General features: G+C 39.4%; 3 protein-coding genes across 9 annotated transcripts in view; all 3 read left to right on the top strand.

Moving 5' to 3' along the window:
* Positions 1 to 10,961, top strand: part of TRIP11 (thyroid hormone receptor interactor 11) — a 27,881-nt gene extending 16,920 nt beyond the window's left edge. For 2 of the 5 annotated variants that reach the window (XM_015630136.3, XM_033515017.1), the window contains 8 exons: positions 1 to 17; positions 335 to 438; positions 668 to 767; positions 4,362 to 4,443; positions 5,243 to 5,357; positions 6,019 to 6,141; positions 7,391 to 7,538; positions 8,872 to 10,961. The exon at positions 1 to 17 is cut by the window's left edge and continues 147 nt beyond it. In XM_015630136.3, coding sequence (XP_015485622.1) covers positions 1 to 17; positions 335 to 438; positions 668 to 767; positions 4,362 to 4,443; positions 5,243 to 5,357; positions 6,019 to 6,141; positions 7,391 to 7,538; positions 8,872 to 9,080 — 898 coding nt within the window. In that variant the 3' untranslated portion in view covers positions 9,081 to 10,961. The other 3 variants (XR_001522036.3, XR_004497839.1, XM_033515018.1) reach the window with 3 other exon arrangements.
* Positions 10,962 to 19,732: 8,771 nt separating this feature from the next.
* FBLN5 (fibulin 5) lies at positions 19,733 to 73,354 on the top strand. The gene is made up of 11 exons (XM_015630137.3): positions 19,733 to 23,337; positions 25,459 to 25,513; positions 27,920 to 27,971; positions 29,108 to 29,350; positions 53,239 to 53,361; positions 56,131 to 56,247; positions 57,188 to 57,307; positions 60,104 to 60,226; positions 60,795 to 60,921; positions 64,135 to 64,330; positions 66,195 to 73,354. Exons 1-11 carry the CDS (start codon positions 23,246 to 23,248, stop codon positions 66,354 to 66,356), a joined length of 1,410 nt encoding a protein of 469 aa, XP_015485623.1. The 5' UTR covers positions 19,733 to 23,245; the 3' UTR covers positions 66,357 to 73,354.
* A 10,545-nt stretch (positions 73,355 to 83,899) lies between these two features.
* TC2N (tandem C2 domains, nuclear) lies at positions 83,900 to 115,885 on the top strand. 3 transcript variants are annotated; one of them, XM_015631718.3, is made up of 13 exons: positions 83,901 to 84,067; positions 95,902 to 95,997; positions 97,301 to 97,428; positions 98,085 to 98,318; positions 101,706 to 101,870; positions 103,617 to 103,708; positions 104,315 to 104,390; positions 105,639 to 105,739; positions 106,508 to 106,624; positions 107,318 to 107,509; positions 109,401 to 109,515; positions 109,989 to 110,188; positions 112,490 to 115,885. In XM_015631718.3, exons 3-13 carry the CDS (start codon positions 97,362 to 97,364, stop codon positions 112,598 to 112,600), a joined length of 1,470 nt encoding a protein of 489 aa, XP_015487204.1. In that variant the 5' UTR covers positions 83,901 to 84,067; positions 95,902 to 95,997; positions 97,301 to 97,361; the 3' UTR covers positions 112,601 to 115,885. The 3 variants fall into 3 exon arrangements, with proteins under 3 accessions (XP_015487207.1, XP_015487204.1, XP_015487203.1); XM_015631721.3 differs by lacking the exon at positions 95,902 to 95,997 and having other exon boundaries at positions 83,900 to 84,067; positions 98,088 to 98,318; XM_015631717.3 differs by lacking the exon at positions 95,902 to 95,997.
* The last annotated feature ends 28,294 nt before the right edge of the window (positions 115,886 to 144,179 follow it).

Here is a 144,179-nt window from a genome sequence, read left to right as displayed (position 1 = left end):
AGAGCAGTTCCAACAGGGTAAGGTTTGTCAAGAAATAGCAAAGATTACAAGTATTTTGCAACTGAAATAGTTACCAAATTTTGGTGCTTTTGAAGTATTCGTTACCTCGTTTTCTTTTTGATAGCCTGAACCTCAGAATCCGTTGTCTGTTTAAAAACTTTAAAAAAACAATTCTGTGGAAACTATTGATCAGTATCACATTTATGAAATTGAAATAAATTGGTCTACCTCATGAAGACTAGATATGATAATGCTGAGGTTTTGCAATTGCATATCCCAAGATGAGTTACATGTTTCAAATTAAGAGTTTTGTCTCTTGTTTTTAATCCTTTAGAAGAAAAAGCTATGTATTCAGCAGAACTGGAGAGACACCAAAAACAGAGTGCAGAATGGAAGAAGAAAGCAGAAAACCTAGAAGAAAAAGTTTCATCACTGCAGGTGGGCTAAATAATGAAATTGAACCTTGTCAAACTAAATTGTAACTCTTCACTGAGCAAGCAAAGTAGCATTCTTCTGCTGACCCTCTATTTTCTGAGGGTGTTTACAATCCAGTTATTTGTCTGAGCAAGTGATTGCAGTTTCTTCACCTGTTATGTTTGATGTGTGTGGTATTAGGATAATTGTGATCTCTCTGCTTTTTTTGTCCCTTTCCTACCCTCTTATTTAGGTGAGTTTAGAAGAGGCAAATGCTGCCCTAGATGCAGCATCCAGGCTTACTGAGCAGCTGGACATCAAAGAGGAGCAGATTGAAGAGCTTAAGAAAGAAGGTAAGTTCATTTTTTTCATTTCTGCTTAAAATATTTCAATCAGCTGAGGAGATAATGTAATATTCCGAGAAACCAAAACTGATATCCTATTAGAGACTAATTCTTTGCCACATTCTGAGGACTTCTTTGTTTATAAAGCAAATGTGAAGAAGTCTATTTACCTTCTGTTTGTCATCTTTCTCAAAAGAAAGCCCAGTAGAAGTTTTTTGGTTTTGGGGGGGTTTTCCCTGTAAATACCAAGACAGTTGATTTAGTTCTGTAAGTGTCTTTTTTAAAAGTTGGTGAAATACCAAGTGTTGTCTGATTTTCCAAAGTAGCAACCATATTTTACATAGTTACAGGAGTACAGTGAGGTGGAGATAATGGTGTGCAGTTGGTAAGAGATGACTGCCATCTCTGCTGGATGCAGTGGTAACTCATGCTTTGAACATACACAACTAATTATTACTATTCCTTTTATAATGATAATCAGTCTTACCCTTGTAATAAGTGATGTTTTCTTGAAGCATTCTTGCTTATGACAGATACATGGTATGAGGTCTCATTTGAAAGTCTTCAAGATTCCAGCAAGAACTCTACAAAAAAGTTACTACTTTTCTACTACATATTTAAATGGGTACTTATTTAAATTTAGTTCTAAGTGCAATTTGGCATCCAGGTGGGCGTCATGGAAGTGCTCCCTGAGTTCACATATGAATTTTACAAGCTAAATTAAATTTCAAACTGCTACATAATGTACAACTAGTGATCTGTTTTTGAACTGACTGATCTGTATATTTATGTCTCACTACAGACATTGTCAGTAAAAGATCACAAACACACTGGATTGAAATTAACTTTGGCATAGGAAAATACTGCACTCTTAAATGGGAAGTTCTTTATTACTGTTTAATTTTGATGTTAAACCCTTGCATAAGAAGGAGGGAGAGAACACTAAGTATCAAGCAGTGTTGTATTGGCAAGCAATTTACTTAAAAAAATGAAATGGAATTGTTGCATAAAGGAAACAGCACTTTAATGTTGCTGTAAATTGTGATTTTTATAGAAAAAAATAACTTTGTATTCTCTATTTATACAAGAAAACATAAAATGTCTTATTGCAAATTGGCCAAATACATTCCCAGACACTGTTTTTTAGCCAAATCTTTTGAAGGATTTCTTTATGGATTTTTTTGGCAGGAGAAGTGATTTTAATGGAAAAGTATAAGATGTACCAGATGCAGTTTTCTGGATTGCCATAAATGGTTAACAAATTATTAGAGACTGTAAATGTCTGGTTTACAGCAGTCCATGCTGAATTTTGGCTCAGGACCTTTTTGTTACTTAGTCTTTTCATACACCCAAAGTACATGTTTTAAGTCCTTTTCAGCTGTAAGATTCTATTTTAGAGGGAAATGTTCCATTTAAAAAATATGTTTAATGATAAATTGCATAGTCACTCTGGATGGAATTTAGCTGTGTAGTGGTTCTGAAAAGTTGATCCTCTTTGATATAAAATCTTTTTTCATTTAAATTATTAATATTTTCATTTCATTTAAATTATTAATACTTTCTTTAAACCCATCATAAAGGAATAAATGAAGTGAATAAAAATTGAAAAAGCAACTCACAATTGTCCTGCTTTGCAGATAAATAGCAGTAGTGTAAAATTAAATTGAAATTTGTTTTCAGATGCTGCTTGTTTATCCTTTTTGTGGAATTGGTAGTATAACTCTTATTCCCTTCTATTCTGTGGACATCCAAATAACAACTCACCTATGTATGCTCATGCAACTGTATCATTTTATAATTATGTTTGCTATGTTTTCCTTCAAGTATTGGTGTCCTATTTAACTATATTTACAAAGTAGCATAATTTTAAGTAAATGTAAACCTCAAAACCATGGATTAAGTCTCCTGTGCCTCACCCTGCTATGTTAAGAGAGGATTGCTGAAGAGCTGTCACATTATTGGAGTGGATTTTGATGCATATGGATGTAGTTGTTACAAGATATATTGTTGTATAATACATGTTTTGCTTTAGTTTTTAACTTGCTTTGAATGAGGAGATTACTCTGTGTGTTCCTTGAATAAGAACTTTCCCAGCATGATATTAGTTATTTTGTTCTATTCTGTACTCCTTAAAATTCATATTTATGATGTAAAATGTTTGTATAAAGACGTGGAGTATTTGAATAGGGCATATTAGGTTGTATCCATTTCACAGACTGGCTCTTTAATGTGTGTACATACAAAATCTCTTTATGAGTTCTCATAGAGTTACTGGTGTTAATTGGGAACCATGTTTTGTCAACATAGTTGTGGCATGTACTTATTAAAGATTGACAGTGTGGAAATGAGTGGAATCCTTTCCATGCACCACAGATTATTTGACTTTAAAAGTTGATAAAAGTCATTTGTCTTACAAAGATGTTGAAACTTTTTAGATATTAACTGAGATAGATAAAACAAAAGTGTATCTTCTGTGGTTTTTAATGAAGCATTTTTAATTAACATGAGCCCAAAAATTGTTACAAACTAAGTTGATCAGCAGTTTTTCCAAAGGTTTTGGAGGTAAGCATTAAACCTTATAGAGGGAGAGGAGAAAAAGTTCATCCTGTCTACTTTTACCTGTAGGGTAGAGTTGGCCCTCACAGACAGTCCATGTTATAGTATATTTGTCAAGTTTTTGTGTGTGAATAAGGCTTAATTGTACTTTTATTAGGCTTCAGAGGTAGTATCTTGCAGAACCCCAGTTTGGGGAGAAATTAAGCTTTTGTGGTCTTTATGGTCTTAGGCCACCTCACATTCACTGATAATTCTGGCCTATTTGTTCAGCTTGCAGGCCATGTTGCCTGACTGCAGTGGTTGCTATTTTTCTCTGTCTTGTTTTTGGCGTGTAAAAGTTGTGGCATTTCATCTCTTCCATTCATGTTTTTGTTCCCAAAAATGTGGATAATCTTGTATATGCCTGTCTCTCTTGCCAGTATACTGAATAATGAAGCACAACACTATTTCTGTGATGCATCGGTGTGTCCCAGCATGCTGTTTCCAGAACTTGCATCAATTACAGTGGAGTGGAAAAGGTCCAAGCAGAACAGGCCCTCAACAAACTCCTGATGTTGTTCTGCTAGCCAGTAATGCATCTAGGAAACTTGAGAACTCCTCTGGTGCTTTTTGAAGCAACCTGCTAGTAGGGTACACAGAATACCTGGGCTTGGGTAATATTGGAGGTTAAGGGCAGAGATCAAAAAGACCTGATGCCAGCATGGAGTTTGACCATTATGAAAAAGATTGCCACCACAGGACTGCAGACCTTGCTGAACAGTTTCTTTCCAGTTCTGTATTATTTAGATAGAAAACAGCAGTTCATCAGACCTTCTGCAATGGGCTTATTTAACATGTGTTCCTGTACTTCAGCTTTGAGTATTGTTCCTGAAATTTCAACTTGGGCTTTCAAATAGCAATGACTTACTTGACACCTTTTTATAAAAAAATCACATTGATTTTATGGTTCATAGCAATATTTATGAAGGTATGTGTTACTGATAAATTTTGCAATAACGTTTCAAAGTTTATGTTTTTGTTTCTTTTCCTGTGACATTACATTTATAGGTGAGATCAGAAGAGAAATGTTAGAAGATGTACAAAATAAATTAATGAACCTTATGAACAGCACAGAAGGAAAAGTGGACAAGTAAGTCTTTCAGGAAAGATTTGGTCTAAGTTTTTTTGGTTTATTCCTCTCAATGTGCAGATGTGGCATTCACAGTTACAAGAGTAATACAGGACTGTATTTCTGAATGTTGTCTTGCAATACATTTTTATTATTTTGACATTTTTCAATTGCTTGGTGGTTGTAAATAGTCATTTTGATTAGTAAAACCAAGAGATATGTGACTTTGGCTCACTGATGTGTTTCTTAAATAGAAGTGAACTTCTGTAGCATGAGTTCTGCAAATGGAGATAAGAGTTCTTAATGAAATTGTTTTATAATGTTCAAGGTGTGAACAACAAGCCTTTTCCTGTGTCTGCATCACCTGGATGTCATGTAAATCTCTTCCTTGGTCCTTTTTTTTTAATTCTCTACCCAGCAGAACTGAAACAGGGATAGGCAAATGGGTTCCCCTGTCCTGATCATTATGTCTTGGTTTGGAAGTACACAGAGCTTTCTTTTTAAATGTTCTTCTGAATCAAAATCTTAGAACAAGCATTTTACTTGACTGTAGTATGTACATCCAAATTTGCTTATGTTGCCATTCAGTTTCACCTTACTGCATACAATATTGCTAATACTGTCCAAATCCACAGTCTGTAAGAAATGTAATAACTTACAGAAAGAGGAAATTGGTGAGGTACCTTTTAGTTATTTGTATAGGATGTGTTAATTTCTATACTGTAAATTAGGCAAGAATATGAGGAATAAACGCATCAGTACTATGGTATCAGCTGTTACACAATAGCAGCTTGTATAAGTACCTTCTTTTGTTCTGCAGACTGTTGATGAGAAATCTCTTTATTGGACATTTTCATACTCCAAAAAATAAACGTCTTGAAGTGTTAAGGTTAATGGGAAGTATCTTGGGACTGAAAAAGGAGGAACTTGATCAGGTAATACTTTGCAGAAAATTAGGCATTCTTTTTTTTTCTTAATTTTTTTTTCTTTTTTCTTCCTTTTTTATTTTCTTTTTTATTTTTTTTTCAGTTTTTTTTTTCCTCTTTTTTCATACCTTTTCCTTTTTTTTCAGTATCCTTACCTGAAAATGGAATTACTTGCTACTGAACTAAATGTGACTGTCCCTGCACATTTTGTGGGGAAAGTGTGCTTTTTCTTCTTTTGTCTCACCTTTTTTTCTGTGTGGGACTTTTTAATGTTTTTTTATCTGATGATCCTAATCTTTCAATAACATTGTCTTAATAGGGTAGATTTAATTTTGCTGAGGAATGCTAACTTAGCAAGGAAAGGATTTAACTTTGTGCTGTTGTGTAGAGTAGCTGTAATATATCAGTTATAGAAAAGTAAGCCTGTTATATATGTACCAGTAGTTACTGTGAAAAATGTGAGGTTTATACTCTTAAATAAAGAGCCAGGTTTTTAGACTGCCCGTCTTTGGGAGGTGGAGAATATGGTTTTAACAATAATAAAATTTTTTACTTATCTCTAAGTGCCACATTGTTATGTGACATTGCAGCCCATATTTATTCGCTTTCTTTTATGTGCTGTCTTATTTTTGTTGTTTCCTAACTTTGTTTTCTTCAAATATTTTTCTAGTTGTTATCTGAAGAGCAAAGAGGGGTTACAAGATGGGTGACTGGCTGGCTTGGTGGAGGAGCTGGGTCAAAGAGTGTTCCTAGTACACCTTTGAGACCAACTCATCAGAACATTTTTAATAGTGTAAGAATTAATCATTCATTCTCTTGGTTTGAATGGAAAAATGGGGAAGTTGCTTATCAATGCTCATGTTTGGTTCATTGGTACATTGAGCTTCATTTACTGATGCTGCTGTACCTTGTGTAAATTGTTTTGTGCAGCTGCTTTGGCAAAAGGTTTTTTCCTGCACTAAGGAAATATTTAGACATTGAAAATTATACAGTGATAAGTCTTGGGCTAATAAAGAAGACAACTACTCTTCCACTGGTTCCTGCATTCATTGTTCTTATAGTATGGACTTCATGTGAGAGTATGGAATTCCACAGTATTGAACAGTATAGAAGACTGTCACATATTTTGATGACTGTGTTCCCATGTCTCCTTCAAATTTAAATTGAAAAGCTTTTTCAGCTGCTGCAGCTAGTGCCTCTTATGTACAGCATATAAAACTGGAATTTTAAGTTTTCAAATACTGTAGAGCAGCAGATCTCATAGCATGATCCATGGGAGCAGCTTATCTATGGAACTTTCCATTTTGCAGGCCAATAAATAATGTACTCAAGGACCAAGCACTGAGGGATTGGAGTTTTTGGATTGACTTTGGTTTTTTGCTCAATTGAACTAGAAATATTGAGAATGGATTCCTGTAGATCATCTTGAAGTGTAGGGATTGATTTTTTCCCCCTAAAATGGTGCGGGCACAGAGGCCACTAAAGGACTGTGGTCTGATTAACAATAGAAGTAAAAGAGAAAAACTAATGCTTTTGTGTGATTAATACAGGCTTTGCTAAGACAAATTTTATCTTGTCATGCTACCAACACTTTAATCATTCCATGCTTCCTTTATTTGAGATTCTTTATGAAATAAAGCACACATGAGCTTTAAGAGAAAAGATGGAGTTTTATGTGTTCCTGGAGGAGAGATTGGTTGAGCAAAGACTAAGGAAATACTGTGATGTCAGTAATAGCATGTAATTCTTTAAATAACTGGCTTAAATCAATAATGGAATTATGTTAGGAGTATGTATGTTTTCTCTAGAGTTTATCAGTTTTATATAAATGCCTCTTAGTGAGACAACAACGAAGAGTGTACTTTGAAAATAAGTTTCATTGTCACTCACTGAGACCTGCTTAGTACCAAGTACAAGTACAAAATTGATTGCAGGCTGTCAACAGCTTTTTTGGTTTTTTATATGTATATATATATGTATTTTTGACTTAGTACTTTTCACCAGAGCATCAATGAAATATAATAACTAGTAGTTTTTTACAGTCTTTTTCAGAACTGTTCGTGAAATTCCTTGAAACTGAATCTTGCCCAAGCCTTCCCCCACCCAAGCTCTCTGTTCATCACATGAAACCTTTAGGAGCAGCAGGAACTGGTAAAAATAGCAGTACTCCACCCAACAGTCAAATGCAAGGTAACTTCCAAATCTTTACACAGCACTTAAATAACTACTGGTGGAATTTTAATGAGGATTTTAATGATTCTGTGCTTCCTCATTTGTAAATTATGAACTTGATTTCTTCTCCCCAACCATGTCCTACTTTGTCTTTTTCTTTTTTTTTTTTTTAATTCTTCTCCTATCTTTCCTTCCCACTGCATCTATACCTCACTTTCTAAACTCTCAATACAGAAGATTAGAGGGACCAAATTCCCTTTGATATGGGAAGGATTTAACAGCACCTGTTAGAGCCAAACAGTTGCTGTGTAGACAACTTCGTATGGTGTAGCAGTGAAACCAGTCCTGATTTTCAGCATCTCTGTTGATCAGCCTGTGTTGAAGTGAGTGAAAAATGCAAGTAATACAACTTTGCAGTGTCTCTCTGGTGTGTAGAACCTGGTTGCTCAGAGAGGACCAAAGTAAAATCAGTTAAGTGTATGGCCTGGTATGAAATCTCTGTAAGCAGTGCAGGAGTGTTGACCTAGAAAAATCAAAGAGAACCATTAGGCTTACATTAAGCATGTTAAATTAATGCACTTTTGTTTTAAGTCATTTAAGATTCAAATGTTCAATTTTACTGGTCTGGTTTATCATTAATTTTTTAATATGTGTTTAAGACTTCACCTTAATATAGGCCCGCTGGTTTGCAGAAGCTTGTTTTGTTTGAAACTTAGCTGTAAACTCAAAAGAAAATAATAACAAAAAACCCTGAACAGCAAACCCCTACATATTATATGTATGCACAGAGGTAGAGAAAGATGCTAAAAAAGCCTTTCTCAATTCACCTAAAGTAGTTGGATGGTACAAAGTGCTGTTTATTTATGGGGGTTTTCATCAGGCTGACCCTGGGGAAGCTGTGCCATGTGTTGGGAAACCTTCCTGTGCTCTGCATTTTAGTGCATGTGCCCCACTTCTGCAGATATTTTGTGTCTGGCATTGCTAAGGTGAAGTGAACTGCAAAGGGTGTTCATCTTGGCTGTCAGATGTGCACATTTTTTTTGGGTAGCTTGGGTTGTTACAGAATTTTGGTAGTGGACTTGGCATTGCTGTGCTAACATCTGGACTTGATTTTAAGAGTCTTTTCCAACCTAAAGGATTCTCTGGTTCTATGAGAGTAGTCAAGAGCCTATAAAAGTCTTTGAGGGTGTCTACAGCCTGTGGCAAGAAGATTTTCAAGGACTTAGATGTTCCTGGAGTAATAGGCAATTTTAGAATGTCTTTCTGAACAAATGCTGAAAAATTGGATAAATTTAGGAATGTTTTTTAACAAGGTGTTTTCATTGTTGGTTTGGTTTTTTTTGTATTCCAGATTCTCCAGTGTCAGGAATGGGTAGAAGACCAGATGCAAATCCATTTTTAGCACCTCGATCTGCAGCAGTGCCTCTCATAACGCCAGCTAGTAGTTCTGGACATCTGCTTATGAAACCTATTTCTGATGCATTGCCTACTTTTACACCACTGCCAGTGTCCCCTGATGCCAGTGCTGGTGCTGTATTAAAAGACCTCCTAAAACAATAGATGGTCTTGTATCAATATAATGATGGTAGCACTTTAAGGAAAATGAGAACACTATGTTGTATATAATTTACCACAATGAGGCCTTCTGTAAAAAGTCATGTATTTGATTGCAATTGTACCTTGCTTTTCTTGTACTTACAAACTTATCAGTGCTTCAGAAATTCTAATGGTGGAATGAATAATTGCCTTCTGTATAGCAGGCATTCATTTTGGGTGTGGGTTAAATATTTAACTCAGAAAAAAATCTGTCTCGTTGCTAGATTGTCAAAGGACAAATTAAAGGATTTTTAAACCTTAGGTATACTGGGTTGTTTCAGATATGCATAGACAGCATTAACTCTTTGGCATTGAAATCGATTTTTCCATTAAAATGATCTGCCATCTACCTTCAAGAACCAGAACTAAAAAAAATACATAGAATACCCAATTAGTGGTGTTTATTTAATGTACTTTTGGACCTGTTTTTCTTATTTAAAAGTTCAGTTGCATTTGGGGGCAATTTGAGGCACATTGATCTCTTTGCACAAAGATTTGATATAGCCCCCCCCAGGCTAACAGCTGTTTTCAGCAGACAAAGCCATCAGCACCGAGGAGTCAACTATGGAAGTGAGGCTTCACATCCTGGCCAAGAGTGGGTAATTTAGCAAATGATATGTTCACATATATAAAGACACTGTGCTCTAATGATCCAAGGTGTATATTTGAGAGACTTTTTATCTTGCAAGATTTTGTAGATCTAAATATAGACTTAAAGCTTGAACACATGTATAGAATTAAAAGGGAAGAAGGTGCTTGCTTATCTCAAATGTGTAAATAGGTCTTTGCACAATCAAGGCCAAAGTCAATTATTCTGTAAATTTTGGTGTGATAACTTGTACACTTTGTTTAGCAGGTAAAGAATGAAGTTGCATACTAAAGAATAGGAATTACCCTAATAGTGAATCTGAGATAAAACATCCTCAGTTTAAAATGTGTAATTTCTAAGTCTTTTTATATGCCTCTCCTTGTTAAGTCAGTGTTACAATAACTGTTGTGCAAGTTCTATATTAGAACTGTCAACCTTCTTCATTTTCATTAAGGTCCTGGATGAAATTGTTGTAAGAGTTATATTTAAATAAAATTAATTACTGAACTTGTACAGAATCAACCAAAATAATGCAAGAAATCTTTGCATTTATTTATATAGAGGTCAAATAGTGAATTTTTTTTTGCCTTGAAACCTAGCAAAGACTTTTTTTAATTGCTGTACTTACCTGAAGAGCTGTTTGAAACTCTTCTTCAGTATAGTAATGTTTCATGGAAGACTAAGCAAATTTGTTACTGGATTGATCTACCATATTGGATTTTGATTTAAAATTTTTTACCCCAAAAAATTTATGGACAGTTTGGCAGTTGGATTTCTGAAAAGATTACAGCCACATATTTACCAATGTAAATTCTATGTTATATAATAAACGTAATGAGAATCTCAAATTACCTCAGCTGAGAATATTAGTTAGGTATTTCAAATGTACATCTTCATTTAAACTGGACTGGAACAGCTGCTTTTTTTTTTCTCTATAGCAATTATAAAGAAAACTGAAATCAGATGGCATCTGTGCAATCTCTCTTGGTCTTGTAGTTATGTCTGTTTAATGATATATGGCTGCTTCGCAATAAAATTGCCTTTTGGTAAGCCAAAGCAGAAGGAAATGTTTAGTTTTTAAAAATTATGTGACTTACATGTTGTAAATTACCAGTGGAGTCATGCTGCTCCCTATTCTCTGAAGATACTAACTGAGCAGTTCTTTTTTCCTCCTTTGACTGCAGAGATCGTAATGTGTACACATTTCTCTTTCAGGAAGCTCTCTAAATGCCAATAAAGAAAATATAGTAAGACCATTTATTTCTGCATGCTATAAGTCAGTTCCATTTATACAGTAAGGTATGAGTTTGAACAGGGAAACCTAATACCAAGCAGAGGTACTGAAGAACTTCAGAGTTCCTCATTAAGCTCCTTGATGAAGAAAAAGATCTACAGCAGAGATACAAAAGGTTTCAGTCCTTAAGTCCTAGGAGGTGAGCTCTGTTGAACTATGGAGAAAATCCTCATGGCTTAGACATTTCTGTTCTAAGGCTCATTCCACAGGTACATTGGTGAGGTTTGATGCTTTGTTACAAATCAGCTGGGCTTCTGTGTTCCAGGCAGTACTTTTGTGCAAAAAAGTGTAAAATGACTTCATTACTTTGTTTCTTTCTTCCTTCTTTGAATGTTTCACAGACCATTACAAACATTCAAGCTTTGTTTTCATTGAATGATTAGTATTTATATTTTTTCCTCTAATTTTTCTTCTGTGTTTACTTTGTCCTTGGTAACTGTTCCATATATAGTTGCATTACCAGTTTCCCACATGTACATACGTGACTCATGTAGTCTGTCCGGTTAATTGTGTGGGTCTTTCACACAGCAGCATGAGGGGAAAAAAATCTCTGGAATTTATGCAAGGTGCAGCAGCTGACATTTTTCATTCTTTTATTTAACATAATTATTTTCTGTGGCTTTTGCAAGGATTGTTTTGGTCTAACAAGCTGTCAGTTATCTTTAGTGGTAAGGTAACAATTTTAGTAGCATTCATTTTGCAAGCTTGATATAACGGGGGGGGGGGGGGGGAGATGAAGGTTAAGGTCTTTAGACTTTCTCTTTTTTTTTCTGTTCTTTGCTTATCCTACATTTCATGCAAAGAGAAGGAAGTAACTGGTTGATCTTTCTAATTGACATTGTAAAGGAATGCACAGTGTGGGGTTTGGGAGTTTGTTGGGATTTTTTTGGGGGGGAGGGGAATGTTGGGGAGCTTTGTTTTGTTTTTTTTTTCACTTAAACTTTCCTGCATTACACCAATTAGTCACAGCAATATAATTTCACAAATTATAGTGACCAGTGTAAAAATAACTCGGTTTTTTTAACAACTGCATTTTATTATTGTTTCTTTTTGCCATTCTTGACCATTTTGCATAAGTAGTTACCAATAAGGCAGGGGATCTGGATTATCTATAGGAGTGATGGATGGCTAAAGCAGAAGAGACAGAATGGAAGATGCTTCTCTTGTAAGTATTTCACATTATCACATAGTCATGAAATCTTTGCAGTTAATTTATGTCTTCTTATTGCTTGTGTTGATATACTGCTTGGTTTTTGGTCTTTTCTTAGAATCATGAAATGGCCTGGTTTGGAAGAGTCCTTCAAGATCATCGTTTCACCTCCCCTGTCATAGGCAGGTATGGATGCTAAATGCAAAAAGTAAGCAGGGAACAGAGCCTGTGTGAAACTAAGTCACACAGGCTTCTCATTCTGGCCTGAGAAAGCATGAGAAAAAATCCTAACAGTCCTTGGTAAAGGACAACAGTCTTTGCAGGTGGAGTTTAGGAAAACAGTCAAGGGGTGGTGTTCCACTTAACCAATGATAGCGATGTGTTGCTCCAATGACCAGTGAGAGTTTTACCTCTCGGATCTCCTCGAACATGTGTATAAAAGAAGGTTAAGAATAATAAACTTTGCTGTCTTGGACAATGCAGCTGAGGGAGTCAGTGTTGTACTGCTTCACCGTTTCTAATATAGTGCAACAGGCAAGGATACCTTTCACTAGACCAGGATGTTCAAATCCCCATCCAGCCTGGCCTTGAACACTTCAGTGGGGGCATCCACAGCTTCTCTGGGAAACCTATTCCAATGTCTCACCACCCTCACAGTGAAGAATTTCTTTTTAGTACTCAAACCCTACCATCTTTCAATCTATAGTCTATGGGAAAAGTGAAAAAAAATTTGAGATTTGGTCAACTAGTATTAGAGGGTTTTGCCAGTTATTGGTAAAAGAGAGTCTAGAAGCCCCTTGAAGCATGTGGCATTGCAACAAGCGCTGACAGAGTACAGACCTACGGTATCAGGGAAACAAATTGCTTATATGTATTTTTTGTGTTTGTTAACAAAATGAGTGAGCTAACCCTTGTACCAACAACCTGGGATGTTCTATCTCCCTTAGTGTAAAGGACATCTAACTTTTCAGAGTGCTGCCTGGATACTGGTTGAATATCAGCCAGGTAAAGGGAATCTTGGCAGTACTGTTTAGTTAACCCCAAAGTTTTCATTTTTGAGATCAGATGCTGCCTGCATTTCCCCCCAGTGAATTTCCAGATGGTCATGCAAGGTGGATTGAATTACAGCATGATCACATATGGCAGTACAGACCAAGGAGGTTTTACAGATTTGAAGCAGCTAGGAACTATTAATTTCATGTCAGTTATGAAATAGTAGCTATTAGCCAGCACTATAGTACAGCCACTTAGTAGCTAATATTTGTTGATGGAATAGTCCAAGAGGTTAGGAAAAAGAAGTGTGTACCATACTCCAAGTGGTGCATATTTTGTTGTTTGACAGCTTTCTGCCAAGGCTCTCCTATAAGGTTAATAAAGTCAGATGGTTGATTTTGAGTTAGTAAAAAACTGATCAGTGGCATCTCCTGACTCCCTAGAATGAGAAGCAATGTTGAACACAAGCCTCTGAGAACGGAAAACCCAAGAGTTACAATGCTTCAAATCTAACCTTTTGTAAATTAGGGAGTAGGGAGCTAAGGCTATTCTAAGGTTTTGAAAATTATTTTGACCTTTTCAAGGCTGCAGAGAAAGGCAGAAGCCCACATTGTTTGGCAGAGGCAGCTGGATTTTTAGAACTAAATAAAGCTACCCTCATTTGTATAACTTAGGTAGCCTGAGTCCATGAGTCTCTTGAGCAGTTAGTGTAGTGTTACCAACAAAAATACATTTAGCCTAAGCAGCGAAGTGGCATCTGGATGTAAATAAAGCAACAGTAAGAGGTAGTAGCAGTTTTGAGTAAATTGGGGATAAGAAGTTGGGTAAGAATATTAGTTCCTAAATGGGTACAAGAGATGTAAGCTGCAAACATTATGTCACAGAATCCATTTGGTTAGAAAAGACTTCTGAGATCATTGAGTCCAAACTTTAACCAAACATACCTTGTCAACTAGACCATGGCACTGTGTCAGTGCTTGACAACCCTTTCTGTGAAGAACTTCCTGATGTCCAACCTGAACCTTGAGGGGCAACTTGAGCCTGCTGTCCAGGTTGCCTGGAAGAGACTGACTCCCACCTAGTTATACCTCCTTTCAGGTAGCTGTAGAGAGTGATAAGGTCACTTTCTCAGAAGAACAGAGATAATGAGAGTGACTCGAGATGCTATTTGGGTGCAGGTATCCAAAAAGCTGCAGAGAGAAAGGGAAATAAGGAATTCAGGTTTCAACTAGTCATGGAGAAAGCCAACCACAGATTGTAAAATTAACATTTATGTAAAACTGTTTCCTTATCTCCTGCAATACTTTTCTTTATTGTTATAGGATATTAAAGTATTTGAGTGATGCTTTTGTTTGTAATAAAAGGGTATTTTCAGAACTACAAGCAAATTACCAAGTTGATTCCAGTTCACCTATGTGTTTGGGTTTACATGTCATACCATGGATATAACACTAAATTGTAGCAGTAAAACTATAGTAAAGGAAGTAGTTTGAATGGTAGACTGAAACATTGAAAAATAGTAATTAAAACTGAAACTTTTTCTGGAAGTAGATTTGGAAAGTATTTAGACTGTACTTCGCTCTACTCCTAAGTGGTGGGTGCCAATAAAAATGAAGGCAAACAGAACGCTGCCTTATTTCTGACAATTTTTGACAAGGAGCAGTAACAGATGTAACAGTTTTCAGCTAACTTAGAGAAGGCTTATTATGAAACTACAAAAATTTGAGGAGTACTGGATTCTAAAGAAAATGAATGAGTCATAGCTAGGATTGCCAGATCTGTCTGGCCCCAACTGCAGACTGAATAGCACATTGTCTGCAGAGTGCTCTGGATGAAGGACCTGCAGAGTACCACTGCAGGCCGAGGAGTTGCAGGTGGTACCTCTGTCCTAACTGGACTCTGCACAGAACAGCAACTATGGTGTGCTTCCCAGAACCTGCCATGCAGGCAGGGCTGGAGGTCCAGGGAGCCTGCTGCACTCTGTCTCTGATGTTCTTCTGAACTGAATCAGCGGTTCCAACTGCCTTGTGCAGGTACTTAAATAACCTGATGCTTTGCTGGCAACCTGAAGCCTTCACTGCCCTAGCCAAATGGCACTAGGCAATCTAGTTCATGAAAGCAAAGATTTTCAGTAGAAACTCAAATGGAGTTGGCTAGAGCTGGTTTCAATTGCACAGAGCTACAATAAATGCAAAAATAAACCTCTACACCATGGAGCAGAGCTGTTTTTCTGAGATATGTAGTTCTTAAGGATAGTCTCCAAGAAAATCTATGCCTAAAAGATGACAGAATCATTAAGGTTGGAAAAGACCTCTAAGACCATCAAGTCAAACCTTTGATGGATCATTACCACATCAACTAGGCCACGGCACTAAGTGACACATCCATCATTTATTGAACACCTCCGGAGATGGTGACTCCACCATCTCCTTGAGTAGTCCATTCCAATGCTTAACAACTCTTTCCGTGATGGAATTCTTCCTGAATTTCATGATCTCCTATGCTCTGGTACTGATTTCCAGATAGTTTGGGTTTACTGTTCTGTATTTGATTAACCATTATATATAAACCTATGAAATAGAGGTTGTACTTGGTACTTTATCTTTTTCTAGCACCAAAGCAATTTTGTGAGAGATTGTACTTCAGATAAACAATTCGGCTGTCGCAAATGGTCAAATTTAATTCAGTTAACAACACTTAATTTCTAAACATCAAGTGAGTTCTGATGAATGATTTTTCTTCATTTCCTTGATTTGTTCTACAATCTCTCCTGCTGGCATTTCAATTTAGACATATCCTCCCAAACTGGATTAGTTTGTTTTTACTTCTTTTTCCTTTTTTCTTTGTTTTTATTCCACTATGGTAATCTCTTGAAGTTTCTCTACCAAATGCAGATGAAGAAGAAAAACTTCACCTTCTACAGTGATTTTATCTTTTCTAAGCACTATTTTTATACCTTGTTCATCTGTTGGCTTTGCAGACTCTTTGGCAGTTTTCCTGCTCTTGGTGTGTCTGAAAGAGAATTTATTATTAGCTTTATGCTTCTTATGATTTGTTTCTCAAACCTTCTTGGCCTGACTTTCTGTTTTTCACATTTAACCTGTCAGAATTTTTGTTCTTTTCTATTTTCTTTATCTGGCACAACTTCAACTTCTTGAATTTTGTTATGGAACTGTGGACAAAATGGGGACTGATTGATTTATCAGGCTCTGGTTATGGACTCTGCTCACAGTACAAGTGCCTCTGCTGGAAGATGGATCCAGTTCCACTCACTTTTCACATGGCTGCCTGAGGTTCTGGTACCCCGCAATTCCTGAATGGATGAGAGTTCTGGGCATGGCCAGGCTGCTTCTGAACAGGGAACTCCTGGTACTGCTCAGCTGTGGCATCCAGTGCAACTCAAGGCAAAGGCCAGGAGATTAACAAAAAACAAAACACTCTGTGTTTAGGATCTGCATCCTGTTGCAAGATTTTGTAAGCTCTGCAGCACATACAACACAACGAGGAAATGGAAGTACATCCCTGCTCAGTGGAATTTCTACATTCAGCGAGCTAAATTGGTGCCTTTCAGCAAAACTTGTTGCTGCAGAGCAGTGACTAATGAGTCTGAAAACAAAACAGACAACACACATCATGTTTACCATCCAGTTTCATAGTCAATTCTTATGAACGGCATGGTTAGGTCACAAATGTAAACAGGTGGTTTGTGAAATGGTGTAATCCCTGCTGTGGGAATAAGTAAATTAAGTGTAGTAGTTCTTAAATGAAAGAAAAGTTTAGAAATGTCTTCTGAGATTAGGAAAGCAGTTGAGAAAGTGCAAAACTAAAAGTCAGAATTATTTCTCTCCTTATAGGGAAGCTTTCTACCACTCCTATATTTGACTAATGTATAACCCCAAAAATCTTAAGATAAGGAAAAGACCCAAAAATGTGCCAAGCATCTTATTGGAAAAAGAAGCCAGAAGTCTTTGCTTATATTGTATTTATTCACCTGTGAGAGTGAAGCATGTTTAAAAAGGGAATGTTTTCCACCACTTGGAAGAAGAGGCTCTGGAAGAGAGGGTTGATGTCAAATATTTTCTACTCTGGATTCATCACCAGGGTTCTGGCAGGTGCCCTTACAAAAATAGTGCACATACTTGTGAACATTCAAACAACCCTGTTGAGAGATGGCATTTCCACAGACTTGTTTGGGTTTATTCAGAACCTGAAGTGTTTTAATGGAAAACACAGAATATGCTCAATGCTACAGTGGCTGATCTTTTGCTCTGGATAAAAACAAAGTGAGTTGCCAAAGCAGAATAAAAAGGAGAAAGGATGCACTAAGTCTGGGAAAAGAACAAAAACAAAACAAAAAACAAAACCAAAATAAAACCAACCCCAAACAAAAAACCCACCTAAAACATAAGTTCTGTGTGGTGGAATTAAAGTACTTGGGAGCCAAGGAAGCATAGGTGAAGGTGATGTTTTATTGGCACTGATGCCCAGCAGCCAGGGAAAGCTGCCAGATTAACCAGCAAAAGTGAACCACTGTCTCCAGTCAGCTGCTCTAAGGTGCCACCCAATCCTGCTGTGCCAGATGTGCCCAGTGTGGTGCTTGTGTTAGTAAAGGGCTTGGGAAACTGCAAAAGACACAGCAGTCTTGAGGCATTTTTGCATAAAATAAATCAGTCCTGAATATTTCTAAGGAAGGTTTTAGTACATATTTCTAACTGTCTGGTCGTAATTGGAGCCCAATGGTTTATGTATCCCAGGCACTCGTGAAGACTGAATGTTGGCTTGTTCCAACAGTGAAACAGACTTTAGTCTTGGTCCAAAAGTATTAAGAGTTTTAGGTCTTTATTTATGGAAGGTCATTATTAGCTGAAATGGGCCATAAAGAATTTATGCTTGCTATTAAAAGGGGCTGGTAAACATTTTGTCACAAGATTAAAGAGCATTGTTTTCAACCACATTGTCTAGACCATTTGACAAAAATGCAGCGAAGGCTACAGCCCAGTTTATGTACATGTCAATCTTAAAAAATAAACAAAAACAAATGAAAGTATCTGTCTAGTTTCAGGCAAAATGTGAACTGCAGTTATGAGAGCTATGCTGAGATTCAACTGTGAGCTGAGAAAAAGAAGTATGAACAGTGGGCTGGGGCACCTTGTTCTTGGATACTCAGAGCAACCAAGGGGGAGATGGGAATTCTCAAGTCTATCTTCTGTCTTTAGGTACATGATGATGTTCCATGCACTTTTTACAGGAAAGTATTTTAAAAGTACCAATGTCTATCTAAGGATTGAAAACTCAAGAAGAATGTTACAAACTACCACTAATAATAATTATTACTTTCTGCTGAGAGTTGTCACATTCATGAAAAATGCTGTGAAAGGCTCTGATTTTTTCCTGAGAAAGTTACAGTAAAAATTTAGTTTGTTTACCTTACTTTTACTGGGTTAAAAAAACCCTGAACAATACTGAGGAATTCTTCCAAGAATATTACTCTTTTTTGCCTCAGGCATCTTCTTAGACTGTCCTAGAAAGTATTACAGGTGATCATCAGACATCAAACCTCGCCTCACTAAAGGGAATATTCCTGAAATGGTTCTGTCTTACAGTAGATGCAGTTCACTGGGCTATTTAAAACTGTTTGGGTTTTGGTATGTACCTGCTAGATCCTAATGCTCCTTATCTAAAGGAACAGGTGTTCAAAGCAATAAAGTGGAGTCAGATGTTTAGAGTTTAGAGTCAGTCCACATTTAGAGTTGCTGCGTTTCAGAATGGATCCAATGATGCCTGGGCTTTCCACTGATAATTTCCATCCTAAAAGAAGCTGGCTGTTAAAAACTGGTATCAGAATGATCACACACCTGTAAAGAGAGTACAGCTATGGAGAGGTGTGCTTTAACCCCAGATGAAAGCAGGACAAAGATGTAGAATTAGAGTAAACCAAGGACTTGAAATGTTTATTCCATGTGCTTGGGCACTGTGAGACCACCTGGTACAACACAGCAGTGGGCCTCAGCACGCTGCTCTTTAGAAGCAATGATATCAGCAGTATGCTCCAGCCAAAGGAACTTGTGCCTCAGACAGACAGCTGACATCCCTGTGCAGGAGAAAGGAAGGGGTGCTCTGTTGGCTCTGTTTTGCATGTATATCTCATGCAGGTGGGAAATGTACCACACTGAGGCAGATGAGCCCCAAGAAATGGCAGCACAACAGGAACTATTACATTTTCTCCCTCCTAAAAATTGTACTGTGAGCTGCAGATCAACACACAAGAACATCTCAGGGACCCTACTTTCCCAGCACATTTTAATTAGCACTACTGATGTCTTTACAATTACATACTATGTTAATTTTTACTGTTAATTCTAGCTTGTGTTATATTTGGCTAGGAAAGGAAAATATATGTAAGGCTGTACTTTTGAGCTTCTGGCCTGAGCCATCTGGAACCAGTTATTGCATCATTCATGTTATGAGATGGCAATTATAATTCAGACAGTGAACGAAGCAGACCTCAGCTGATAATATAAGGTAGTCTTTGAAAAATTATAGGGAGCCTTCCCTAAACACCAGGAGTTTGCAACTCAGATTCTTTCCTGGGATGTGGAAGAAATGAGTCCTACTCTTTCCCAGGTGGAATTAGGGTTTGAGATCATGTGTCCTGTGTGCTTGGTGCTATTCATGTGGCAGTAGGGTGACGTGTGTATGTCAAATCATTGCCTGTCGTAAAACATCAATAGTATCAAAAGCTTGCTTACTTGGCAGTCTCCAAGAACACTTAGATCAATCTCCACAGTCAGGCAAAAGCTCAATTTTTGTACCTCATGGAGTTTAGATGCTATCAAAACAGTTGTTTCTGCAAGTGCCCAGCTGGTAAAAACATTTGGTTCCATAAGATTTGGTAGGAGAAAAATGAATGTTTTTAGCATCTAAAGCTTGGACATGTAGGTCCCAAAGTGTTGGTTATAAGAAAATTCATTTAATGAATTTGGGTCTGTGTGGCTGGCTAAAAGATGTCTATGACTTGGCATGTAGAAGGACTTTGGGCTCACAGACCTACCACCATACAGACTTGTATGGTTTGACTCCTCTCACAGTTTGAAAATTTTCTTGAAAATGTTCAGAGTGGGGGAATTTTTAAAAATGACAAGAAATCTAAGAAGGGTGTTTGACAGATGTGGTTCTGGAGAAATGTAAGAACAAAACCAGAGTTAAAAAAGGAGATTAAATATTGTGAAACTTAGAGGATGAGGACTTGTTTCTGCGAGGAAGATTTTCTATTCAGGGGTGCTGAGTGTAACTACTCTTAAGTTCCGTGACCTATTTATAGTTTTTGTCTTAGCATTTAGAATTAGTCAGATTATGTTCTCCTCTGCTGAGGGCTCCTGTTCATCCAATGCTGTGCTTTATCTGCAGGAGCATGGCTCAATTCATATGTGCAGTTATCTCATCCAAAGAGAGTAAAATTATACAACACAGTTTTATGTCCCCCTTATTATATTTATACCCTTATACACAATTTTCACAATCCAGGTCTTAATTTGAGACACAGTTTCAACCCTGGCTATGAACAAAGCAAACTTTGAGAACATAGTTATTTAACAGAGCCCCATTTTATAGTGGGGACAGTTCTGCACCCCCTCATGAAGACAAAGGCAATGTCAAACTAATCTAAATAAAGTAATGGATTTTATAACACAGATGGATATTTGAGACCATTGAAGTGAAAGCACCACTACACATGAAGTTTAGCCACCGTCTTAAGCATAAATGCTGAAGGTGTCAGCACAGGATGTTGAAAGATGCATTGAATTGTCCATTTTTATAGGGTGAACAAAAGGGGGTTTATGCACCACAAAATCCTTCCTTTATGCAACCCTTCATACCAAACAGAGTTGTGAAAAGGCTGTGGCCACATCTCATTGTTTTATGACTGATGGTAATTACAGAAAGGTACTGCAGCAATTCCACTTACATCAAATCCTTTTATTTTGGAAAAAAAACAGTCACCATGCTGTAAACTAGCCCAGGTTGTGGTTTGGTACACTTTTTGCACTCTGTTTTTTATCCACTCCAGCTGTCAGATGGAGACAGGAAAAATCAAAACATTTGTACAGTATTTCTTCTTAAGGGAGCCCCTTAGGTGGTTGAGATCTGGATTCACCTCCTGTCTCCAGGGCTGGAGCATCTCTGCCAGTTGGCTGATGGATCAGAACTCTGAGGCAATTATTTGGGAGCAGACTGGTGCTGCACTCATACAGTGATTCTGGCATGCATGCAATGGTTTTACCATGTGATTGTAGAAAAATTCAGTGGATTAGCAAGTGAAGTATGATCAGATGAAGCAAGTTTGTCTTCCACACAGCTGGATGCACAGAGCATTTGCTTTCCTATAAAGCTGTTTCTCATTCTTTCAGTAGATTTTCACACTTCTAACATCCAGTAAGCACTGCTACTCTTAGATCTGTTAGCCCTCCAACTTATTGAGTGTATTGAGAAACTCTGGTGGTATGGAGCAATGAGAATATTCCCTCTTAAACATTTGCCACAACAAAAATTTTCCTGGTCTTCGCTTTCTATCCTCTCCTGCCTGTTTTCTGACCCATGACAAAACTCCTTCACAACATGCCCAGCAGCTTTTTCAGAAGTCCCTCATGCAACTTTTTGTTAGGCTTTTGGAAACTTCATTCAAAGTAAGTAAATTGGTTCTTGTTTATTATTTTCAAATGTATAGGCACTGTTTGAATGATTCCAGGTGAGTGTTTAATTTTCCATGCAATGCAAGGGATACAAGCATGTCACTGAGAGACAAACAGTCAGAAATGGCCAGGAGCCTCTGGTGCTGTTATTTTTGAAAGGAAATTTGGACAATCACAGCCAGTTAACGAGGTAGAGAGCTCTTAAGCTTCCCATTGGTTCCAATGCAACTTGTGGGGGCTCAGCACCCCTAAAGCATCTCAGTCTTGGTATCTCAAGCTGGATGTTGATGCTTAGAGGCTGATTTCATTATTATCTATTATATCAACTGTACTTCTGTTTCTCAATCTGTTACACAGAGATGTATGATAATAATTTCAGGTACCTTAGAAATAAAGGGTTTTCTTATATGGGGACACTCAACAGAAATTCAAAGTAGTTGTTTAATGTCTGTGTTTGTGTTTAAATTCAGTGCTCATCTTTGGATCTACTATAATCTCTGCTGCATCTGATTGCTTACATTTCACATCCCATAAATGTTCTGCTTGACCTACTAAGGCTCTGCCTGTGGCCAATTTGCAAAACACCTGAAAAAGTATTTTATTTCCTTCCTCTTCAGTCATAACTGGAGATCTGCAAGTTATGCTTTTCCTGAAGAAATATTTCATATCATAAACTGTTCCCTTAAGCATGGAGGTCAGTTTAAAAAAGGGCCAGTGTTTGCAGACAAGCCATTTGTTTTACTTTGAATGTTTAATTTGTTTATTCCTGTTTTCAAATAATCCCCAAGCAATATAGTTCCTGTAGCTGTGATCGTCATGAATTTGAGTTATTCACCTCCCAGAGGGTCAGACCTTTCATCAGTATGCCATTGGCACAGAGCAGCGAGTGTTGCATATTCATTGTCCAGGACACCAGCTAGAGGGCCTCCAAAAAAGACTGACTTTTTTTTTGTTCTCAGAACAAGGAAAACAATCCCTTCCCTTCTCCAGTCCCTTGATAAGGGTTTCTGTCCAATAACGGTGCTCTCTGCTCTGAGGCACATTTAACTGTGAAGTTTGCAGCGGGAGAGGCTTTCCTTCAAGCTGTTAGTGTTTTATCCTGGCAGGCTCCTCGAGGTTGTTGTGAGGAGTCTAGCCAGTTGGTGAGCTTTGTAATCTAAACCAGCTGTCCCAGGCTGAGGCCCCCATTTGCATTGTTTAACATACTTAGAAAATGAAGTGTTCATTTTTAACATTCCTCCTCCAATTGGTTTAATGCTGAATTACAGAAGAGAACTAAGCAAAACCAGGTGCTTTCTCTGTATTCTCTCCAGTGTCTGAGGAGGTACAGACGGCTCCCGATCTTCTCCATTACTTGCCATTTCATTCTTTGGACTATAAATGACAGAGGAACTGAAGTGCTAGCAGAGGGTAATGCTTGGAAAACTTTCTAGTTATTCATCAGCACAGACTCTGTTTTTTTTCCACCTTTCCCCAACGGTTTTGGACATGCAAGGATTAAGAAGGTAAGTGGTATGCATGAAACTTCTTTACTTACTGACGGGAAACCTACTTGTGGAAAATAGCTGTGGCAGGGATATGTTATGCCAATCCACTTGCAAAAGCCATTTGCAAAGAGACGGGATCTCAATGGTCAGAGGTGGGGAAAGACGATCTGGCTGTTATTAAAGCTGTGCTGTCTCTGACAAGTTCCTTCTTGATCTGTGCTTATACTCTGCGCATCTGCAGGAGTGCTGAACTGCAGCAGCAACGATCCCACTGGCTGCAGTGATTGATTGAAGTAATTAGTTACTATTGCAGAAGTTAATCACTAGTTTAAAGTATTTTGCCTGCTGGGCAAGCTACTGTGACCAGCTGCATACAGTGTTGATAGGTTGTGCTGCTTGTTTGTTAATAATTCTTGAGGGGATTTTAGATCTAAAGTAACGAGCAAAGTGAGATCATGGGTGCAGACAGAGCACGTATGAGGCAGTAAGTTCACCCACACCACCACCACCACCAAAAGGAAAGAATATATTATCTCATGGCAAAGGAAACTAAAGGCTGTCTAAAAATGTTTGAGTTTTGTCTGACTGTTTTATGGGGGAGTTTGTTATCGTGCACTGTCCTGCAGCAATGTGCAGCATAGCCCAGTTGCTGCATCTGTCAGTCTTCTGCTATAACCTGTTGAATTCCTTCCCAGTGCTGTTTTTGCTATATGCAAAATGAGTATACAGTCTTTATAGAAGTGCACACTTTAAAATATCTTCAAAAATATTTGGGGAATCAATAAATTACGTTCAAATCTAAATGGATAATATTGTAGTGTGACTGCTTTACATTGGACTATTAAAAAAAACTCTGTGCAGAATGTGCATTTCCTTGTCACTCAAAAGTTGCCAACTAGTACAATTTGTCTCCACAGCACTATGAGCAACCATTTTTGGGTGTATGTTTACTTTTCAGAGCTTGTCCCTGTCTCCTCATTTAAAACAATTCTTTTGTAATGTGTTGGTCATTTTGTGTGGTTTTGTCTGATCCATTGGTAGATCTTGCTCAGCAGCTCAGTCTGCACTCTGGAAATCAGGGACAGCTCTAAGAGAGAAAGTTGGCAGCTCACATGGGTAGTAGAACTAAGGCTACCTAAAATATCCCCTGCTTCCTCTACTGGTTTTGTGGGAATGTATTGTATCCAATTGCCATTTAGAACTACAATCCAAGATAAGCAAGGTGTGGGTTTAATGGTACTGGGAAGTTTTCTGTAAATCAGTAAAACACTGAAATCCACAGGACCTAGAAAAAAAGTAGTTTCTGACTGAGCTTTTTCATGCTTTTCTATCTGTTAGTAAATATTTGGAGGTGGGAGGTTACATAGTTTCTATGCTCTGGGTAAGGAGCTCCAAAACTAGGCGTAGGGCTCTTTTAGGGAGGGATCCTCTTCCTTCAGTTGCAGTGGAGAGTGAGTAGGGACCACAAGATGTGAAGGTGATATACCTGGGGAAGGCTCCACTGAAGATAGCAGCCTCTAGTAGCTGGTGACCTGGCACAGTGTGTCTCCTTCAAGACTGAGTAAAGGGACAGAATCTGGCCCCAAAAAAATGGACTGATGTCAGATAGAGCCTCCTGGGGATGAAATGCGGTTTAGTGGTTGGAGAAACTGGCTTGGAATCAGGACCTCCTGCGTGACATGTCTGCAGCCCTGCCAGTGCTTTGCATTATGAACTTAGGCAGGGCCTTGCTCTGGTTTACCCATCTGTAAAACCTGCAGTGTGCAAGAAAAGCTTTCATTCTTGCAAACGAAAGGTGTCTGAGAGGGGAAAAAACACTTTATTGAATATTGCACACTTGTTCATTTTACAGCTGCTGCATGGGGTGTCATAAAAATTAGATTAGACCATAGACATGTACAGTCTGGTTTCAATCCCAGTTGCATAAAACTATCATACCATCATAGTCACTGGCTCTGAGACCTGAATGAATCTGGCCCATATTTATATTATTCCTTCTCCAGAGGCCAAATTCATGTTAACAAAACTGTGGAATACACTGAAGTGTCACTAGAAATTAATGTGTCCATGTGTATTTAATTCTATGTAATAAATCTGGATATCAGAAGGTTTTCAGCCTATTTTCTATGCACATTACAGGATACTGACTGCTTTCACACTGGCTGTCTGCCTTTCAAGCCCTGGAAAAGCACAGGTGAGAGGTGCATGCAGAGATGTATATACTGGTTTATACTGAAGCACTATATGGCATGAAACTTAACTGACTAGCAAGTGGATAGGAAGCTCTGTGGTCTGGGGTTTACATGAAAAGGAAGTTGAATGGTCTAAGGGTTTAGAGGGGAGAACTTGCAGCCAGCAGGATTCTGGAGTTGAACATGGATTGAGCTTATTGACTCATCCTTGCCAGCTCAGCAAAATATCCCTGTAAAAACCTGGACCTCACTGAAAATGTGATTCTGCCTCTAAATTGAACACTTCTGGAAAAGGAAATAAGAAAACCTATCCCATGAGACCAGAGACCGCTCAGTTCTATTGTGAGAAACATCTGTATTTAGAAAATTCATTCATATAAATACACATTTTCTGTGTATAGCAGGATCATGTCTTAAGATTGTTTAATTTTGGACTGTGATCCTGAATGATTGTATCCCAGTTTTCATTTTCATTTATGCACAAACCCATTTCTGTTCAAGAGGGTGGATGGAGCTAAAGCAGTCCAGTTCTTGAAATAGCAGAATCATTAGTTCTTTGTGTGCTTGGGCTCCAAGTAACTTTAAATCAGGAAAAACTATTCCTAAAGGCATGTTGTTTGGATTTCTACTTGATAGTCCAGATATATTCAGTGTCCAGAGCTGTATTTCTAAATACTTTTGCCAAAAGTCTCTGAAATGTAGTTTTTTTTTTCTTCTATTACATTGAAAATTTCCTGCACAGGGCATGCTTACTGATATTTTTGTGAATATTGGATCTGTATGGGAAATGGTTTTCATGCCCCTGCAGAATTTTGAGATGTCTTTAAGGGTTTGTTTTTATAATTTAAAAAATATTGTTTATGTTATAATTTTTATAAAAACATCTTGTAACATAAATTGATTTTTGAAGTTGCTTTGAAAAAGAAACTTGAAGCTGAAACAACAGCAATGGGTTCTTTCTGAAGATACTGAAACTGGTAATTTGGACAATATTGAAAGTTTTTCCACAATAAAGTTCTATAAAGTTGTTGAAACCAATTCTACAGTAATTTCAGTGTTTCTGAATTATAATTTGTTGACCAAGACAAAATAACTTTGTCAAAAACTACTTCAGCTTTTCCAGCTAACCTAGGTGTAGTGTGTGTACAGAAAAAGGAGAACAAAAGGCAGAGTACATACATTTTTAAAACATGAGGGCAATTATACCTTTTCCTATTAGAATATCTTGGCTTTCCACAACATGATACCAAAGCATCTTAGAATGCCAAAATAAATGAAAGCAGCATTCCTCCATACTTGTCTGACAGTTCTAGCAGAGGTCTTGTGTATTCATATCTGCAAGTGGCAGGTGCAGTCCAAACAGTGCCATGTGTTTCACTTCTTGTCCTGTCCCTAGCTCCTGCAATGACCCACTTCCACTGACTCACCCCTCTAACCCTTTGTCTGCCATCTACAACTTGCTACTTTTCCAAACATCAATTACATACTTCACTCTTCCACTCATTTCTTCTATGAAGTCAAAAAGTAAGTGTCCTTATCATTAAGAAACAACAAAAAAGGAAGAATCTTGAACACACTCCATCCCTCTGCCCTCTGGCTGCTTCAGTGGTTTCTGTTTCCTGGATATCTCTCACTGACATTCCTTAGTACAACCTATTTACTGGAAGATCCTGTGCTTATGTCAATTGCTTGGCCCCTTGCTAAGTAGCTGGAGGCCCAGTCAAAAACTAGGAAGAGGAGGAATCATTTTAACAGGCTTTGAAACCATCATCACCAGGACTTTCACCTATTTAGAAATGCTGAGGTCACTGAGGAGGTGTTGGAGACTCAAGGCTGCAGCCCTAATAATAACCAACACCACAAATTAGGAAGGAAGGCTTCCAGTAACCTTGAATGCCTGTAACATGTTGTCTAAAGATTTATCTTCTAAAAATTACAAGGTTTGGTGGAAAGGAAGAGCCTTATTTTTATTAAGCTTGTTATGTTTCAAATGGAGCTCTGTATCAGTCAATGTCTAGTGCATTGTGTGCTGAATGGGCTGTCTGGAGAGCTTTAGAGCCTGTGAGAAATGCAGCAAGTACCTTCCAGATACCCCCCTGTTCTGGCAAAAACAAGACTCCAAGCTAGAAAACTGTAATTCTGTGCTAACAACTCCTAACACATTGCACACTGGTGACCCCTGGGCAGAGGAACAGCCTGACACTGCCACCACCTGAGGCTGCCACTCCCAAACACATGCTGGGGCCTCAGGTTCATGCCTTGCTGACTGTCCTCTAGGAAAGGGACTTTATTTTGATGTACTGTATCGTGCTGAACAATTGTACTAATCATAATAATCCAGATGAGCATTTGACTCTGCAAACCTCTCATTTCACAGTCACTGAGTGTCCTTTTTTCTCTCATTTTAGCAGCAATGCACTAATGGGTTTGACCTGGACCGTGCCTCTGGGCAATGCTTAGGTAGGACTTTAATTAAATCAATACATTTAAATTTGGGTTCAGAAATCCTGAATTTATTGAGTTAACATTGTGCTGCTCTTAGTATGTTTTAGTTGAAAAGTTCTTACTGTGTGACAAATATGTGCATTTGTATACATGTATATACAAAAAATATGTGTATATAAAAATATGTGTGTGTATGTGTCTTTACATAGCACTAATCTTTGACATTTTTGAGATACTAACAGGCTGTCAGGGCTACTCAAACAACGATGATGCATTTTGATAGGAGCTCAGTTTAGCTGCCAAAGGACAAGGGCTGTTCACCCTCCTTCTCTTTCTCCTTCAAACTCAGGATTTGTTGTCTTTGTTGCCTGTCTCCACCTGCAGGCTCAGATAGTCTTCCAGTCTTAGCACTGAAACTCCAAGTAAACTGAGTTGAGGTAGTGTAAGGAAATCTGCACTTTGCCCAGGAGCATTCAGTCTCCAGGGCAGCATCTTCTATATTCAATAAAGTCATTCAAACAGAAAGGGAAAAACCTGCAGCAGATTGTTTGCCCTGTCATCACCTACTGCTTCTGTGGCCCAAGAACCAGGGGAATGCTCTGTTTGACTAAACCAGTTGTATCTTGCTAAATTTAATTCAGCAACAATCTCAATCAAAGCAAGAAAGAGGCCTGAATTCTGTCCCCAGATCCAAGCAACCCTAACATCTTCTGTGGGAGGGAACTCGAGACTTCCAAAGCAGGATCCAAATTTCACAGCTGGGCAGACCAAACCATCAGTTTCTGAAATCCTGATCTGCATGTTGTGGTTTGGACAGACCCTCTAGCAGGAACAGGCAGCAGCATGCTGCAGCCATGTGTAAATCAGTGCTCAAACCAGACTTCTATGGAATAGTAAAGCAGGCCTTGTCCTCTCCCTCTGTTCTCTAATAGTGAAGTAAAATGAGTAGATCACAGGATAAGTTGAATATAACGGATGTTTCCTATTTTAGTACAATCTAACTTCAAAGTGAGGCTCCACAAGAATGGATTAGCCTTTTTGATGGAGAATATAAATTTTTTTGCAATGATTTGTAAAAAACACTTTAACTATTTTTTGATAGGTCCCATTAAGGAGTAATCACTCTTTAAACTTCTGCGATTTCATTCCAGATATTGATGAATGTCGGACTATTCCTGAGGCCTGCAGAGGAGACATGGTGTGTGTCAACCAGAATGGTGGCTATTTATGTGTCCCCCGAACAAACCCAGTGTATCGATCACCGTATCTGAGTCCTTATTCCAATGTTTATCCACCGCCCCCAGCGCCAGGCCCTGTTCCTAACTACCCTACTGTTACAAGACCCCTGATTTGCCGATTCGGTTTCCAGCTGGATGAAAACAATCAGTGTGCTGGTAAGTTGTAGAAACCTTTCTTCTGTATCTTCATTCATATTAAAGCTTGTCTGACATTGCAGAAACAATTGTCCTGCAGTTGTCCTTCAGTTATTGCAGCAGTCAAGCCCAGTATTTTGAAGTCAAATTTTTTTTAAGGATATGAGCTATATGTTTCATATCATCCTTACTCAATGCAAACTAAGATATTATTCAATCCTATTATTTAAGCTGAAGAGACACTTTCATGAAAGAAGCAATGTTTTAATAAGTTAATCATCTGATGGCCGGTGATCTCAGTGCATCAAAAGTATGCCTTTTATGCCTATGATTCTGTACATGAGAGAGAAGGTGGCCCTTCATTTGAAGTGTTAGGTGAGGCCTGGGGAAACTTTGTTCATCTCTTGGCTGTATGAGAACTGGTCTTTGAAACCAGAGAAGCAGAAAGCAGAAGTAACAACATTTACTTCAAAACTGCTGCAGAAAACCACAAGAGCTAAAACTTACTTGTTTTTTGGGCTTATTCTGCTCTATTGTCTGAAATTCCTGGTGGGACTTGGTTGCAGATGATGCACTTTCTTTGTTTCCCTACTGAGGAGACTACAAGAGCTTCACAGGAGCTTTGACAGTCTGGAGTTAAATTCAGCTGCCTTGGGACATATTTGCTGTATTTGAATCATTGTCCTTTCTGAGGTGGGAAAAACATATTGTCTAAACAACACTCACAGTAACACTGACTGAAAAATTAAAAAATAAAAATAAAAATCAAAAAATCATAAAACCTGGGGTTTTTTTGAGAAGTTTTTTAATCCTGGGATAACTGAAAAATTTGCTGTAAAAATTAGCATTTTTACTATCTGATCCTTTGAAAATTTCCTCTAGTTCTTTTCATCTTATCAAACTGATCAACCTATTATTTTATCTACTGATTTGTAGATTTCCAGGAGTGTTACCATTTTGCTTGCTTTGCTGTAGATGATTCAGGAATTGGAGTAGTTAGCAGAAAAGAAGTGCTGAAATGAAAGTGGAAATGAAACCTCTGAATTGTCTGGTCTGCTCCACACAAACCAGAATAATCAAAACAGGTAGATTTAGGAAACTTTTACAGTGAACTTTCCAGACTCCAAAGGGTACATATGTTCCTATCCATGCTGGCAGAAATGGGAGGACTAGTATTTTTTTCAGTCAGGGCTGTTCACTTCTGTCATTTTAACTTTCAAGTATTTGGGATTTAATTGTAAAGAAAGTTTGGTGATGAGAGACATTAATGAGGATGCATGGGAAAGGACAGGCTGCCATTTGAGTACCACAGCAAGCTGGGAGCAGTTTTTGTAAGTCTACATCAGATTTAAATTTGGGTAGATGATGTGCTAAAGGAAGAAAAACAAAACTAAAAGAAAATAAGACCTGTCAGGGGTCTCTGCTGGGTTAGATTTCATTTTTTATTTAGTGAAATTCTCTGGAGACGTTCACTGTGTTGATGCAGTATTTATTGCTGTATCTGTGTGCCCTAGGATGGAAAGTGTTGTCACCAAAGGGGGTGATTAGGTCCATGTCTCACTGTGGTGATGGTAGAAAGGCCTGATACCGTTTCCAGGATTCCTGGAGCAATTAACAGCGTTGTGTGCAGTGCCATGCTTGAAGTTCTTGGAGGCAAAACATCAGGGAACCTTAACAGTGTCCTTAGGAGCAACCAGAATTTTACTCAGGTCATTTAAGAAAGTCTGAACCACAGGAATCATGGCATCCATAAGCCAATTATAAGCATAACTCATGTTATTGGTATTTCAGTTGCTCTGTGCTTACCTCCTTGTCCATATTCAGCAGGTTCTTAAGATACAAAGCACTTCAAGGGCTAATTTTGTGGTGGAATGGTTGAAAAGAGTGAACAAGAATTTTGCCCAGTAGCTGAAGCACTATGTAACTCAAAGGTTTGTGAAGCTGGTGTTCAGACACCACCCTCTAGCACCTTCTTTCCAAATAAAATTTGCTACAGGTATTTCCATTAGAGATAATGAGATTTTCTGCTATTGACTGCAAGGGAACCAGAGCTATTCTCATGCCAGTGTGTCTGAGCTTCCTGCAGATTTTAACAGAGTACACATTTCTGTCTGGTCAGATATGGGGTTACAGATTGGGATCATATTTTCTATTGCTAGGACAACAGAAATCTTTACTTTCACTTTGAATTTCAGTCAAAACAGCTTATTAAATATAGGAGCATTTTCTGGGAGACTGGGAGATTTGCAGCCTCAGCTTTGAAGCACTGAAGTTGTTCAATAGATTTCCAAAGTGAAACAGGACAAAAAATTTGATCTGAAAGTTGTGTGAGTCTTAACAAGCTCTTTCTTTTTTTTTTACTCCCGCTCCACAAAATGTAGGGAGGCTGCAAGAAGGTTGCTCTGTCCCAGCCTGGCACCTGGCCTGCCTGCCAAGGCCCCACATTCCTTGGCTCTCAAGGGAATGTGCACCCCTGGTTGCTCACATAACATTCCCCTTCTTGGGGCTGATAGGTTCCAATGCAGAAAAAAAAAAAAAAAAAGAAAAAAAAAAGAAATATAATCCGTTCTTCTCCCTTTCAAGCTTTTTGGCCTCGTCCTTTCTGACCAGGATGGTCAGGTTGCTCAGTGGACACTCAGTGGCTGAGTGTCCACTCAGTCTTTCCAAGATCCTTTCATCTCCAGATCTTGTCCTTGGTGAAAACAAAACTTTTCCTGGCTGAAGTGACTCTCAAAGACACCTGATAGTGATGGCTTTGCCCACTCCAGACTCCTCTGTGTGCAGCAGTAGTACCTGTAGCCATTTGTGGTAGCAGAGAGAGAAATGTTTTAATGATAATTACTTCTTAAGTCTTCTGTGGGTTTGATTCCTAATACATGGCATTTTTTTATCCCTGGAGTTGCTGAGTGCTTTATATTTTGTATGTGTAAGTCGTCTGTGTTTTCAACAGCACAGAGTTTTTGTAAATCATTCCAAAGCAGGTTGGGAATGAATTATAACCACAATTAATTTTGGAATAAAAGGCCACATACAGAAAAAGCAAAGAACATCTAGTGCAAGTGCACTGTTTGAACTGTTTGTCTTCTAACATTACTTCTCTATAAATACAGAATGGGTTAGTCATAATAATGACTTTTTGCTCAAGGAACTTGGTCTAGTAACTGCTGGCTCCACTTTGCTGGAGTGAGGGCCTGTGTTCTTGCATTATACATTTGTAAGCTGAGAGCTCTTTCCAGTTTCCTTTCACTCCACCTTGCTGTTTCCTGATTTACAATGATTTTCAAAACATGCCTCAAACACCGATCCTTCTGGGCATTGTGGAAAGAACTGTACTGGGTGGGCTCTTATTATTGCTTTCTCTCCAATTAATGCAAACTCACAATGTGAGGAGATGATGGGGTTGGAGAGGGTTGAATAGAGAGCTCAGAGAAAGCAGATCTCAAAAACAGAAAGGTAAATGTTAGGAAAAGTATAAGCATAAGGCAAGATAAGTATGACCTAGAGACAGAGAGAAGGGAGGAGGGCAGAGGAGGTAATTAAAAAAAACCAAAAAACCCCATAATTGTTATTTTTAAAGCAAAAGGTAAAAGGAAGAAGGAAATGGAAGGATGCTGTCTCCAAGTGTAAGAGAAAATTGTTTTTCATGCCCCATTTGTGCAGTAGTCATTACTTCAGCTTTCCTCATTTCTCCAAGATCGGCAGGGCCTCCTACATTCCTCACCTATGGGTCCCCAGTCCTACACTTGTGGAGTGAAACCCCTTCTTTCTAAAGATCACCTTTGCCCAGATGGGTTTTAGATCATTTTCATTTATATTACAAGCATACCTAAACCACACATCCAGCAAGCAAGTACAAGCCTGTACTTGTGCTGCCCTGCCCTGTGCCCAACCTCATTAAGAGCAGACTATGTCTAGATGAGTTTTCAAGCAAAATGAAGGAACCAGATGTGCCTGTGTGGGGAAAGGGGAGGGAAATTAAGAGACAGAGAACTGAAAGGAGGTGCCCAAGTCTTGCATCAGGCTCATGGCTGTTCTGGGATAAAGCCCAGAGTTCCTTATCCAATGGCTTAACAGTGACCAAGCGAGGCTGCCTCCTCCTGATGGCTTTCCTAGTGACCTTTCTGGGCATATAGAAACAAGAAGAAGAAAATCAGGGAAATGGAGTAAGGAGATTATGTCTTAGAAGAGTTTATATAAAGTAAAGACAAATGGAATCCACTCCTGCCCTTGCCTTTTTAAACTGCCTAATTGGTTCACCTCTGTGTCTTTCCCTTTTCCTCTTGTTCTGTGAGACAATCTCTTTTGCTGCTCCAGAGGGCCAGTTCATGAAGGCTATGCATGATTCCAGTTAGGAAATGACTGCATCATGTCCAAATTAACCAGAAAAAGAAGGAAAGATTACATGAGAACAGATTCTCCAAGAGGTTGAGGTCAGACTTCTGAAAGTAAAGGTAATTGCTGACAGCTCCTGATTAAATTAAGGGCCATGATACATAGCTTTTACTCATAGATGGTTTTCCTCATGGGTTTTGTATGAGGAAATGTGAATTGAGACCTCATACTGCCATAGCAACAGAAAAGTTTCCTCTCAAGCATCTCAAGAGTTTATAGTTGGTGGCTAAGGCTTGGGTTGGAGGAGTTTGTGTTCAGTTCCTGACTTTGCCATAAAGTGTGCCATTCCCAGAGTCACCATCCCTGGAAGTGTTCAGGAAACACCTGGACATGGCACTCAGTACCATGGTCTAGGGACAACATAGTCAAAGGTTGGACTCAGTGGTCTCAGAGATCTTTTCCAGCCCAAGTGATACTGTGATTCTGTGCTGGGTATTTTGGGGCTAAAGTGAAATAATATTCATTTTGAGGATTATACCAAGGATAATTTCACAAGGGGATGATAGGTGTGGAGGTGACTTCCAGGCAAGTATTATGTAAAGATACACAGACAAGAGAAAATCACACAGCAGTGATGCTCAAGGTGAGATGTAGAACTCAGGTTACTTCCCCAGTTGTTCTGGTTCCAGCCAGGACAGGGTTCATTTTTTGCAGTAGCTGGGAAGGGGGCATGGCCAGGACCCACAGGTTATTCTATATCCCCCCATGTCATTTCTGGGGGCGGGCAAAGGGGCTGTGTCTTCCATGAAGAAGGGGTGCCTCCCAGCTGAGAAAATTCATCCAGGGTTGTTTATTGTAGCAGGCTGCAGTGACCATTTTTACATGTGAATCACTCTCTTTTGTCATTATTATTGTTGCTGTTATTGTTCATTTTCTTATCTCATTGCTGTTTCCAGTGAATTGTTCTTATCTCAACCTGTGATGCCTTTCATGCCTCCAGTAGGAATGGGGGAGGGGGAGCAGCTTGTGGGTTTTTTAGTGGGAGTGCTAAATTGGAATGTACCATTCCTAAGCCACAACACCACCACTAACCTGGCTGGAATTCAGTAGCCACGTTTGTCTGTTTCTGCATACATAAGAGAAGAGGGGAAGTCCAAGCCCTTTACCCATATCTCCAATTTGCTTCAGGAATATCTGTGCCACAAAAGCTTTCAGCAGCTATTTGACTGGAGTTTTTCAATCATCTTCTACTAAAGTGTAGCACCATGCTATGACCAGATCCCTAAGGCTGCCTGTGTGTTTGGGTCTAGGGCACAATTCCACTAGAAGGCTGCCGAGCAAGGATGTCACTGCGACAGGTTCTTGTCTGGGAATCCAAAACCTTTACTGCCTCCAAGGGGCTCTAGGGACAAGAACAAGGATAGGCTGGGGGTCCAGGATTATATATAAAACACGGTGATCCAGGGAGCTAGGATCTAATGGGAACAGGTAGAAGTGGTGCATAGGAGGGGTTAGGGACAGGGGCAACCAATGGGGATTGACAGGGTGGAGCAATGCACCAAAATAGGGCCAATGGGGGTCCATGGAAGGGAGAACATTCTGGAGAGAATAGATAGAATACATAAATGGTGAACAGGGGCTGAACAGGGTGACATACTTGGCAAATCAATAGAACACCAGAACCCAAAAGGATTAACATCTTACTGCAAAGACCTGTGGGAGAAAGGCTTCTCTCACCCCAGCCTCGGGAGGTATTACTACCTCCTTTCCAGGGTCAAGGAATGAGGATCTTAGTCACTGGCCTTTGGGCCTCCACACTTAAACTGTATTTGTTTTATGTTTTAGCACAACTCAGTATGGTTTTCCCTTGATTATTTAATGTAATGAGACTAGACAAGCCAGGTAAAATAAACATGTGGAAAGTACAAACTATATACTTTAAGATACAAGACCATATGTCAGGAGAGTAATGAAAGAAGGATAGTTAACATCCTAGAATACAGACATGTTTAACATAATCCTGCCCCACTGGATAAACCCATATTGTACAGCTCCAGACAAACATAACTATAAATCTTTCAGATCCAGCTTCTGTGCTTCTCATCTGATGGCCTGATCTATTCACAGTACCAACAGTCTTCATAAAGGTAATCACGAGCTGACTATAAAATAATCATGGGTTAAAAGGTACATCTGAAAATACTCAGAGCTCCTTCCTCCCTCAGGAAACCATTGCACCAGCACAGAGGATGAGCTGGGGCTGAGGAAGGGCAAGACTCATCCAGCCACTACAGTAGAGTCTATTAGTAGAGCCATTCCTACAGAAATTTGACCATCAGTAATGGTATCCTGTCCTGCTTACCAAGGGGAGTGAGGGTCGAAATGATGTTTTTCAGTGAAGTTAATCCATCTGTGGTAGAGAAGTCAGCTTGATAGAAAAAGCTGCTGCATTTATCAATCTGTAGCAAGGTAAACTGAGCTTTCTGTGGCTTGGCTTGTTCCTGCTTTCATTCCTCCCTAAGTGCAGTGTGGGAGGAGTACAGTCTGGTGGTTAAAGCACAGGCAAGTGCTTCATTTATTTGTGAAACTTCTACTATTAACAAAGAAATTAGTAGAATTGAACCAAGAAATATAACATGCAAGCCAATAATGCTGGCATGTTATTAAACAAATGGGTACTCTGTGCACTGGAATGAAAAATAGCAGGCTCCTGAGTATCCAAAGTGTAACAGTAGGAGCAAGCCCATCATTCTGCATGTCAGTGCCTTTCAAGCACCACTCACTGATTGTATTTTTGTGTGATGATGTGAAAAGTGAAAACAATAAATACAACTACAGTATAGCCACAACTGAAATTGCATGAACTACAGTCATACTGAGTAGGTAGCTGGACAGCAACTGGAGACAAAGACCCTTAGACCCATGATTATGGTCCCTATTGACTTTGGTGAAGATCTGAAAGTAGAACCTCTTGTAGTGAATTTATTAGGTTTCAGTTAAGCTGTCTTGAATCTAACCATAAGTATCTTATGGTTAGGGAGTCAGGTATCATATTTTTCTCCTGCTAAATTACTGATACCACAAGAAGGATTTCGTAGATTTTGTGGCATTTCTTGACATTTCGAGGTCAAAATAGACAGGTGGTCAGATCATCATGATTAAAAATTGTGACCACCAGGAGTGTTTGAATTTGGTTTCAACTTTACTTTGAGCTAAACTGATTCTGTCTGTGGAGGTGTGCATCTGCAGTTTGGGAGTGATTGAAAGTTTTCTAGTTTCTTTTTTACTGAGCTGTGAGCAAGGAGGGAAACACAGTGGCATACTGAGGGGGACAGCTGAATGAGAATGGGTCATGTTACAAAACATAACAAGTTTGAGTGCAGAGAAGGGGCATAAGAACAGAAGGGACAGTGCCTATGTCTTAGATGTGCAGGCTACAGTCCAGACACAGGAAGGTTAAAATCTTTCTAGACTGTGACCTCTCTATTACATTATGTGTTTCAATTTTCCTTCTTTCTTGGAACTGTATGATGCTTTGGTATACAAAGTGGCAAGAACCCAGGGAATCTCATCTCCCTTGAGATTTGTAGACTACAGATGGACAAGGGTATGCAAAGAAAAGAAGTTCAACTGATATTCTGGTTTAATGGCCTCAGTTATGCTTTGTCTCTGAATTGGGGGTTACTGGTCACTGGGCTCTGAACCAAACAATACACAGACTTCAGTTGTCACCCAGAGTTAGCTGGCAAGAGGTTATATCTGACTCAATTCAGAGGAGCAGTAATCGTGCCCAGCCTGCCATATCCTCTGGCATGTGCTGGGCAGGGCAGGGCTCATACCCCTGCCATTAATCTCTGAGTGATTCCTTAAACTTACTGCTAACAGTGGTTTGATACATGGGGCTTTGTTACTGCCTCGCCTTTATTATGTCTTACTTCCAGGGATTTCAGCAGTGCCAAATCAGTTAAAGCCACTGTGTACTGATTAGCTCTGTCTGCTCTGGAGTAGATTTCATGAGCTTTCCTTAATGGAACAGCTGTCCTGCAAGACAGTCCTACCAACTAGACAGTTCCAGGGCTTAAAAGAAAATCAAGTCACTTAACAATGCTGGAAAACTGACAGGTATCATGAGCACCCTTCCCTAGTCTCTCAGTTCTTTGGCTTGTTTTTCTCTCATTTTCCTATGAGTGACACTTTCTCTACCTTCCTGTGGCGTAATGTGCAGAGTTCAGTATGTGATAGTCTCTCCTCATCTGGAAGACTGATTTATTTCAGTGCCTTTCATAGCACCAGAACTCTACTCAAGCCTTTGTTAATTTTTGCATATATTTGCATCACCCACGATGCCTAGAGATGGCAGTGTTCTCATTGACTTAAAAGTCACTGTTTTTCTTGGCCTTTCCCTTATATTTTTTGGGTCAGTCTTATTTCTTTTCATTTGGTTCCAGCCTGAAATTTGCTATGGTTATATGTCACAATATAGATGTTAAGCCAAAATATATAGAAAATATGAATTCTCTTCTTTGCCAGTATAAATCAGCCAAATGGACCATATGTTTTGCCAGACTCTATAGGAAGTGATAATGTGCTGGCAGTGTTCCTTCGTCTTGTCCCTAAAACACCAGACCCATGACAGATCTGCCACACAGAAATAGAAGAGCTGCCTGATGTTGTGTGGAGTTTAACATGCTCTGACCCCTTAATCTGCCAGTTCTGTGCCTTCCCATTTTACTACTTCAATGAGATAAGAGAATTTTTCAAAGAAAATAAAGCTGCTGGAAGACAAATATGAATTACAACAGTTCAGGGCAGTTGTTTCAGCATTCTGTCTCTTGGCTGGGATGCTCTGCCCATTGGAGATGACAAGATGCGCTGAAATCCATCTTCAGTTTTAACACCAGCAAAACCTTCTCTTCATTCAGTTATTACTCATGGTTGAAGGTGCTTTGAGGTGTAAGACCACACTGCAGAAGGATGGAGAAGTATGATCCAGAGGATAGGCAGAAGTGTAGGTGTCAGGACAGCTGAAATGCAGGCCCAGGTCCCCGAAGTTTGGTTAAGTCCCCTGCTCTCACTGATCTCCATCCTTCATGGGAGTTTAGTGCAGAAATGCCCATTGGTCTGGTCTGCAGCCTTTGTCACAGGCTGACAGTACAACCTCAGATCCCTTTGCTCAATATTGCTTTCTAAACTGACTACTTCTCTGAGGAATATCCAAGCAATTATCTGGAAACCCTTGAGGAGTCTAGATTTTCAGGCAGAGACCTTTAGCATTTACTGAAAGCTGGGGTGTGAATGCTGTCTCCTCTTGGGCATCTGCAAGTTTGGACATACAAACTCATAAGTCCATCTGGAAAATGTTCTTGTTTTTTCTATGTATTAGTTCTACATCAGTAACATGCCACTACAGTGAGAATAAATTTGTATTCATGAAGCATTCAGATACTGAAGATAAAATAAGTGCTTCAGCTAATCAGAGAGAATCTAGGAGGAGAGGGAGAGGAATGCACCATAAACTTGCAGGGTCTGAAAGAATCCACAATCTACTGCTTGGTCTGAGACAGTATTGTTTGGGGTTTTCTTTTGTTTTTTCCACAAAATAATTTTAATCTCTGCTTTTTTTATAATATTTTGAGCTTGCTTTTATTTTCTTTTTTTTTTTTTTCTGTTTTTGGGGTTTTTTTGGTTTTTGGTTTTTGGGGTTTTTTTTGTAAAGTAAAATTCTTGTTTTCCATTCAGCCCTCTAAGTAAATGAAGCATTAACTTGTGAGCAAGTAAATTGCTGGTTGGATCAAAGGCATTAATCGATTTTGTACAACCAACATACCTGTAGGCAACACCAAATGGAAAGATTGTATAAACAGTAATACACAGAAGTCTAGGAAAGCTGTAGCTGTGATCAGGAAATTAAGGGACTGGAACCCAGCAGTATGTGAAAAGATAACCTAACACATGATCATCTGGTGGAAGATGATCTAGAGAAGGCAGTGATAGCAACAGCAGAGTAGCATTAGGCAATTTTTGGCAGTGCTACTAAGACTTCTCATTCTAGAACACAGAGCAAATGGTACTTCATTATGTTCTGTTGAGAATGGCTCCAACCTGCTGACATTTGGTGTAAGTACTTTAGTACCAGATAAATGTTGACAAGTTCATGGAAATCTCATAGAGCAGCAATGAGTTGGGGGCATTATTGAAGTTGACTTTGATTAAAAGAGTAAAGTGTATTGTAAAACTTAAGGTAAGATGACAGTAATTGGAACTGTAAATGACAGAGAGGCAGAAGTTTGTATGGTAGGTGGTACAAAAAAATGATTATTGCTGAAGAAGGTATAATTTGCAGAAAGGAAGGAAAATTACTTTTAGACTGAACATAGTAAAGCTCTTTATGGCACTGCAGTGTATCGAGTTATACAAGAACATATTTTGTAGTGGAGGAATAGTACAATATGTAACAGTAGAATAATTTAAAAGCTGCCTGGAACAATTTTTAGCAAGAAAGTCTCACACAAGTTGGAGGTGCGATAGATATTGTCAGGTGTAGGTTGCTGTACTTTTGAGTCCTTTGGTAAATATTTCCAGCTTCCAGTGTGCACAGAGGCACAAAAGAAAATGGTATGCTTTATCTAACTCTGCAGAGAAAAGCACATAGCATGGGTAAGAGCCTCCACCCATTAAATACCATTTATTGTCACTGTGGCTGAGCAATGCAAAGCTGCGATAGCTTAAACGGGTAGCCTGACATCCCCTTTCCGAAGGAGGAATCTTGGAGCAGTGCAGAGTCCGTTTGCCAGACTGCCACTCCTTAATCCTGGAGCAGGAGCCAGGCCAGGGAGAGGAGATGTGATCTGAAAGCCATAGCATGCTGCTAATTTCCTGCTATTTCAAACCCTGTGGGGAATCCCAAACCCGGCATAGGCTGGAGCAGCCTTGGATCGTGCTCCTGTTCTTCAGAGGAAGACTGCAGCAATATATGCAACACTCATTGCCAGCAAATCACTAAGCACTGCATCTGGAGCTTTATTTCAGAAGTAGATTGAAATTATTTTAATTAAAAGCAGGGCTGACTTTGTGATGGAATAGCCCAGAACTGTACATTGACAGCTATCAGTTGATTCCATGTACTCATCCCAAAAGACTGCAGCATGCCATCTTCAGAAAGGAGATGGTCTTCCCCACTAAATCAGTGCTGTTTGAAAATACAGTTCTGTAAAACCTGTATTACATTTTTCAGGTGGTACATTGCATTTTGGGACAAAATTTGTTCTCAGTAACACTTTCAAGAGGTTTAACTAGTCATAGATGAAAAGTGGTACAAGAGAACTTTACAAGGTTGCACATAAGACTTCAAAGACATGAATTTAATAGAAAAATGTAAAATATATTTGCCTGTTCCTCAGACAATAAACCCAACTATAGAGCTGAGTCCAGAGAACAATGGCATAGGTGTGTCCTACACAGACTAGAGAATACCTCTAAAGATAATGAGCAGCTGATAATTTCCAGTATATCCATTTATGGTCCAGCAGGTCACATGCATTCTGGAACTGGTAAGTGATGTACATAATCTAAACATAAAAAATACTATCATATTCTGCTCCACAAAAACTGCAAGCTGACATCTAGAAGCTTGGGACATGAAACTATTTCAGAAATATGCTATCCATCCATGGTTCATTCCCTTTGACCTGGGGAGGGACATGAAATGTTAAACTAAACACTGTCTGCAGTATCTGATTGGAGATGATGAGAAAGACTATGAATTGTAGAATGCTAATTGTGCTAAGAATTTGCTAGGCCTGCTTCTGTCCTGGAGATTGTGCCTTCTAAAATGGAATGCTCCCTTGCCTCCCTTGACTCAGTATGACCTGAGACCTTGTGGCAATAAGGGGCTAGTAAAAGAAAGTACTATGATAAAGACAAAAAATTAAATTAACTTTCGACTAAAGCAGGCCCACATGATGGAAAATTCACTGGGATGTGCCTTCTAAAAGTAAAAGCAGGAGTTTGCTCCAGGAATAATCACAGAGATTAAATGTTCCTGCTGGTTGAGAACATTGTCTCTTCTGTTTATTTATTTACTTTTCTTTTTTTTTAATTACCTAAAGAGAACATGGGTTTTTTTCAGGCCAGGCCACTTGGAAATGAACCATTTGGCTTGGGAATGCTCCGTGTGAGCATGTGTCTTTCTGAGATTTCATGGATAATGTGAGAGCTGGCGGGACTGCCTGTGACACCAGTCATGTGGCCAGTCCGGTCAGCTTGTAGCACTAGTCAGGAATTTCTGAGTTCTGGTAAGGAAGGTAGCCTTACCTTGAAGATTGGGGGATGAATATGTGCAGGTCTGTATGTGTGACAGTGCAGTCTGGTTCTGTGCTTGTTCAACATCAAATGAAATAGTGCGCTGACCTCAACAGTTGCTACAAAAGCAGAGATTCACATTACAAATATTTTCTCTTAACTACCTCCGGGGGAGAATTCAAAGTGCAGTCAATTTCTGTTGCCTTCACAGGCACCCAGTTTTCCCAGTCATTCTGATTTCCTGACATAAAAAAGACCTGGGCACACCGAAGGATGTGCAGTAAAGGGCACTGCGGTGGTTACAGCAGGGCAGCACATGTCATACAAGGAGAGGTTAAGAGAACTGGATTTAGACGTGCCTTAAGAACATGAGGCTTATGAAGGAATTGTACTGCTTGCTGCCTTCCACTGTCTAATGTGAGTATGCAGAGAAGATGAAGCCAGATCCATCTCAGAGGTACCTGTGGACAGGAATAGGTGAAAGTTGTAGCATTTGCATACAGAAAGTTGCAGTTATCACAGTGAAAGTGGTCCAACACTGGACAAAAGGTTCAAAAACTTTGTAGCTGAAGTTGTACCCTTGGAGAAATTCAAACCTCAACTGGAAAACGCCCTGAGCAGCCTGTCTGAATTGTCCCTGCTTTGAGTGGAGGCTGAGACCAGATGACTTACAGAAGCCAATTCCAACATGCCTGGTGCCATGGTTCTGAAACTGCAGTGCCTGAAGCGCAGTAGCCTGTGTCTGATACTGGTTCCAGCCTTTATATATTGAAGGCTCCCATAAAATGGAAGTGATATTCTCTTTGTCACATAGACTATGTGTTTTAGCACTGATTTTGAAGTGCTGTAAGGTTTTTAATGGAGTGGGGTGCTTTTATATTTGCTTTGGAGGCTCTGTAGAGCTGACCAGTTAAGTGTGACTCAAAACTCACATTAGAACCACAGGGTCTGCAGTGAGAATTAGAAGTAATTTTTAAGAAGAGAGACCTTCAGATCTCTGCCCATAGCAACAGCTCCTTCCAACTGCTCCAGGAGCTGTCATGATTGACTAAAGAGAGTGTTATGCTTGGCACTAAGGGCATAGGGGACCTTATCAGGGGAGAAAATTGTTTTTCAGATTTCATCTGAGTTTCAAATCCGTCCATGTGTCAGCATGCTTTATAACAATCTCAAAAGCACCACAAAGCCAAGGTAATTCTTGTATAAATGTTAGGACCTTTTGGGCTCTTTTATAAGCAAAGAATGGGTAGTGGAAGAAAGCCAGTGGAGAAGAAAAATCTCTGCAAATACTGGCTTCCAGACTCAGACAGCTGTGTCCTCATTACTCTTAATAGCAAAGAGCTATGAATGTTGGGCAACATTCCCCTCTGACTGTATACATAGCAAGCCATCTATTTATTTATTTCAGTGGTGGTGATCATTGGAAAATGCCTATAAGCCCTGCTCAAATAACTGGCTTTAACTCAGATTTGGCATTCACTGCTTTATAATGCTTGAACCACATTTTCTTGCAATGTTCCAAAAACTGCCGCCAGCCAACTGAGTTGCAAACTGTCCTGGATAAATGAAAACTGTGTGGACATGGGAGGTTTACTTTGTTCCAATTAGTGTGTGATGTGGATGTCTACTGGCAGTTTTCCTGCTCTCCTTACTCTCAGTTCATGCCTCCCAGGAAAAGGAGGTGTTCCATCTCAGAGGGCTTTTTCACTCTCTCCCACTCTCTCTCACTCTCTCTCTCTCTTGCTCTCTCAGTAACCCCTTCAAGTTACCTGTAGGGCCTAAGGTAAGATGGAAAATTTCTAGATTTTTGACATTCTGATATTGCAAGGTCTCAAAGGAGATGTGCTGAGCCTTTAGGGGCAGAAAGTTTTGTTTTGTTTAGCCCCAAGAACTGCCAGTTTTGAGCAGGACCATGACAAGTTCTAGATGGTTGCAAAACTCCCAAACAGGACAAGATGTGAGGTTGAAACTGCATTAAAGAAAATTTCTAATAATAGTTGCCTAACATTTGCAGGAGTCCTGACCTCCACCTGTCAATCAATAAATCAATTGAGATAAGGGCAGATATTATCCCTCTTTATTGATCCTGGTAGAAGTCTTGATCTGGATGGTCTTGACTGAATTTTCTCTCCATGAAACCAAAGAGTCATTCCACTGAAAAACTGAGAAAAAAAATTCTGCATTTCTGGTAATTGTTTCTACTTCCCTATACGAACTTTCAGACACGTTCTGCAAGCCAGGCTCTTTCCCCTGGTTTTAATGGCTAGGTTGAGGGAGTAAGGTGTTAGCCTCTTGGAGAAAGTCAGAGTGCCCATTATATGTGTGTTAGACTCACACACTTTCAAGTGACATGAGGCAATCCACAGCTATGCCACCTCCAGCTGCTGCCTCCTTGCATGCTCAAGCCAAGTGGTTTTGAATCCAGTCCTTTACTGAATGAGATGCTGGTGATTACTGTTGAAGCTTTTGTGAGAGATCAGTTAGTATCAAATCCCATGCAAGCGATCTTTATCATTATATCCCATGACAGAGATCCCTTTTTGTCTTTATTTCATATATATTGAAGATTTCAAGTTATCCTGTGAGAGTGACTACAGCATCCGTACTGAATTATCTCTATGGGTATAGAGAATCTCACTTGAATTTTCAGTTGTTTGCACAACACGCTTGATGTTGCACATCCAAAGTGGCTGCATTTTAATGGAAGAAGCAGCCTTTCCCATAAAAGTTTCTGCTATAACCTGCAGGTGGATATTTGTATCCCTTTGTTTTCACTGTGGCTTTAATTTCTGGATCCATTTGGATCAATTTCTTCTGCCGTATTAAAAGTCGGACTGTTCTCTTCTTTACTAGTTATTGTGGTTTATTCACTGTCCCAGACCTCTCTAGCCTGCCAAAACACTTGGAAAGGGAGCTCTTAATGACTCAGTTAAAATGTACGGTCAAGAAGTTCACTTATTAGAGGAAATGTAAACTGACCACCAATTGGCTAAACCAGCTGGCTGGACTATTTGTGCTTGAGATTTCTCAAAGCTCCCCAGGGGAAAAAAGTGGGAATAGCAGTTCTCTGCTTTTAGTTCTCTCATGTTCTGTACTCTACCAGAAAAGTCTTTGAAAAAATTTGTTGGAGGAGAAGCCAATAGCATTTGACTGATATTTTAAAAGCTTTATAAATAATGCTTTAAACGCCTATATTTTTGATATATTCTTTCTTTCAGGGTCTTTTTAAAGTAACCCATACTATTACAGGAAAGAATATATAATTCAGCCATAGAAAATTCACTTCTTCACTATTAGTGGCTCTACTCCTCTCCTGTAAAATTTTATAAGCCTTCTCTAGAGATTCCTGCATGAGACTATTTCATATCATGCAGCAAACTGATGATAGTAAGGATCTTTTTTCTTATTTCTGAGTGTGCATTTCCTGGCTCTGACTACACATTTTTTGTTTCCATTGCAATAGAAAGGTGCTACTTAGATAACCTCCCAGCAACTGGGAGTATTCATAAAAGCTCACTGGCTCCCCTTACCACCCTACCAGCAGATCACAGTGTAGCACATGGTCATACAAAACAGGTAATTTTGAGAAACCACAATAACTCTTCATTTATTCAGCTGAAAAATATATTTACTGGTGATGAAGATAAAACCATTTTAAGCAAAAACTTTGTACTCCCTGATTCAGCAGGTTCAGTGTCATCAGTGGAATGGTAATGTGTCTATCTCACTTCAGCAGGGTACTTGGGTCACTCTCGTTTTGCTATACTGCAGCTATTTGACATAGAATAAGTGCAGCAGGGAAATAGCTGAAATTCCCAAATCACATGCACTGATCTTGCACCTCATAAGATGTGCAGAATCTGCAGCAGAAAATCATGAATCAAGAGAATACAGTTATGTTCCAGTCCATGAAGTTTCCATCTTTAAGCCAAGCTCTTGGTTGAATTTTTCATCCCAGAGTCAGCATAGTGACCATGCATTTGTGCAAAAGCTCTCATGGGACACCAGGAATAGTCCACACAAGTGGCTGTGATCTTGTGCCAACAGGGAGCCCTGGTGGGAGCGAGGATTGGTGGTCATGCAGGTGTATTGAGCCACACACAGGTCTGCTCTGAGCAGAGAGGGGAGAGGCTGCTGGCCCTTTAGTCCCCTTGCTATGCACTTCTTTGCATGGCTGCCTTGTAAATCTCAGCCACAAAAGCAGAACTAGAACTGTATTCAAAGAGCAAAGTCCTTCACAGTTTAGCTGTTGTTTATCATCTTTGAGTAGTGTGCTCGCTAAGGAAAGGCTCAGAGAGCTGGCAGGAGAGCTAGAACCTGTGACACATGTTGAGCAATTTTCATACCAGGCAGAGGGAGCAGAAATACAGATTCATGCTTCACACTTATTTAATATCCATTTCCAGACTGACCCTCTGTGTGAAAAAACCCATTTTAATTCTTGTTTAGCCATCAGCCAATAACCTAATGCATATGGGATGCAGATAGAAAATTAATTCAGCAATCAATGGCCAATCCTCAATGAAATATGCAATTAAGCAGGTGTTTAGGGAGTTGATCTTGGATTGTGTCCAAACTCAGCAGGGTCAGTTGTCCTTGGAAAAAACACTGACCCCACACAGCAGCAGTTTGAATTTGGCTTCAGTCTGCACTTTAGGAATGTGGCATTGTTATTTCTTCCCTTTTCTTATCAAATGTAATTATCTTGAGAAAAAAAAAAGTTTTGAGAAAACATGTGATTTCACTGAGTAAAAATCTACTACTGAGGAAATTATTTTTCAGTGTCCAAATAAGGAGTGGGGGAGAAGTTTGGGGAAAGTGCTCTGTTCCAAGTAATCTTGGAACTGATACCCACGTTACTAAGCTCGGATGTTTAGTCCTGGCCTGCAATTATGCCTATAAAAAACAGACATCCAATCTTTGTATTATTTTAAAATGGAGCCCTGAGGGTTATAAATGACTGAATGAGCTTTAGTGCTTGAGCAGACAGAGGTTCTGGAACGCGCTGTCAGCTTCAATCCTCTCTTCCAAAGCATCACATCTTAAGAGCCAGGTTAGCTCCTGGGGTTGTGACAGTAAAACAGTGGGACTAAAACACAGACAGCATAAAATAAAGACATAGGGCCCCAAAATCACCCACACCTCCTTGTAAAAGGGGGAAGAAGATTTTCCATAGCAAACTTGTTCCATTCTGCAAGACCTGTGCTCTCACAACTGTCAAATTAATCTTCAGTATTACTGTGTTGAACCCCATGGTGCTAGTGGCTCTCAAATAAACATGATGGCAAAAACATACTTACTTTTTCAATGGCTGATTAAAAGAAGGAAACACAGCCATAGCTACTACTGTGACCTACAGAAATTTGTAGCATGATTATCAGAATTCATTACTCAAGAAAGTAAATCATGCATGCTAAATATGTTCCAAAGAAAACAAAATGTAACAGTCCATCTGCGAAACAGCACACATTGCCAAAAGCGTATTGTCTTGGATATCTGCTGTCCACATTGGCTTCCCCCTTCATCAGAGAGTCCAAGCAAAGTTTCACTTCTAATTGTCATAGTCTCCAAGAGCGTGGTTCTAGCTCAGAGATGATAAGCCCACATCCTTCCATGACAGCTCTCTGCTAGTGCTGCTATTCCCTTGTCAGGCAGCTGGGAAAGGAGCTGCCATGGAGGGAGTGGAACAGCCTCAGTGCCCCGGGCACAGACCACGCCTGTGGAGGGATAAGCGCAGTCACAGATGCCACCGCTTTCAACACCAGTGGATGGACTGAGGGACAATAGTCGCCCTTGTTCCTGTTGGGGCAGGTGCAAATCATCTCCTTGGGATGGAACTTCCTTGGCAAACTTTCTACTCTGTGCATTTACTCTGTCATGTGGTATTTAACCACATGCTCATAAGTACCAAGATTATTTTTTTTCCTTTAAAAGTATCTTCTTGTCTTATCTTTTCCTAACTGAAGGACTCTGAAAAGTCTCTGAATTGATGAGCTGATCTTTAGGACTTTGTTTCCTTCTGTATTCTTTAGTGGATAAAGTCCTGGTTTTACGCACAATCCTTTTTTTTCTGAGCAAACAAAAGGCAGTGTCTTTGCTTACAGTTTTTGAACCACACCTTCCAGAGGGCAGATTCTCCCAGTTCCTAAATACCTCTGCTCCTTCTCCTGTTGTCTGCTGGCTTCTTCCCTTGGCTTCCTCTTCCATCTTGTAAAGTTACTTAGATTGCTGAAAAATCTACTATTTCCTGCATGACCACATCCTCTAAGCTGCAGTTTAGTCCTCTTGAGGCTGTTTGATTCATCAGATTGTCTGTGGTAATAGCTTGGATTCTTCCTCTTTTACTTGGTTCATCCTTCATAAAGAAGCAGTCACTCTGTGTGTACTGAAAAGAAAGTGGTTGGAATGCCCAACATATTTAGGCTGATGACTTAACATCTTCTAGCACAAAAATGTTATTAACATTTTCCATGTTTTCCACATATTTCTGAAGTTACTAAAAGCATTAGAGGTACAATTTCTCTCACTAAAAATCATTTTTATTGGTTAAGGTACAAATGCATATGCATACATTTAAATATTTGCAATGGAAAAATAATTTGGAAGAACTCAGCAAATTCCTAACCTCATTTTCAGTTCTTTTGCTGGCCCCCAGTTAGATTTCCTAATGGCGTAGGAAATGGAAAATGAGGTAAGGCAAACAGAAAATCTCAGGCATGATCATTATGGATAGAGATAAAAATAACTAAACATTGAAAGGTGTTCAGTTACTCAGTGAATACTTTAAGACACCACCTTGACCACATATTTTGTATTTTTTGTGACCCAAGACACTGAACCTTACCCATCAAATGGTGTTTTGAAGATACATTTTTTCATGACAGCTTGTTTGAAAGAATAAATATTGTTGAGGTATAAGGCCCTAAAATACAGGAACAATCTTTAACATCCTTATTCTTTTCATATGTAATTTCACAGCAATAGTCACAGTCCTATCTGTAAGGCTAAGAAGAGATGTGAAAGCCACATAATTCTTTTAATTTGCCACTGACTATGTCAATAATTCTGTTTGCTTCAGTAACCACTGGAAACTTTGATGTTCCATGCACCATCTACCATGTGTTTTGCAGATGCTTAATCAGAAGCACTAAAGTATATCTCTTATTTTTACTTTGTCTTCTAAACACTGAATTATATCTCACTGTCTTTAGCTTTAGTGAACACCTCCAAATAAGAACATTGTTTCCATGAAGATGCTTATACATCACAGGCAAATCCCTGAACCTTTTCTTAAATAGATTACTAAATGGAGCATTATCTTGCTCTAAGATAAATCTTTGTGGATTGGAACAACTCTTTGGAATCTCTTGGTATCTCTTTGCAATATCAGTTTTTGAAGTGTTGACACCAGAAGTGTATTACAGTCATTATTGCAATGTACAGTGGTAAGAACAATTTCCTGTGTCTACTCAGTGATCTCATGGTTATGCTTGATTTTTCAGCAACATGATGTCAGGAAAAGTTCATGTTCAAGTGATTATCTGTAACAACCCCTGAGTTATTTTTTACTCTTGATATATGACCTTGCATTTGTCTGTCTTGAAAAGCACTTTCAAATGTGCCCGCCATACCTAGAAAAATACTTTCATATAAGACTTCATTTGACATTTTAGTTCTTAACTCCACCAGCTTGAGATCCTCTGCATTTTATCACAAAGGTGGAAAACAGTGTGCCAAATCCAGATGCTCAGAATTCCACATTTATGATTCTCTCTTGGGATTATTGAACTCTTAGTCTCTTTGGTTTGAGAAGCACAGAGTATGTCTGGTCTTAATTCAATGGATTACTGTTGGTTTTCTTTTATGCTGTGATTTCTTGCAATATTATTGATACAAATAAGAGTGGTTTCAGTCCTGCATTCTTGGTGGATGCGAGTCAGTAATAAAAAAAAGATCTCCTGATAAGAATTAGCTTCCCTGGTGAGAAGTAGTGTTATGCTGCAGTTTCACATCTAGGTTTCCTTTCTATATTAATATGTTGCCTCATTTTTTGTGTATGCATGACTTTTAAATTATTTCTTTTTTCTTTAATTTATGAGCTGTGAATTAAAAATTTCATTCATTGTTCTATGATGTGGCTAAATTCTAAAGAATCCACTAATATCCATTAATATTGGCTTTTACAGATAATAAAACACAAAGCCAGTAATTTGCATGCTAAACAGAATTTGTTCATGTATTTATTTTGACATTGTAAATGATATCTATCCAGTCACAAGGCATCCTGCCATCCTTTAAAAATACAATTTGTACCAATAAAAACAAAGCATCAGCACATCACATCCTACAAAAGGCAGCCAGCCAGCCAGAAATACAAAAAAAAAACTTTCTCCACCCTTGCAATCCCCAAATGAAATCCCATCACCCCAGCCACCTCACCTCTTTTCAAATGTCAAGTAAAGACAACATCACACCCCAAAGCTGCTAAACCAAACCACCACAGCCATAATTTTTTAAGGCGAACACACTGATCTAAGAGAGAGTAGTTAATTTTATTATGTAGTTAATTTTGTGGTTAATTTTGGAGTGTTCAGGCTTCGGCTCTTGCAGCACTTTTCCTTACAAATGGATCTGGAGATGCCCATTCTCTCATTCTGTCAGTAACACAGAGATCTCTAAAACTCATGGCTGGAGCCATGAGGCTCTGTTCATTGTAGGTGGTATTTCTTAGGAGGCAGAGTGCAGTGGTCTGGATGGGCCATTTGGTTGCTCTCAGTATTCATCTGGGAGGTAACAAAGTGAATCGTTCCCACATCAAGTCAGATTTTAATTTGTCTGGAGTCCTGCCTGAACTTCTGCCTTTGGAATTAGCTATGGGAGCAGTAATGTGAATACAGCAACTGGAAAGATGGATAAGACAAGTGAATGCAGCAACTGGAAGGATGGGTGAGAATATAGATGACCACTAATTTAATAGCACACAGCAGGATAATCAAGAGCTGAAACAAAATCCTTCAAGAAGATACCTAATGTCTGGCCAATTTTTGCACCAATAGTTTTCAAAGCACACAAATATCTGCTCTCACTTAGTGAGCCCATATAATGTGGATAATCCGGGGCAGACAGCCTGGGATTAGACTACCTGTTTCAGCTGTGAAGACTGCTTACCAACAGCACTTTATTTGATTCTGTTGGGTGAGTCAGTCAGAGTTTAATGGCACCTCATGGTAAGGGGCAATCTTAGAGAATGCCAGGCAGGAAATACAGAACTGGATGTGCGCACTCAGGCCCAACCCAAAAGAGGATCAACATCTTTTATTTCTCTGAAGTGGAGCCCAAGCAACTGCTACGAGGATGACTTGGGAACAAAACCAATCCCATAGCCACCCATTGCTTTAAGTGAAAAACACTGTACCCCTGCAAGAAAAATGCACCACAGAAGAGTGGAGGATCTGTTGTCTTCAAACAGTCATGCTACCATATGTGGCGAGACCATGAACCTCATTTTGTTTTCACTTTGCTTCCACTATTAATATTACTGGAAGCAGGGAACATGGAAAATTAAAATCTCCTTTTTAAGCTTAGTGCAGACTAGAAAAAGCAGAATTGGCCAAATCCCAAGGTACCACTCCTAAAACAATAAGCAAGCATGACAAATAGAAAGCTTTTTCATTTAGGAAACATTAATGTCATTGTTATTAAATTTATGGTTAGATAAAATCTCTGTTCAGATACTACCAATTATGTTTGATATGCTGTGAAGGGAGGATACAGATTTTTTAGCCTAATCACAGAAGCAATAGCTGAACTGAACATATTTATGGACCTATATAGTCTAGACTTGTTATCTTAGCCTTTTCCCACATCCCTCACCATTTTGCCAACCTTCATCTGGCCAATAAATACATGGGAACCGATTTCTGACAGAGTTAATTACCTCTAATTGTGTCTCTCTTGTTACTTAACCAGCTTTGACTCACCATAAATAGGTCCGGTGCAGATGTTGGCAAGATAAGAACTCTAGTCTCTCTCCACATGTATAATATGTATGTATTTATTTATATATCTGAACATGTTAGCTATGCTGCTGCAGTGGACTGCACCAGTTATTTCATGACTGCTAGGATTGTACAGCTGATTGGCTGTGCTTGCTGCCCTGGGGGCAGATACAGAGATGTAATTCCTGCCCTCTGCTGCCTGCTCCAGACCAGGGCATTGGTGAGATACTTTCAGTCGTGACCCAACAAAATCTGGATTAGTAAGAATCAGGGGAGGATCAAGGGAGTAGCATTGCTAGGATGACATAGTGCTTCAGCAAAGGCCAATGCACAGTATGCTGGAATAAAAAATAGTTTAGGTATCAATAAATAAAACATAGAAATTTACGTTGGCTGGAAAAATGACAAAATTTATCTTTTGGCATTTCCATTTCTGACATCTAGACACAAACCTGATGCCTGAAACATCAGGGAAGATATAGAGCAAGTGACTCAAAATGAACTTCTGACTCTGAAAGGCATTTTTAATCAGTTAGGTTCCAGGGTCCTGGCTTATATAAATGTAGGAATGCTATTCACCTCCTTTGCGAAAAAATTTAAAAGAAAAAAATTTAAAAAAAAAGGGGAAAAAAGCCCACAACAAAAACACCCTAAGGGGTTGTAATAAAAACCCAAATACATTATACCAAATAAAGATGGGGGGGTGGAATTGGAAAAAAATAGTATTATTGTCAGGAAATTGATTCCAGGGAAGTATACATTTTTTGGTCAGGTAAAGGTTGATTTTTGGTTGAACTTTCTTTCTGAAAAAATTACAGTGAGATGGTCTGCATTGGTGGGGGTAAGAAGTAATTTTTATTTTTTATGTCTGAGTTGTGTTTGTTCATCTCTCAAACTGCCCTTCATGTCTTATTTTTCATTGGGGTAGCACAACCCTTTCAGCAGCCTCTCCCTAGGACTGAACACTGCCCTGTAGCATGGAAATCCCAGCTCAGTGACATAGCAAATGTGGAAGTAGCAAAAAGTTTGAGATAATGCGAGCCTTTCCTTGAGGAGAAAAACTGGGTCACCTGCAAAACTGAGAGATTTGATGTGCATCCTCAGTTCTCACTGCCCTCAGACATTTATTATTGTGAATTTTCCTTCAGGTTATGGTCATTGTCTCTACTCCTCCAAACTCTGATTCCTTGCACAGAGGCAGTGTACACAGTGTACAATATGAAAAATCTTTTGTTGCTGCTATTTCTAACATTTTCCTTCTCTATTTCTGTATTGCAGATGTGGATGAATGTGCTTCAGATTCTCACCAGTGTAACCCCACCCAGATCTGCATAAATACTGAGGGGGGCTATACCTGCTCCTGCACTGAAGGCTACTGGCTGTTAGAAGGCCAGTGTTTAGGTAAAATCCTCATGTGATATGGTATCTGAGTATCTGTGTATGTGTACTCCCTGAAATAATGCCACTAAGCACTTTTGCCAAGCACACAGTTAAACCTTCAGCTATGTGGAAACTCCTTTGTCTCTGTAAGTGCCAGTGAGAGGTTTGGCAGAGAGAGTTGCTGATGGAACAAAGCTGTAGATGTAAATGTCATATGATGAGCATCATAAGAGTGTAGTAACTGGGCTTTTCATATTCTCAGTCTGAAGGATTCCCTTTCATGTAAGATCAATTGCAAGCATGTGTGCATAAAGATTTTTGCCCAAACAGACCTGTGCTCTTCTTACTGTGACAGTGTGGACCTCAAAGGGTCTGTATTTGATACCAAGAAATGGGACTGATAGTAAATACCTCTGAATTAGGTGCCAGTTCATGATCTTCCATCGTCAGTGCAGTTCTATTTCAATTTTATTATTTTCCTTGCAGCAATGTCCTGTTTATCCTTTTAGCTCAGTCCTGTTGAAAAAAGTGTTGTCACTCAACAAACAGCACAGGAAAACAAACCTTTCATTTCTCCTCTCCTCCATCCCTCTCCCCTCACTTGACATGCTCATGGGATGATGATGTAGGCATTAATTTTAGGTACACAGGTAGGACCTAGGAGTCAGCATACAACTTTATTTAATAAAATTTGCCCATTATTAGTTTTTTCCCTGCAGTGCAGGCTGTTTGGTGCCAGCTCTGCAGAGCTGGACCATCCCATCATGCCTCCACTGGAAGGAGAATGGGCTTTCCCTGCCCATTTGTCCCTGGAGCATCTCCAGTTATTTTCCAGCTATCTCCTCCCAAGTACCAATTCTGTGAAAGGCTCATTCATGGCTGCTTTCCTAACTACTGCAAACAGCTGCTGTGTAATTCACCTGGCAGGCACCAGGCTGAGCCCTGTCCAAGCTGGGGTCTGTGCAGCCATAGCCACTTCAGGGAGTCACTGGCTTCTAGTTCCCTGGGATAAGAAGTCTCCAAGGCCCCTGCTCCTTAATCTTTGATAAATGAGCTCTTGGGAAAAAAAAAAAAAGCTTGTGCTGGGGAATGTACAGTCATATGTGATAGGGTGGGGATGAGGGAGGGAAGGAAGGCAGATTCTGCTCTGCATCACCTGTTCCGTTGCTCATTTACTTCTCCCAGTTACAGGCCAAATGAAAGGGCTGTGTGCAGCATTCAGGATTTGAACACAGGTCTAAAATACTCTTCTGCTTGATGGTTATAGCAGAGAACTGAAATGGCTGCATTGATGAATTGAGTACCTCCTTATGCTATTTAAAATAGGGAATAAAATCCCAGTATTGCCCTATTTAAGTAATTTTGGGGTGGATTTTTGCAAGGAATGCAAAAAAGGAAAAGCAAGTTGTGTTTAAAGTTGCTGTATTTTCCCCTAAATTTTAAAGAAGTCTCAGTTTCCATACTTTATACTGGCTTTGGAGAAGTGATTTTTGCTGCCATAAAGCAGTAGAGGAATATTTACTGTAATCAGAGGGCCAAGTTGGGGTTTAGAGACAGATTTTTTTGGTGCACTGTTAGTAGTGCAGTGTCATTCAGTGGAATTATCAATTACCAATTACTGTTAGTAAATCACTGGTGCAAAAACCTACACTTCTGTTGCAATTATCACGTAAAGCTTCCACAGTGGAGCCAGTGCAGCAGTATCCACATGACCCACCCACAAGAAGCAGCTCTGTAGAAGTCCTTATCCTCAATCAATATCCTTTTGTAGCACTCTTGAGATAACAGTCCTGCAAAAAGACAAGGTGTGTACTTAAAGTAGTGCATTATGTCAGTGCAATGAGGTATTCATTTACTTCAAACCCATGTTATTTTTGCAGGATTTGGTGAAGCCTGCTGCTGGTGTACTCACCACCACTGACCTGGCCTTTAGGTTATCTTGCTGACTGCATGTAATATTCTGGGTTTTCTATTGCATAAAGTTAGCTTCAAAGCTCTAAAGCAGCCATTAAAAGAAATCTCCATAAATCAAAAGCCAGTTGATACCAAAGGAAATGTTAAGGCTTTGAAAGGACAACTATTCCAGGTGTTTCATTTTAGTTTTTGGTTCTGAGGCAAAAATCTTCTAGCCCTTACCATCTTACATATCTTAGAGCATTTTCTTGTGCCCACAGTACTCAACTGCATTCATTGCTAATGCTGCAATTCAGCCCAAACTGCTATTTTGGCAATAAATTAACTGTTTACACAGTCTGTAATTGGTCAGTTAAAAATTCATATGAAAAGAGAATGTGACTATTTGGAAAAAAAAATAATTCAAAAATATCCTCACTAAAAATGAAGCCTGTAGTAACAAACACTGCAGTACCAGTGAGCAGCTTTGGTATATGTGGAGGAAGAGAAGCTTTCTATTTTGATTCTGCCAAAATTTTGCTGCAATGTTGGCTGTGGTTGAGCTGGCAGTCTGTGCCAGCTGTCAGGTATCCTTTGAGGGAACTGCTTAAAGGAACAAACCCTGATTTAAATTGAAGATTACAGCAATGACAATCAATTCATCAGGCACACTGGTGGATGTCAGATGTGGATAAACCACATTACCACATTCTACTGGGGATAGGTATATTTTAACTATAGCACCATGTCTGAACGCCTGGAAGCTTGGCTGTTACATCCATGACCAGTGTGCTGGGTTATTTCTCTGTTATCAATACTTTTGGCTCCATGTGCTTGCTGCTTTGTGTCTCATGTGAAAATGCAGACCACTCTACTTTCCATCCTTCCTACCCACAGATATAGATGAATGTCGCTATGGCTACTGCCAGCAGCTGTGTGCCAACGTGCCCGGTTCTTACTCCTGTACGTGCAACCCCGGCTTTACCCTTAACGACGACGGGAGATCGTGCCAAGGTATGTGTATGGGAAACCATGGCTGAAATCTTTGGTCCCCCCTCAGCCACACCCTTAAAACTTGCTAGGTTTTTGGAACACAAGTAGCCTTCCCAGCATTGCTTTTGAAAATGTTCACAGGTTTGCCAGACGGATATTTCTGTAGTTTCACTGTACCTCGAAGGGGTTTGGCTGCAACATGACCAGTGTATCAGGAGAAATACGCACAGAGGCCCAAACCTCAATTCACTCAATTCAGTGGAATTACCAAGTGTTCAGACACTGAATTTGTTATTAAAATCTGAGGTTGTGTGACCCAACTGAGACAAGAAACCTTTGTCAGATCAGTAAATCAGAGTCTCCCAAGATCCAGACTGGAGTATTAAGCATTCGACCACCTTTTGCTGTGATATGCTACCTCAAAGTCAATACAAGCTCTTCACAGTCTCCTTAACAAAGCAGGGAGCATTTTCTCACATGTTGCAGGAGAGGGGCTGTGCTACAATGCCCAGAAGTTGTTAATGTCCTACAAGGCAAAAAATATTTCTTTTGCCTTTGCTTGAGGTTTCCAATAAGGAACCCTCATAATGGCATTATCTTTCTCAGGAAAGTCCTGCTGTATTTTTTCTCAGGTCTGTTATGACAATATTGGTTCAATAGTTTTCAAATTGCAGGATAAGGACAGAAACATATGTAATAAAAATTTCATCTCCATCTTCCATGTTCTTTTTTTTATTGAAGACATTCCCAAATGTTTCACTACCATACATGTTGTGTTTCCAACATATTATTCCCATGCATCAACCTGAATCCAAATAAACAACACCTGGCTCGGTTATATGTTTTCAGAACAAATCATTCTGATTGTGCAGCTAATCTCTTTGAAATGCTCTGCAGTAAAAAAAATTAAAATGAGGTTTGGGGAGAAGTCACTGATGAATTTGGCATTGGTTTCCCATAGATGTGAATGAATGTACAAGTGAAAACCCTTGCACTCAGACCTGTGTCAACACCTACGGCTCTTTCCTCTGCCGCTGTGAACCTGGCTATGAACTGGAAGCTGATGGAGTTAACTGCAGTGGTAACTGTCTTATTTAATGTTTTGGTTTCTTTAATTCTATTACATTTGCTTTTTCAAAGGTATTGTCTTGTATGTACTCTTTTAAAGTTTTTTGCCTTGGTCCCTGGTAGCATCAGGATAGCTGCAACTCATATGAACTTCTTTGCAGCTCCAGCACTCAGCAAATACCCAGAAAAGCTCAGTGGGGGAGGGCCACAAAATGTTTTAAAGAAATAAGCTAAATATTTAAAAGATTCAAGGTAACATCAAAATGTAAGAAAGCACTTTGTAACGCTGGACAGAAAGCTTTATTAGAGTAAGTAGAGATAGTCCTAGAACATTCTTCCGTTATTAAAGAAATACTTTCTATAAAGCACTTTTCCATTTGTCTGTTGAATGCATGTATTTCTCTTGCTCTTAATGACTGCTCACTTCTGCCTGAAACTTTCCTCAGTTTCCCCTGTACAGGTTTGGCTTCACTTTAGGAACAATATATGATTTTTTAGTACAGTTATTGATGACCTGTTCAGCACACAGCATAATAAATTGTGATTATGTTACTGTAATTTTTCCTCTCTGGTTTTTGTTTTTATTTTATTATTTTATTTTATTTTAATTGAAGGAAAAACTTATTTCTTTGCTTATTATTCCATCAGCTTGACAAAGTTAGAGAATTCAGCCAATATTTTTTGGAAGAAAAAATGCACTGGAAAATACTTGAGTTTTAATTTACAGTAAACAGATGTAACATGCTATTTCTGAGAGAAGACATGTGAGATGCAGTGTACATGATTAGTGTTTCCCAAGATATTTTTCCTGCAAATCTCTGTGTTATAAGGCAAAGAAGAAATATTAAATATCTAAAGGGTCTTAAGAATTAAACATTTAGACTGCAACACCTAACTTAGTGTTCCGCTTTCTGATAGATTTTCTTCTTCTAAGTTAGACTCCTGAATGTTATTTATGTGTTCACCTCCTGAGCTACCTGGGGGTCTGAACCAGATAAATTCATTGCAATGCCCAATAAAGTGGTGCTTGAGCCTCATCCATGTCTGAGAGCTAAGACAGCAAAAGGGTCTTTCCACCATCCACATATAGAGCAGAAAATCTTTTCCTGACAGTCTTGTGCAAGAAAATGTTTAACAAAGCAGGTCAAGTTTCTCTGGATAAGCTTCTTCCACTTCACAGCAATCACTAGACATCTGGGGCTCACAAAGGGAATGCCTGGTTAGGAGGACACTCTTTATGAGACACCCAGGATTCAGATTACTTTCAACAGCGGGGTCTAGCAGCCAACTTACCTTGAAGTTGGGAGGCATTCTTGCCCAAATTCAAGGAGAGAGGCAGAGATTTCAACCCAGCTTTCCCAACATCATCAATATTTTCTAATCACAAAGGTCTTCCAAATGCATTAGATGTGCTCTGAAATTACAACCATCCTGCTGTCTGCACACGGTCAGCAGAATGCCAGAAGTGTTCAGGAGCACTGTGGGCTCAACAGCAGAAATGTAGGACCCTAGGGGCTCTAGGTCCCTTGGTACTTGACAGCAGCCAAGCACCAGTTATGTGATAAATAGAGAATGAATCCGATTTGGAGGGCTGGGCTAGGATTGCAGAGGGTGGCTGATATCTTGGTCACTTTATGGAGTCAGCCCTCAGTTCATGTATTTTCAGGAAGGTGCTTATTTCAGTGAACTCACTGGGGAAACTCACACAATAACAGCACCGTGTAGGTGTAGAGTTCCTTTCATCTCTCTTTTGATAATCTGATTTCAGCCCTAAAGCCACTTGGATATATTTGGACTTCAAATACTTTCCAATCCATCTGCACAAAACACCAGAAGTGGATAAATGGACTGAGCCCAATTTAGAAGAAAGGGAAATTCAGCCTGAAGAGTAAAAGTGATTTGCCTGGGAGAGTCAACATGCCAGAGCTGGGAATAAGAACTTGGGAGTTCCTGGCTGGGGCTCTGGCCTTTGTTTCTTTCTTCCCCTGAACAGGGAAATAAGGAAATGATTAGTGGCAGCCTCCCTCGGCCTAGTGCCTTTGCATGTGTTTTCCCCTCTGTCAGCCATGCCTCCATGTGCAGCCCTGAATTTCGTCTTTCTCACTTGAGCACAGCTCTGCAAACTGACACAATGGCTGGTCAGTTCATGAATGCAAGGGGGAAAGAGCACAGTTTCTGCTTACAATCAGATATTTCACAGACTGCCTAGCTTCCTGGGTATCTGGGAGAGGGCTGGACCTTTCAGCATGTCTGACCCAGGCTGGGATTTGCCCTTACAGTCTTGCTGGAATGACTTGGAAGTAACCAACTAGGGGCTAAGAAACATAAAACACACAGGGCTGGCTGCAGGAGTTCTGCTGGAACCCATGTGGCCCTGGGAGGGTGAAGCTTGCTCTCCAAAAAAAAAAAGAAAAAAAGAAAAACAAACAAACAAACAAAACCCCAAAAAACCAAACTACTGCCAAGTTTTTCCTTTTGAATTACAGTTGCAGCTTTGTTGTCAGAGTGCATCTCTGACGTAAAACAGGAATGAAAACATGGCCAAGTGATGACAGGTATTAGAAAAGAAAAAGAAATAAATAAAAACCATACATTGTGTTCAGCAGCAGCTTTGGTTTCCTCAGGAAAAAAGTGCTTAACCAAGAACTTGTTGTATAGCATTTTGCCAGGTCACTGCAGAGCTCTAGGGAACTGGCGACTGCCAGCCTCCAGCTGAGGTGATGGGCAGGTAGTCTGGATGGCTCCCTGTCTGCAGAACTGCTCTTTTGACAGTAAAGCCAAAGACACTAACTTTGTTTTACCACTGCAGACATGGACGAATGCAGCTTCTCAGAGTTCCTCTGCCAGCACGAATGTGTGAATGGGCCTGGTTCTTACTACTGTACCTGTCCTTCGGGCTATAATTTGCTTGACGACAATAGAAGCTGCCAAGGTAAGATTCCTGCACTGATTAAAACTCCTGGGGACCAGAAAATAGATCTTGTCTCTAGAAAGAATTTTTCAAGAAATAGTTTTCAATAGTTGAGATGCTTGGTCTTGGCATTGCACAGTGAAATACTCGTAGGGGCCAATTATGCAGTTCTGGTCAGAATGTCATCACATGAATATTCCTGCTGAGGTGAATTGCTGTGTTGTTTTAAGTAAGACTTTTTGGCTAGGAAACAGCTACACAGAATACACAGAAAAGACCTCTAATGTTCTCCCCTCTGCTGTACATGTCTACTTTCCCCATTCTCTAAGGTCAAAGAGTTTGAGCAGCCAGGTCCTTTCCCTTTTTTTTTTTTTTCAGCATTTAGCATGAGGGAGCATTCTAATAAGAAGAAATCAATGGATTAAAAACTGTGATCTTAAAAGAGGGGTCAGTTATAAAATGGCCACCTCTCACAGCACAAGAGTTTATGAATTTTGGGGTAATTTTTTAAGATGGAAAACAGTTTGTAGGAGTGGTGTCTTGTACATATTTCCTTGCTTTAGCCATTCTCTCATTCCTTGTGTTTTAGATATCAATGAATGTGAAATAAGAAACTTCACCTGCACTTCACAGCAAACATGCTTCAATATCCCAGGAGAATATAAGTGTTTAGATCCAGTACGATGCGAGGAGCCTTATCTCCAGATTAATGAGAAGTGAGTAACGTACCCACAGCCACAAAAGCAAATTCTGTCTGTGAGAGTTGCATCTAAACCAAACAAGCTACAATTTTACAACACAGCCATGAAGTCTGTCTAAAGAGCTATACATACATGCTATTGCTATATTTACCACTGGTAAGCTTTATAAAAATAATAAGTTGAAATTCCTTACCAGGTCACCAGGTGTGATATTATATGATCTGATATCATATCATATCATATCATATCATATCATATCATATCATATCATATCATATCATTACTCAGATGTATGTGAAGTTACACTGGAAGGACAGAGCAAGGCTTGTGATGTAATAAGGGACATTTACTTACATTACTCTCTGACTTCATATATTCTCAAATGCAGCCTGTTTATTAGTAGGAATAATTCCTACAAACACTAATTAGTTTATGTGGCTGTTCGACACGAAGTAGAATGGTGGATTCAGTCACAGCACCCAAACAAGATGCTAAGAAAAGCTTTACTATCTGAACTTTTTAGCTTTTTATAGGGTATTACACTACAGATTTAACATGATTGGTAAAGGGAACACCACCTCTCTGTCTTATTGGTGGGACAAGAGAAAACACACTCATCACAGGTGTACAGAACTGTTTTGAGAAAAAGAGATTATTTACAATAATAGTCCTTGAGTGAGAGGTGCTCTCAAGAGACTTTTCCTTGGGAACAGATCAGCCACTGACAGGCTGTAACTCTCAGTCGCAGAAAAATCAGGTCCACAAGTTTATGCCTGGGAAGTACTTTAAATTATCAGATGATAGAGCAGGATACAAATAGCTTCTTATTGCTTAAAGACTAAAAGTTCTCAATAGTTCACAGGCTGATCTGCCTTGCCCAGAAACTGGGTATGTCTGAATGGGGCTGTTAGCACTGTTACTGTCTCAGCTGGGAATTATTTGAGCACACAAACAAAAAACACTTTTAAAAATAGCCTGTTTCCTTTACATTTTTGTATGCATTTACTGGGGCTCAAAATATTTCAGTTCCAGACAGATCTCAATATCCTGCAGTCCACATTATTTCATTCACAGTGTTTGCACTAAACCAAATAACCAGGAATTGCTTGGTAACCTAATATATTTTATAGAAAAACAAGAGAATAATAATTAGCCTCTTTCCTTTAGAATTTATTAATGTATTTACATTGCTTTCTGAACTAGGGCAGCTGAAGAGTAGACCCATAGTATTTATCTAGTTCTGTGTTTTCCTGTCTGGGTGATTGAGTCTTAAACAGGAATTTTAAATAACTGAATCTTCTGTAAATAAATTCTCCAGAGCCCAACTACAGAGTCCTTGCAGAGCAGCTTGCACTAGAACTCTTGATCTCTGAGCTTTGTGTTTGGTGGCTTTGGCTCATGTCTAGATGGGACTGCACTTAATTTGTGACATATGTGTAGAAGTGGTCAGTATAAAAACTAAGTGAATTCCTTGCATCTGCATTTTCTGTGGAAGGAATTGGGTTTTTGTAGTGCCAGGAGCCTCTTGAGGGGGGGACATGCCAGATGCACTGTATGAAATTGATGTCAGTAGTAGAGATTATAGAAAAAAGAGTCAAAGAAATCCTTGCCCAGTCAATTCCCCCAGCATGGCTTTTATAAAGGGATATCCTGCCTTACAACTTTCTTAGAGTTCCCCGACGAAATCAGCAGCATATGGCTAGGGCACATGGACTGATGCAGTCTGTTTGCATTTCCAAAGGCTTCTGAAAAGACCCTCACATAATTATTATGGAAATTAAGCAGTCATAAGTAACAGAGAAAAGTCCCTGGAGCTGAAGAATAAGAGGCTGTAAGATAAAAATTAAACAGAGGATAATATTAAATTGTCAACTTTCCCACTGAAGTGCTGCAGAGCTCTGAGCTGGACCTACTTGGTCCATCATAAGCAATGTGGGGAGAGGAATTAACTGAGAGATGGGCAAAGTCTGCAACAGTATCTGACAACAGTAGATAAAAGAGTGGGTAAAAAAATATTGTAGAATAAGCCTCAATGACTGTGCAATAAAAATGGCAGATAAAATTCAGTGTAGATAAATTTAAAGTAAAAAGAAAATCCCAAATTCGCAAATTAAATAAGGACCACTGATTTGATCATAACCCATGCAAACTGAAATTTGAGGATTCTAGTTCCATGGTCTGCAGTACTCACTAGAGGTCAGAAAAGCAATCTGAATTTCAAGTGTTCATAGGTAGAGAATATCCTTGGACCACATGCTATTGTGTACCACATCTTTAAGACTGTGCAGTTCCTTCCCCTCCTTTTATTTTGAATTTATAATCAAAAGAAATATAAATGAACAAAGGTTCATAAGAAGCAGTGAGGATGATCAAAAGTGTGGAATAGCATCCTTGCAAAGAACAGGCAAGTTAGAGCACATCAGCCACGAACAGGGTCAAATATGAAGCCCTGAGATGGGTGAGGAGGATGAGCAGGGATTGACTGACTGCTCTCCTTTCAAGTAGAACATCTGGGAGCATCAGATAAAGTCAGAAAGGCCATGCAAAGAGACATGAAGGGGACTGTGAAGCTCCTGGCCACAGGAGGCTGTGGATGCCAAACATTCATGTGGGAAGCTGGAAAAGCTGATAGATCAGAAATGCTTTAGTAGCTGATGAATACAAAGAAGGAATTTTTGTTTCAAGGATTCCCTGAGTCACAAACAATTGGAGAATGTTGGTGGAAGTGTCATGTGCTTGGCTTGCTATCCTCTTCTTCCTTAAGGCTCTGCATTTGATGTTAGAGCTTTGGTTTGATCCAGGATGTCTACTGTACATTTTCATGTAGTATACAAAATATGGTGAAACAAAAATCACTACTGTTTATGTAGTACTATCAGTGAAATGATCCAATAATATTCTGGGGACAGTTCAGTTTAAATTACTATCAGAACAAACGGAATATTCTATACCTGCAGGGCTGCTTGAAAGAAAGTTCACATTTTTGAGTGATCTAAGGAGAATACCAAGGTATTTTGGCTGAGAAGACAAGAAAAAGGAGGCAGGATATAGGCCAGAATAGCAATACAGAGAATGATAAAAGTGAGAAAATTCATTACAAGTTTCATTGATTCTTTTAGCTGGTCAACATTATTTGTTTATTCATTTATGCACCTATATTAGCATATAAAGAATCAAATATTACAGCAATTTGTAACCCCTGATGACAATTCTGTCTCTGACAATCAGCCGCTGCATGTGTCCAGCTGAAAACCCTGGGTGCAGAGACCAGCCCTTCACCATCCTGTACAGAGTGATGGATATGGTGTCTGGGAGGTCTGTGCCTTCAGACATTTTTCAGATGCAAGCAACAACTCGCTACCCTGGAGCCTATTACATCTTCCAAATCAAATCAGGGAACGAGGGCAGGGAATTCTACATGCGGGTAAGTCTGGTGCTCGCTGAGGGAAAACTTGGAGTATCTTGTCCTTAGCTGAATGTCCTGATAGCACAACTGAACTTTTCATGACTATCATTTAAACCTTCAATATGAGGCATTTTTTTACACACAGATGTGCAGAGCAGTGTGCTGATCTGCAGGAACTGCTGGATCTCTCAGGAGAGTAACCTATCCAAAGCAAACACGCTTCTTCTATGAGAGACAGGTTTAGGAAAGCCCAGAGCTGTACCCATGTCTAAGAATAGCTCAGGTTTCCCAAGCTCAAGAGAAACTATTGGGCCAAACTGTTTTTTGTTTGATGGACAGTCAACAACTGTCACCAAAAGACTCAATGTTTCTTGTCTGTTTTGTTAAACTTTTTCACTGGAAATTGAAAAACGTGAAAACCAATAAAAAGTAAGCAAAAAACCCACCCCTTTATGCCAACAATTGACTTTCTGGGTTCTTTGCTTTCATTTATTATGAATTTTTTTCACTGAGAGCACACATTTTATGTAGACACTGATAGAGAAAATGTAATTACCTGGGGGGTTTTAATTTATTTTCCTTAGAAGAGCTCTGTGTTCCTCAGTCATCTTTGCCACACCACCAATATGCAGAGATTACGGGGGTGTCTGCAGAGATCAGGGCACATCCACAACGGATGGTGACACTCAGAAGGTTGATTTTCAGCCCCAGGCTAAACCTGGCTCTGACATTCACATTAAGTCCTGTTCTGTGGCTACTGAAGGTTTCCATCCCTCAGGGGCACGGGTAGCGGGATAGATTCCAGGACATATTTCTCACAAGAACCTCAGATTCCCACTGTAAGGAAAAATGTTTCAAAATCCTGAACTGACAATCCAGCTACAATAATTTACATCTCACAAGAGCTTTCGTGTTGCCAAGTCATTACTGATGCCACTGACCTTTTCCCCTCATCTGGGCCGATCCAGCAGGTGCTGAGGGCCCAGCACCCACCCCCGTAGCCCGAGCCTGCTGTTCCAGTGATTTACTGTGCAGCCATTCCCTGGGCAGTGGGAGGGACACTGTGCCCTTGCTGAGGCACCAGGACCTGGCCTGCCATGGACCAGGCAACGTGCCCAGCACCTCCTCATGGCTATGTCAGCCTTCTCTGATCAAAGGTAACAAACACCCAGTTTTGAGGTAAAACTGGACGGGTAAAACAGCACCCATTGTGTCTATGTAAGTTCCTGAAGGAAAACAAACTGCAGTTGGTTTCAACATCAGCAGCTCTGATTTTTAAATTCACATAATCCACTACTCTGGTCAGTTATTACAAAGTTCTGCTTCCATTTAATAAAGGACTGGTTTTCTGAAGTGCCATTGCATACTCAAAGCTCTCTTTGGAGGGTAAAGTTTACCATGCACAATTACCATTAATATGCACAGTGTACCACAAACCCAGACCCCATTCACCTGGGAACACCTGTACTCCAGGTTCTGTTAACAAAACCCCTTCTGGGTGTCTGTGCTTTACAGTAACTCTGTCCTTTACATCAAACTAAAGAGTACCTCAAACAAACAAACAAACATACAAAAAGGTATCATTACTTGTTTATACCCTAAATCCTTGTTTTCATCTTTTTTTTCTTTTTTGGGCAATAGCAAGTGTCTAGGTTCAATAGCTACTTTAATGTGCAGGGCTCCCAAAGGCTTTACAAACTGTAGAAGGTGATAAATAGTTCACACTGAAAAGAAGCCAGATGCAGAAATGAGACTCTGTTCCATCAGTTGCAGTGATGAAACAGAAAACACCTATTTTGGCTGCTTGAAGACTGTAGTGAAACAGTAGTTTTGAAGAACTATTTTTGGCAATCTCACTTGCTTTCTCTTGTTTTATGCACAGCAAACTGGACCAATCAGTGCTACTCTGGTGATGACCCGTCCCGTGAAGGGGCCCCGTACTATTGAGTTGGACTTGGAAATGATCACTGTTAACACCGTCATCAACTTCAGAGGAAGCTCTGTCATCCGGCTGAGGATATTCGTATCACAGTACTCCTTCTAAACCCCGAGTTTGTGCCCTGGAAACATTCAGCCAAAAGAGACAGTTCCTCCTCTGCAGAACTCCCTCCTCAAAAGCCAGTACCTATAGCAGCTCCAGATCAAATCACTATTTCCACAGACCCGGTGACCTATGCCTGTTTGAGCAGGGAGGCCTCTTCATGCACAGTCACAACCAGGATGCAAACATCTGAAGATACCATATGACTCTCTGTGTGGTCATGTATTTTAAGGACTCTTCTTCTCACTGTAAACACTTCTAGGGCATGAGTCTATGTGAAAGACTGTGAACCTCTGTAGCTCCAAAGCTGCTTAGCAGAAAGCACCAAAAAAACTGAGGAACAAGCTGGCTTTTGCAATCCTGCCTTTTTAAAATTTTTTTTCATTATAAAGGAAAAGCAGACAAAAAAGCAGAAACAAAAAATCCACCTATTGAAACAAGAGACCTCAGAAGTCCTAATTTGCTTTTTCCCAGTTGTCTCTGGAATTATCAGTCAGGCACTTGGTTTCAATTCACCCTGCATTTGTCTTAGTTTCACCTGGTTTTTTTCATTCTATTTTATAGTTAAAATTCATTGTAAATTCATTCCAAAAAACATGTTGTACTATGTAATCTTTTGCTTTCTGACAAAGTGTCACATGTTTGGGTTCCTTTCTGTATTAAATCTTTCTATATAACAGAGTTCATAGAAATCTATCACTGGATGGTGTGTTTTACAACATTTAGGATTTTATCTTTGACAAGATCTTTGACACAGGCCTCCACTGCCAGAACAGTGCCCAGCATAAGTAGGGACTTTAGAGCAGATAAGAATCAGAATCTTATTTTTCCCTGTTTTCCTGAGTGTGATAGTTGCAAACATGGCCACAAGGTAGTAATACTAACTCTTGTAGTTATGGCTGCAATAATCTCCTGTTCAAAAACCACTCAGGTCAGACCTGTCCAAATTCCATCAGAAAATATGAATTGTTTTTTCACATCACCAACACTTCTAACATGGGGGGAAATAGGTGAAAAGAACTAGGACCAGTCTTATTCATGCTTCTACCACAAAGCAGACTGGATATACCAGTACCCCAATCTCAAACAATGGGATCCCACAGTTTCCGCTGTAATTTTCTTCTCAGGTATAACTGCTGTAACAAAAAAAAGTTTCTTCTAAAGTCTAATCTGAATCTCCATTGTAATCTGTTGATTTTTAGCCTACTTCCAGTAGAAATTGAGAACAGTTTATCTTCCTCTTTGCAGCAGTCTAACATGTCTGAAGACTTTTGTCATGTCTCCCCTCAGACTGTTCTTCCCTAGTCTAAACAAACCTAATTCTTTTGGTCTTTCCTCATACATCACATTTTCTGGACCTTTGATCATTCTTTTTGCTCTCATCTGGATTCTCTCCAGTTGGTTTACATCTTTTTTTAAGCACAGTGCCCAAAACTGTGAAAAGTATTCCAGCTGAGGCCTCTCAGTGCTAAGCTAAATCTATATATATGTTTAATAGTTTGAAAAAAAATCTAAAATTGTATAGTTGAAAGGTATAATGCGTGTTGAAGCCACTGGCATTTTGGTCTTTAATTTTAATAGGGATAAGGGTTTATGTGCCTTTTTCTTAAATTTGTCTGAAACAAGCTCTTTTGCTTTGTTTTTTCCTTACTGGCTTATTGGCTCTCTAGCATTGCTAGGACAGGAAGGAAAACCTTTGCATTGTCTTTTGAGAACTGGAAGTGCTCAGTGCTACTTGGGAGAAGGGGCTTACAAAGATTGTAGTGTGCACAATTAGGAGCAGAGTAGCAATGTGAGGTCTTCATTAAAGTGGAGTACTAAATGGGAGAATACAGACTTGGAAAGTTATTACAACACAGACTGCATGATAGAATCAGAAAATTGACTCTTGTTCCTAGTAAGCTTTGTGAATTGGTAGGGACTCTGCTCTTTTTCCTTGTACTCAGCTTGAAGGAAGCCTCGATGCTCTCAGCAATAAAACACTGAGTTTAGCAGCTTCCGTTTCTTAATGGTTTAAAGGTTTTCTCTCTGCTGCTACAACATCCTGGGATGCTGTGGCTCAGAGCTCTGTCCTTTACTGTAAAAACAAAAAGGCTGGAAACAGACTCCAGGGTTTAGTGAGCCAAGCTGAAGGCAGAAAGCCAATGAGTTTTATGAGCAGCCGACTTGGAGGAGATAAATGCAGAGGAAATGGGCGGCAGAGAAATATCAGAAACAATAATTTGTTTTCTGAGTGTATCATGGCTCATCAAGTACCACAGTCTTGGAGGGAAAATACAGATGATCAGGAAGGAAGAATGATAATTGATAACCATGGAACTAAAAGTGCTCACGTTCCAGATGATGGAAATAAAACACAGGAAACATGCAGGCTTTGGTGGACCAGATAGCAGCTGAGGGGCAGGCAGGGTCTTTCACTGAAGATGTCCAACTCTTAAAATGCTGACAGCTTTCCCAATGCTTAAAATCCCCTCTTCCCCCCTTTTTGTGCCCCTATGTTATGGCTCCTTCATGCCCAGTTGAGGAGTCCTCTCTTCCTGCCACCACATCACCTCCTGGAGTAGAAGTGCATCCTGTCAGACATCAGACAGCTTGTCACTTCTGGCCTGTGCTCCCATGGCCCCCACATACCAACCTGACTTAACCCTAATTTAGAAACATCAAAACCCAGAGGAATTCCATAACAAACACTTTGTTAAAAGAGTAAAGCTTGAGTGCTTGGTTTTAGCAGAGTCCAGCATATACTCATAAAACAATATTGCACTTTCTATATAAACATTCTGCGCCTTAAAAAAAAAGTGAAAAGTCTGGAAACAAAGGAATTCAGCCACTTCTCAGCAGCCATAACATCTTTCATCACTCACTATCACTCCAGCCAACTTAAACTTTGCCAAAATATATGCCAATCTCAAAATAATAAATTACTAGCAGTTATAACATTTAAACTCTATATTTCCTAGTCAGGGGTCTGTTTTCAATAGAGCATTGCAGACTCAAATATTACAGCAATTCTCACCAAATAAAAAAAGAAGACTATGCATATCAGGTTTTTACAGCATGAAAGTTAAAAATGTAAACATGCAACTGCTGCATATATTCGTGTTCTTCTTTGAGGACATGACTCCTCAAAAGCAGACAGAATTCCAGGTCTGCTCAGAAAATGATTCTTTATTCTAAGCCACTGCCAACGATTTTCTAACATGAAGCATTTTGCCATATGGTTAATGGCCAGTATTCTGACCAGCACCAATGGAGGGCACAGACCCTGCGCTGGGTGTGTGTGGTTTCCCTCTGGCTCTGCTTGCTCAGGTTGGCAGAGCTGTTCCCTTGCCAAGCAGGGAAGAGACAGCTCTTTGCCTCTCCTGCCTGTCAGCTGTCATGTCTGTTTGAACATTGGTCCACAGCAGAAAAACTGACCTCCACTATGTGTTTGTACAGCATCTATTGCCAGTGCAATAACTGGAATAAAGGTAAAAGAAAGCAGATATGGCAGTGATCTTTGATACAGACCACAGTAATTGGGAAGGAAAAGCTATTCTGATAAATGAACAAACTGATTCATGCTAGTTGGGTTAGGTGCCAGAGGGTTCTATCATCTGGCTTATTTGACTTTGAGATATTTTTAGGGAATTGACTTTTTTGACACAGACAACAAAATGTTATTTCTCCCAAGAGTTTCCTGGATCCCACAGAATCATTTTTCTGATTGGTGATCAGGAAATCTTGGTGATTTTCTCTGACTACAATAACTTTGTAAAAAATAACTCAGCCTCTTTTGAGAACTTTGTCACCCACCATCACTCAATGTACTGTCCAGAGTCATTCATATGAGCTCTGCTCTTCAGCTAGGGGCCTGTGTTCATATTTACTTTTTTTTTTAACTTGGCCTTCAGAGGAGCCAACTTTTATTGTCTCATTAACATGGTATCAGCATCAGCAGAACTTTCATATTACTTTTTCTCTGTCTAGTGCTGACAGAACAATATAATCAATACTGTTTGTGTTCATGCAAGTTCTCCCATCTGGCTTATTCACAGAATACTACTGAACATCTTCCACAGCATGTAGCTGTATTAGAGCACTAGGAAAATCTTATAACATGAAGATGTTTAAAAAAAAAAAAAAAAAAAAGAATAAAAGTATGTCCTAATGTTATTCAGTTTTGACAGGCATTATTGTCAAAATAAATCTCTATCCTGGATGGACAAAACTCTCAGCCAGTGTTAATCTGCATGACTGATGCTTTTCAGTGAAAAGGTAACAAGTGTCCTTAAAATTTTCCCTGTGTATGAGCAAAGCACTGCACATGTATCTGTAGATAAGAGAATTTACAGAAGCTACAGAAGTGGTAGTGTGGCTCTGCATTTGGAAGTCAAAGAGCTGAAAGACAGCATGGCACAAGCAAATTCTGTTTCCTCATCTGACACAAGTCCAGACAAGTGATTTACACCTGTTACCTTTTGTTGTTTTAAGTCTTTGAACCAATTTTGAATAGCTCAACCCCAAAGCAGGTGCCATGCAGGAGGACTGAGGGTGATGGCCATAACTAGACTTCTGGAGATCCTGCAGAAAGCCTGCCTCATAAAGGTGACATGTGCCTCAGGGAGTGTAACAGTCCAGCAGTGTTTGTGTGGGGCTCTCAGTGGCCGCTATCTGCACCTGCCCCTTTCCTCACCTGTTTCAGTGCAGAGTGTAACTGAAGTTTTCAACTGTGCACATCAGCTGTGGAAATCTCACCTATTCCCATTCTTAGCTCAAACTTCTGAGATCCCTCTAGAGGTTTGCAAACTGGTCCCCTTGGGTAACTCAACTAATACTGGTGAAGCCACGTGAGGGGGAGTTTGGGTACAAGTTTTACACCAGGAAGTAAATACTGATGCAGTAACCTCAGTGTAAGAATTGAGGAATGCATCTGAGTAGCAAAGGGATCTATAGGAAACACTAAAGCCATCAAGAACTCCTGAAATATTCAATCTCTTTCAATTCCCTTTCCCATATTCCAGATGTCACTCATTTTCTCTTTGTGGTTTGTCCTGGACAAATGATCTCATTATGGTCATGCACTGCAAGCCGGTCATGTTGAGTGAACTCCACTTCTTCTCTGGCACTACCTAACACTTGCTTTTTGGAGATCAGGTATAGTCTATTTGTCTTTTCTAGGGCCTGACTGATCTCAATTGCTCTTCTCATATCCAGGGCAGATCCATTACTTTCCTATCATCTTCTTCTGCATCCATCACCCGTGCAAGTTTTCCATGTGTTTCGCTGGAGATGCGGGCACTGCCGTGTTCTAAGCACTCTTACTTCAAAGTATGAGCTGTGAATGGCTGAAGGGGTTGCCCATCCTGCTGGTAGAGCCTGGCCTCATGAACAGGATTTTAAAAACCCCATGTTTTGAAGGTGAAAGATGCTCTTCTAGGTCCCAATTGTTTCTGGAAATAGCATCTGTTATCATCTTGGCTTGATAGTCTCAAGGCTTTTTAAGAAGTCTGATGAGGACATGCTTATGCAATACATTCTTAGGCTTTATAAACCTTGGATGAGGTTTTTCCAATTTGCAAACACAGTATGTGGCCCAAGTCAGAGAGTTCAATGTGATCATCACTATGCTGAAGTCAGTGATCAACTCACCTCAGGTCTGGATTTAGCCCAGTTTTATTTTAAGTCTCAAATCTCAGTGTCAGTGGTATAAATGTAAGCAGATATGTATTATTTTTAGAGCAGAGCTGTAAGCTTCTTTCCTGTAAATAAATAATAGTATGATTGCAGTATCTCTTTGTGGGCACTATCTTTGGGTTCTTTGAGATTTCCTGAGATAACCTTTAACATTTCAAAATTTCTTCTGGTATTTCAAGACATTCATTGATGTGTTTCCATGAATGATTCCTCACTCCTGCTCTTCAAAGGCCAGTCTAGGCACTATATTCTGTTCTGTTAATACATCAAACTACACCCAAGCCTCTGCATAGTCACATCATTCATAGGAATTGTTCCTCTCTGTAACCTGTGAGGAATTATGTTGACTTCCTTGAGATTCTACAGTGTTCCATGCATGTGTTTGTCCAGACTGGGACCTAGTCTAGAGATTGTTCATCAGCAATTTTCTGCACGTTCTCCAACCAACATGTGAAACTACGGTTACAAAGGTTAGTTTTTGACAAAAATCTCCAAAGCATGGCATTTCTTGGCTGCCTACACATAACGCAAACACAATTCAAAAATCCAGACTAGAGTTCTCCAGTCTTCATGAGAAAATCTTGTTTTTCAGAAACATTTTAATCAGTAAAATTGCTTTGTAGATTATGTGAAATGCAAACAAAAAGGAAGAAGAACTGCCAAGATTACACAGATTTGTTATTAAAATCAGTATCCCCAAGAATACTGGAATACAATTAATAATTTAAAAATATTCCTTTGGACCCTGACATCTGATGCCATTCAAATAGGGCAGGGGAAGAGAAAAACTGACTGCTTCCAAAACAGCAGCAGCTGCTCGACAGAGATCCCTGGGCTCATGCAGTGACCAGAAGCTAGCCCAAGTCTACACACCAGGTCAGTGAGGAAGAAACAAAGCTCATAGAGACATAGAGCTGAAGGAGGGGTAATTTCACTGACCTCTGAATGATATCAAGTGGAAATTTACATCATAATGTCTATAAAATTTATACATCTGTATAAATGGAAATTTTAAAATTACCAAAATTAAAAGGACCAAGCTGTTACCTACCACACACATACTACATGCAGGGAGTTTTAGTATATCCCTCTGCCTTTCCTCAGGGTTGTGCTCACTTGGAATTACCAGTCTGATTTTGTTCAAGTTAACAATGGCGTGACAGCATTTGGTTCACAGCATTGTAGTCATACCCATGGATGCAAGAGAATTACAGAGGGATGCAACTACAAGTGAACCAGAAATTTAATAAAAAAGAGCTTGCTGATTAGTTAACCTTCAGTGCTTTGGTTATGATGTCATTGACATGGACAAAAATATTCAACCAGAAACACAAAATATTAAAAAGGAGATTATCTCCATGGGAAGATAAGCATCCATGTAGCCTATAAATAGCTCTGAAATTAAGACATCCCAGACAACATCTGTAAAAGGAAGAATTCACTCCTTGACCTCTAGCATCCTTGTCTCCCTCAGCAGGATTAAGCACAGTTGATCCTTATCAGGATACAAACACAATGGCTGTTTGATGGTCGAGCCAAGAAAGAGGCAGGCATGGCCAGAGGCAAGGGGGAGACACACTAAGATAATGTAAAAGTCCTGAAGAATGCTCTCGGTGTGCAGGGTCTCTGAGACAAATCTCTCTTGCTGTATGAAGCATTTTAGCTCTGCTAAATAAATAAATACTAACAGTCACTTCAATAAAAGGGGGAGGGGGGGAGGACAGCAGCATCCATGTGTTTGAATGAAAAATCAATTGTCAAAAAAAAATATGCCCTGGCTAATATGTCACCTGATGAGATGCACTGGGTACCAAAAACCTCTAAATACAATTTTAGGTATAGCACATTTAGTACCACCTTATACCAAAAGTTTATCCTGCAGCCAGTACAGGTGGAAGGAGGAGGACTCACTGCCCAGCTCAAAGGATGCTCCTTAGTGTTGCTGCTGAAACAGTCATTTCCCCATCTTCTACTCACAGCCTGTCTGGATTAATAAACATGTTATATTTTGAAATCTTCTTTTCTTTTTAAGAGTTTTGTACTGTAATTTTAAAAGGTTAGTTTCAATGTCCTTCATCCTGTCCCTTTAGTCTATAACCATTACTTCATTTCTAGCAGAAAATGAGCTTTTAAGTCTTGCATTGTTCTACAGCTCATGAACAATTTGCATTGAATACACCAATAAGAATTATTTTAAAGATTTTTTAAAAAATAAATATGTTACTAACAAAAATTATAGTTGAATTCTAGCTTATTTTGATCATTAACTGGTTTAGTGGTGCTCATACAAGATCATTGCAAATATGCATGACAGAATTATTTAACCTGTTTGGAAAGCAAGGTGAATGAGGATCAGTGATACTGGTACACCTACTGGTCATAAACACAGTAACATACAGGCAGTAGTAGAGAAAGCTTCAAAGCAAAACACAATTAATTTTCCAGAGGCTAATTTTCTTTCACAGTTATGTTGTACAATTGCCCACACTTGGAGGTACATGTGTGTATTTTACCTTCATTTCCTGGTAGGTTTATGTGTGATAAGACTCAACATTTTGTGTAATACTTCTTCATCTGTACTAGGAGCTTAACATATCTGAGGCATTTCTTTCCCCTGCAATTTCACTGAAGGATGGAGCAGGTCACTGCTTCTGGGGGTGGGGATTGCTCCCTAGTCCAGTTCCCCCTCAAGCACCATCCATGCTTTATACAGCAGATTTGGAGGGTGTACAGGAGGGTGTACAGGCTGCATGCCTTGGAAGTGTTTCCAAAGAATTCCAGGAGATGAGTTCACCTCCCAGCCTGACATGGTGCCATACCCCCCTCCCAGTTGTCCTGGGTCTTTGGAGAAAGTGAATGCAGGGGTTTGTAGAGTGATCATGAAGCTATGGCCAGAATTTGGCTTCCAACTGGCAGAAAAAACTTGTCTCCATAAAAATAGTGTTAATATAAGATAATTGAGACCGAACTGGCTTCCTCATATATAAATCATTAACCAGTGGCTAGTTCTCACTCCTACCTGCACTACAAATCTTATGACCTCAGTACAACAAAGGCTTTTCTACCCACATGGTATTCAGTGAACCATGTCTAATGAGGTTTGAGTTTGTTGGTTGGGTTTGTGTTTTGCAGGTGGAATGTTCTTATTTCACCAATTTGCAAGGACAGCCAAAATTGGCTCTGGTTTGTTCTATGGAAAGTGAAGGAACTTATGTCACACAGTTGCTGTCTCACATTCTTATCACTCAAATAACTCACTGCAAAGTGAGGTAGGTAATACACCATTCACTGGGCTTGTGATGATTTACAAGTCACTCAGAAAGCTGATATGCACTCAAAGGAAGTGCTGCCACTCATTTCCAACATCACAAGAAGGCGTCATTTCCCTTCACCACACTGCAAACACATTAATTCTGAATCACATGCTCAAGAAAAATCACACTGAAACAAGCACACATGCAAATTGAAATAGGAAAGGCCAAGTGCAGGAATGCTGAGCTGCAAAATTTCTCTTCAAGAGAAGAAAACAACTCTTTAGAACTACTCAAAGAAAATGAGAAAGTAGGTGTGACCCTTGATCAAAGACTTATGGTTCTACAGTCCACTCTGGGGTGCCCTGGTTGCAGTGGCCTGATGAGTGAAGGTAACAAGGGGCTGGTTTTCCACTAAATGTGGTATAGAATAAACACTTCACAAAACACAGCTGCTCTGACTTTGCTGTTGGCATACAGCTGAAGTAGCCCAAAACAGGGTTTCCACACCTGACTCACTTTATCCTTCTTTCTCTAGTTCAGAATTTGCTTTTCAGGTTGTTATTACACATGCAACCATGTCTGTCTTGCACATGGGACTGAATAGTGTGATCCCCTCCCCTCTACTGCTCTTTTCACTATGCAAGACCAATCTGTTCTGATAGTGTCCTCCCAGCCAAGGGAGCAGAGCTCTGTGGATAAGGAAATGGTCTCTCCAGAGCTGACTCACGAATGTGGACAAACCTGAAGTAGATTTTACTTAATCTTCTGTCAGTGCTATCCAGCCAGCTGGTAAAGGACACTGCACAGCTGGAGAGATGGGGTTTTGCTGGGCTATAAAACTGACACCCTGCAGGCATTTAACCTCCTGCTGTACTTCCTTAAGCATAAGCTATGAATTGTATTTCCTTGAGAAGTCCCATGGGCTGTATTCTGTGTACCAGAACTCCTGCTTTCTCCTCCCTCTCTGTTTTCAGTGGCACCAGTTCCTCCTTAGGCCTGTGGGTACTGCTGAATGTTGTTAAACTCTCCTCTGTGTCAGCCTGTACATAACCAAATCAGTGATGGAAAAAATGAGCCTACATGTTTTTTCCAGGAAGTCAGACAGCAGTTCCCTGTCTCATACAGGTGAACACTTTCTCACGCCAGTAATTCATTAGGACAGCAAGTGTGATCTCAGCTCTTTCACAATGATGTTTGTAGTCTGTGCCACTGCTTGAAAGGACTGTTCTGAGTGGCAGCTGGTTGCTGATATTTAACTGCACTTCTGCACTCTCATTTTTTACTCTTTCTAGCCTGTTTTATTCTTCTTTTCTTGGGTTCTGGCACAGTTCAGTCACCATACCATTCCAAAATCATAATCAAGGTCTCCTAAAATCTAGTATTCAAACACATCCTCCATCTACTTGCTAATGAAAATCCTTGTCACTCGTGGGATGTCAGCTTAAGCAAAGGAACAGCTACAGCTTTGCCTGAGAAGTGTTTGATTAGGTTTTCTGAGATCTTGAAGAACTAATTTAATGAATCCTTCCTTGCTTGTATGACTGCACCTTCCATCCTCTACCACACTTTTCATTATATCACTTGGATACAAATGCACATGGTTTTAATGTGAAGTTAAATCCTTAAGCTGAAATGAAATAATTAACCCTTCGTCCTTGAATTCCTTGCTACCATACAATCTAGTTTTTGTAGAGCTAAGAGTTGAAGCAATAGTGACAACCGAAAACATTTGAGACAGGTGGGTATTTACTCACCATGGAAAGTCAGCCTTAATCATACATATATAAACTTCCCAGCTTGGGGAGTACAGTTAAGTAGTGTAGCAGAGATACTGTGTCCCACAAACAAATATTTGTACCTACAATTACTGGTGCTGACTCAGGATTCTTGAAAATAATCTCTCAGGAAAATACTGCCAGGAATAAATAACCTGCAGTTTTCTGCTGTTAAACTTCCTGGTAAAACACTGCTTTTGCTTTGTGACACCTGCACCCATCCACTCAGAGCATATGAGTGACTTGTACCAAATGCAACCCATTTCAGTCTGTTTGGCAGAGCAGTCTCTCGAGGGCTGTATGTGCTCTCCTCTCTGAATATTCTTGTATGTAACAGAGGTTAAACATGCAAATCCTTGGCTTTGTGGTGAGAGTGCATCCTCACTCCTTCCCCACAATCCCTAGTGACATCAGCAAGGGCTGTGGCTATAGCACATTTACCTCCCAGTGATGCTGGGTGCAAGGCTCAGAAGCAGCCAGTGCTGCTGCCGGTCCTGCACAGGGAAGGCTGGGAATGTAGGCAGCAGGTTGGTTTTCCCTTATTTCCTTATTTCCTGTACCTTAAGAGTGCTGTATTCTGGTGTGTTTGCATGGGAACAGAGCAAAACAATCTGCAGCTGGGTTAAAGTATTAAAATTAGGGCAGAGTACGCTGGTAACTTCTGTTTCTAGTTATGCAATTTCTTAAATGGCTTCAAGTACCTTGCCTTCCCCAGAGGGATGTGCCCAAAGCTCCAGTTTGGAGGTGAGTATGTGTTCTCCTTTTGAACCAAGCAATTTTTGATGGAGGAACAGCATTCCAGTTTCTGTGAGGAACAAGTCCCTGGCCTCCATGGATCTTCTTCCCAGCTCCCTCACTTCAATGGAGCTGGGACCTTTAACCTGCAGTGATTTCCATAATGGTTTTTTGTCATTGCCCCCTTTCAGCAAGGTAATTGAGATTTGCTTTCACCTGAACATTGATGACCAAAAAAAAGTTCTTTACAACTGGAAACGGTAAATTATTTCTGTGCTTTTGGGCCTTTTCCTTGACTCATTCCCTTTCAGAAAGGATCTTTTGTGTGCTGCCCTTGTTCTGTGCGCGGGTGACAGCTGGCTGGCCTCTTCTTCCCAAGGATAGGAACATCTGCTCATCCTCGGGCAGGCCTGTGTCTGCTTTTGGGAGACAGGCCAGCCCTGAGGCTCTGAGCAGACTCTAGAGAGATGATAGTGTGAAAATACAGGGCATGGCAACAGCACCTGGCCCTGAGATCCCAAAAAGAGATGGGGAGGAAAGGGCCCAGGCAGGTGTTTCCCCTTTGCTTGAACAGGCAGGACCCTGAGCAGGCTTGGAGGGCAGGGCAAGCTGCCTCCTATCCCCTCTTCCACATTGCAAGAGGCACTTCTGGGTAGTATCACAAGCAAGTGGGACTGTAACAGTGTTTGGGGAGACGGGCCAGAAGTACCCCATGAAGTAGCATGATCCCAGACTTAGTGGGAGAACATATCCTTGGGACACTGGGCTTCACATCAGGCCAGGGAACACTCCCCAGCCAGGGAAAGGGCTGTGCCTATGAGATTTTCACTGGCATGGGTAAGAGAGGGGAGAGTATGAAGTATAGGAGTGACAGTCTCCATCTCCCCACAGCCCTGATGTCAGTCCCAGCCCAGCCCCAGGAAGGTTCTGATGCCTGGGCTGAGGATGCTGCCCAGCTCACTGCCTGGGGGTGCACAGGGGTGGCCTGGCTTGCCACTCAGCCCTCAGCTTCCCCAGCTACTGAGGCTTGCAGCCAATTCCCTCCTCACTCCCTCATAGAGCAGGGGCGTACAAAAATACAGACATACGTTTAAGCCATTGCCTGCATTTGGACTTCACCCTTCAGTCCATTTCTAACTGCAGCATTTAAGCCCCACAGATTTTCACTGCTAACTGGTCACAGCTAACATTCCTTGATAATCAGATGAACTGCAAAAGTTCTATAAGATCTATTATGTCTCTGGCTTGTAAAATACAATAATTTCTTACTAGGTTACACTAATATTTCGTAATTCATTCTTAATATTATCCTTCAATAAAGCTCTGCGCAAACAATCTATCCCACAGGAGGAACTTCTGCCAGATCCCAGATGTCAAACACATTTTCTTCAAATACAGGAGTTCGTGACCTTTTATGTTTGCTAATGTGACGCCATGGAAATTATTTATAATAAATAAACATATTTTAGAGTCAGGTGTTCCATGGACCATTTTCAGTGATACAACAGCCTTTCCTGAAACAGGTCTTTCCTGTTTTGTTGTTGGTTCTTTTTTTTTCCACTAACAATGAAGGTTCGGGAACAATTTGAAACCCTGTTATTGAACCAAGTCCAACTACTGCACTGAAAGGTAGACAAGAACTTTTAAGATAACTCATCTTTCATATCTTTCCTGAAATCAGCAGCAGAGAAGGTTCTAACTTTCTCATTTATCCTGAACAAAGCAATTTTTAAACTGCAGGCTATATAAATACTTTGTCTTACAGCATCAAATCAAAGAGGAAACTACTGGAATTGTTTGGATCTAAAGATACATTTGATATGCCAACTGATTTTTGATGTAGCCAGCTCATTTTAAAGCTGGGCTAGAACCACCTACCCACAATCTTACAGGTATAAGGCCCCTATAAAATATCTGAAGGTGTCAATATGTTGATAACATTTAGTTTTACCATTTTTCAGTAGATATGACAATGTCCTCCCAAGCCTGTGCCAGATTAAGAGTATCTGGCTCTTAATGAAGTCAGGCAAGAGAAGGATACAATTAGAAAACACTGCAAGGAGCATGCCTTGGCTCTGTTATGTCCCTTTCTCAACTACACATAAAGGTTTATAAAGCCTCCTGAGTTTATTGGATTCATCATCTTGGATTCCTAGATACTAGCAGCAGCAACAAATGTCTCCTGAGGAGGAAACAGAACTGTTTGCTCCTGCACCTGCAGTTACTCCTGTTCATCACTCTGGGCTGAAGCTGATGGCCTGTCCAGAGCAGCACCTTTGTGCCTCAGTGATTATCCACTGGATAATTTGGAACCTTTCCTTGCCTTTGGACAGTTTGGGGCTGGCGGCCATTGACAATGTTAAAGGCCACTGTGTAGTGCAGAAGCAACCACTGCAGCTCACACAGATGTGGGACTGGCTGTGGAAAGACAGGACCAAAGTGTTCTGGCGAATGAAGGATGAGCCCTCCTTGGATTTATTATCATAATGTATTAATGATGTGTGTGAGCAAAGAAAATCTGCTTTACAGCATAAGGCAAAAGATAACAAGCCAGAAAATCTGTTTTCAAATTCACAGTACATCAAATCTGAATGAGATAAAGAGAGTCTAATTTGAACAGCAGAGTATTTCCATGTAATTGCTTGTCTAGGCATTGTAGCAACATTTTCAAATGGTACTGGACATTGTGCAGTAAAGATGTCCTTCTGCAGCTCTCTGGGAGGAGGCAACTGGCTGCAGTCTCAGATGGTGGACTGAATTACAACAGGTAATGTCAAGAAAGTGTGATGTTAAACATGCATTTGATAAAAGGAGAAAATAAAAAATAATAGTCACGGACTGGATTATAGCAGCTTTCTATAATGAAGTGTGTGGACCCCACCCAGCATCTGTGGCAGAGGGGGGAGGTGTCAGCTAAACCCGAAGGTTATGAAGGGAATGGAAAAAAAACAGGCTCCAGCTGAGAGCACAGGACAAAGAGGATGAGGAAACAGTTTCATGTTTCTCCCAAAAAACCCTCAGGGGACAAAGATTACTGCTACAAAAACTTTAATGGTAGTAAAATCCTCTGGCTGCAGAAGTTGTTTGTAACTAAGGTGTATTAACTGCTTAGACACTTCAGCTAAAAAGTACTCTGCTATTTCACTGAAATCTGAGTTGTGAAATCCTTTTTTTCTCTTAAAAATCTCTGCCTCAGAGAACTTAATTTAGTGGTTACACACAGAGTTTGGCTATGAGATGCTGTAGGCTGTGTGCTGGACTTGTCCTGATAACGCCCTGCTTTTAGGTCCTGATGGCTGAGCTCATCACTTGGCTATTGCAATATATACTGGAATTTAACTCTGATCACAAGTACATCACTTGATGTTAGTTTCTGAAATTAGAATATTTCATAAGTAGTAGTGTTAAATGCTTGCTTGCTCTTAAGGATTCTCAGCTGGGAGAGAGCTGGGAAGGCTATTTGGAATCATCAGTTGTTTAATTTCATGTAATTCTTCATAAACTAGGCAAAAACTTCTAAGCAATTATGTTTTCCACTTTCCTGCTTAAAATATTTCAGTGTGCTCTGTGCAAACATTGATTCAACCTCTGAACCTCTTGATTTTTAACATGGAAGTTGGCATGTCAGTAAGTGTGCAAGGGTGGTGGGATCAGGTTTCTGATGCAAAGGATCACAAGGGAGAATTCAGTCTGGATTTACAAAAAGCTGCAGCCTCCATCAGCATTCCTGCTGAAAACTGTGTTCACTGGTGCATTTGCTCAGAGTGAAGAAAAAGGGTCTTAATCTGTTTGAAAGTGTTTGCAGATGTAAATAATTACTCAAGATTTGTGTCAGTATTTATACATGGGTTTTTTATTATTTTAGGTCCAGTTCCTAAATGTTTCAGGCCCAGAGATGATAATATAGACTCCTGCTTGCAGCTACTTTCTATAGTCTTCTGGCTACTTCTCTTTCAACAAGAAAAACACTGGGAAGTTGTAATCCAATAGCACAAACAGGCTCAGCAACAAGTGAAAAAGTCTGCAGTGCAGAGGTTCAAAACAGATGAGACAGGCCTCACTGGGGAATATGAGAGGTGAAGCATAGCCCAGACTAATAAATTCTCTTCTATTGGCCCTGCATGAGTCTGCTCAAGTATTTCAGCCCTGCATTTCTGGAGCTGAGAGTGCTGTGGTTTGGCAGAACCAGCCAAAAGCAGCCCAGTTTATTAGCTCAGTCTTAGTACTGGGGATGCCTGGGGTGGAAGCAGCGTAAGAAGCAAGAGCAGCTGCAGAGAACCAGGAATCAGTGAGGATGAGTGGTTGCAATGAAAGTCTGGAATGGTCACCAGAGGAGAGGAGGCCGACAGCAGCAGTCAGTGAGGCAGGGGAACCATCACCATCTTTCTCAAGTGAGGTTTTTTTTAAGAAAGATGCAGCAGAGCACGGAGTGCTCTGGGTGCTGCCAGGAGGCTGGCAGGGAAGGAAGATCATATTTGCAGCTGAAAAGAAAAGAGATAAATTGGTTTCACTGCTGATCTTCAGAGTAGATTTGTTTGGAACAAAAATCTTTTAAGGAAGTGGGGGAGGTTTGTCTCTCATCCCAGCTGAAAACATCACAGGACAGTAACATGCTCTTAAGATCCACACAAGATCAGGTAGTCCACATTCCTTACCATGCCCAGCTGAATTTTGTGCTTATTGAAACAAACTCCCCAATTTTCAAACAGCTGAAAAGAAGACTGAAATGTGTCCCAAACCATCAAAAGAGCCATAGAGATGTGTTAATAGGCCTCCTCAAATTACAGGGTGCAGTCTTGCCTCGATGAAAAAGGAAGGTCATATTGCAAACTGGTTTTTTTCCTTTAACTGCCTTGTCAAAAATACTGGTTGTAATGTCTTTTCCTTCATCAGAGATGCAGCCTGCAGTCCCAATGGACGGCTGCTACTGCACTGCAACTCCAGCAGCTGGAGAGCCCTTCAGGCGGGACTGGAGGTCGTTGAGGACCAAAAAATCCCTTGAGCATGACAATGCCAGGGTAACTTGATAGCAGCAAGCTGCATACAGGGGCCTTATCAGTAGTTAAACAACACACTTCTGTGAAGAGTGAAAATAAAGCTGTTTGGTCATGTAAATTAATTCAGTGAGATGCCTTGAAATGTGTGATTGATGTGCACCTCAGAAGGACTCAGATAATTCTTGAAGCATACCAGGTTACTGGTATTTCTTTAAAACAGTGACCATGCATAATCTCTTGAGTTCCATTAACAGGAATCAGAGCCCCTCTGCTATGTGATACCCAGTACTTGCAACTGGCTCTGCAGAGAGATGAACAGAGATGCTTTGTTAGCTCAAAATTTATAAGTCTGTGCTTTTGGCAGAGGGTCTCTCTCCTCTCACAGTGGCTCTGGAGCTTGAAGCAGCTGTGTTACACTGCATGATGACAGGCACGAAATTCTTAGTTAGCAGCAGATCTATGGTGCTATTAAATTTAAAATGAAAAATATTGTAACAGAAAAAATACAGTCTTGGTGTATGGGGAATCCACTAAAAACTGCAAATCAAAAGCTATTAGGGCAAGTATGCAAAACTTCAATGACTGAAAATTGTAATGTTTTCAAAGTGTAAACAGCATTTCTTTGAGGAAATACACACTTTTTCCTACTAATCCAGCCCCACCTTTTCTTCATGTTTGCCTCTCGGGGTACTTTAGCACTTCCATTACCAAAAACTAGAATCAAGGAGAAACCACCTTGAGACTTACAGAACTTCTCCTTCCTGCAAGGAAATTTCCAAACCAGAATTTCCTGCTGAAAATTCTGAACCAATTTACTGTGTGTGATCGCTAAATTACCCTACAAACTCTGCACTCTAGTGGCAGGGGCTTTCTCACGTGTCCGTGTGAAGCCTAGCTTGACACGGATCCATATTCCAACTGGACACGCCGTTTTCTAAGAACATTGTGAAAAAAGCAAAAAATCGCTCTCTCTAAAACAGAAGCCTGGTCGTGCTTCTAGCAAAGCGAGGGGCAGCTCTGGCACCGACTTTGCAGGTGTCACGGTCCAGCAAGTGCCAAAGAAGAGTTACTGGCAGCCATTTGGAGGTGAGCTTGCCGCAGCGAGTAGCTGTGGTGAGGCGGGAGAGTCCCGAGGCTGCCGGGGAACTCCCCTTCCGCGATAGCGCTCGGTGAGTAAGCGCTGGGAGCGCACCTGGCCGGGCGGCCGGGCCGGGGCAGCGGCCAGGGGAGAGCGGCGGCGGCTCCGAAACGGAGGACACACGGAGCCCTCCCAGCAGGTACCGGGCCGGGCAGCGGGGGCCAGGGCAGGATCCCCGGCCGGGGGCAGGGACGTGCGGGCAGGGACGTGTGGGCTGCGGCCGCGAAGAGCAGGAGCTGCCCCGGCGGAGGCAGCCGTGTGTCTGCGCTTCCTATCGAGTGGCAGACTTTGGGAGATGTAGGCAGGTAGGAAAGTGGTAACTATCTCGAAGTACTGGGGAATTGAATCTTCGTATGAATTAGGTCCAAGGTTCAATTGTACTTAGAACAGTTTCAACGTGGTATTGCTGTATGAAAATGCCTTCTGAAGTTCAAATATTCCGTGTGAATTAACAGCTAAGTGTTGTCACAGGCCGGCGATAGCTAATTAGGTCATCTTCCCTAGGAACACTTCAAGTACTTAGAGATGTGGTTTAGCCGAAACTCCAAGGGAAGTTGTGAATATAGCTAGACAGTTTCCCTCCGCATGGGATGAAATTAGCGTCAGAAAACACATATTTACTGAAGTATGTCCTGCTGTATCCAAGAGCACTGCTAAAGCAGCAGGTATTGTAAGCTGTTTCAAGCTTGTCCTGTTTACCGTTGTTGAATGCATACCATGAAGCTGGATTCCTGGGTGTTTTGGATCACTCTGGTTGTTAAACAGCAATCTGAAATAAATACCATCTTTAATTAAACTGGTCTTGTAACTCTCCTTTGATGTGGAAACATGCCCGCTGTCTCATGTGATGCATTTCTCTAGATAAGAACGAAAAGGTCGATATTGTGACTGCTCCTACAATGCACACGTCCAGTCACTCTGCTGTAATTGTGCAGGAAAATAACAAGATCTCAGGATGTCCATCGGGCCACAGCTGTCAAGTGCCTTCCCATCTAAAAGATTCTGTGAGCACCTGCACCTTGGAGCTGGACCTTTGCCGTCCTAACCCTCAGTCTGTCTCTGATCTGTGCAGGCTCAGGCTTTTCCCAGTGATACTTGCTGAATGTACTGAGGTTTGCTGCTTTATGTGCCTTTAGTTTTTACAGTTGAGTGTCCAAGCTGTCCAGGCATCCAGAAATGAGGTATACCTTGATAAGTTCTTCTTGGAGAGTCCAAGTTTCTTTAGATAGCAGGGGATCAGGCCTACTTAAAAACCATGCAAGGGAATACATTGCCATGCCTTTTTTTTCCCTCTTCCTGTTATTTCTAGGTTTTGTCTATAGCTGTTAGACACATGTGAAGAATCAAGTTCTGATTTTGTATCTTTAATTTCTCAAGAGAGCACTAGACACATAAACCTTTGTGCTGTTCTGGGCTGGTGGTCTCTGGCTTCTTACTTATGAAACTTTCACCTTGTGTTCAGTATAGAAATATTCATTAGATGAGCTGTGATCTTACAACTTGGTGGCTAGGGCATGAATTCAGGAGTGGGGAAGTTTAATTTTTTTGTCCTTTTACCATCTGTATGCTAAATATTAAAATACATATTTGCTGAATACATGTGGTTAAGCAATACTTAATTTCAAGAGAATACATTTATTACTAAAGTGTCCCTTGATTCTTGCTAATACTCATAAAAATGATATCTACTAAAAACGTTGCACCCAGAGGGTATCTTGGACTTCAGAGATGTCACATGAATTCCACTGCCCTCCCCTGCACTTAATTTAGATGATGGATCCTCAGGTGATTAATCCCTCTTTCTTCTTATGCTGTAGAAAGAGTGAATGTGGGCAGGATTGCTCAGTCAGTCATGTGTGTGTGTGTGTGTAGGCTATTAATTTACAATGCTGGAAAAAAAGTTTAGGCACTGGTCTCTAACCTCAGGCTTAGTTGTTTGCCCTGTTTGTTCTGTCACTTGTTTAGTATCAGCTGGTTTGCTTTTCTCTCAGCCACTGCATCCTCTCGTGGGTGGTTTGGTTTCAGGTCTAAGTGACTCTAAATGCACTCCCCAGGACTGTGGCTTGGCTGTGAAATGGGCAGTCCTGCTCTGGCCCCCTGTTTTCCCCCTGCATTCTGACCCCACCTTGTGCAGTCAACCACAGGAAGAGTTGGAAAACTACTTTTTTTTAAGGAAAAAAAAAAAAAAAAGTTTGTTTATTTTGGTCATTTAATTTTGTATCTAATCAGTGAGCTGGGCCAACTCACCATGCAGCTGTGTGTTTACTGGGTCCTGCAGGAATGGCTGTTGGCAAGGCAGGGATGAACAGCCCCCCCAGTAGCAGCCAGCCCTTTAAGCAAGATCAGGACAGGCAGATGCAGCCCCCATGTGTGGTGGGCAGAGCCAGAGGACCTGTTTTATCAGAGCAGCCTCAACTAGGAAGCCAAGCTTAGGCTAGCTTAGGCCTTCTGTCTTTGTGTCTCTCCTATCTGCTGTGGCTTATACCAGAAGTACACTTTAACTCTGGTGAATCATTTATTGAACTTTTTTTTGCTTGATGAAGATGCTATTTACTTCATTTACTGACTTTTATGTGATGCATATCATAACTTATTGCTCCCCTCTTTGGACTCTTGTTAAATTTTATAAAATAATGGCTTTGTTTACTCTGAATTTCTATCTCCCCAGATACCTTAAATCTGGTAAATATTCTCTCTAATCTAAGTAGGACAACACCCAATCTCTGTCAGCAGAGAACTTAAGCTCACCCTTTAAAGTGAAAGGCAGAGCAAGCTCTGACTTGAAGTAAAACAGTCTCTGAGTTAAGCCATGTTGTCATTCTAGTTAGTAATGCTGCTCAAGCTCCATCAGAATGATTGATTATGCAGGGAGAAGTTAGACTGATAGCCTTTTGCAGCCAGGATGGATCTTCACATCTAAACTGAGAAGCCTCATGTGGGAAGAGGTTCAAGCCCTGGGGTGCCTCAAGTTTCCCTGTGTTCCATTATATTTTTTAATGATCTTAATACATGAAACCTCACAGAATTGTCGAGGATACTTGTCTTAAGCTTAGTATGAGTATTTGTTTGCCTGTCATTGCAGCTGAAGTTTGCACTTATTCAGTGCCAAAAAAAAAATTATGTCGTCAATCTGGTGCTTATCTTTCCTGTAAATTGTACCCTGGTGATTTTGCTTTGAATCTTTGTTTTCCAGTGATCTAATAGCAAGACTTAAACTGGAGAGAACAGATAATTAGGTCCCAAATGAAGGGTGTTGATGTTTGGGGGGTCCTTGTGGTCATTGCAATGGCCTGAAGAGTGAGTTCTGGAGATGCTCTTTTGGCAATTAAACCAGCTTTAAAATCCAAAAAACACAGTCTATAAGGACTGTGTGTCCCAGTGACTTTGAAACCTCCCTGACACTCCATTAATTTAGCACCTATGCTTTGGAGCCTGGAAGCTGGCTTTAGCCGGTGCCGGATGCTGCGGCCTGGGCAGGGGCTGTGTGCTCCGGGCACTGTGCTGGGCCCCGTCCGCAGAGCGCGGGGGCTCTCAATGCACACGAAACTGCCTGGCTTCTGTGGGACAGCCTCATCATCAGAGCTGGGGAGCCCTTCTCCCTGCAGGAATTCAACCCCTCTCCACTGAGCTCTCGGACCTCTGCATGGAGGGGGCTGGATGTGGCCTTGCCCACCCTGCTTGTCGAAGCTGGGTCAGGTGGTTCATGTGGCCAGAGATGGCCCAGCCCTTGGCCAGGACTTGAGAGAGGCTGGAGAGGGCAGGGAAATGCGAGGCTGTGGCAGAATTCCCTTTATAAAGTTCAGGCCTGCAGTCAGTCCACTGTGTTTGTATGTCTTCCAGTCAGGAAAGCACCTGCCATGCAGAGAGGGGGGTTAGTCAGGATAAGGTTTAAAAGTCACTTGAGCAGTGCCTTCGTGGTTAGTGGTGAACTGATACAAAAGCAAGTTTTGTCTCCTGTTTCTGAAAGAAATTCTGTTGTTTAGTACTTCTAAGAGACAACAAAACATTCTCAAGACCAGTTTAATTTTTCAATAGGGGGAAATTCTTAAAATTTTAATTCTGTGTTGATTTTGTTGGGGCTTTTTTTCTCTATGTTTTACTTTTGCAAAAGGGAGTTGTCTGCATCTAGATTGGGAGCTCTATTTGACTTTCCCATACAGGTTCTCCTCAGCAGTGATTAGAGCTGCAAAAAAATTTCTTCCATAAAGCCTTAATAAAACAACATAATCTGCCTAAATTACTCTGACTTTCATTCTATTAAGTGGTATATGTACTTCCAGATCTAGTTTCACCAGTGTGTGAAATCATGGGTCCAAAATCTCTTAGGAAGAGTGTTGATTCTCAACCCAATAAGATTTTAAGAAAAAAACATACATTTATGGTGTAGCTGTTGTTCACTGTGCTGTTAAACAATTCTCTCCTAAGGGAAAACAGGGAATGGTAGCTTCATGCTGCCAACTTCTGCTCTCAGGACCTCTGTCTTCTCAGAAGGGAGCAAAGCCCCACCACCGTGTCCCAGAGCTATAGCAGCATTTGGCCAATAATGATTGGGGTCATAGATACTGCCATTAAATTGAAACAGTTTTGATTAGCGCTGTTTCTCCCCATGTCTGTGCAAACTCCTTGAAAAATGCCTCTGTTACACAATGCCTGGTTACCACTCATCTGGCTGGGCAGCTGCCAACAACTCCAGCCAGTACAGCTCTCTGAGAGGCACTGCTGGGGCTGTTAAAGTGGTTCTGGGTTCCTGGTCTGGGTGGATTTAATGCAAAAAGTAATAAATAGTTGTACTTTATAAGGACAGTATCCTTCTGGACTTCTATTTCAGTGTGTGTTTAGGCAGCTTCCTGAGCTCAGTACACATGCCCTGCAGAGCCATACTCCCAATCTGGTTTGGATTTGAATTATTTAAGATCAGTTTCCATTTCCTGTTCTTGATTCATTCATTTAACCTGTTTGCATATATGAAATGTACTTAACTCACCTTTCCTTTCTGAATCTCAGACATAGTCTTTTAGCTTTCATCTACACAACCTACATGTTTGCTTCCTCTCACCACTGTGTAACTGGTTCTGCAGTGACACCATGGAGCAGAACTGCTGAACAGGGAATCCTCGCCCATTGGAAACTCCATAATTGATGGGCTTTTTGTTTTCATCATGAAACAGGATAATAATTATGTGTAACATAGCTATTTAAAAACTGCTTCACCTAAAACAAAGCAATAGATGTGTGTGTCTGTGTGTATGTGAAGAAATTGTCCATCTTCACTCTTGTTTTAATGGTAATGAAACTATTTTTCCATGCAAAACTGCTCAAGTTTCTTCTTTTCTTTTTTTTTTTTTTTTTTTTTTTTTTTTTTTTTTCCCAAATATACAGAAGAGCTATTTACATTAGCTGTCTGGATGTTAGATGTGTATACATGTGTTTTCTGTATGGCTCTGTGGTCATGGCAGAGGCTGAGGAGTCCTAATGCCATTTAATGCTCTTTTTCAGTGTTGCATTGAGTTGGTTTCCAAGGGCCATCTTTTCAAAACTAGACACATTTAGCCATGTTAGGGAACTCCACAGGCAGATGCTCTTGCCTAAAATACCTTCTTCTTGGCTGTCCTGTTGAAAAATGAATCCAGATGTTTCCAGTTTTCTTTGGTATCAGAACTATAGAAGGACTGCTGACAGTTCTATTTTTGTGGCTTCTTGGCATTAACAGCAAAAAGAGAAAAAATATGGATTAAAACCTGACACAGAATACATAAAGTCTTAAGTTAGATTATAAAGTAACAATTGGTGATTGTGATTTGTTCCTAATCTGCTTAGAGTAAAGGACTTATCTTATGTTGAATTCTTTCCATGTCCTCATCAAAAGCCAAGTTCTTTTTACAGATATTTTAGTCTCTTCAGCTTTCTTTTCTGGTGTCCTGACTTCAACTCTTGCTTTGCCGTTTTCCATCTGAATCCAGAAAGGTCTGCAGTTCAACATAATGGATTTATTCTTTTGTGTTTACTGCCCCAGTACATACAATATTATACATTCTTGTCCAAGTCAGTGAATTTATCTTCAGTTCGCAGGAACAGTGTTGTCAGATCAGTAATTGGAGGAATTGGTTACTTGCCTAATGCAACATTAGGAAGAAACACTATATCAACTTTTACAGCCCAGAGCACAGGGGATTCAGCATATTAAAATCCCAAGTTTTAAGCTTTGTGGTGGGATAGATTTATAATGTTTCCTTCTTAATTCAAATATAAATCTCACACAAGAAAAACTGGTTCAGATTTATGGAAATTTTTTATTTTGGCCATTGTAAATTATATTATTAATGTTTTGCATGCTGGGGTAGGATTGGATTAAGTCTGCATTTAAGGGCTGCAGGTGCAAGGCTGCAGCGCTAAACCAGAGGCAGGGTGTCCCTGGGGCCCCTGTCAGAAGGACAACTTTGGATCCTGTACTTGTGCCAGGGTTTGTTCCCCTTCTCTGAGGGGTGCCTGAAAAGCAGAAGCAGTTGTTCCTGTAGCACAATAGCTCAAGCACACACACCTGCTCAGCTTTATTTTTCTTTGGGGAAGTAGGCAGGAGCAATGAGTTCTTTTCTGTGATGTACTCTGCTGCTCTGTGCCTGGGCTCTGTGTGCAGATGTGCTGAAAGCCACTTGGCCTCCTCCAGGCTGGAGCCCTGGGAAGAAGCAGCTGCTGAGCTGAATGAGACCACAGCTAGATTGCACAAGTGATCTTTAGGGTTCAGCTCAGGGCCTGAACAAAGAGAGACATACATTAGATCATCTTTGTCTGGGCAGAGGAGCTGGAAGGAGAAGCTGGAGTGGGACACAGCATGTTCTCTCAAAAGTGCATGTGGGAAGATGTGGCTGCTCCAGGAGAAGTTTCTGCCCTGGCACAATTAGAGCTAGACCTCATTGGCAGGAGAAATGCAAAGCAGCTCTTGGGCTCACAGTGAGCTCTGCTTTTACTGCTATGACAGCACCTAAGCTAAGAACTGATCTCTGAGGTGCTTTTCTTTCTCTCAAAAGAAGCTTGTTGTAGTTAAAGAATATTTTTGTACAGTTGTCACATCCTGACAATTAGCAGTAACGTATTAAGCACTGCTGCTGATTACGAGAGTTTTAAACTTTGCCTGCAACTGTTACCTGTAGGAGAGCCCAGCAAACAGTATCTTACCTGGCTGCTATGGCAGTCACCCAAGGGAGTGTGGAGATGCTGTCTGCAGGCTCCCAACTTCCTCATCTTCTTCACTTGTTCAAAATACAGTCAGAAGGATGCCAAGCCAATTGTGGACTGGTAACAGTTCAGAATGTCAATACAGTGCTGTGAGAGTGAGAGCAATATTTTACTTACAAGTGTTATTAAATGAAATATTTTCTCACTTTAGATTATCTTGTTATACTGTGGAGTCTGAGATGGATAGTTCCTGGAGATAGAGTTAAAATATTAGTAGTGAAGGAAATTACTTATTGTAATATTTTCTGAAATAAAAACTATTTTTGTTTGTTTTTGCTGAAGTTGCTGAGTGTAGTGCAGCTGTAACTTGTTGAAAACCAGTGGTAACAGAAGCTGAGGGGAGTGGGACAAGGGCTCATAATGGGCCTCTTGGTCTTCAAAAGAAAAATTCTGCTTTAGCAAACTATAAGTGAATGAGAGGAGGTTGCAGCACAGGGCTGTGACAGGTCAGACCCATGAACTGTTCCGTTCCATTTCCTGTTTTTGTGATCAGTGAGAGGAACATGTAAAACTTCCCCTGATGGGCTGCTGTGTCATCATTTACCAGCATGGGAAGGTGCTTCCTGAGCCAGGCAGTTGGTGGTTTGTTTGCATCATGGAGTGTGACTTTACCATCTATTTCTGTTACCTGATTCAACTGCTTAAACAACACTGGGAGCCACTTTGCCCAAGGCAGGCTGTGCAATGGTCTGTCATAAAATCTCCATCAGCTAAACTAGGTTAATGATGCATGGTCTTCTCTTCAGTTTTAAATATGTAATTGCACTTTTTTTTTTCATTTGCTGGACTAAGAGAGTTTTGCCTCTCTTCATTATGTTTCTGTTGAATTGTTTGTAAGATGTGTCTCACAAGAATGTCTTTCTGGTTGTGTCCTTCAAAAGCCTTCTCATACCTTCTTTTTCTGTTGTGTTATTTCAGCATCTTCTTTTTGATCCACTGTTTTTAGGGTGAAATCCCTTTTTTTTTCCACTCACAAAAAAAGAGAAAGCCTCACATTATCTTAATTTCCTTGGAAGGCAGAAGAAGCAGAACAATCTCTGCATGCAAATTTCCAGGGCTTTTGTGCTCTTCCAAGAGTTGTGGCTACAAGCAGAGAAGGAGGGTGTATGTATGCATACACACCCCCCATAGTTATTGCAGAGATCACTGTTGTGGAGTTCTTCCAGAAATAGGTATAGAAAGGAGCTTCTTATCACACACCTGATAGGTGTGTGTTGGCATGACATTTTTGTTTCCTTTTTTTTTTCAATCTCACAGACATCCTGCTACTGCTGAAGTTTATAATGAATAGGAATGCAAGTTGTGTCCTCTCTTTCCCCATGCTCAGATGCACCTGAGGTACCTGTCTCTTCTGTGTGGGCACTACAAGTCAGGTCTGCCTACAGTCCCCAAAAAAACCAGTTGTTTTTTGTTTTTAAACTGTGGGCTTTATGTCTTTGGTAAGTGTATGTGGGTACATGTGCTGTTCTTGCTGCTGTAGTAGCAAAGTACCTGGAGGCAAATGTCTCAAAACCACTGAGGCTGTTTTACTAGTATTGGCCAGTTTTGAGATGTGGTGGCCATCAGCCACCCCTCTTCAGATGAAGAGCTGTGCTGAGAGGGGTGCACAGCTCCCAGACACTCTCCCAGAAGCAAAACCACAAAACAACTGGCTGTGGAAGTTAAGCCTTAAGCAGCATCTGCACCATCAAAAGATAATCCATCTGACCTCCATCAGAAGCAGCTTTTGCTGTGCTCTTGTTAAACATCTGGAGACCTGAGCTGGTGCTGTTATGCTCTCTGAAGGATTTCTGCGACTGGGACTGAGTGCATCTTCTGGATCCGAAAGGCAGAAAGTCACAGGGTAGCATAAGAGGTATGATAAACTGGGTGTTTGGCTGAGGTGTGAATTAGCAAGATTGAGCTCACTTTCTCCAGGGGGCAGATCCTCATACATTGCAAAGTGTCCTGGCTCCACTGGGGCTCATGGAGTTGTAGACGCTTATGTCATTCGAAGATCTGTCCCAAATGTTTTATAACAACTGATGATCCCTATTTCTGGATATTTTGTTTTACACATCCTGTGTGTGAGAACTTATTGCTGCTAGAATTTTGCTATGGTATGCTTCTAAAATGCAGATCTGAGAATGTGTTGTTTACATTTATGACTGGCCATAAATCTCAAAATGTTTGAAACCACTGGTTTAGCCAGCTTTCCCTGTTTGAGGACAGCTATTTCACCTTTGTTTCTATTGTGTAGTTGTGAATGTGTTACCTGTTCAACTCCTATGGAGCACAGTTGTGACTAAATACAGTAAAATTCATTGGCAACCTGCAGTCTTGTTGCAAAACACCCTTTCCTTGTAAGGCAGTAAAGACCTGACATTTCTTCTCAGTCTGCTTTCAGCTTTTAATATTTAATATTGCGATCATCCGTTTTCTATCGTGTTCTTTTTATTTAATGAGTTGTTGGAAATATTTACTTTCTTCTTCAAACATCTCTGTCTTGTAAGCATTCTGGAGGCATTTGGAACTAAAGTCTTTGATACTCTGGTTATCTGTTTTTAGCTCAGTCAAAATTTCTATCAGAGGAATCTGGAAATAATTAAGATAATTTATGTTTTCCATCTAAACTCATTAAAATAATAGTTCTTATAATCCTCTAGGTTCAGTGTATGTGTGTGGTTAGGTTTTAAACTGCTGTTTCCAGGATGTTCTAATAAGTTTGGCTCTCCTTTTGCCTTAGTGTGGAAGTACTCTTGCTGAGTTACTTTTGCTTATCTTACTTTGGCTTAATACTGGGAAGAAAGAAATTAAATGGCTTACCAAATTTGGTGAAAAATACCAAGAAAGAGAGAATTTTACACAAGAGTGACAAGATCTGGGTTCAGTTCCCTCTTCTGCAACCTGATTTTTCTGTTTATTTATATGAAAATGAGGGGAAATTCTCTTTTTCCCCATCGTTTTGTCAGTCTAGAATCTCATAAATGGAGGATGTCCTTGTTATGTACATTGCCTAACAAAAACTGACCCCAAAAAGTAGAGATAGTATCAAGGAGTCTTAACTTCTTGTTGAAATGGATAACATTGCTGGGAAGTCAGTACTTCTTTGGGATTTGGTGGTGCACCTAAAGAATATCTCTACGGTTCTAGTTTATTTCATAAATATAATCCGAAATAAATTCATTTTAGTACAACCTTTTAACAACTGTTAAATTGTACACTGAGGATTTTTGGGTAGCCAATACCAGCAAAAGGATCTGGCATGTGGGATAAGTTTAACCTTTGATAGAAATGTCAACTTCTGTCAAGATCATAAAATACTTGCTTAGTCTTCTACAATGTTTTTGTTTATTTTCAGTTAATAAAATATACAACAGAACCTGCTATATTTCTTTCTCTCCCACATGGTTAAGAGAAAACTTTTGCATGCAGTGAAAGTTGTATAAATAACTGTAGGCAGCTTGGAAAATACAGATACAAGAAAATACATTAACTGGGAGCCAAGCCATCTAATTTACTGCCAGGATTGCTCAAACCAAAAAAAAAACCCCAATATTTATCACGGTAGCTTAATTAAGTGAATTAAAACTTTTGAAAGTAATTGAGACCATCATGTTGTGATTCTATGAACAAAGCTAAGTGCTCTAAGCAGAATGAGGGAGCACTGTGTCTAAATGCCCTGTCCCTCAGCAAATGCAGTCATTTTTTTTGTAATGTGGCTGTGGTGTAAGTCTAGGGATCCAAGTGCAAGGTTCGTCACTGAAACCATTACATTTTCAAGCTTAAAGAAGTGTAAACAGTGTTCTAGTCTCCTAGTCATGGAACTTTCTTCTCAAACTCCTACAATTAAGCTAAAACTGAAATGGAGGCTCTAATATGTGTCTATATACTTTGGCATCCATTGTTGATATTTTGCCTTGCCTATTGCTAAAGAGCAATCTCTAATCCTAACTCTTCTTTACAGTAAGCAGTAATGAATTGCTTTATATTTGTCTTTAGATAGAAGAAAAATGTTTGAACATTTGCATATTGATAAATGGGGAAAAAATATAATGGTTAAAGACTATCACAGCTGACTTGGCATTACTGTGAAAGACATGGTCTTTTTTAATGATAGAAGAACAGGAGGTGTAGAACTCCTTTATGACTGTTAAATTCTCAATACCCATACGAAGCCCTTTCTTTCTAGGTAAGGCACTCACCCCTGTGAAGGAAAGGCAGCTGCTTGTGACAGATGATTTCCATTTGTTTATTTGCTCACATTAATTGTTCCAAGTAAACAATTCCCTACCAGGAACAAAATTTTCTCTGATGCAAAAAAAAAAAATTCTACTTTATGTAGATAGAAAGTAGGCCTGTGCTAACATTTTGGTTTCTTCAAAACTGCTACCAGTTTCTTCAAAACTTACTACCAGCAGTAGCAAATAAATTCAATCTGGACATTTTGAGATAAAAGTCTGTTTTGCCTGTGCAAACTGCCACTGAGGCTTAGATACCATTGTTGCAAAGCTTAGAGCAAACAGAGCAGCTGTTTCAGTCCAGTTTAAACATGGTGAACAAGAGTGAAGCATATTAACTCCAGCTGTGTACTGATAACAGATGGGAAGGAAAATCACTGCAAGGGAACCCAAAGTAAATTAGCAGCCTTAGCTATCATGAGTATGCCTCCAAGGGAGGAGCAGCAGTGAAAATCTGGTCATTAGAACCATGGAGAATTTAATAAGAAATTCTCATGCCTCCTTTTGTGCTTCTGTAAAGATGCAGAGCGGGTTCTGGAGCTGGTGGCATTGCCTCTGAAGATTTTTGATGCAGATCTCATGCTGTACTTACATCATGGACAATTTTAAGATGAAGGCAAGTACTGAGAGAGGAATTCTGTGCAAAGTAATGGTGTTTGAGTTAGAGGATGCATCCATAGCTTAGTATCTCCACTTGAGATCTACAGAATTTGAGGGGCTTTTAATGCAAGAAAAAATCTGGGGACTATTACAGTTATTTCCATAGACTTTTTGTGATTTTCTAGCTGTCTTTGACTCTACAAAGAAAATCAGGGTACCATTCAAGCTGTAGCAGGAATTGTTTCTGTGTTGGTACACAGATGCTTTCAGAAATTTCTTGTAATTGAAATAGCTAAGCAAACATGTCCATTTTTCATTTTTTGGTAAAACTACATGTTTTCTTTGTGCTTTCCCCCTCTATCTTACTTGTTGTCTTCCCCATCCCTTCAAACTATGTTCATGTTCTGTTTGGTGTCTTCTAATCTTCATTATGTTAGAATTGTTTCTCGGGTATGTTCTCCTGAGAACCTTGTGCACTTTAGGTGGATGTAAAAGGACTAGACTTAGACAGCTGAAGTTTTGGACAGGAGGCAGTGCAGCTGTCTATGTCTCTCTGAAAAGAGAACGTAAGGATATGAATAAAGACATTTAAATGAGGTCAGTTAGCATTGTCATAAAGTTCTTATAATGTTAACCAGCTGTTAGAGACTTGTTCTCATTCTTTTGTAGATTACATATCTCTTATTTTGCTGTAAGTCAGTGTGTTTTATTTCTGTGTGCACAGCAAACAATTATATAATAAACCAGGTCTTCAGTTTCATGTGTATACAATTATGAGAAAGCAGTAGTTTCTCAAAGAAGGCAATTTTGGCATCATTTATAAAGCCTGTTTTCAAGTTAAAAGTATGGAATATGTCGAGTAAAAAATGTAAACATATATAGATGTATGTGAAAATATTAGGGGAGAGAAAGAGAATAGGAGAAACATGAACAAGGGGAACAATTAAAAACACATCTTGAAAATTATTTGACAATACCATGTCAAAACAGCTGTAAAGCTGAGTAAACTCCAAAGCCCAGTGGCACACACAAACACAAGGAGAATTCTAGTGTTCCCAAAAAACAGGGACCTGTCTGAGTGGATCACTGAAAGTATTTGAATGCCATATGTTAAAATTCTCTCCATCCTTGTGCTTTTATATAAAAGGGATTCTTCTCAGTGAGAGAAATCTGATTACTCTGATCCTTTTATGGCTGAAGTAACTTTCTGATTGATCCTGCAACTGTGTAGAAAAAGCAATTACATATTAAATAGCTGATACGGCATTCTGATTTCACTTACTCCCATCTACTATGGTTTTTTTGATTGTGTTTTTCAGGTTTGATAGCTGCACTGGATCACTGACTGAGGTTCCCCTCTAAATTATAACACTGAAAACAATGGCAACAGAATGTATAAAAACCTGCTGTAAACTGTGTTTCTGCATGGACAAGGAAAAAGATGATCGTGAGTATCTGACGTAATGAAGGTTTAATAAAAGTTTTGCTGTTTTGTTAGTAATGAGATTTCCCATTAATAAAATGACTGTGTTACCCCTGATAAACTTGATTTCTCTTACAACATCCAAAATTCTTTCCATACCTCCACTTGGAGATTGAACACATGCTTGTTAGTATTATGAATTGGAACTGAGAAATAACACTTGTCTGAAATCTGCTCCTTGCAGTCTAGAACACTGTCCAAAAAAGTCAGCTTTTTTACCCAAGGTTGTGTAAAGGTCTTATATCTTTCAAACTCTCAGAATCTGAATTTTTTTTATTAATTTTTTGAACTCTGTGGATATTTTTAACTCTGTTAGGATTTTCTTTGGTGTCTTATTTGTTTGAAGAACTCTTTTATGATACAAGTGTAGCTCCTATGAAAATTCACTTAAGAAGAAGGTATAAATATATTGCTTGGGAAATAAAGAGTTTGGGTCAGTACAGGTGTCAGGGGGATTAATATCTTTTCCTGATGCTGGTTCTGAATGCTGTAAAACTGAATACTAGCAGCTGTTAAGTAATGTATCAAGCAGAGAAACTATTAAATAAAAGAGATCTGTTCATAGTATTGTTCAAAAATTAATGCAGATGTGTACTGTCTGTCTTGCTCTTTATTTTTAGCAGTTTCCATGGTGCAGGAATCTGAAGCAGTAGCTGCAAGCAAGCCAACTATTGTAGAGCAGCCTCCATTGTCTTCTGTGTCAGTGAAGCGTCAAGTTGGCTGTTCTGAGGATTATTTGCTTTCTAAACTGCCCCTGGATGGTCAGGAGGTACCATTTGTGGTCCCTCCATTCAAACTGGCTTATGTACAGCCAAAGAACCTTCCCAGCATCTCACATGCTGGAGGGACTAAAGGTAAGATATAGACAGTATTGCTGAAGTAGCTGTCTTTAGTTCTTCTGCACCTTGAACGTTGTCAGGTATTCCTACTGAATACATATGTTTGCAGAACTTTTCTAGAAGCCTGATCTTGTTTCAAAGAATCATAGATTATGATGAGTTGGAATGGAAGCACAAAGATCATTGAATCCAAGTCCTGGCCCTGCACTGGACACCCCAGGAGTCACAGCATGTGCCTGAGAGCGTTGACCAAACACTAGAATTCTGTCAGGCTGCTGCTGTGACCAGTGCCCTGGGGAGCCTGGGGAGCTTGTTTCTTTTCTCTCTGGACACCCAGAGAGGTTTTGGGAAGTATGTCATCCCACTGTGAATCTCTGTGACACTGTATGAATAAAATTAAATGGGACAATTGCATGCCAGTGCTCACACTCAAAAGTAATGGAAGATACTTAAAGGAAACGGAATCTTTAGAAAGAATTCCTTGAATTTATTGGAGACAAGGAAAGACCTAATATATCCCCAGTATCCATATCACTCAAATAAAAGAAGGAGGGTGTTCCGGCTCCCATGGTTAATATTCTAGTATGTTTTAACATACTAACACATCTTCCTTTTCAAATTTTGCCAATAGATGAGATGTCATGTGCTACTATCTGGCAGAATTTTTTTGCCCCTATTATTTCCTGGTTTTTTTGCTGTTTTTTGGGAAGCCAGGGGGCACAGATCCCCTGGTATGAGGTTTCATATGATACTATTTTTTTTCTGCTTCACAACAGTCTTGTGCTTCATCCTCTGTTACTCCCATACTCAAACTGCCAAAATGAGGTACATGCAATTTAGACACAGTGGCATTTTAAGATAATATGATCCCATTCTTTTTGAGTAGACATAATCCTTAGAATAGGATTCTGTCCCACTAACATGAGTTACAGAGCATATGCTACTGTTAGGCTCTTAGTCCTTCTAGGAGATGCATAGAATTAGGTAAGGGAAAATTTTGGCACAGAGGCATACCTGAACAGTTGTTTTCTCTAGGATTTATTTGCCTCAAGGAAGTGATAAGCTGGTAGTATTTTCTTAGTCCCACGTGACTTTATTTCCATTCTGAAGGTGAAAAGCCTAATAACTGATAGAAGTCAACCATAATGTTGCATAATAACTAATGCAGTACTGCCTAACTTTTTTGTGTTTGTGGGGTTTTATTCCCACCTTTCTCTCTTCTTCTCTCTAGGCCTCTGCTGTTGTTTCTTTCCTGCTCCTGCAGGGCTATTACCAGACTTCCCCACCCACTGCTGCATGTACCACTGGCACCATAGCCAAGCTAAGCAGCCTAGCAGAGATGTTCAGTACAGACTGGCCATTCTGTGCCCCATCTTCTCATGGGCTTTATTGGCATGTCAGCAGCCATTAACAGGCAACTGAGGAGCTGCAGGTAGAACATGTGAGCCCCCTCATCTCTCATCTCTGTGCCTGATTTCCCCAGTTGCCTGCTATTTCAGTGGCTAGTTCTTTCAAATCTGTAGTTGGACATGCTATGGAAAAGCAGGTCATGCTCCTTATAATCCCTTTTCTTACTGGGTCTAGGTTTAGGCTCTGCCTTCCTTACTCTTATCTCATCTCCAAGATATTGTACAGAGAAATTTATCAAGGAGGCATGGATGTTCTCCAGAGAGAAGGAAGATGTGTCTAACAGCCTTTAGATGAACGTTTTCCTTGTTCAGGCTGTTCTTACACAATCTTAACAGTCAGTGACTTGTCTACATTGAGCACTTTGCTTCCTGATAATTTCTGAGGGACCTGGTGTACAGAGTGGCCCTTTAGGCAACAAGCTGTTAGATCTTCTGGCAGGATGACCTGACTCTTCATAACTGAGTGTCTTGAGAAAATATTTTAAATTTTTGAACAAATATTTGAAAAGTGACTCTTATGTCAAGTAGGCAACTTTCATTTCTCTTTCCAAATATAAATGCTAATTTTTTAAAGTACAGCTTTAAGCCACAAAAAGTTGTGTTTAAAAATGCGGTGTTTACTTTTTAGGGAGATTTACTAAATAGAGTGAAGTGTGCTGTCATTCTTTTTTCACATTAGCCAAAGCACCAGCATAGTCAAAAATGTATTCAGAGTACTTTTTTCTTAGACAGTTGTTAAATATCTGTAGAAGTCCAAGTCCTGCTCTCAGTTCCTCACCATTTTCTGTGCATGTCTGGCCATTTTCCTTTAGTAGAACAGGACATGTTCAGTATTAGTTCTTGGCAAACCTTCTGAAAGCAATTAAGTGCTGGCAGCCTTTCTCTTCAGCGCTCACTGCAGTGTGTCTCATGCTCTCACAGAAGTAAGCTAGCAGGAAGAAGTGTGCTCCTGGTCTGGAACACTGGATTTTCTATCATCTGCTGTGTAGCAATTCTTTGTGGCCTCACTTTCAGTGTTCATCCTGATTTACGTCACGCTCAAGCTCGTTGCGCTTGAGCTCTGGCTTAATCAGCACTCATGTTCCACCTCAGTGTTTTAGATTTTCGCTGGACTAACACATGCAGGAAAGGACTCTTGGACAGTGGTAGTCTGCCTTTTATGATACAAGACACTTGCAGAACTGAAGGCACTTTATCGTGACGTAAAGAACTTTTTAAGAGATAGGTTGAAGTCCAGAGAGGTGAAGTGAAGGAAGCAAACACCAGAGTTTGGCAGAAGCCAGGTCACCCCATTCCTTAATGTGCTGTTAGATATGGCTTCTTGTCAGTCCAGACAGTAAAGAACACTACAGCAGTGTTCTTCACTGTTTTGCTGACCAAGGCATACATGTTTTTCTGAAATTATTATGGGCTGAGTAAAGGGCTGGGATTCAAGCAGTCTCAGATATGTCTACTTATACCTCAGCCAACAATTCAAGTAATTTTGGATCAGTGATTTTTACCATGGACAGACTTGTCATGAGAAGTAGATAAGGAGCCTTCAGTCACAAGCTGTATTATCTTTTCATTTAAGATCTTCCTGAAGGTCTGGGCATCCATTAGTTCAGTAGGAATATTCTGGGGGTAGGTAACTAAATAATTTGGAGGTTTTCTGTACACAGAGTACTACTTTTCCTGTTAACTTCTGTCTTGCTGTTTGTCTTTCGAGCCTTCTGTATTTAACTACTTAGGCATTTACTGCAAAACCCCAAGAGAGAGTATGCATAGTTTTTTATGGCCAATTTAATTCCAGTGTTTGCTCACACACTGTGGAAATCTGACATAATGTGAATGTGTGTTTTCTTTTTCTTTTTTTTTTTTTCCCTTTACCCAAAGTAGATAATATTGAAATATTTTGTCCTTCACCCTGAAGGCACTCTGCCTGCCTTATGAAGCCAGGCAGCATGTGTTATGTCTGGAACTCTTGCATTTGATGTTTACTTGTGCTCCACAGAGTCAGCCAGAGCCTCGTTTGGTGGCCGGAAGGCAGAACTGCACAGCGTGTACCAGTGGCCCCACTACGACGTGTACAACCCCTTCTATCTGGAGCATCGGGTTTCACCAGATCTCATCAGGCGCTTCCAAGCAAAATCAGATAGTAGGAAATTATATGGATCAGGTGAGAAGGACCACACCCTTGCTTCTCTGTCTTCCTCCCTTTTTCAGGGTTTATAGGTAAGAGGAATAAAAGTCATTAGTCTACAGAAGACTTGTTTGGTTAGAGCAGTTCTCAAGCCAGTCGGTGTGCTAAGGATACTCTTTGGTTGGTGAATCAATCTGCAGAGCCAGCTCTGCTTAATTTTCAACTGCACTGTTACTTTTTGTCTTTTAGGGGCTTGACACAGCTTTCATGGATCACACAAAGGTAGACAAATTGGCAAAGTGAGATACCTTAGCTGCCTCTGATCTGGAGATTTCAGCTACCAGTAAGAGGAGTGAGGAAGATGGAAAAAGGAAGCTAGGCAGTATATTGAGTAGGAGGAATGCCTGAGGAGTACACATATGGGGATAGGAACAAAAAACATTCAGGAGCTGATGATAAGAACAGGTGCAAAATGGGGCATGATGCTATATGCAGACTTATTTTGTAGTTTGCTTTTGAAGATACAGCAATGTCCCCACTTCTCAGTGTGTGTAAGAATGAGGGAGGGCTGCAAGATAGTAAAAAATTTAGATAGAAAGTGTTTGGCTACAGAGGTAAAAATTGTCTTCTGCACTGTTCATTGGTGTATGTATCCTATAATGAATGCTGTTCAGACTGGAGTAAATGACTAGTTGTTTCTTGTGATTGCTAAGGCAAATGCATTCAGAAAACTCAAACACTCAAGGAAAGGTACGTGCTCTCCATGAAATTGGAAGCTGGCAACCACTCACATTTTTAAAGATATTTTATTTAGAATGATATAGAATTTTTATTTTCAGCTGGGGGAAAATGTCTCAGTCTGCGTCCTCTTCTAAAATAATTCTGAGTCACCAAAGAGACTACATAAAAACACCGCTCCATGTATTTTTTTTAAGAGAAAAAGTGCACATAGAATTTTAGCAACCTTTAACATGTGTAGGTTTACCAAGCTTTGTAAGCGCCTGTGGTGGGAGCCAAATGGTTTTTATTAAACTGTCTTGAACATCTTCCCTTCAGTTCACCATGGCATTTTCCATTTTTCTTCCTGCAAAGTGAACACTCTACTAGTTTTGTCTGAGCGAGTTTAAACACAAGAAAGGTTATTCTAGTGTGTCTAGAGTACAGTTCTAAAATGCCTTTTTCCTTCAGAGTTTTTTGACAGCTGTTTCAGAACTTAGAACTTCATGAGCATTTATAGACTGTTAAAACAAAACCCAAAGCCTAGTTTGTCGCAGTGAGTGCTTGATATTTTTCATATGTGTGGGTTTAGAACTGCAGAATGTGTTTATTTGCAAGGTACAAAATTAAATTCTTGAACTTTAATGTGAAGACCCCTCTCTTCATCTAAAAAAAAAAACCTCCACACAAACAAACTGAAAAGTAAATTCATCAATGTTTTTCTGAAATTCTAATTATTATCAGTAAACAATATATTTTTATGATTAATATCTTTCTGTTTTTCTTATATTTTACAGAGAGCTTTCTGTATAAAAATAGACATTTTTTTCATTAAAAATGTAATTTTTTTAAAAAGGCACCATTTCTTTACCCCTGCCCCATCCCCATATTCCTGGAAAATGTTACTAGAAACAGCAGATCATACTGTCTGTAAACCATTTTGGTCATTTGTAATCTATAGAATTGGGGAGATAACTTTCACAAACTGCTGGAAATTATCTTAGTTGAGGTTTTTTCCTAGAAATGATGCTAATGTGATTTTTATTGTTCTCTTTGCCTTCTTAGTTAGTGATTTAAGACCCAGTGCTTTGCCAGGATGCCATGATGTAAGTCGTTCGATGTTTGATCTCAGGAGCCCACCTCACCGATTCATGAAGGTGAGTTCCCCTTGCAACCAAGGTTATACTGAAAACTCAGCTGACTCAGTGTATCTGTTCCCATTGCATTATGTTTCCAAAGTAAACACTGGAGGGCATTGCACTGTACACAGGGAGGCCTAGAGGGAAAATGTCAACATCTTGACCAACTTAAAGAGGCTTTTTCCTGGTGTCTCCTCTGACATTCACTGTTCTGGCCCAGCAGGGCTGTTGAGAAACCCAAGTAGGCTATTGGGCAGGTCAGGACAGACAGCATGTTATGGTTCATCATCTTGTGGTTTCTCCCATCAGTAAAAAAGTGGAGCACTGGAAATTTCCATTAACACAAAACACTGTGTTTATTTATTTCTTCTATAATAATCATGTCTTACACAGCATTAAAGTTGTGTATATATTCATGAGAAAAAAAAAATCTCTGCTGGTCAAATAGGTCCTCTGTTAGCTTGTTGCATCAAAGTAGTAATTGTATGCTGCTGGATCAAGCAACTAGTAAGGAATGAGTAAATTATTTGAAAATGGGTATTTAGTTTTCATCATATCTTGTCTGATGGTATAATCTCTGGGTTTTGCATCTGAATTAAGTGATTCCTTTCTTCCTGTCCCCAGAGATATGATTCAGTCTCCAGTGTACCTAGCAGCACCTCCTCCAGGAAGGATTCGCAAGGCAGTAACAGGAGTCTGGGTAATGTTTTGTTTGTTTACCTTGTAATGAAATATTTCCCTTTGCACATGAAGCATTAAATTGTTTTGACTCTGCTGTTGATGTTTTCGTTTGGTTTGGGGGGTTTTTTTGGATGAATCTGACTAGCAGGTCAGCTGGAGATGACTTGGCAATTTGAAATTAAGAGTTTTGGATATGCACTGTCCTGTTGTATGGAGATTGAGCAAATGAGACCTTGAGAAGTTCTCATGCATTTGACAAATCCATACTTGGATTTACTACCCAACTGAACTAAGAAATTGCAGACACCATGTTAGGACAGAATGCAGCACTAGATCCCAGGTCTGGTCATTTTTCATCTATCAGTATTTTTCATGTGAAGTGCCTGAAATCCAATACCATATTACACTAGTCATTAGACAAAAATATTGTATGCAAACCCAGTATCCTTCTTAATGAAAGAATGCTGAAGAAGTGGAGATATGGCAAAATAAACCCTCAAAAACTAATCAAGTCCCCACAAAAGTCACTCTGCTGTAAGTCAAAGTTTGACCCAGTCTCCTTCTAAAAGAAGACCAAGGCAATGACCTGGTTCCAGTCAGGACAGAGAAATGCTAATTATATTAAATGATATTAAATTGATATTAAAAATACTAAAATATAATATGGATATTAAAAAGGATATTAAATGGGTTTTCTGACTTGGAGAGAGCATAATAGTAAATGTTAAATAATAAATAATGTTTACTAGACTGGAATTGAAATTTGAGAAAGATAAAGAAGAGGCCAATTTATAAGCTTAACAGTGAAAGAGATTAAGGGAAGTGATAGGATATAAATGTGTTCTGGGTTTCTCAGGAACATGATTTTTTCTTTATAAAAGTTGTTTGAGTATAACACTAGTTATTAAATTCAGTAGAGATAACCCAGGCACATAATGTGATTCTTGGTGTGGTCTCCTATGCAGGGCCAGGAGTTAGACTTCTATGATCCTTAAAGGTCCATTCCAACACAGGATATTCTATGATTACAGGATTATTCTATGATTCTGGTCCATTAAATGTGAAGGCTTTTAGCCATGCAGAAGGCCAAGTTACTGGACTGGGTGGATATTTTGTCCTTAAAATGTAGCTGCAAATATTTCAAACTTATTTTGAGAGATGTTTGGGAAGATAAGCAGTCCACCTACTGATGAATTTCCTTATTTCTGGAGTGAACTTTTAAGATACTGCATTACTTCTAAAAATATTAATTGGCTTTCTTCCATAGATACTATTACATTATCAGGTGATGAACGAGACTTTGGAAGACTGAATGTGAAGTTGTGTTATCTTTCTTCAGTAGAACAGATTTGGATCACAATTTTACATGTAAGCAAATATAAATAAGTTATTCATTATTTGCTCATTCATATTCATTATTTATTCAAATAATGACTATTCAATAATCAATGAGTATTCTACTATACTTAATGGTAATTGTCATAAAATTTGTTACTGTGTTACTTCACATGATTACTATGTTCATATGAAGTAACATATGTTACTTCAATTAATACTTTTAGGAAAAAAAAATATTTTAAAATGTTAATATAAACAAAGTTCAGTCAAATGTAATACTAGGCTTCAAAGCATCTCCCTCTCCTTTAATTTTATTTCTGTTGCAATCTCTGTTCTGCTGCAGTCAATAAGAAGAAATAATATATATATCTCCATATGTTACTATACATATGTTAACATATGTTAACACATATTCTGCTTGAGACATGAAGAACTATTCAGCACAGATTAGAAAGCTGAGCTGGTCATAGGCTGGTCCTACTATGGACATTTTCCTGTGGAAATTTGAAGGCGGTAAATGGGAGCAGCTGTGGAGGCACAGTTTAAGTCATTTCTGTGATTCTATGACTTTAAATCAAACAGTTCCTTCAGGGCAGAACCCTAATAGAACTCTGAGGACACGTGGTTTCTTGAGGCTTTTTTGTCAGCAAATGTGATATAGTTATGCTGGTTGTTTTCTATTCTTCCAGTAGCTGTGAATAATTTTCAGGCAATGGAACTTTGAGCAGACAGAAACCTTGTAACTACATCAAATGGCAAGTCTTGCATTGTCCAAAATGACTGTTTTCAATGTTGCAGTGCAAAGACCTGAGCTGGCCTTCTAGCTGTGGGGAAAATCCTCGTATCTGTGTCAAGGGAATTATCACACTGCCCAAGCCTGTGCATTTCAAATCTTCTGCCAAGGAGGGCTGCAATGTAAGTAGAGGCATGCAAAATACTGAGAAATATTTTTCTCCACAAAAAATAAATGTGACGTGTAAATGGATTTTTAAAATGGACCAAACATCCACTCCTATGCCATATTTGCTATGGTAACTGACCAGGTGTATTTTACTTCGTCAGAGGAACACTGGGCATACCTGTAGGTGCACACTCATCCAGGGAAGGTAGCTGAGGTACTTCCTCTCATCTGGCAGGAGACAATATTCACACTTTTTCTCTACAGAAAATAGTAAAAATTGGTCACATGGGACAAAATTCCTGATAGTGGCAGTAAAGGAATATTAAGGGGATGGAAGGTAAAGCAACATAAATCTCCAATAATGTGAACCAAAGGTGAAAGAAAATAAAATTAGCTGGAGAGACTGTAGCAAAAGTTTAGAGAATCTGTTGTGACAATGTGTGTGTGCACTGTTGTAAAGCTCCAGAAGAGATGGCCACAACTTGTTATGGTAGTGAAAAATAATCCAGAACTTTGGCCCTGCCAGTGTGTGACAATGCAGGGGTGAGTGTGTGTGGACTTTGCACTATAAAAGCACACTTTCCATGGCAACCTAAAGGGACAGTCAGGAGCAGTGGCTATAGAACCAGGATGCCTTGGTTTCTAGGTTTTGGACTCAGTGGAATTGTCTTAAAATGATGATGATACTCATCTGTTTTTCTTTCTAGGACATTGAATTTATGGAAACTTTTGTTTTTGCTATTAAACTGCAAAGCCTGCAGGCTGTCAGATTGGTATTTAAAATCCAGACACAGACTCCCAGGAAAAAAACTATTGGAGAATGTTCCTTGGCACTGCGGGAGCTGAGCTCACAGGAGTCGAATCATTGGCTGGATATATCTCCTCCTTCCAAAGCACCTGTAAGTGCCAATACCATGAAAGTATGTTCTTAACTCACCTAGAAAGGGTTGCTGGAAGTGAAAGTAAAATAATTCAGTAGTAAAAACTAGAGGGGTTTGTTTTTTTCTTTTTCTTTTTACCCTGCTTCCTTGGAGAAAGGCGTTTTGATGGAGAAAAAAATGCAGACTTTTGAACTCTGCACATAGCTGTTCTGGTCATAAACTGCAGATGTTTCCAGGAAAAGAGCTAGAGCAAGCTCTTCCACACCATGGCTCACAGCTTGAGGGAGGGACATTCTGGGGAAATGTTCAGCAAAGGACATCGGGTAATTGTCTTTTCTGACCAAAAAAGCATCAGAAGATCCTTAGGACTCACAGCAAGAGCTCAGAGCAAATGGAATCTGCTTTTGTTATGGAAGAAAAGTGCTAAGATCTTCAGTGGCCTGAAACTGCAGAGACAGCCATATATTTAATGTTCAGATTGCATGCTGTGAAGTAATAATTCAGACAGTTCATTTCCATTAGTGTAATAAGAAGCAGGTGGTTTTTGCAGTGGGATTTCCTTTCCCCCTACCCTCACTTTATTTGTTTCTTTTATAGATTGTCTAGACATTTGTATTTTCAACAAATTAAACTTGAATTAGCAATTCAAAAGCAAATTTTATTTAAGTGTTTCTGAATAATATGAATGATACTCTTGATTTCTAACATAAGTTACACTTGACATTTTTTAGTTCTAATGTGAATAACCATATTGCTTCAAAAGCAGTACGATAAAGTCACAGAGGAAGCTGGTTTAGAAAGCTTTCATCTCAGTGTAAATTTCTGAATCATCTCATCATTTCTCAATCTGTGTTTGCTTTTGTCACTGTTATATCCAAGACATCCAGACACTCTGGGATAGTACCCTATGAGGCAGCAAACCCTCTCTGCCAGCAGAAAGCCAAAGCTCAGAGTCAACTAAGTGGTTTCTTCTCAGGGTTACACAGAAATTTTGTGCCTGAGCTACAAAGAGAATTTGGGTCTCTTTGATGAACTGGGGCCTGGCTTTTCTTTATCTAACCTGATGCTCTCTTGCTTAGTGCATTTTGAAGTGCTTTAGAACTTGAAGGCAACAAAGACTAGCAGAGTCCATTTAAATGAAGGCCATCAGGAAAGGTGGGTCTCCACTGGCCTTGTGCTGCTGCTCTTATGGTGTTCTGAGGACATTAGAGTGTGACAGGAGAGCAAAGAGAATGACTCAGTGCAACTTTTCCACTGGCAAAAATTATAAAAAACCCCCAAGAATCAGACTGGAGATCTTGATACATAAACTGGTGTGTGCAGTAGTGGTGTATGTGTGTAGGCATGTAAAACACAAGTACTTTCATAACACAGGAAACTACACAGTATGCAGTCACCCTAAGCACTCATAGCATCAAGTGACAGTGCCTTGCATCTATGGAAAACACTGCTTATCTCTCCATATTGCAAAATTCAGAAGCGTGGGAGGGGAACTCTGAAGGTTTTTGTGTGAGTGCCCTTATATGATCTCTCACTTCCACACCCAGATTTAGAAAAGTTACAATGGCAAGTCTGGTTTCTCCTGTATGCTCTTACCACTGCAGAATTTTACCAGGTAAAAACTGATAGGCCTAGGTGATTTGGCCAGTATCCCTGTCTGCAGCCCACGAGGGCCATATGTACACCACACATAAGCAGCTCATCAGTGGAGCACATTTACTGCAGCTATGACAAGTGCAAGATGCACTTACTGTGCATCTGCAGGTTCTGAATACAACACATGCTTATATTTCTGTCCAGGAAATCCCAGATAGAAATGTGGGAGCCCAACATATGACAAAATTCCTGTGGTTCCTGAGTTTATAAGCAAGTTAATCCAAATGTTATGGCAACATTCTTCTGCTTGTAGGTGTGCCGTGCAGAACTTCAAATAGGAACTTGTTTTCAAGCAATAAACAGGAGGATACAGTTACAGATTCTTGAAGCACAAAACCTTCCTGTTTCATCTATGCCATTGTCTTCAAGTAAGTTACATCAGCTGTTTCATGCCTCCTCTCTGAAAGCATTTGTAACAGGTAAATTGCTGCTCAAATGGGTTGGCAATTCATAACATTCTTTACAAACCTCAGACTAACATATTGTGGGGTAGATTTCCATTGCCAAGGCTTGTTTCCCCAGATATCTTATTTGATTACTTTTTGTTTGGTTTGAAGATATGTATTTATGTCTTTTGGAAGATTTTTATCCCAGTATTAATCCTGACATACAAAAGCATTAGTTTGCACTTGCTGTTTGGATACTGTGTTAATCAGTCTGATATTACTGAAATATTCTGTTCATGTGACTAGTTAGGAAAGCTATTGTAGAGTTCTTTTGGCCAGACTTTTGAGAAATTGATGCAATTCAAAGCATACATATGGATCTTGTTGACTCCTTTTTGGGTGTGTTGTGAGTAACCCTTTGTGTGCTATGCCTTTTTCCTTCCCTTTTGTGCTAGATTTCTTTGTGAAAGTTGGAATGTTTAGTACAGAAGGGATCATCTATAAAAAGAAGACTCGCCTTCTGAAGTCCACTAATGGCCAAGTGAAGTGGGGAGAAATGATGTTTTTTCCAGTCAGCCAAGCAGAACAAGGAATTAGCTTTCTCATCAAGCTCTACAGCAAAAGCTCAGTGAGAAGAAAGCACTTCCTAGGACAGGTTGGTTTCTGCTAAATAGCCTGATACCCTTTACTTCAAATCCAGTTTCTTGGTATGAACTTTAAAATACTTTAAATGAGGTGACACATCACAAAATAGTAAATTCTACTAAACTCTTCTGTATGTAATCCAAGCTAAAATGGTACTGGGCTCTTAAATGTGTACCAGCATGAGAATGGGAGTTGACACTTGATTTTTCTTTCAAAAAGAAATCCTAAGGTCAGGTTTGTGTGGAGTATTACTATGTGACAGATTGCTTCCAAGAGATACAGGATCTCCTGGTTACCTTTAGCTTTCTAAAGAAAAACATTGCACCCACAGGAGCTCCATAACCTACAATGTCCTGTTCAGCAAGGGGGTGTTGGTTTACCATAACAATGCACTCACAACAGGGCTGTGTAAAAGGACATATCAGCAGCTACAATGAGACTCCTTTCCTGGGTAAAACAATGCTGAAATCAGTACAATAGTCTGCATGATCAAGTAATAGTGTAAGTGTCCAAACACAAAATATTTTTAGGTTGTGTTTTAATTAACAGACACAACTTCAGTAGTACCTCCTTGAAAGTGTATGTGTGATCATATTTATTTAACCACTATAAAACTTAGTAGTGTGGTCTCATTATTCTCTCCATCTTCTTCCCCTGCTTGTTCTAATTCACCATCATCCTGTCCTTTCTGTCTCTCTTCTTCTTGGTATGGTGAGCCATAGCTGTTCTTCAAAGCTCTGTGCTTTTCCTGACCCAGTTAGATGCAGTAACAGAATTTTAATAAATGCATAAATTAATAATGTAGATTCAATTTTGAGATCCCAAATGTAATGTCCCATGTCAGATGGAGGACTGTGCTATCCTTAGGTACAAAAGAATTATACTGTCCTATTCTGGTGATGCTTTTTGTGCCTGCTGAAGACATGCAGCTACAGGAGATGTTCATGTATAAGATACAGAAACAATGTGCTAGCAAGAGTTACGTGAAATTCCTCCATTTTTTGTAGCCTCATGCTGCACATGTCCCATCTTCCTGTTGGTGAAATTAGATTTGAAATAGGAAAAGCAAAAAAAAAAAATGTTCTTCTTAGCTGTACTGCCTTGGTGGGAGAAATAACTGAGTATGATTTTGCAGTCATCTAGCAATATATGAGGAAATCTCAATCTGATGAGTTGCATTTGATTGTGGATGTTATTTTTAGGGGGAGGAAAACTTGTGCTCCTCAGAGGTTGTTTGGAAAAGGTTGTTTCAGCTCATGAAGGCAGACATTGCCACATAACACATGAGGACATAAAATATAGCTCAGGAAAAAATGTACTTTGAGCAATTGGCTGGGTATCTGGAAAAAAATGAATATAGCTGGATCTATTAACTTTTTTCTTCAGAGAATGGTGTTTAATTGGATGCTGTTCTAAGCAGACAATACTTAGATTAGGCTGCTTTTACAGGCATGTCTTTAATCATGAGCAAGATGTACATTGAATCTCTGTGAATGAAACATCAGCTGTCTGTGGTATTCTGGAAGACATTATTCTCACTTCGTGAGGACTCATGCCCCAGCAGTATAGGCTAAATGTACTTCATGGTCAAGGTTTCTGAGAAGTCTTAAAAAGACTCATTCTTGGAAGACTTGAGGAAATAGAGTCCTGTAAATAACGCTACCTACTTACATAAGCAGAATTCTTTTGGCAATGGAGGCTGGTGATAATGTTAAGGGGGAAAATTTCCTACTTGTGCTTCATTTCCTCATTTAATGGCCACTATCCACTAACTGAATACTGAGAAGAAACGGACTCTTACTACGTGACTATGTGTGGTATGGGCATGCTAGTAACCTCTGTGGAATGCAGGTTTGGCCCTGGCTGTGGGAGTGTGCAATTTTAAATGCTCATGAAAATGCTGGACAGCTCGTGCCGGATGCTGCACGGCTCGGAGCCAACCGCGTCCGAACACACAGAGCGGCCACTGGCCTGCAGAGCCCCTGACCCCAGCATGTGCATCTGAATACAGCAAGGAATGCTTTGCTTAAAACAACTTATTAAGTATTGAAACATTATTATGTAGTGGGTTCTCTAAACTATTTTAGAAGCTAAATTTAAACACAGACTCTCTGTGTTCCCAACTGAAAGCCAATATGTTAGGACTAGCAGAAAGAACTCTTATTTGTTGGTATTATGCTTTGGTCACATCTATACATTGTATCTTCTTCTACACTTCCATGGTATTTATTTGGAACTAGTAAATGCTGGGTTTCATTATATCATGTAAACTCTTTTTTTTTCGTTGTTCTTTTTTCCCCCCCAAATGCAGATCTGGTTAAGTTCTGATAGCAGCAACAGTGAAGCAGTAGAGCAGTGGAAAGATACCATTGCAAACCCTGAAAAAGTTGTTGTTAAATGGTACAGCATTGGTCCATCTTGAAGACTGGAGATGAAACTCAGAACTGATTTTTCTACACAAATTCATATGCTGTCTAAAATAGTATAAATAAAAGGAAAGATATTGTCTATGCAAGCTCTTCAGAAGTTCTCCACTGCATCATGCCTCTGTGGAAACAGAAAATTCAGTTTCACCAAGAGAAATACTGGCTAAATACTATCAGAAAGAAGACTTAGGAACTGGAAAAAGTGCTCATTTGATTTCACAAAATCCATCTTGAAAAAAAGATGTTTGCCCCTTTTGGACTTCATAAAAGCACAGAAATTCAATTTTGGAGAGAAGCAGCTTGAATCAATTCTGTTTCATTGGCCACTGACATCAGGCTCATCTGCAGTGCTGTCTTTGGCAGACTCCAAAGTCCAGGGTATGGGTAGTGTCAGAGGCTTGATTCTGGGTACCTGTGAGCCTTTGGGGTTATTGACACCATTTGATCAGAATAACATGGGCCTGAGCAAGTGGGGAAGCTGTGGCATCAGGAGAAGGCATAAAGGGAAGTACAGAATAAGGCAGTACCCACAGGATTTTCTAATCTCCATTTTGGATGAAGGGTTGTTCAGAAGGCTGAGCTTGTCCCTACCCTGTCCTTAAAACAGAGAGATGGAAAGACAAAAGTTCTGCTGACTTTGTGATCTTTACAAGGGGGGCCCTACAGACTTGCTCTGTTTGGGTAAATTCTGGCTGGAATCAATGGAATAGTACAAAGAGGCAATGACCCTGCCTAGGATCAGAGCCAGGATTTTTAAGATTGCTTTCTTATAGAGAATACTTATATGTAAACCACTTCCTAAATAGTCAACATGCCCTAGCATTTGCTTACATTGCCAAAACACAGGCTAATATGTACAAAGGAGTAGGCAAAGATTTACTGACTTACGTGCTTTTTGATATTAATTAAAATGCAGCACTATAAGGGATTCGGACTTTGTTTAAAGGATGGGCTGCTACTGCAGAAGTATTTGTTACATGTCTAGGATGCTAAAAAATTATGTGTGGAAGTATATTTTTATTACTTGTTTCTAGTAAGAAGAAATTACCATATTTTTTATTTCAAATTGTATTTTTCCAACAAAATCCTAAGACTATATTTTCTGTTAGTTCCCATATTTTCAGGTGTTCATTCACAGTTATTTTTAAGGGGGGAAAATACCAAGTATATAATTGATAATGTATAAATTTAAAAGAACAGACCTCTTTGCACTACTTCAACTACCTGATTAAAAAATACATACATATTTCATTAACTCCACATAAATACTGTTGGCTGTCTGGACTGTACAAATATGTATGTTTGTATAGATGCAGAATAAATCTACCTTTCTTCATGACTTTAAGGAACTAGAGTGGGACTGAGAGCACTCACTGCTGGAAGGCAAAGGAATATGGGGAGCAGAGAAAATGCTGTAACAGGAAAGCACATCCTCTCCAAGCAATACAGCTCGGAGCACCTTTATTTCAAGTTTTTTGTCTTTGAGTATCAGGAAAAAATGGAATCACTTAGAATTGTTTCTTTTCATCAGTTGATAACTGAAACTTTCAAAACTTCAACCATTCAGATAGTTGTTGTTGGAATTTAATATTTTGAGAACAGAAATATTTTCAGACTCATACATATTCTGTCCAGTCATTTTTGACCAGTCATTATAAAAAAACTGAAAAAAGATTTTGCATGTTACTTGGTAAACAAACATTGGTTCTAGCTCTTACTCTTTGCAAAGCTCCCAGTAGGTCCAGAAGATCTTGACTGACACTGATAATTTTCAGCCAGTTAAAAGAGTTGAGAGGAGCCTGGCCTGCTGGGTAAAATGAAAAAAGTAAGTGGGGTGAACTGATATTTTTGGAGTATCTTTATTTGAATACATGGATCTTTTTTATTCATTGTGGCTGAACATTTTATTCATTGTGGCAATAAACAAAAGTGCAAACTAACTGTTTCCTGATGCAGAAGGCTGTTCTGTTTAAAAGAGGACAGGGAATATCCCAGTGTTTTGTAGACTTCAATTACCACAGCAGTGGTTCTAGAGAGTTTGCCAACTCAGTGGATGCTATATAAAATGGATTTCTGGGGCTGGTTTAGGACACTTACCCTTCTAAAGGCCTAACTAGTCTCTTTTTTTTTGTTGTTTGTTTTTTGCTATGTTAATATTTAATCTATATGTTTATAATAAAAGCTATGAACAGCAAATATTCCTCCTTTTTTCCCATTTGTTTATACTAATGTTTAGCAGTCTCTCAAAGTGAAGTTCAGTTCCTACTTTTTCTCTGAGAAAATGCCAGCTAACACACACTGTTTCATGTAGTGCTGTCTGTAGGGGAGTTAACTGCTGACACACAGAGGAGATCCATAAGGTTTCTCCATGCAAGATGCACACAGGTACTGCAGCAATCTGAGGCACTGCTTCATCCTGTGCCCATTCCCAGGCTTTGACATGTTCTGCATTTGTTTGCATTCATGTAAGAATTCAATGAGTTAACAGCTGACATGCAAGAAGAAGGAAAAAGAGGTGTGGGACACTCTTCTAATGGTCACAGCTGTATGTTGTCCCTCTAAAGCATCCTTAGCCACTATTTTGATTGTTACATCCAAGTTTACCGTCACTGAAAATACTGTTAATGCTATATTGTCAGTTCACATTATTTGTAGATAAAAGGCACACATGGTTTATAGTTGGATTTGCTCTTGCTTCTAGTTAGTGACTCACCCGGTTTCCCAACCTAAAACAATTCTGATGAAAGCAGCTGAGATTCAGATCTGCACCAGTTTTATTTTGGTCAGCTCCCAAATGGATGTGGATGAACTGAAAGAACAATTATGATCTTATATTAAATGTTATTCATACAGAGATCTGTGCCTGCATAGTTAGAAAACAGCCATAGACTAAACTTGATCAGATTTTCCAAAATGTATGTATATAATTTAGCTGGTTAATCAAACAAACCTGTTTTATTTATTTATTACTATTCTGTATGTAAATAAGGTCAACAAATTTATTTTTCAAGTTTTTATATCTCAGTGACACACCAGAGCATTCTTTTTAAGGAAAAAAATGTGAGATTCTACCACAGAAGATAAATGGGTGTAACAGTTTGTAAACCACATTGTCATACAATATTACTTGGAAAATAATTGTATTTGAGCAACTGATCTTATGTGATCACAACTAAATAGAGCAATGTTGTTAAATCCATTAGGCATCTCTGTTTTTCCTTTTGTTGGCAGAACATCTGTATAAAATAAAAGGTGATTTTGTAAGCATTCAATTAAGTACATATGCTGTTTGACTCAAAAATTGTTTTGCCTGATGAAAGTTCCCTTTTGAGTTATGAGTTGATTTTGCAGCCAAAACATAAGCTCGTCTAGAAGTTTGGGGCAGGGTTGTCCCACATCTTATTTTCACCCTGCCAACATATATATGACATGGCTACCTAGTTGTGGAAAGCTTGACATATATCACCTTGGACAAGATATACCTTCCTTGTTTTTCCAGCTTCTGCTGCAAAATTACATCACCATGTAAATACAGCCCTGTACATGATCTCATGCTTGGTGCATGGAAAAAGCCATCACTAAAATCAGCACCATGTTTTACAACCACTGCTCCAGCACATGTACATTCTTTTCTCCAGCTTGCACTGAGGAACAGGCTGTTGTCTCTCAGTCTATAGCAGAACTCCCACTGTGTTCAGCAGAAGCAAACAGTCTGCAAAGCTGGTTTAGTGATGGTATGATTTATCTAACAAAAGGTTACACACACCCCTTTTTTTTAATGTGTTTTTAAAATCTCTTCATACTGATGTTTCTGTAGAAACTGAATTTCATGGAAGTGAAATTCTGTATGTTTTAATGTAATGCAATTCTTCCCATAGATTTCAGAGTCTTAAAAATAAATCCTGGTGCTTATTCTTCCCCCATATTTGAGTGCAGTTTTTTCCTTCCTTTGGTTTGACTTTAGGCTGCTCTTCTCCCTCAGCATAAATAAGTCTGTAAACAAGTCTGCTTTTTGAAATTAACTTTCTGCATTTCTAGTAATGTTTCCCCCTTCTTTACCTAGTATTGAGACCAGCATTATAAATGTATAACTTGCTATTTAAAGAACTAGCTACAGGCAGAAGGCTTTCATCCTAGGGCTTGACTTCTGTCTGATGCTCTACATGTATGAGCTACCTTTGTTCACAGCTTCAGTGTTATGATTCTTTTGGTGTTCCCCAAATTTCTGTGTTGTCAACCTCCATTGAATACAACAATGGGACAAATTTTTGTAATTTTGTAATTTTTTGTGAGTACCTGGGTGTCTTCATTTGCCTTTTTCCTCCTCTAAAGTTCCCTTAGGAAATAATTTTGCACAACGAGAAGTAGCAAACTGTTTGTGCTTCTGACCTTTGAGGACAGTAGCGTTGCTTGACTGGCACTGCAGTGCTTTGAGACAGAGGAAGGCTCAAGGAAGAGTCATAAAAAGCTGCACCTCCAGGTGGAGGGAGGCCTGTACCCCCTTCATGTATGATCTGGGAAACCTTCATTAGCCTGGGAACTGGGATCCCTTGTCAGACTGTCAGATTGTATTTTTTATCCTTATCTTGCAAAACTTTCTGGAGCTATGGAGTGGCTAAATAGAGACATTTTCCACAGAAGGAATGATATGGTTCACATATTTCTGTGAGGCAGAGAACTGATTAAAAGATCTTGGAGGTCTCTGAAGAAAACAGTCATGGGAATGTACTTCTTTGTTTTAATATGGCCAAGCTTTGTTGTACAGACAGCATTGTCATAGGAGAAGAGTGGATTCATACTTTGTGAAACACAGCAAAAGAAAAGGGCACGTGCACCCCAAAAGAGGGCTGTCTTTCCTCTGCATTGGTATCATTAGTCCTTTTAACATGAAGGTGGAACTATATATGCTTAGCTGTCTCTTTTCCTGCAGTAAGGGCAAGTTGGCTTGGAAATTGTTTAAAGGGATGTAATGAAGGGGGTAAAATAAAAGCAGTGCTTTTGTTTTGAAAAACATTGCTTCTCAATGCAATGTAACATGCCTGTAACTATTGACAAAGGTTTTATTTGACATAACTAAAGATAGATGCTTACGCATTTAGCTATTTGCTTAAGTTCCTCCAATACTTCTTGGCATGAGACTGGATTCATCCTCTCTATTTATATAACACTTCATTCTGCTGTGTTCATTGACCTTTGAGCTCTAGACCTAAGTATGCCTGATTTCCTATGGATTCCCTCATGGCTGATTGACTTTGGTGTGCAAATCAGGGTAGACTTCTTGCATCTTTTTGCTGCACATCACGTAATTACAAAGTTTCTGTCTCTGATGGATTCTCCCCTTTCTAATAAGCAGTAAGCTTATGGCAGTTATTCTTTCACCTGAGAAACTGGGAAAGGGCTCTCCCTCTTCTACCTGAATGTTCTTGGGTTTTCTTAAATCCTCTGAAGACAGAATAATCTGTGGCATCTCTTCTCTCAGTCAAATTTGGCTGTAATAACTAATAGGTTTAAAAAATATTGTGGACCTTGGAAGAGAAATAAGTGAAAGCAAGCTCTGCTACTTCAGGACCCTGGGGCTTAGCTGTTTTTACCTCTGTTCTGCCACAGGCCAGAAAAGCTTTTCAGATCATTGCTGATCATGATTCCAGCAACACTAACTCTCAAGGCAGCTCAAGCAGTCTTTCTAAAGACACCTTTCTTAAATCATGGACATGTTCTTGAAACCTGTCCCTCTGTATGAACAGATTAAATCACCAGTACAAGCACATGAGCCATGCCACCTGCATCAACACTTCAGCAGGAATTTTGTCAGTACAAGCCATGAATCCAGTATTCAGGTGTAGATCCTCAGGTGGTTCAAAGTCTAGTAAACTGGACTATGCATTGGTAGATCCGAGCCAGCTCATCTTATCTGGAGGTCTGGACATTCGAGCCACAGGGACTACAATCTTCCGCTGAAAAAGAAAGAAAATTGTGACTGTCACTGTTCATCTCTCAGAAAGCTTCAGTAGGGTGTATCAAGGTCTCAGAAGTATGTGCTCAGGGCTGGAAATACATTTTCAACAACTCACATGAAAGACCAGAACACACCTGGAAACTGAGATAAGAAACTGCGACACTGCAAACCAAATTTGTGATAATACTACTGGACTTCGCAAAGCAGTGGTATCCAGCTCACAGAAGCTCCAATAGGTTTACTAAGGCTATGATTACATAGGCAAACCAAAATATTAGAATAAAGAACAAAGGCACAACAAAGGCAGGTAACACTAATGAAGAGGTTGTAGGAGAAAAACCCACACTGTTTCTCCATACTGCCCAAATGGCACAACCTAAGACAATGTTCAGCATTTTGATAAAGATGCAAAACCTGCAGTAGACTGGGCAGCCACCCAGGAGATTCCCCATTCAAGTACCCTGGGGAGAGATGTAGCAGTGACACTGCTACACCAAAGGAATTTTTCGTAGTGAAAAGGTCAGGGGACCATGTTGCGACACATAAAGCACATGGTTCTCATGTGCATAAGCTACTGACTGCTATTAGGCAGGGTCACAGAGTGAAAGCCAAGAAATTTATGAGACTGTGTTTATGGTGAAAAGTGGCATCCAACTGCCTTGGTGTCAGTTAGAGCCAGAGATGTCAAAGAAAAAGATCCTGATATTCTGGAGTTTTGGGACCTGTCTTACTTGGCACCACAAACACACACAGAGACACACACACACATAGACTGGGGGACAAATGGTTTAGGCAGCAGCCTCACAGGAGGTGGTCCTGCTGTTGAGTGAATTTGTTACTGTGAATAGAAGTAAACCAGCCAAAAAAAAAAAAATTAAATCCAATTTTCTTCAAAAGCCATACCACTAAAGAGCACATTTTGTTTAGGAAGAGAGAATATCTATGATCTCCCCTGGTGAAGTTGGCATATTTCTCTACAGCTATCAAACTGGCAGTCATTCACTGCCAGACATATAGTCCTCACAAGCCTATGCTGAGTATTTTCACAGGAAAAGGCTGTTTAACACTTTGACAGCAGGCCTTTTTGGTAAGTGTAGACAGAAGGTGCAAAACAAACTGAAGTGCAAAGGGAGCATAGCACAGTATCACATTTGTATGGAGACACTATAGATTCAGCCAACTATCAGAAAGAAAGACACATTTTGGTACCACGTGGCCATTGGGGTATGATATGTCCGCACTGATTCTTTATAGTCCATTCAATTTTGAGTGTGCAATCATGTCAGGGATAATATTCCAGTGTGCTGAAGTTAATTGCTTAATTTGTGTTTATCCAAGCTGATTGCAGGCCTCCCAAATTACATACACCCTTAAAATATTGAAACATCTCCTGACAGCTGTAAGAAATTAGCCTGCTGTTGTAATTTACAGGAAGGAGACAGTAAGGACAAAACTATAGCACAGTAATTTCTGGAGGTTGATACTGAAAGCACAGATGGGCACAGTACACATTTTCAGAGAGTGAAACTGGTATTTTGTGCTTCAGAATGAAGATTCTTGAGCTGGCAATATATTCATGTTATATTCATGTCTAAATAAATAAATAAAAAGGGAAGTACCATCCTGAGACCATAGTTAAGAGTTTTGCACAAATGAAGCACTTATGCATTGCTTCAGTTTCTGGGCTGGGAAAGGGAAAGCCCCAGCTGCAGAATAGTGTTGAGCTATAGTCATCATCTTTCAAGACAGATACAGAAAAAACCAGAGAGAGTTTAAGGGAAATGATCATATCAAGAATAAGAAAATCTGACTTGTGAGTAAGGAGTAAGGTACTGGGTGACTGAAGATGGAAAAGAGAAAACACTGAAATAAAATTCTAATATTCTAAAATTCAAATGTTTGTAGAAAAGGAAGACAAAGATTGACTGTTCTCTGTGTCATTAGGGATGAACTGAATACTCATATCATCAGAGATTACAAGGAATTTTCAGCTAGAAAATATCTGCTTTGTTTTTTTAAATGGCCCAGCAATATTTTACCATCTCTATAAAATACTGGAGCAAAAAGAACATTCTCAGATACAACCTGACTATTGTAAAAGTTTGATTATTACTGAAGATGAATGAGAAGGTGGTTTCCTCTACTTCTCTAGTCTGCTGTCCTGCAGAAGAGTCTTTAAAAAACAGTTCTTACCAGAAGTTCAAATATTATATATGGGCAGTTCTAGTGACATCAAAATTATATCTCTTTTTTACTGGCTTTTTAATCCTTTCACGAAAGTTTGGCAGTATTCAGAAGTAAGACTGACCAAAAGTTGATTTTGCAAAGGGATTGTGATGCACTCACCTCACTGCTGATGAGGAAATAATCTTATGCAATTCACCCTTTGGATAGATATTTATTTCTGATACAATAATGGTCCACATGGTAAATATAATGTTAGTATTACCATAAAGCACAACTTTCAGTAAACACAGCTTCTCCACTTTTGTTTAATCCACTAATTCCCTACTGTCTGTTCTGTCCCACAAACATTGCTCTGTAAAAGCTTTCCATTACATCAGGTATGAACAAAAAGCTAAAACAAAGGTTTCATTGACTTCCTCAGTCAGGGGCCTCATCACACCTTCCTTGGGCACCTTTCATTGCAAGGGGTGTGTCAAGTATGCACAGGGTTCCTTGTCAGGCCACCAGCCAGAAATATGAGTTTATAAAGTACTACTGAAAAAGTTTAGCAAATGTTGTTTTCTGATCTTCTAGTGATTTTCACTGCCCAGGCCCACTTTCATCAGTGTAGTTATTAACACTGACTTTGAATGAAACAAGATCAAGCTGCCTGCAGAAAAATCATGGTGGTATACAACCAGGGTGGAATTTGTTCCAGTTCCCTCTCCTGAAACAAATGGAATCATACTGAAATCAGTAAAAATGCTTTAGAGGTTTTTTCTTCTTTTTAGGTGCCATTCCATGGTACCATCAGTTTCTTTTTCACTTAGAAGCTGGAATCTGATGTTTCTGTATATTGGGATGGCAAGGATTTTGTCAGAGAGAACAGCTATGATAATAATATGGAACAGAACTCTGTCAGCAAGAAAATATAGTCTGTTCTTGTTAATTTGCCTTAACATGGTGAACTGTGGGCTGCTCTGAACTTGGATACGCTTTGACTTGGTAACAAGTAAAAGGTAATTTAAAAATTCCCACTTCCTGTATTAATGGGACACATAAATGGGGAAAAGTTTAAGAAGGTACCTTTTGCTTACATATCTGTAATGCATAGTTGGAAACCTGATCAGAACCACCGGAGACTTTTAAAATTAATTTATTTGCATTTCAGTCCCAATCTATCCACATTTGTAGTATAGTCTGTAGCATATGCAGATGAAATTGATTAAACACATCCTGAATTTCAAAGCCCTTCTGTGTCCAGTCATATTTGCTAAGAGTTTGACGCACAAGCAGCTTTGCTGATTCCCAAACAAGTTCAGGTATAACAGGACCAGGCTTACCATGTCTCATGTTGATTTTCTGATTATGATATTTTATTACACTTCATTTCTACATTGAAACCATTTCTTTTTTTCTAGAGTGCTTCCTGTTGGCAATGTGCCACTGTGTGAATGGCATACAGTCTTGATGCCTTTTGTAGTATCACATGGTCTAATGCCAACTTTCTGTTTAAAAAGGGTGTGAAAGGATTTAGTCTATGAGAAAATGATGCTAAGCATTAGCTGTGACATCATTTGAGTACCTGCCTCATGAATAACCCCGGATACACTCAGAGATACAGAGTAGAACTGTAATCTTTTTCATCAATTTCAACAAGAATTCTGAAATCCCAATGTCCTTTCTGTCTTTAGTTTCTAGCTTTAGTTTCTAGCTTAAGTAAAAGATTTGTTCTTGTTCATAAACAAATTCTAGCCGATACCGAATACCTAAGTACTATAAATGTATGCTCTGGACAAAGGCCAACTATGATAACCACACTTGGCCTCAGTAAGTGTCAAATTAATTTCCAAAGCTGTTTAATGTGGTTATCAATTTCCCATCTCCATTTGTTATGCAGCGTTGCTAAGTGCTCTTATAACACCTATAGTACAACCTCTGCTCAGCTGATTTTGTGAGATTTCCTCTGGCCATAGAAAGCTTTTAAAATGCATAGGTTGTGTTACAGCAATAAAAACATCACAACAGAAATTATGAATAGATATTTTTACAGATTAAAATGAATATACCGATGATCTAGTTTATTTTCTAATTACTTAGACCTTCTTCCTTGGAATGAATATTAATTTAAATAAAAAGCAATAACTATAAATGGTTCCAAGATTTGTATGTGAAGCTGTACATGAAAAATGGAACAGAATTAAGTGACTTGATCGAGTACTTACTGTCATGTTCTCTTCATAAGATGTTTTCTTGTGGAACAGACAAAACAAATATTATTATTTAGGTCCACTGCTAATTTTCTGTCAAAAGTTTACGTCTCAAGGTAAGGTCTTAGTCCCTTAGAAACCAATGGAGTTACTTTCAGTAATTTCTATTGCTGGTCTTTTCCTAAGGAGAATATGTCTGTTAATAAGAAATGACAGAATCATGATTAATTTTATTTATTTTCTTGATAGACTATTCATTGCCTCAGGTATATTCCACAAAAATGGAATAAGAGAGAAGCAGAAGACTTAAGAATAAGCCATGCCCAAATGACTATGGGGTAGTAGAAGACGATGTGAGCATCTCTGTGAGAGTTTATGCGTCTGATTTGTGTTTATCTACAGAGGAATCTGCAGAAGGAACTGTAGAAGAAACTGGCAGAAGGACCACAAGGTAGTTGTGTCCAGATTAAGGCCCCCAGAAAAACAGAGAAGCCCAAAAGGTATCAGGCAGCTGACACACAATCAATAGAGCTAAGCTTGGCTAGACACTTGTGCTACTCTGGCAATAACTATTTCTGAAGACTATTTGATTTTTCAGTGTGCTCTGGCTGCTTTAAGATGCTTCAGAGTAAATCAAACCAAAAAACCAGGTTTTTTTCATAATTAACAAGTTAAAGCAGGAGATGGAATTAATTTTCATGCTCAAATTATGCATTTTTCTTATCGTTTATGTGCTACTTTTTCATTAACCTTAATTACAAGTTTCTTTCATTTATCATTTTTAGTTTAGGAGTAATAACAACATCATTCTAAAGTCATCTGGAAAAAATTGTCTGAATTTTATTCTACATTATGAAATCCACTTTCAAGTAGTTTTGTCAGGGACTAATTTCCAGCATTGGTTGAAACAGCTTTTGCGGAAAATTAGATCTTTATTAAATGCACATTTTTAAACAAAAAGATAGATTTCTGGGGAAAAAATTGTTTTCTTTTAAATTAACTAATTAAATACTCAGAAACAGTCTCTTAGTCAAAAACTGAAAAGCCTCACTTTGGAAAGAATCCCTTATCTTCCTATGGGAGCTGTAGCTCAAATGACTCATTGTCCTCTATTAGGAGTTGCTCTATGTAAGGAGACTGCAACTCCAAGGAATCACTGCAGGCAATCAACACAACAGGAGACTGACAGACATAGTCACAAGCCAAACCTGAACCCTCAGGTACAGCTCCAAGGAACCAGCAGGATGACATTTTTTAGACTCTAGCAGTTAGGGGATAGCTGGAAATGTGTATCTTGTATTCCAAGATTCTACACTTTTTCCTGCAACATAAAATTTCCAAGACCAATGGAATAAAAATTACTATCAACTTGTCTTTCTCTTTGCTCCTTTGAAACTAACATTATTCATACACGGGAACATGAGAACTGTACAAGGTTTCAATGTTGTGGGAATTTGGCACTGGTAGTACTGGTCCCACTATCTTCCAGAAGTGTCATCTGACAGCTAACTTAAATCATGTTATACCCAGTGTCTGCACATTTGTTTGCATATACCAATTAGAATTTATATAACCCTAAACTATATTGTAAAGAAAGTTCATCCACAAAATATCCATCAGCACAGCTTAATAAACAGTCTTATCTTACATTAGGCTTCCACTCTTTCCCATTCAACATATGGTTTCACTTTGAAAGAGCAGACTTACAATAAATGGTATCATCAGTAGGCTGATAAATGCTGTAATTCCTTACAGGACATCTGTTTAAGGAAGATTTCCCATGCCTAGTCAATGCTTAATTGCTTTCTAAAATATTAACTTTTGCTATATATTTAGGCAATGAGTACTGTATATAGGAAAAGAAATTATGGTTCTTGCCCATCTCTCCAACAATTTTAGTATTTCTTTTATTTTATATGTACATGCTGGTGTTTGGATACTTAACAGAATTGCTAACCTTAACTGCACTTAAGAGACAAATAGAATCTTGTGTAACTCTACCTCAATGGCCCTGGGTTTGCTGCTCTTGTAATGTGGCACATAAAAAGTTCTGAGTAGTGAAATTTACATTTCACGGTGCAAATGTAGTGGAATCACCAGGTCCTACACTGGGTGCTGCAAGGTCCCTGAAAACCTATTGGCCCAGATGAAGACTTGGGCCTGCCTGCATGAAACATTTTCTTTGGAGGTCAGATGAGGTGCAGAGCTGACAGAGATCCTTGAGGTTTCTGAGGTTCCCTTGTGACTTTTTTAGTCTTTCTCCCTTTTGTGACATCACCAGAACACATACAGTTTCCATGTGAACCATCAATGCCTTTTGCCTAGGCAGTGAAATAGGTCACTGCGGTGAGACTATTTCTCTATGGTAATTGTGGACATATCTACACAGCTCCCAAATGAGAAAAAGCACACATATCTTCAAAATTACTTCAAAATAAGGCTAGTGTAGGTCTATGCTCAGTGTTTTTTCTTATAGACATGAGTCTGCAAAGAAGTGCTCCCAGGAGAGTGCTCAGATAAGTCATACATAGAGTGGTATGAAGACCGAGCACATCGTAGGGCTTGGAGTCTGCCTGGTAATGTACTGTCATGACCTGTAAACATGGAAAAGGATTAAGGTTCTATCAACACACTGACGTGGGAGGTTTATGACTAAGTCAATCATTCTGTTTAAAATACAAACTTGTGCTCATCAGAAAAACATACAAAGGGACCATTAGTACTGCATGGAGCCAGAAATTTCCAGGTTCTGCTCACATAGAGCAGCTGGCAAAGAGATTCTGAAGATGAAACAGAGGCAAGGCAAGAGATGATAGGACTAGAAAACCAGTAACCCCTTCCCCAGGTGGTATAGGATTCTAAGTCTAGAGAAATCATCAGCCCATGTCAGGCATTGGATGCAAACCTATACCTCAGGATAGCAAGTCCTGGATCATTTGGCAAATGAAAGAGTCAAACCCCAACCAAGATTTCCATCAATCTTATCACTTTATTAAATATAATAACACTAAAATAATATCATAAAATAAATATATACTAATAAATATACTCAATGTAATATAATAAATATAATATAGCACAATATGATACAATAGATAATAAATGCGTAATATAATAACACTAAGATACATTTTGTAACACCCTCAGGTGAATGAGGTCACAATACAAATGCTGATCCTGAAGGTATTTGCCAAAGAACATGCTCCATTTGGGGATATTCCAGCCTCCTTGGAAAGAAACAATTCCCAATATAATTATCATTCTTGCACATTTTTTGGCATGGGACCATTAGAGCACTGAAAGGCTTTTTCTTCTATGTCCCCAAATCAAAGCTTTACCAGCTAATAGTGGAGACATTTGGACATCCAGATATGATGGAATGAACAGTTTTTCCTTCAACCTCTTGACAAGTGAATAGCATACCAAGCTGGTATCATGCTTTAGGCTGATGAACTGCCACATTGACTTGGGAAGACAGGGTACCTGGAAAAATTTAGATTCACTGTCAAATTCTACAGCTTGAAAATCAACCTGTAAATGAATAGACAAGCAGAAATTTGGTATAGACTAATGCCTGTTTATTAAGTGCTTCTCTGTTTTTCACTTTGCAGTACATAATGAAATCCAGTCTCAAAAAACCACCAATTTAAGAGGCCTATGTATAAAGGTCATTAATAGCTCATTGTGAATTTAGCAAATTTGAATCACTTTTAGATTTTTTTTCCTTACTCTAGGAACTTCTGTTTGTTCCATTTGGCCATTTCTGACGTAGATTTTGCTTCCTCATTCCATGTACACCCAAAGCTCTCTCTTCAAGTTTAGCCAGATAATCAGGTGTTCAGGAAGTAGGATCAGTCTTGTCATAGTAATTTCTTGCAGCAACAGTGTCTTCAGTTGATCAACATTAAACTTCCTCACAGTTCTTTCCTGTTTAGTTGCAAACCTGTTTAACCTGTAACAAGTGCAAAGGTGTTGCTTGTAGAAGTGAGGGGCTTAAGAGTCTTATGCAGGCCAGCTCAAAGTTTTTAGCAAACAGCCCCACTGAGATTAATGCCCACATTCATGGACACACATTATACATGTTTCATAAAAGCCAGGCTATCTGCATATTGTCTTTCATAACTAATACCATAGCTCTGGTAAGACTGCCAGGAGAAACAGGAGACAAACATTTTGGCCATTGAAATGTTGCACTGGTTTGCAAGACATATGTCCTCTCCAAACAAGGTATAAGGCAAAGATCCATTACAGAATTCCTAATCATTTCCCACACAAGCAAATAAGGAAGGAATAATTGTATTTCCATTCTTTTTTTTTTTTTTTTAATTTTCATGGGTTTATATAAAAAAAACCCAATTGCTTAAAATTTGGATCATGTTTCTTGAAACTTTTGCAAATCCATATGGGTGTTTTTGTGCTTTTGCTTTTTTGTAGTCTTGGATTTCAACATCAATTGTTCCCATGGTAATGTTCAACACCGTTGTCTAAACACAGTCTGGTATCGCCTCAAGTGTGTTTTGGCACAATGACTCCTTTTAAGTGTTGTAGGTTTGGATCATTTTGGCATGGTTTTGTCTTTTAGTATGTCAATACTAAAGCAAATGGCTGAGACTGTAGCTTATTACACACACTACATCATAAACAATCATTTTTCTCTTTTATTTTGTATTACCCAATTCTGTGTTTACATCTGTTGCCTACAAGCACACTGAGCTGGTGCCATCTTTCCCCTATATGTATGATTAATTCAAAGAGACACTGACTCACTCCTGAAGCTTTTAGTATCTAACTCAAAATTAACATTACAAAAAACAAAAGAAAACATTTTCTACTTAAACACCAGGCTAGGTCATATATACTGTGACTGTAACCTCTTCAGCGTCAATCTTAAATACCGAAGTGCAGCTAATTAAAATCCTGTCTGTCCTTCAGATGTCTTTCCTGCTGTTGTGTGTGGATAATGACATACTAGCTTCTCACTTCATTTGCCAAACTAAACAAATGGAAAATAATTCTGGTTTGGGAAAACATTTTAGTCAACCCAAAACAAGAGTTTATTTTTATGTCTTTTTATGCATTACCTGGAAAATCAACTTTTAAATGAAAATGTGACTTCACAACTACAGTTTTGTCCCAGTTTTGCAGCAACAACATGCATAGTCCTTTTCTGTATTGTTTACGGGTATCCAGAAAACATTTCTTATTAAGTGGCGTATGACTGTTAATAATTACTATGTTCTGCAAGCATGTTTTTCAGGAAATCTATTATCTGCTACGAATACGAATCCCTAGCCTGCTGGATTTTAAGAAGGGGAAAGCCATTTAATTTTTCTCCCTGTGCCAAAGAGGAACTCCCTGGAGTTTTACTATCTTCTGTTGAGGAGATTAATTTTATATTCAGCAGTCCCGCGCATCCCGGCAGCTCCTGCTCAGAACCAGCTTGGCCCGGACCCGCAGCCGCGTCCCGCAGCCGCCCCGGCGGAGCTGCCCCGGGCACGACTCCCCCGCACCCCGCGCTCTGTGAGGGGCGGGCAGCGAGGCCGGGGCCACCGCCCTCGGCAGTGCCAGTCCGTGCCTCTACCCCTGCTCAACTCAGCTTCGAGCTGGCTGCTCCCAGGTCCTTTCGTCCTGCTAATGCTAACCACCAGCAGACAGCCGCACACCCGGCCGCGGGCCTTGGCTCTCTCCCCGCCGATGCCGGTGCCCGACCCCCGAGTCCCCACACGCCGCCCGTAGGGAGACAAGATGGCGCCCGTCCCACGCCGGCGGCCGCGCTCTGCCCTCCTCCAGGGCTGCCCGCCGCAGAAAATAAAATATCCTCTTGATCTCTCCTGCCACGCAGTGGCTGCTGTGGAGAACTGTCGGGAAACCGCGTGTTAGGCCTCGGATAAATCGGGAGGTTTGAGGGCAGATTGAGTTCCCCCACCCTGTTGTGGTTAGTTCGAAGTACAAACCCACCCACCCCGCTGCTTTTTCAGCTCCGGCTCCATCCAGGCTCGCACATCGACATGCTCCGGAGCCAGTTCACAGGTTGTTCCCAAGCTCCTCGGCTGTTCTTTTCTTTTAGGGGGGAAATAAACACTAGAATTGATGAGTTTGATTTATTCTAACACCATTATTATCTGTTAAATTGAGCAAGGGGCCAGAGCTGCATTGGAAGCCAGGAACGGCTGGGGATGGTCTGAGGCGGCAGGACCAGGGGCGGCCCTCAGAGTGCTGCATGCATCAGGGCTGCCAAACCCATCTCCGCTCCTTCAAGGGTCCTGTGCCCCCTCACAGTGGTGCTGAGCAGCACTGCGCTCTTTGGGCTTAGCAAGTGCTTGTTAGCTCCAGTCTGACATGGACAATGGCATTGCATAGACACCGCTCTAGGGACTGCCACAGTTGCAAGCAGAAACAACCGCTATCAGGGAGTCGTCGACCAATAAAAGCAATTCCTATAGGTGAGTAAGTAGCCCTATATCCTCTTATAGATGATTCAAAGGTAATTAGGCCTTCTAAAATTAGTTTGGCAATTTCAGCAGATGTTGCTGCCTTCAGTCAGGTGAGAGAACCTGCTTCTTCCCTCATTGCAGGGGGTATCAATAAGGAGTCTCTTTTGATTTATAGTGCACAGAACTGGATTTATGGTGTCCACAGAGTCTTTGGTAAGGAGCCATCTGATGCATTTGCCTGATGAGCTGGAAACACCCAGATTTAATCACTGTTCTGGACCTACCTCAGAACACACATCAATTGGGAAATACTTCTCTTTGCCAGCCCACTTTCTCTTACCTAAAGAAGATACACAAAGAGACTACATTAGTTCCCATTTACCCCATTGTCCAGGAAGGCTTTTAAGCCAGTGTCTTGCTTTCCATCCCATTTCTAATACTACTTGGCAGAATTAATTCCTGATCTTCCTTGAAAAGTAATTCTCTCCATTTAAGGTCACAAAATGTACAGTCAGGATGGTATTAATTTTAATTTATATGTCCAAGAAAAGTACAGTTTAGAAATATGTCTTAGTTGTGCCATTTCATTTGCTGAAAAAAAATGAGTTTCCATGTTACTTGAAAAGGAAGACTGATGGCCCTGTGCTTCCAACAATTCAAATACACATGTGCAAAACAGATGGATTCTGGGTTGACTTTTCCATCTTTCTAGCATCCAGGCTGACAAGAGAGACACTTTGAATGATTTTTATCCTTGAAATAGATGCTTAGAACCTCTTGAGACCCTCTTTTCAGATATTACTCCCTAAGGACCATATTCTATATCACTGAGGAGTCTTATTTATTGCCCATTGAAGCCAATGGCAAATTTTCCCTTGACTGACCCAGTGGTCACAGATGAGGGCCAGGCAGGGAGCAGGCCTCTTCTTCTGCCAAGTTTCAGCTAAAGACACAGATGGCAATACCTCTCCCAGAGAACTTAGAATCTAAGATAAGAGGTAACAGTATTTTGCCATTTCCTAATGTTTCCAAAAACAGTTTGAAGGTTCATAAATTTCAAATACTTCACTGCAAAAAAAAATTCTTTTAATTTAACACAGAATTATAGAATGGATGGAACATAACTGGGCTGATGAAGTTTACCTAGGACATTCTGAAAGTTTTCTCTCACCCATCTAATGATGATTCCAGCATTAGCTGAGAAACACTTATTAGCACTTGAATGAACTTTCAAAAAAATTCCTTTTTAAATGGATGTACTAAGCCAAGCACTTCCCATGTTGCCTCTGCTAATTCTGGAGCTAAGTGTATTTGAAGAGAAATGTATCTCCTTAACATTTGTTTTCTCATTTGCTTGAGTCTACAGTGATCCTGTGTTCTATATTTTCAAAATGAGCTTTGCTGCTAGAATTTTGCTGCAGGGTCAAGTATGATGAAAAAATATGTAGAGAGAAAGCCAAATCCTTCTTAAAACACAGATGTCTTTAATTTTCCAGATGTCATTCATGTTTAGTGAATAGAGTGCACGGCTGGATGCTGATGGATTGACCATGAGTGGTCAACTTTTGTTAGACCACTGGTCCTAAAGAAGCACACAACAGTGAGAATTACCAATTACAGGTTTGTATTTGATTCTATAAAATATGCTTGGTGGTCATGACCCATGTCACAGTGAACAAATCTGCACTTCTTAAAAACCTGCAGCAATATAAGAACTCCTTATCACAAATGTCAACTTATACAACCCTTTTTTCTTTCAGCATCAGATCCTTTAGATTAGGTTTGGGGGAGAAGCATATATTATTCTGAAGCAGCACTTCTGCTGCTGCTAAGCAGTTCAGGCCTTGGGAATGCAAAAAAGGACACCCAGTAATAGCAAGAAATTTAGAAAATACAAAGTCAGCCAGAACTATTTTATGGAAACTTATAGAGATTAGACTTGGGGACACCACTGACCTTTAGATTTCTGTGATAGGGAAGGCGTGTGCTATTTACAGTAAGTATTTGGAAAGCGCTCTCAGCTTCCTTGAGACTAAGAAATTGATTTGGCAATATGGGCTATGACCTTCTTTATATTTCCCAGTGACTATTGGGGTTTTTTCATGATTAACTTTCTGGTGAGAACTAAACTTAGAAGATTACTCTTAAGTGGTTTCTTTCATTTGAATTAGAATTCTCTAATATAAAAGTTTCTTTTATTTCTAATTTTAGTCTTCAAATAGTCTTTTCTGCTGTTTTAAGTGGCAGTTTTCCTTACTAAGTACAACTTTCCACTGTTTATTTTAATTGTCATGTTTTATTGGCTTATCATTGCTTTTGCAACACTATGTTTGGCAAGCATTGTTCTCCTACACTGATAATATACCAGTATCACAATGACAACATGATCTTATTTTTGAGAAAGTCAGCCAACAGGTTCTGTAATACATAAAAAACCTTTTTACAGACTACCATTGTGCTTTGCATCAGTGTTTGATGATCAGAAATTGAAATTCTGAGATCAAAAGTCTTTTCCTGGCTATGTCACAGACATTTTTAGATGAATTAGGGACAGTAGTTTTCACCACGGTGTCTCATTTTCTCCAACACACTGAGCTTGTCTGGTTCTTAGGCACATTGGAACCTGCTGATATTTTTATAATACTTTAACATATTTGCGAGTGTTACTTGCAATTCCTATTAACTCTATGAGCTGAGCGTTGTAATACAGAGATATTAAGATGTTCTAATGTGTATGTTGTGAGAACTGTAGAAGACTCACTGCTGTTGTGACTTTAGCAATCCCACTGACTTACGAACTTGGCTGTTCTGATGCTTTATAAATATTTTTGTATGTATGTATACATTTACATTAATATGTACAGGGCATATATTGGCTATGCAGGGCAGTAGTGTCACTACTGGTTTTATTCCTTCAATTTCTGCTTCCACCTGTTGAACTTCCTCATTTTGAACTTTGTTCCAGGATATTTGCCACAGATGATCAATTATTTTCTGGTTTTATTACCCTGTATTTGAAGTTCTTTCCTTTGCAACTTGGGAGGGCATCACCTGTGGGTAAGGCTTTCCTATGGGTTTGTGTTTGGCCAGCTGGTAGAACTGTACTCACGTCAGCAGTGTATTGCTGCACAGCTGTTTATGGTACAGTAACCTGCTTGTCCACACTTGTCTCCCTGTTCTGTAAGAGAGAGAAAATGCTAAGCATTCAGAGCTGACGGATGCTGTGATCTTTACTCACTGTCTATAGAAGGATAAATAGGGATACTTCTAAAAGAAATTATATCTTTAAAAAATAGGAGTGTTAGTTATTCTCTTTAGATTTTGTTCTTTTGTACCTCTGGCCTGGAGTATACAAAACCTGCCATAAATCCTTCAGAGGGAATAACGTACCTCATAACAATTAACAGTATGAGCAGATGATTGCAAGCAGATGTGTGAGGGCTGCTTCAGATGCTGCTGACCCCTCCATTCAGCTGGCTGTGAGCATACATCTTATTGTTTCCAAGGTGAAATGAGATGTGTTAGCTCCCCAGGAGGCGAGATTGGCAGCAGGCAGCTCTGCTTGTCAACATTTTTAAACTGCTGCTGCTGGTCTTCACAGGGTCAGATGTGAAATGCAGGTGAATTTCAGCTCTGTGGTGATTGAAGCCATTGAGGCAATACTGCTAGTCCAAGGGGTGAAAGGAGACAGAGTCCATAGCCTTTACTCTTAGGGGGATCTGGGTATCAGAGAGGCATTACCAGTAGCAAATTTAAAATGTAATGTATGTTTTTCTGTGCTAGTAACCTTATTGTACATTATTTCACATTTGAGAGGCAGACTACTGTTTTGATTTTGGTGATGACCATATGTCATTTAAAAATTAGATTTTCTTAGGCATAGGATAATGACTTTTATATGCACATTCTTTATTGAAGTAATAGTATTATTAAATATCTGTTTAGTCTGTTGAGAGAAGTTATCACACAAACCAGTTTGTGGTATGTGATTTACAAAATTTTTTAACTGAAGGATGGAATTCACTGAACAGAATTATTTAAATAAATGTGACTGGTAGTGAGTGATCTCAAAATTTATGACCAGTCATATACTTGTCATGGTCTTTCAATGAAAAATATAACTGGAAACATGCACTTGCTGTCAGACGTGACATCCTAGCATGGTCCTGGGCAATAAACTCAAAGTGGTCCTGCTTGAACAGGGGTGTTGGACCAGGTGCCCTTTGGCAGTCTCCTCTAGCTCCAGCCTTTCTGTGATTCTGTAGTCAGAAGACTTTGTGCGTATTTTGAGTGTGAATTCAGCCTGCCACAGCACTGACTACACCACAGTTTCTTTTCTGTACCAGTAGCAAGCTCACTAGCTATCAGTCTTGCACTCTGATTTTGGTTATGAAACTTAAATTTCCACCTTGAAAATACGTATTTGTAATCTTCGATTAATCGGAACCTATGATTTTCAATTTGATCCTCAATGTCTTCCACTCATAAATTTGTATTTTTGCATAAAACACATAACTTGCATATGTTAACTTTAGCCTGAAAGTAATGATGTGTAGGAGGTTGTTTTCACCAAGATTATGGCTACTCTGATCCCAGAATTTCTACAGCACATCAGCTTTCAAGGAAAGAAAAGGTCTGTACTGAGAATTTAACCAATTCAATCAGTTATTCATATATGAAGGCTACGAAGTGTTTTATCAGTTTAATTGCAAAGGAAGAATAGCAGAAAACTTCTCAAGGTAAAACATGTATTTTTCTAAGAAAACCAGCTATTATTTATATAGGATAAATGAAGAGAATAACATGGAGATGAGAAAGAAGCTTTTAGTGGTGTATAACTCTGCAGGGCCTGTTCCCAACAAAGAGATCATGAGCAACACTCATTCTTGCATCTTCCACTTTAAAATGAAATAGAACTGGTGATGTCCACTTTTTCCCAGTACATATGTGATTTCCACGAGTTATAAATTGTTTTAATGACAATGCTGACACACTTGTTTCATTAATTTTCCCGTGTTGCCACAGGTCTTGTAGGACTATATAGATACCCCTGCCTGTCATTTATTCTTTGTATTGTCTGCTAGGCATCTTTGCAAGTCTCTCAAAGCTAGAGACCATTACAGGAGAAATTATGTTTTTAAATAAGCCTTCACCCACTCTCATTCCTTCAATCCTGATACAGTGTTTTGAAGTTCAGTGCTAAGAAACTTGATGATAGCTAATTGAAGGTGAGCTGAATAGTGGCAGGTAGCAGCTGTTTATTTCAAAGAGGTGAGTTGCAGAATAGAAACAAGTTTGGAGTGGTAAGATAGAAGCTGAAACTTCCAGACAAATGGATGTACTGAACATGTGTTGCCTAGAAAAGATCGAGAGCACATTTTAGAGTAGGTCAAACAACTCTGAATTGTAACCCTGGTGTTTAGTTGCAGCTACTTGAATTTATCTGGGATGTTACCAGTGAATATTCTTATAAGAATGCAAAGGGATGTTTTTAAACAGAATGAAGAAAGCTTTGATCGTCTGTATAATCAGAATAATTAGATCTCCAGCGGGGGGTGGTGATGCTGCAGCTGTTTGTTTATGTTCAGGCATTTCAGTCTCCTGACTAGGAGAATAATTCATGTGCTATTTCCTTGGAGGTCTTTCAGAGTGCTAACTAGATTCCATCTTTTTTGCCTTGAAAAACTTTTAAGTGATCGAGCTATACACAGATAAAATTAACCATTCGTTTTGCCTGTTATTATATTTGTCTGAAAGTTAACTTGCATGATTTCTAGAATTATTTTAAGTCAGAGAAATACAATCACTATTGATTTCTTTCTGCTTGTCAGAGAACGATCGTTTCGCTGTGCAGCGCCGCCTAGTGCACAGACTTGCTGCTGCATCCAGGGCCAGCTGCGACGCTTGGCACGGCTGGGAGGGATGAGGAGCCTTTCCCGGATAGCTCATGGCAAGCAACGTTACTCAGATCTTGAGAAAAAGAAGCTTTTTTATTTCCAGCTTTCCTTCTCCAACTCCTAGCTTAAGTATAGTCTACTCTTACTTTCTTGGTGGTCTGTATAATAAGCTGCAGGGCCATTAGGCTACTACCTATTAATGCTTAATGTGTTATTTTTCTTCAGCACAAGTCCATGGTTACTGTTTACAATATAGGAGGCCACAAACTGGAAACCCACATTGCCAAGGTTTGTATTTCCAAACACCAGATTTTTGCCACATGGAATGCTTTTTCACATAGTAATTTCTCTCTGCTTATGGAAATGAGGTATGTATACAAAGAAAGTAATTTTGAATTTAAGTGTAACATAACCTTTTCCTTTTTTTTCCCCTTGAGTAGTAAAGATGTAAGTGGTCAAAATCCAAAACTGTTAAAACTGTTTTGGCAAAGTTTCAGAGGAACTTACAGAGGAACCAAGCTCAAAATTATTACTTTCACACATTTTCAATTACTGGACACACTGTTTTGCACGGTGTGTACTATTTCTATCAGTGGTCTCATTTAAATTGTGAAAATTTCTAAAATAATAGTTATTCACCATCAATACCATCAGTAGAAACTGATCTTTGGTGTGGAGATCTTTCATTTTAGGCTTTTGTAGAGACTACTGATGAAGCTGTCTTTAAATCAGTTTTTGTTACAAAGAAATCTCAAATCAACAGGGAGAGGTTTCTTTATAAATGACATCCTGTGTCCAGCCAGTTTAGTCTATGCACAGTAGTTTACAGACAATTATGAAAATAAATGGCACTTTTACACTTGATGAAGTAGACAGGTACTCTTTTCAGAAAATATTAATTAACTAAAAAGCAATCTCTGCAGTGGCTCTGCCTCTAAGTATATGTAATAATTCCGAGTGCTATTTATTTAAAAGGTGTGGCTATCTAGTGATGGAGGCAATTGTTTGCAATCATTAAATCTTGAAGATGAAAAAATTGTAAAAGCAAATATGTGTGTACAGTCATTCAGTCACCTTCATGAGTGATAAGGGAAGCCTTTTCTTCCCAAATGCAGGTGCAGAATTTAAACCTACTTTTGCCATGAAGTATGGCATGACAGCTACACGAAAAAGCTTCTGCATTAGCCAGTCTTCACACATACTTTGTTAATATTGTTTTACCATAAACATGTTCTCTACAGAAACATTAATTCTTCCTGTTAGTAAGCTCTGAGCGAAATCCCATGTTAGAATACTTGATAAAGAGAGAGGATTTGTAGAAAGCAGTAGTAATGTGCTTATTTAGTTGTGTAGTTGGCAGAATCAAGCACAATCCTTCACCTAGTTGAAGAGCAGCAGGCTCCAGACAAAGTATTATGGTGATACCGACACACAAACAAGGAAAGTGTAGTCTGTGACCATGCTAAGCATGAGCAGTTATGCTTCATTACTTGCTGAGAGGTCATCAAAGGACATAGCAAACTCATCAGTCATATAACATATATTCCTTGTTCATCTGCTACAGAATGCAGATGGCTTTAATTAAATAACTCATATATTGTTACTGTATGGATTGAATCTTGACAGAGAGATTCTCTCCCCTTCCAGTTCTTGTAGTGTGCTAAATATAGCATACTAGCATAACATTGGCTTATATAGATGATATCAGGAGAGTATAGATTTAATTCAGCTGTATTTTAATGAATCTCTTCACTTGACAAAAAGTAGCCTGTGTAAGGAGAGAACTCTTTAGAAGACACTTTCTGTGACAGAACAGTGATTCACCAATCCAAGAACTGATTTTAATTAAATGTTTTGGTACTATGTTTTGCCATGAAGGAGAATAAAATGTGTCATTTTTGTGTGATGAAAGCGCTGTGAGAGACAAAATCCCTTTGGCTCACTGCACCTCTACTATACAAAGAAACCTATCAAGTTCAATGTACATACATAAATTTCACTGAGGGAGGTGTGTACTGATACCTTAGGAAGAAGGAAATTGAGTACAGAAGATTATTGAAATAAATGGGAATTTTGCCATTACTTTTGACATGCTTTGAGTTAGCCCTATGTTTTCCAATCTATAGATAAGTATATAGATACAAAGCCCTTTATTCTTGTAGAACCTTCCTGAATTTATTACATGTAAGTCTCCACTCCAATGACCACTGCAGGATAATGTACATGGTATCTTTTCAAGTATCTTAGCAAAAAAACATTCTTTTGTTAACTTGTCTATTTGCTTTGAAAATATTTTTTTCTTCCCTTTGCCAGTTTGCTCTGAAAGTGTTTCTTTAGGTGTGTGCCAAAGCAAGAGATCTGACTGAAGCACTGAACCTCAGTTCCACTGTGTATCATCTTAAGCACAACTTTTGCTTCTCTTCATGTGATTATTTATTTCTAATTTGTTTCCTGTATTTCAGTTTTGTGTGTTTGGAAACATTTGCCAGGTCTGAGACTAACAGCAAGTGTTGTCAGTTTGTACTATGATCATTTAGGAGCTTTGTATCTACCTAAGTCAAAATCTGGTAGGCTGGAAATTAAGAAGTTAATTGTTTTAAAGACAGTGTAAGTCAGCTGTCAAAAAAATTCAAATAAGTGTTGTAAAATATCCTTTAAATCTTTAAGGAACAGTTTGCTTGTCATTGTACACAACTTCAAGAAGATTTGATTTCTGCAAGGAATTGAATAAAAAATATCTTTATTGTATGAAGAAATGCCAGACTATTGCATATATATAGCTGTATGTACATTTTAAATGTATAAGCTGGACTATGTGACAACAGTAATGCAGTCAGAGCAAAATTCAGGTAAGAGATAGCTATGAATCCTTCAGTACCAGTCCCCATTTTATCACAAAGAGAATGATTTGACCTCTGTATTTAAAGCCCCTCTTCAGTTCCCTCCAAACTGAGTGTACTTGAAAAGGCTTTTTCATCCAGCTGGTGCAGCCAGGTTACCCTTGCCTGATGCAGAGGGCTTTGTGCATTCACCTCACCCTTGGAACACAGCTCAGTGTTGCTGCATATGCAGACAGTACTGTACATGAAAAATTACACTTCTGACTTACACCTTTTCACTTACCCACTTTGAATTTCACCTGCTCTTTCATAATCAGTCTTATTATACCATGACATCTCTCTACAACTCTTCATAGGCAAACACAGTCTGTACTCTTAGGATCATTAGTGACATTCATCACCTTATTTTTCATTCCTTTCCAATTCAGTTTTGAATCATTTGAAAACAAACATACAGAATGCAAGGACTGGGGTACTGTACAAGTCACCTCTCTCCCATGAGATGCAGTGCTACTACCTGTACTGGCATAGGTAAATCCTCTTTGCATACTTTGTTCCTGACAGTACTGTTCTGCTGACAACAGCATGGTCAGAATATTACACCTACTGAATCAATTTACACAGTACTAGCCATCATCCAGTAATACAACCCTTTTGTACCATCTACTACTCATTATTGCTAACAATTTAAATGATCAGTAAGAAAATATTCTAATACCTTTTATGCTATTTAGAGGTTTTTGACAACAGTCATACAATCCAGCTAGTCCTTTGCTATAAAAAATAAATATTTATGGTATTATAGATTCTACCATTGAGATCAAATAAAGGAAACTTTGAAAAGGATGCCTGAAAAGGTGTTTATGGACACCATGTCCATTACAATGTGAAGAAACAGCCTCTTTTATAAAAACTAAGAATTTACATTATTTCAAATTCACAAGAACTTTTTTTATTGAATTATGTTGCATCAAAATAAATTTATATATAATAGTAGAAATTGAGAATAAATAACTTTTTTTTACCTTTTAGTAAGCAAATAAATTATTTGACCATGTATTGTACCCATGATATATCACTAAGCAGCAAATAATATTTTTTTGAGCATAATTCAACCAGAATGAAAGGCAATCTCAAGAGCTCAAAAATTCATAGTCTCTGTATAGGCTGTGATACAATATTGGTAAGATGAGGATACTTAATATGTTAGTATTTAATACTTTGAAACAGTAACAAGCAAAACAGTGTTGGCCAAGAACTTCAGAACTTCTATTTTTACTTTTTTGATATCGTGTTTTAGAAGTTACAAGCAAATAATGATTGTTCTAACACATGTGAAAATTCAGTTTGATTGTGGAAGTATGGTCAAATATGACATTCCTTATCAATATTTACTTTTTCAGCTCTTCAAAAGCAGACCCACCAGCAGCAATTCTGATTCACCGAAGCACCTCTGCTTTTGAAGGAAGCAAGTTCTGAAAGCAAGGGCACAGCCTGTCTAGAACAAACTACTGGGTCTGCCTTTAGCTCAGTGTTAATGATATCAATGCCATCAGACTATTTGATGATATCAGACTATCACTCACTCCCCCTTCCTTTCCTCCCTGTGGAGGGCTGAAGAGGAGAATTGGGGGCACAAAAGGCAAAGATCACAGGTTGAGAGAAAAACAAATTACTGTGAACAGCAGTGAGATAAGAAAACAACCAATAACAGGAGCAGTATTAATAATAAAAGACTCTCCCCACACCCAGAAAATGACAGAGGCATTCTAGAATAAATTCCATGTCCTAGACTCTGTCCCCTCCTGACTACTGCAAAAATTAACCCTGTCTTGGCTGGAACCAGGACACTTAGCCACCTACATGATTCATATAGAACTCTGGAAAAATCAGGAGATCCTTCCCTGCATGATCTCAAAAACAGATGCCATACGTAACAGACAGTGTCTTACTTTTTGAGTATTTATGCAACTCAGCCTAAACAAAATAGTTCTGTTATCAGTGCTAAAGATGTGTTATGTTGTTGTTATTGTTATTATTTTATCAGAAGCTTTCAGACACACAGCAAGAAACAGAAAGTTATATAGCATTAGTGAGTATAGTAGATTATTAGTACCAAAACTACCTGAGAAAATATCTTAGGTTACCACTACTTGTTATAATCCATCATACCTGCTGACAAAATCAGTTTGACAGACATTGTAAAAGATGTCAATCAATCCTGAGAGATTTGTATCCTTAGCTACCCCTTTCTAGGAAACCATCTGAACTCTTCTCAGAAGCTGCATATTTTCAATAGGCAGATACTCTGTGGTTCCTACCTATCTTCTCGTTTATTAGATAAGTATTTTTCTTCCACAAGAGTTCCTTGAATTCACAACCATGGCCCTGTGTGATTTGTCACTTGTGTCCACTGTTAAACTGATGTATTTTATCTTTCTCCACTGCTGTATCAGGTTTTTCTGATCTATTCCAGATTTTTAGAGGTAGGTGCAAGGGGGAATAAACATGGAGGGGAGATAGGACATTCAATCCCGTATTGCATTTTAAAGGAAAATTTGCTTACCAGCATTACTGCAGTCAGTGATAAAAAAACAGAGTAAAAATTAGGTGGTCTTTTAACACTATTTCTCCACCATACTCTGTCTTCCATAATGTTCACACGTGCAGCATAATCTAACCTTCTTCATACAATTCTAAAGGTCTGGGTCGTTTTTTAAGAAATGTTGTCATTTAAAAGTAAGCAATTCCCACATCTTTTGTCTTCCCCAAACCACAAATCTGTGTAGAAATTGTTTCTCTGTACATTTCAGATGTCATTGTATTTTTTGTGAATTTTTTTCCATTCTCTGCTGTCTTTATGGACCTATTTAAGGACCAGGCAATTTCAGTTGATGTATGTACCACCTTACATGAATGTGTGCTCCAAAACAGCTCTCTCAGATGTCACAAGGCACTTCACCATGCATTTTAGCAAAGTAAAAACATCTTCTGCTTTTCATGAGTACTCCCATAAGGAGGAGAGATTATGGATTCTGTGTGTATGTGCATGCAGATATCCTGGGGATATCTCTGCATACAGACAGACTATAAACAATTTTAGCTTGACTTTTTAGTTTGAATTTGATACAGCTGTTCCACTTACTGAACAGCTCAGGACCTTCTGCCAATAACTGTGGCAAAAGCTGCAGAATATATATGGACAAGGCTGTGTGAACTCTGTTTACTAGAAAGAAGGTAAGTAATTGCTCTTTGTCTTTTTCAGCAGACAGGCAAAGGACATACAATCACAGAATCTAAGCCTGTCCCACCATCTGGCAGCATTATGAGGACCTACTCTCAAATACTGTTTCATCTGTGCAGGTCACCTGGCATCCACATCTGGTATTTTCCTGTTTGTTTTGACTGCTCTTCTAAATCTTTAAAGATTGTGTAAAAGACACACAATTTTACTTAGGGAATTATCCAAAACAATAAGAAAATTATACTTCCTGTCATTATTGGCCAGTTGGAGCAGCTCTGGTAGTCACAGACTTCTCACTGGGACGTTGTTCACATTATTTATCCTCTGTGATTGTCAGTGTTCTGGAGAAGTTTCCCATTGAATCTGAGGAGAGCAGTCCCTGCATAAACATATGTTAACTATTATGAAGAATTTAGAGGACACTGGAATTTCTAATCCCAGTAAGATGCAGATGCATTTGAACATGAGTCCTTAATTTGTTACAGTAAAGGGTGCTTTAATATATGTTCTTTCTTTTTTCAAGCTGTAAATTGTGGTCCTCTATTGCAATACTACTGTTTCCTATTCAGCATAGGTCCACCACTTCTTTGGAAGCTTCATATGGAATGCAAGTTCCAAAGAGCATAATAGCTAAATAGTCATTGCTTTTAGCAGATGCAAAGTATTTTACATCCCTGACAATTAGCAGCAGCTCCCAGATCACAGCTTCTCCTCAGTTCAGACATCAGCAGGACTCAAAAGATCCTACACCTTTTGGATGCAAAATTTACTTCTTGGTAGCTTGTCAGATCCCAATACTCTGACTGGCTGCCTTTAGATATTCCACATGAGGAGTGTTTAATGTTTAATATCAAATTTACTTATTTGGTATAATTGGCATTACATGGCAGTTCAATTCAGCAGTGATACAGAAATCATTTGAAATCACAGCACAAGCTTAATATAGCAGTTGCAATATTCAGCTGTAGTTAAATCTTTGCTGTAGTTTGATTCTCATTAGTGGTCCCCATATGCTCACTGTCTTGACACGGCATCCCCAGTCACTAAGAAAGAATAAATGGATGAAAGCCAGATCAAGCCTGTTGCTCTCTTCAAAATGTATAATTTGTCCAATTTTTATGCTTTATTTTGTGCCAAGCTACCTGTGCACCGCCCCACCACGCCCATCCCCCAGTGTGGGTATGGCTGGTCACAAAGGCATTGCTCTTTGTTATTAGTTTTGGAACCTGATGATTCACTGATCCAACTGTCTGTAACTAAAACCAAGGTTACTGTCCAGTTTATCTGATATCCAAGTTCAGCTTCCTTTACATTACATTATTCCCTGACCTCACTGGGATTTGCCCTTCTTTGGCCTCTCCTCCAGTGCAGGGGTGTGTGGGTTGGTTACAGAGCTGAGCTGCCAAAGCCCCTACTGAGTCCAGCAGTCAGTGCATGTTGGTATCGTGTGGCTTTGCCTTCCCTGAGCAACCGTAATACACTTACAGAAGTCCTTACTGAACCACGTCACCACACAGCCCAAAGTGCTACAAGCAGCCTGGTCTTGTGAATAGCAAGGGATGTCAGAAGCTATTGCACTGTGAGCAGCAGCTCTTGCCTCACATTTTTGCTGAGCTTGTAACTTAAGCTTTTAAACTCATAAAAATTTGGATTTAAATGCATAAACATTTCCCATTTATTTAAAGCATGCATATAAATATGGCTATAGCTGTCTATAAACAAATACGCTCAAAAATGGTTTTTTTCTTATTTGTGATGTGCTTTGAATATTGTCATATAATCATTTCAGAAATCACTATACTAACTAGTGGTCACTATAGAGGCATCTGCATCTGGAGCTGGGTGGTATGGCTTAGTGGTTTATGGGTTACAGTGATAGTCCTGGGTTTGCAATTAAACTTCGTGTTCTTAAAGGTTTCTTCCAACCTTGATAATTCCATGCTTCTATAGTACATCAAGATGTCAACTACAAGGTGATCACTTCAATACCTCATTTTCCTTAATGTTTATTCTGCTAATTCTTGGCTAATTGCTCCTTTTTCTCTGAGTTTTTGCTTATTCCTTCTACTTCACCTTCCCTGAGGCAACACTCCATTTCAGCCAATTTCTACTCTTTGGGCATAGTTTGTACTCCACTTTTCCCCATGACTTTGAGGCAGAGGCCCCTCAGATTTTGTCTCTTTCAGAAAGAAGCTGACTCTTTATATTGCTCTTCCTGAAAGGTGATTTCCATAGCTAGGAGTACTACAAGTCTAGTAAATTTGTAACATTCTTATCTTTTGTCAGCTCATAGTCCTGATGAGGTTTAAAAGAACCTTACTGTAAACAACCCTTTCCAGCAAGGCAACAGTTTTTATTCCATGTGGACACAGTTACTGTCTCTCACTCACATACACAACTTCTTAAATAGCTGGTGCTTAGAGGATCACTGAATAGGTCAAATTAATAGAAGAGAAGCAAAACAAATGTAACAGAGATCAGTACACAAACAGGATCTTACTCTAAGAAAAAAATGTGTATAGTTTGACAATTATTTTAATTGCGTGAAAAAATTGTGGATGTTGGTTAGGTATGACTTGTAAAGAAAGTTATTTCTATTGCTAAAAGTTTGCATGATAAATTGTTTAGGAGGAGATTGTCTTAATTACTAATTACTCTCACCCAAGCTTGAGAAAGGCAGCTTTGCAGTAATTTGTCTTCACTAGTTAAAGTTGGAGTTTACTCTGAGTGACAATTTGTTGGAAAGACAAGCAGATGGTGTTAGCAGTGTTCAAATCACTAAGGAAACCAGTGTCTAGATACTAGAACTTAACATTCTAAATCAGGAG

The sequence above is a fragment of the Parus major genome, chromosome 5, assembly GCF_001522545.3.
Source record: "Parus major isolate Abel chromosome 5, Parus_major1.1, whole genome shotgun sequence".
Lineage (NCBI taxonomy): Eukaryota > Metazoa > Chordata > Aves > Passeriformes > Paridae > Parus > Parus major.
Note: the sequence above shows the minus strand (reverse complement) of the source record. Positions and strands in the feature narration are given on the sequence as shown.

Bases quoted from the DNA above. Each gene is read 5' to 3' on its own strand.
- FBLN5 (XM_015630137.3), top strand. From the start codon at position 23,246: ATGCTTGGAAAACTTTCTAGTTATTCATCAGCACAGACTCTGTTTTTT. The intron at 25,514-27,919 runs GTGAGAGGTGCA...CTCTCATTTTAG, and splicing joins CAAGCCCTGGAAAAGCACAG to CAGCAATGCACTAATGGGTT. The intron at 64,331-66,194 runs GTAAGTCTGGTG...TTTTATGCACAG, and splicing joins GCAGGGAATTCTACATGCGG to CAAACTGGACCAATCAGTGC.
- TC2N (XM_015631717.3), top strand. From the start codon at position 97,362: ATGGCAACAGAATGTATAAAAACCTGCTGTAAACTGTGTTTCTGCATG. The intron at 105,740-106,507 runs GTAAGCAAATAT...TCAATGTTGCAG, and splicing joins TTTGGATCACAATTTTACAT to TGCAAAGACCTGAGCTGGCC. The intron at 106,625-107,317 runs GTAAGTAGAGGC...TTTTCTTTCTAG, and splicing joins CTGCCAAGGAGGGCTGCAAT to GACATTGAATTTATGGAAAC.